At 44.7% G+C, this 116,183-nt stretch overlaps 8 protein-coding genes, 1 long non-coding RNA gene and 2 other non-coding genes across 16 annotated transcripts; 7 read left to right on the forward strand and 4 right to left on the reverse strand.

Moving 5' to 3' along the window:
• The first annotated feature begins 2,692 nt into the window (after window positions 1-2,692).
• Window positions 2,693-8,509, forward strand: LOC136052631 (uncharacterized). The gene is made up of 2 exons (XR_010622557.1): window positions 2,693-3,432; window positions 4,736-8,509. It is a non-coding gene; the product is annotated as an uncharacterized LOC136052631 (long non-coding RNA).
• Window positions 8,510-8,884: 375 nt separating this feature from the next.
• On the forward strand, window positions 8,885-8,957 carry TRNAR-CCU (transfer RNA arginine (anticodon CCU)). The gene has a single exon. It is a non-coding gene; the product is annotated as a tRNA-Arg (tRNA).
• Window positions 8,958-9,313: 356 nt separating this feature from the next.
• Window positions 9,314-9,825, forward strand: FMC1 (formation of mitochondrial complex V assembly factor 1 homolog). Its single transcript, XM_065742876.1, has 2 exons — window positions 9,314-9,491; window positions 9,586-9,825. The coding sequence occupies exons 1-2, from the start codon at window positions 9,363-9,365 to the stop codon at window positions 9,778-9,780; spliced, it is 324 nt and encodes a 107-aa protein (XP_065598948.1). The 5' UTR covers window positions 9,314-9,362; the 3' UTR covers window positions 9,781-9,825.
• Window positions 9,826-12,596: 2,771 nt separating this feature from the next.
• LUC7L2 (LUC7 like 2, pre-mRNA splicing factor) lies at window positions 12,597-43,088 on the forward strand. 2 transcript variants are annotated; one of them, XM_065742823.1, is made up of 10 exons: window positions 12,597-12,903; window positions 21,155-21,249; window positions 29,742-29,840; window positions 30,670-30,780; window positions 31,244-31,387; window positions 32,428-32,604; window positions 34,782-34,873; window positions 35,714-35,743; window positions 36,631-36,825; window positions 41,997-43,088. In XM_065742823.1, the coding sequence occupies exons 1-10, from the start codon at window positions 12,843-12,845 to the stop codon at window positions 42,187-42,189; spliced, it is 1,197 nt and encodes a 398-aa protein (XP_065598895.1). In that variant the 5' UTR covers window positions 12,597-12,842; the 3' UTR covers window positions 42,190-43,088. The 2 variants fall into 2 exon arrangements, with proteins under 2 accessions (XP_065598895.1, XP_065598896.1); XM_065742824.1 differs by lacking the exon at window positions 12,597-12,903 and adding an exon at window positions 20,222-20,740.
• Window positions 43,089-45,405: 2,317 nt separating this feature from the next.
• On the reverse strand, window positions 45,406-48,992 carry LOC136051706 (cytoglobin-1-like). Its single transcript, XM_065741273.1, has 3 exons — window positions 48,824-48,992; window positions 47,310-47,541; window positions 45,406-46,140 (listed from the first exon to the last, which is right to left on the reverse strand). Exons 1-3 carry the CDS (start codon window positions 48,916-48,918, stop codon window positions 46,012-46,014), a joined length of 456 nt encoding a protein of 151 aa, XP_065597345.1. The 5' UTR covers window positions 48,919-48,992; the 3' UTR covers window positions 45,406-46,011.
• A 6,300-nt stretch (window positions 48,993-55,292) lies between these two features.
• LOC136052571 (heat shock 70 kDa protein 12A-like) lies at window positions 55,293-60,080 on the reverse strand. The gene is made up of 4 exons (XM_065742816.1): window positions 59,762-60,080; window positions 57,534-57,758; window positions 57,046-57,217; window positions 55,293-56,795 (listed from the first exon to the last, which is right to left on the reverse strand). The coding sequence occupies exons 1-4, from the start codon at window positions 60,041-60,043 to the stop codon at window positions 55,750-55,752; spliced, it is 1,725 nt and encodes a 574-aa protein (XP_065598888.1). The 5' UTR covers window positions 60,044-60,080; the 3' UTR covers window positions 55,293-55,749.
• A 154-nt stretch (window positions 60,081-60,234) lies between these two features.
• LOC136052581 (uncharacterized) lies at window positions 60,235-67,455 on the forward strand. Of its 4 annotated transcripts, none has more exons than XM_065742833.1 (7): window positions 60,235-60,467; window positions 62,102-62,160; window positions 64,115-64,201; window positions 64,688-64,865; window positions 65,447-65,539; window positions 65,958-66,038; window positions 66,703-66,885. In XM_065742833.1, exons 1-7 carry the CDS (start codon window positions 60,366-60,368, stop codon window positions 66,766-66,768), a joined length of 666 nt encoding a protein of 221 aa, XP_065598905.1. In that variant the 5' UTR covers window positions 60,235-60,365; the 3' UTR covers window positions 66,769-66,885. The 4 variants fall into 4 exon arrangements, with proteins under 4 accessions (XP_065598905.1, XP_065598901.1, XP_065598904.1 ...); XM_065742829.1 differs by lacking the exon at window positions 66,703-66,885 and adding an exon at window positions 67,004-67,455 and having other exon boundaries at window positions 60,245-60,467; XM_065742832.1 differs by lacking the exons at window positions 62,102-62,160; window positions 66,703-66,885 and adding an exon at window positions 67,004-67,455 and having other exon boundaries at window positions 60,246-60,463.
• Window positions 67,456-71,090: 3,635 nt separating this feature from the next.
• LOC136053364 (U12 minor spliceosomal RNA) lies at window positions 71,091-71,239 on the reverse strand. The gene has a single exon (XR_010622627.1). It is a non-coding gene; the product is annotated as a U12 minor spliceosomal RNA (small nuclear RNA).
• A 330-nt stretch (window positions 71,240-71,569) lies between these two features.
• POLDIP3 (DNA polymerase delta interacting protein 3) lies at window positions 71,570-84,473 on the forward strand. Of its 2 annotated transcripts, none has more exons than XM_065742820.1 (9): window positions 71,570-71,683; window positions 74,465-74,852; window positions 77,348-77,428; window positions 79,642-79,737; window positions 80,528-80,710; window positions 81,604-81,681; window positions 82,272-82,401; window positions 83,196-83,262; window positions 83,599-84,473. In XM_065742820.1, the coding sequence occupies exons 1-9, from the start codon at window positions 71,577-71,579 to the stop codon at window positions 83,771-83,773; spliced, it is 1,305 nt and encodes a 434-aa protein (XP_065598892.1). In that variant the 5' UTR covers window positions 71,570-71,576; the 3' UTR covers window positions 83,774-84,473. The 2 variants fall into 2 exon arrangements, with proteins under 2 accessions (XP_065598892.1, XP_065598893.1); XM_065742821.1 differs by having other exon boundaries at window positions 77,351-77,428.
• A 4,414-nt stretch (window positions 84,474-88,887) lies between these two features.
• RRP7A (ribosomal RNA processing 7 homolog A) lies at window positions 88,888-92,352 on the forward strand. Its single transcript, XM_065742834.1, has 7 exons — window positions 88,888-88,968; window positions 89,043-89,185; window positions 89,277-89,402; window positions 89,962-90,085; window positions 90,808-90,905; window positions 91,224-91,422; window positions 91,894-92,352. Exons 1-7 carry the CDS (start codon window positions 88,917-88,919, stop codon window positions 91,977-91,979), a joined length of 828 nt encoding a protein of 275 aa, XP_065598906.1. The 5' UTR covers window positions 88,888-88,916; the 3' UTR covers window positions 91,980-92,352.
• Window positions 92,353-93,255: 903 nt separating this feature from the next.
• SERHL2 (serine hydrolase like 2) lies at window positions 93,256-101,271 on the reverse strand. Its single transcript, XM_065742826.1, has 12 exons — window positions 101,236-101,271; window positions 100,152-100,386; window positions 99,968-100,081; window positions 98,848-98,889; window positions 98,217-98,236; window positions 97,935-98,009; window positions 97,067-97,176; window positions 96,728-96,807; window positions 96,323-96,357; window positions 95,498-95,574; window positions 94,454-94,547; window positions 93,256-94,014 (listed from the first exon to the last, which is right to left on the reverse strand). Exons 2-12 carry the CDS (start codon window positions 100,297-100,299, stop codon window positions 93,898-93,900), a joined length of 912 nt encoding a protein of 303 aa, XP_065598898.1. The 5' UTR covers window positions 100,300-100,386; window positions 101,236-101,271; the 3' UTR covers window positions 93,256-93,897.
• Between the last annotated feature and the right edge of the window lie 14,912 nt (window positions 101,272-116,183).

The following is a 116,183-nucleotide window of genomic DNA, read 5'->3' on the forward strand; positions in this document are numbered from 1 at the left end:
TACAAGGCTGTTTGGCTATAGAGAACCTACGTTAATCCCAAGGAGCTGTCTTCAGAAACAGATCTCCCGGTACATGAGATGTGAGAGACTACTAGGAAACCATTTGATCTTTTCTTTTTTTTTTTTCACATAACAAATCTTACCTAAGGGGAGGAGAGGTGTCTTGAAATTTTTCATTTTACAAAAAAGGAAAGCAACATGTTATTGGTCAGATTAGCATTTCTTTCCTACATCTATTTTTTTTAAAGGCATTCTGTTTTTTTTTCTCTTTGTTTAACTTCCTTTTCCCTTCCCTTGAGCTTATCCTACTAAAATTAAGTAGTGTTCTATCGCATCTTCTATAAATCATGGTAAGTTCTTTACCCACTTTAGATCGTTCTTATCTTTCATGCAGCTCCTCCCAAAAGCCATGCATTACCTTGATTTGCTAGTGAAGGAAAGCTGAATGTGACTTACTCCAGAGCCAGGTTGATATTGCTTCAGGCATTAGCCAAAGAGGAGTCGTTCAAGAGCGACCAGAGGTGCCTTCTCTTCCGGGGGCTGAATGGGTTGTCTCCAGCATTTCTAGCCCCTGCTGGCCTGAAGAGTTTCCAACCTAGACTCTTCCTTACATGGTAGCATGAGACTGCGAAGCTGGCTTTTCTTTTCTCTTTTTTTTAATAGCAATACATGGACTGGTTCATTCATAAGGTTAGGAAGTGTCCAGCACATGTTGCACTTTTGACGCTAGAACGGAACTATGCTGTTGAGTCCCTTGTGCTGTCAGATAGAAGATGAGAATGGCAGAAACTGAAATAAACTATAAGGAGAAAGAAGCAACTAAAATGATATTATATCCTTCTCCTTCAACCCTGAAACATTCCTTTGATCAGAGATGCTGAAATTCTTAGTACCTAGTCTTTCCAGTAGTTTGAGGTGAGTTTGAGCCAGTGACTGCAGGTTGTTTCACCTTCCAGATACTTTGACCCACGGATAAGGAATCTTCAGTGTTTTTTGCTAGATTAACTTATAGCTTTCAGGTTACTTTTACATGTGACTTATTTTTCTTAGACCAGAGAACAATTTCTTTTCTATTTAGAGCTCATTTTAATTTTATATAAAAATATATATATACATGAATCTAAAATAATATATATTGTGTATTTAGTATAAAAATGTTGGGTTGAGCTCAGCAATAAATGTTTTTGCACAACACTTCTGTGAAAGACACATTGATTAAAATAAGATGCATTAGTTCTTGAATTTCACTCAAATAGCATCAGCCAATTAGATGCTTTTTAGCTCATGTTTTGTATGTGGCATGTTGATTAGATGAGGTTGCATCTCAGTCAAGGTTATTTAGAGTTGAAACATATAGCTATTTAGACTCTTGCATTCCTAATAATATGCAGATTCTGTTGAACATTAAATCCCACAAGATATGTAGAATACAATTTATCTGATTTTTCTTTCTCTTCTCCAGGAAGGGTTGAAGGAAGAGAAGTTTTTGAAAGCCTACCAGTGTTAATTTTCTGAATTCTGTCAAACCTGATACGTTTTAATAATGCAAGTAGCTAAGGGAGTTGCAGCAGTGAGCCATTAAGCAGCAATATATTAAAAACAAACAAAACACTACCACCACAACAACAAAAAAAAACAACACACACTAAAAGCCAAAAAAAAACAGCCAACCTGTCCTAAGAGTTCTACCTCTTCTGTGTTTTCTTCATCCAGGCATCTCATTCAAATTGGCATCTTTTGTCTTCATAGTTGCTTCATGAAATTTTCAATTGGGAAACTTGGAGTAACAGCACAAATTTCCTTTCAACATCCCTCTTCCTGGAAGTATGCCTCACCTTCATTTGAGTGGTATCCTCTCCAAATCTTGAGGGTAGGAAGTCATCCTGTGTGGCCTACTGAGTCTGGAGGAATGAGTAAACAGATGAAAATAGGTAGGAAGGTGACAAACATAAAGGCGACTATACATTCTTCATGAAGAAAGCTCAGACAGTCCACTGGAGGCTAACTGTTTTCAGTCATTATATTCCTGAGCTGCTTTGAAATCAGCAACATAGTGATGAAAGACTGTTCTGTGTTAAATCAAGCAAGGCCAAATAAAAGGAAATAATGGAGTGGTTCTGAGTGACCTTTGCAGGTAGCACAAACAGGATGGGGAAGTAAAAGATTTCTGCAATGTCCAAATGCAAAATTAAGTGGATGTTTTATTATTTTCTGAACAGTAGCTCTCCTGAGGTCATTTACCCCCGGATTTTTACTACTTTTTAAGGGCCTTTGGTAATAAATACACTGTAGTTGTACTTATTTAATAACCCTCAGTATTCACAAGCAATAAGAAAGCCAAGTAGAGCTGTCTTTTCCAGGCAGCAGGGCTGAACTTGGTTTGGGGTCTGTACATGAGCTACCATGTCAAGCTCACTGAAAGCCCCAGACAAATGCAAGCAATAATTTCAAACAAAGGTTTTAGATGTTAAAACCCTCCGGGTAATGTATTCTGCAACATAATCCAAAGTCCCAAAAGCCACAGTAGCTATTTTAAATCCTTTTGAGACACTTGCAGAGTAAGAAAGAAGGTGGCAGGCTAGATGAAAAATGGGCTGCAAAATTTCTGATACCTTGGACTATTACTACAGTATTCTCCCACTCCAAGATGCTAACAGCCTAAATCATTTTGTCCAGCCTTGTCAGTTGAGTAAGTCACAAGTGTGGATGCTGTGGGTTTCACATCTGTTTTCTGCTAATCAGAAGTAACTTTTAATTACCTGGGTTCTGCTTCTTGTTTGAATCCAATCAGAGTTGTCTGATGCACAGATCTGGGGATGAGACAGGTGCCAAGAGCCTGTTTCAGTTCCTCAGTTCTATTATCTGACCCTTCCTCCACACTCCTTCTCCACTTGGTGCAAGATCCTTGAGGACGAGAAAACAGAGAAATCCTGCAATCTCCCAATCTGGCAACAGTAGTGTGAACCATTAACCCTCTTGGAGTCATCTTGGACCCCAACTAACTTTATCACATTTGCTGCTACATTCATAAAATGAACTTCTGGCTGTATTTATTAGCAAAATTTAATCTAGTTTACAGTTTGTTTTCTTTTGAGTAGTTTTTGCCCACAGATGGATTAAGAGGTGTTGGGGTGTTTGGGTTGTGGTTGTTTTTGTTTTGTTTTAGTGGGTTGTTTTGTTGGTTTTTTTTTTTTGTTGTTGTTGTTTTTGAGTGAATTGTTAAAGGCACAGTGGTCCCTCTCCTGTTTTTGTTTTGGAGGGTTTTTTCTTTTTTTTTTTGCAGATGGCGTTGCAGGAAAGCCTGCTGTTAGGCCAAGCTGTGGAAGGATTCCTCCCACATCTAACTTTCGCCTTTTGCTGAACTGGGGGGAAATCACTAAAGGGACACTGGCTTTTTCTTTCATAAAATGATGCAGAAGGTTAAAGCAGTAGGTAAATGACTGATTAATTAACACTTTATGCAATTTTAAATTTAAAGAAATTTAGTTGGTAGCTTTTTGATTTGCCCAAGCTCTGGTGAAATAGCTGTTACCCTCCATGACTTACTTGATTCAGGCCTTTGTCCTTTGTTTAAGTGCCTTTTATTTTATTTTTATTTTATTTCCCTATCCTCTTTAAACTGTTCTCAGAGATCCTGAAGTGCTGGAAGGCATTTTGGAGGAAAATCTTTAGCTTGCCAAGATGGCTTTATGCTGTTATACTATTTTCCCTTTTGTAAAAAAAAAAAAAAAAAAAAGTGTATGTAACTCATAGCTGCTGTACCATGGTGTTGGTTCTGTATGTTTGTGCTTGCTTTCTCTCACACCCACACACATTCACACACAGCAGTTTTCCTTACAATCCTATAATGCATACTACTGTGTTCTGCTGTTTCTGTTAAACATTTGCATACAAAAAATGAATGCTTGGGCAAAGGTGGCAGTACAATAAAGGAGTGTGTGTGTGAGTGTGTAAGTGTGTGAGAGAAAGGAAGAAGTGACTAATGGGAATGGAACTTCTTGCATTTTTCTCTGAAGGTTTTTTTATGTGGGTCTTAATTAGTCTTCAAGTACAACAGACAACTTTAAATGCTGGACTGCTTCACACTATTACTGAGTTTGAAGGAAGTGTGTGGCTAACATAACTGTAAGGAGTGAGGAAAGAAGGTTAAAATAGCTTTCAACAAGTTTGAGTTGAGTGTCAAGGAATCCTGTGTACAGCTTGTCATGTCTTTTTACACTGGTTAGTGCAAGGATTCTTACATTTCCTAAAACTGTCCCTTCCTATCGTGTGTTTACATGTAGGAAGGAGCTTGTTACAACCTGGAAGAGTACAGCTGCTCTTTGAAGTTTAACTTGACTGTATTTTGCAAGCTGCCTAAATCATTCACATCAAGTACTTGTCTTGTACTTTTCCTTACTGAGACTTCATTTGTTTTGTTCTCTTAAAATAATGAATAGTAAGTTCATGTATTGTTAGCTGCAGAGCACTGAAAACAGTGTCTGTGCTTGTTTCCTTGTCTCCAACAAAATTAGCAATCTGTAGTAGACCTCTAGTAATTTTAATAATTCTGCACTGAGGATACATGTAACTTACTATTGTCATAATCACGTGTAGCTGAAATTAGCAATTCATTTGTTGATCGAGTGCTAAACTTACATAAACATCACTAAACTAGCTGTGTGATACGTTTCCACTGGGGAAGGTAGAATTTGGGTTGCAGTATCGAATGGGAGCATTTACCTTCTCTTTTCAGAAACCAGACTGAGGATGGCTAGAAGAGTCCTTTGTACTGAGGTTGACAGCCCATCTAGAGAGCGAGCTAAAAGTAGGATATCAAATACAACATGTTCCTGTGGCAGAAAATAGCCTAACTGCTATATCATGTTCCAGTGAACCTGCTTAAGCTAGGCCATATTTTTTGTTGTTGTTGTTTATGTTTTTATCTTTACCAACCTAATAGTGCCAGTCAGAGAGAATACTGTTGCTGGTAGCTTGGTCAGATGGAGTTGAGTGCTTCCTTATCTGCCTTATGTGAGCTGCTGAGACTTCAGCAGTGTGACTTCAGTAGTTGGCTGCATCCACCCATGGCAGTGAATTGGGCCTACTTGTCTTTTGCTGTTAGTTCTTCTCATGCACATGTGCTCTTCATCCTAGGCTCATTGAGAGGTCAGGTGTCTACAGCTGGTGCTGCTGGTTGCAGTGCTGTGGCTATTTTGAAAATCAGTGTCTGCTACTCTAAAAATCACTGCCTAAATAAGAAGGCTGACTTGGCCATGTAAAAGATTACCATTGTGTTGGGGAGTGCTTTGGCTGTGGAAACTTCTGGTGTGGCTTCATCATCCATGTTCTGTGACCCAGTGATACCTTGCTGCTGTGTAGCCTCTGGGGGCCATGGGAAGCCCCACTGCTGCTGTGTTATGCTGAGAGATCTCAGCATGGCAGAACTGGGGAAGCGCAAAGGTTCCCTGGGGCCATTTTTTGCACACACCTTGTAGATGATACTGTGCTAATCTTATCAGTAGTCAAGGACATAGGTCTGTTATTTTGTAGCCATGTTTGACAGTGATTTCTTAAGAGCAACTCTAGACGAAGAATTGCATTGTGTGTGTGTGTGTGTGTGTGTTTTGTATGTAGAAGTGAATTTCAGCCTCTTCCCTTGCCCTCAGCTCCTGCTAATGACCATTAACTAAAAAGATTAACTAAAAAGATTTTCTTCATAGTGAAGTAATACAAAACAAGCAGTGCACTAACTCCTATCATACTCCAGCATGCACAAATGTATTCTAGGAAAAGGTACAGTTACATTTGTTACTGTCCACTACCAAGAGAAAAAGGTGAGAGAATTGACCCAAACCAGTTGGGAGATACCACTGCTGCAGACCAGGCCAAGTAGCTGCTAATGCAGCCAGAGCTCCTTTGAGACTTCTCAGATTTCACCAGTGGAGTAGGAGGTGGGAGAAGATACATTCTTGTGTTCTCAACTTTCTCCGGATAAGGCCTTAGTTTGATTAGTAGTCACTAATATCAACTATGCAGATAAGTATTCATTACATGTTTAAGTGTTACTTGCGTTCCTTCCCCTAGCTACCCTGTTAACACACGCTGAAGTTTTACCCAAAGAAAATGGAATATTTTTTGAATGTCTTTAAAACTCCTTTTGCTAAAGTGCAGAAAGAAATTTGTATTTTAAAATAGAAACTCTCTTGCTGGTGCAACACCTACTGTCAAGCGTCATGAAGTTGCTTCATGAGGGAAGCTAAAATTACCTCTTGTGACAGGTTTCAGTCTGAGAGCTCTTGGAACATTCAGCTCTCAAAATTGGTTTTTAAGCCCTCATGATGATGTTTATTAATGTGCAGATTGGATACGGGGAGAAGATAATGAGATCCTGTGTTTCCTTCCAGTATCAGAAGTGAATTAAATCAGTTTCTCAAATTAAGTTGCTTCTAAACAAGGGCAGGTATCAGCTACAGAGTAGCTGGATCTTCAAATAAAAACATAATTGTGATTTCCCCTGGTATTTGACTGATCTTTTAGTCTTGTCTGTAACTACAAATAACAGTTTAGCTCAGAGGTAAGAACTGTAGTATGTGTTTTATGGCCGGTAATTCCATCATGTAGCAATTAGTACCATGTTCTTGCATAGTTCTCAAGATCTCTGTTGAAAATAGATGGAGAAATACTATTTTTGGACTACTATTAAAAAAATACAAAATTCATTACTACTATTTTCTCCAAAGTCTACTGAGCGGTTATATTTTAGCTGTTAAATTAGTACCCTTGTTCTGTGATTTGTCTCTTGTAGTCTTCCTCTTACTGAGGGTTAGAAGCATTTGATGAGTAATCCTTAAAACGTTGGTATTTTCTAGCTTAAAGTCAGGTTGCTTTTACTAAAAGGACATCCGTGATTATGACTTCTGGTAATACAAAAGCACGATGTTCAGAATATTTCATTGAAGATACAGGTGTGGATGCAAGTCCCTGCAGTTCTGCCTCATGATGAGGTTGACTCGAGAGCAGAGCTTATAAATAAATCCCTGCCTACACAGCTAGTGGCAGTGGGGTCTTCCCACTGACAGAGGTCTAGCTTCTACCCTCTGTTGTCATGTTTAGGATATGTATTTTTAGCAAGTTTGAATATAACCAGCTTAACCCTACCTGACTTGCTGATCCCCAGGTGAACGAAGGAAGCTATGTAAAGTCAACAGTAGAGAAAATGATGGGCAAGGCATTTTCCTGCCTTTCTTGGTGTAGCTTGAAACGGTTGGCCATTTGTCTTTCAGACAAAAGTAGCGTTCTTTGCAGACCTCTGCCCCAAGCAGAGTGCAAGATGGCAAACCCCTTTGAATCGGTGACTCCTGTGATATGTTCTACTCAGTTCAGTGTGAATTTGCATCAGGTCACCTTCCTCCTTTTTAATACTTGCCTATTTCAGATCGTAAGGCTTATCAGAGAATCCCCACAGCTAGGTACTTACCTGGCTTGCTCTTCAGAGGAAACTCCCCTGTGAAATGCTCCCCTCTTGTGACCGCAAGCCTGAACAACCAAACGCAGCTACATTTGGGTGATTAGCACCACTTTCGGATTTTCAGAGAGGCGTGTTCACTAACGTCAAGGGATACTGTGTTTTAAATGTGTGAGTTCCTTCCTCTCTCTATAAAAACTGGACCTGAACACAAGTTTTGAGTTGTTGCTTTTTTTGTTTGTTTTGTTTTTGGTAATAATCTCAGGACCTGAAAGATTGTAGCATTTAGTGTGTCTTAAAAAATGATGTACTGTACCAGCCATGGATTTTGTAAATACACCTGTCTCCCTTTTTTGTATTTTAATTTTTAAAAAATGTGTAAGGCTCTTTGCCAGGGAACTGGTGCCTGCTTAATTTCCATCCTGAACTGAAGCAGGAGAAAGAAGAAGCTGCTGCCACAAAAGCCTGCATCGGTTCCAAACGTGTACAGTTCTGGTCAGTTTAATGGCTGTTAGTTTTTTAATTGGGAAGCTGGTTTGTTCTCATGCACGTTCCCAGTTGTGGCGAGCAAAGCCCTATCAAAGACTAATTATATCTCTTGTGACTACTGTATGTTCTCACTCCTTCCAGATGCTCAGGTTTCCATCCCAGAGACAGGTGGTGTTTTCAGAAGTCAGGGTTGTTGGGCTTCTGCAAGAAGAGCTGCAGATCGTTTCTTCCCTCAGTGTTTTGGTCCAAATAGTATCAGTGCTGTGTCCTACAAGCCTTGCAGGTGTTGCCTGCTTCACCTATTCCTGGAGGGATTTTCACTTTTTTTTTTTTTTTGCTTTTCTTTTCCTTCTGCATTCTGCTTTCCTGAAAGGAATGTGAAGGCTTTTTGGCAGCGATTTTGCTCCGGGATCCACATTTAGGCAGCGGGCCCTGTTCTGCAGTAGGAGCCTTACACAGATGGGTGTAGTTGTGCCCTGTCCTTGATGATGACAGGCTTTTTCATGAGTGTATTTTCTTTTTTTATCTGTTACGTGTCTGTGCTGTATTAAATAAAGAGGAATGTACATATGAGTCCAGTCTCTGTGATTTCTCACAAAATAAGAGATGAAAAGCGCACCACATAAAGGGCTGTTGGTCTGGGCTTATTGTGGGGTTTTCCTTTGTTGTAAATTCGAGGGGGGAGCAGTTGTTAAGGCGTTCTCGAGCCTTAACGCAACAGGGAAAGAGCTTCCAGGCGGCCGGCAACGCTTCCAAACCGCGAGACACGGCCCAGCCGCCGCGTTCGAGAACTACAGGCGCCCCAGGCCGCCCAGGTCCCAGAAGGCTCCGTGGCAGGGGGGTGGGGATGGACGGTCCAATCAGAGCCCGCCAGCAGATATTGTTGAGAAAAGGAAAAGGGCGGAGATAGGGAACAAGTAAGCGCCGAGAAAAAACGTATTCGTGTTAGCCCCAGTGGCCTAATGGATAAGGCATTGGCCTCCTAAGCCAGGGATTGTGGGTTCGAGTCCCATCTGGGGTGGTCTTTTTTTTTTCTCCTTTCTCGCTGTATCTTTGCTCTCCGTTCTCTGATGCGCGGCCGCGGCGTGGCGTCTCGACGCTAAGCAATTGCTGGGTGGGAGCGGCTCTAATAACGTCCCGAATGTAGCTTTCACGACCCTGCAGCAGACAAGGCGCATGCTCCCCCCTCTAAGCCACTTTACTACGCGGCGCTCACACCACGCGTTTCCACATCCAACCCCCGTGTCCGAAACCCTGACGCAGCCCGCGTTCTGCGGCCGCTGTGTTCCAGAGCCCGGAGCGCGCGCGCGACCTTCGGCATTTGACCGCTGCTGATGGGCGGAAGCCTGCGCAAGTCTCCCGCTCTCTGATTGGTCGCTGCAGCGCGTCGCCGGCGGGTGATTGGCGGAGAGAGAGGAGCGGGAAGATGGCGGCGCTGGGCTCTCCTCTGCGGACGTTGCGCGGGCTGCTCCGCGAGCTGCGGCACGTCAGCGGGAGCGCCTACCGGGGCACGGCCGCCTACCGCCACGTCCTCGCCGCCTTCCGCGCTCACCGGGTACGGCGGGGACGGAGAGGCGGCCTCCGGGCTCTCCCCCAGCCGCCCCATTTCCTTGTGACATCTCCGGGCCCTGTGCTGCTTCTCCCTGCAGGTGACCAGCGAGAAGCTGTGCCGGGCCCAGCAGGAGCTGCACTTCCAGGCCGCCACATACCTGTGCCTGCTGCGCAGCGTGCGGCAGCACCAGGCCCTGCATCGCGAGTACCACGGCCGCGGGGAGCGCACCCCCGAGGAGGTGGCGGGGCTGGTGGGCTTCAGGCTGCCCCGGCAGCCCGGTGGGAAGGGCTGAGGCCGCCCCGTGGGGCTGCTCGGCTCGGAATAAACGCCCTCGGCTCTGGAGCTGCCTTCTGAGAGCTTGTGTTTTCCGTCCGCTTCGGGTCGGGGGTATCAGAGCCGTGTGCCGAGCGCTCCTGGCCTGCCCCGTTGGTCTGGGTGCCCGCGGTGATGGGCAGCATCAGGAAGCGAGGGAGGGACCCGCGGAAAAGCATGCCAAAGCCCTTGCCACGGGCTGCTGAAACGTTATAAAGTCGTTTGATTGCTTCCCCTGAACTTGTAGGCGAGAGGACTGCAGAGGAATTTTGCACTCCTCCAACAGCAAAACCCCCATCTGTACAGCATTAGAGGGTGAGCACCACTGCAGCTTAATCCTTCAGCTGCTGGTAGTATGTCAGAGAGAATACAGCTGAGTGAGTTGCTTCTCAGTGTCCTGGACTTGGGTGGTTGAGGCTGCAGGTCTTCCGTGCTTCATTAGACAGAGCTGATGGCTGCCAGTTGTACCAAATATAATAGGTCCCTAAAGTACTGCCTCCCTTTTATTTCCGTGGAAACTACAGCAGATACAAAGAGCACAATAACACTGTTTGATAGAGCAAATTCTCAGTTACAAAACACCATTTTTCAACATAAGCATATGCGATACATTTTTTTCTTTTTTGCCAGCGATGAACAAGAACCTGCATGCCAGGCTCATAAAAACCTGCATGGCCATCTGAACATGGCTTCTCTTTCACATCGCTGTTTCCACGTCATGGTGCTCACATCCACTGTTTGCTCTCTGTAAACATTCAGCAAAGATCAGTGAATGCCACTGGGTGCAATTTTTTCCACATGGTGGAATTCAGTGACACACCTTTGCCTCATGCTCGCTTCCACGTTAGATGCCATTTTCTCAGATCATCCCTCTGCCTCAAATCAACAAAATGTAAAGGTATATTGGTGGGAAGGTACAACTTCTACTGCTATACCACTACCATCTGCCTCTGACATCATGGGCCAACCTAACAAAATAGGCATTACTTTCAAAGCAGCACTCATGTAAATCATGCAACAGTGAACAATAGTCACAATCATACCACTGTTCTCTTGTCTCACAATCTGGAACAGTGAAACATTTTTTTTTATCAGAAAGGAAATAGTGGCTCCAATTGCTGCCACCCACTTTTCAGAAAAGGCTCAAGTTCTGTGCGGTACGTGTAAGAAATCTCTAATCAGAATGCCTTACAGTGGATAAGAATGTGAGGCTTGTTTGCAATTGGGGAGGAGCTTAAAGTGATGCTAACAGAAGAGTGCTTTTTTTTTACTTTACTATGAGGAAAAACAGAAAATGCTGTCATGAAGCACTGCACACAAAATGTCTTTGTCTAAAATAATCAGAATAATTTGAGTTGGAAGGACCCTTTAAACACCATCCAGTCCAAATCCCCTGCAATGAACAGGGACAACTACAGCACCATCAGGTTACTCAGACCCCTTCCAGCCTGACGTTGAATGACTCCAGGGATGGGACATCCATCACCTCTCTGGGCAACCTGCCCCAGTGCCACTACCCTGCTAAAGAGTCTGTCCCCTTCTTTTTTATAGCTCCAGTAGGTTCTGAAAGGCTGCTCTCAGGTCTCCCCGGAGCCTTCTTCGGGCTGGACAGCCCCAATTCTCTCAGCCTGACCTCACAGAGAGGCTTTCCATCTCTTGGATCCCTTCCTGGGCCCTCCTCTGAATGTGTTCCAACAGCTTCATGTCTTCTCTGTACTGAGGACTCAGTCTGGCTGCAGGACTCCAGGTGAGGTCTCACAGTGCAGAGTAGAGGGGCAGGGTCAGCTCCCTCTCCCTACTGACCATACTCCCATTTGATGCTTTCAGTTGACTTTCTGGGCTGTTAGGGCACACTGCTGGCTCACGTCCATTACTTCCAAGTCTTTTTAGCTGGGCTGCGCTCCATCCTTACATCCCCCGGCTTCTGCTGGTAGTGGGGGTTGGCATGACCCACGTGCAGGCCTCACATTTGGCTTTGTTGAACCCCATGAGGTTCTCCTGGGCACGCTGCTCAAGCGTATCTTCGTCAGTATCCTCAGGTGTGCTCATCACACCACGCAGCTCACTGTCACCTGCAAATTGCTGAGGGCACACTCGAATAAACTCCCTAAACCCACATTTTTCCCTTTTTCCTTAACACCAGCCCAGCCCCAGGCACGTAGGATAGGCACAGCAGACAGCTGGGGAGATCTGGGCTACGCGGGTGGGGTAAGATGTGCGCTCCAAGCTGTAAGGTTCTGCAGACTACAGATGGCATTGGCAGTCCTTGCAGTCTCACCAGATGAACAAGGGGGAAAGCTTTGCGATTTTGTGGTTGGCGTTGAATGAATCCTGACTGGGGCGGGGCAGCTTTTTGTGCTGCCTAGTCTCTCGGTCGCGCTGAGCTGACAGCGTACCGCGTCCCCTGGCTGCGGAGGGCTGATCCACAGCTGGGCAGAACCCTCAGTAGCAGCCGGGCGCTAGAGGGCAACGCGGCGGCTGAAGGCACAACAAAGCAGCCGCCGCCGCCGGGCCCCACGCCGCGCACCCGCCGACGGGGCGGGCTGCCCTCGGGGCCGCCCGCCGAGCCCGGGCCTCACTGCGCCTGCGCGGAGCCGCCCGCCCAATCACCGCGCAAGAAGCCGCCCGGCCCAATCGGCGGCCTCGCCGCGCCGCGCGTCACCGCGGGTGCAGTCCAATCAGAGGGTGCCAAAGGCCCCGTCCGCGATGACGTCGCCGAGCGGGCGTAGGGGGGCGCACGGCGCGTGCGCGCGGGTTTCCGTTAGCGCTGGCGCGCGCGCGTGGCAGGCGTGAGAGGAAGCGAGCGGTGAGGCGGGGGGAGGGGACGCGGCGGCGGCAGCGGGCCTGGTGCGGGGCAGGCTTCGCGCTCCGCCCTCCGCCCGTAGCACAGCCACAGGCAGCGCCCGGTTCGCTCCCGGCGGCGTCGGCGGCGCCGCCCGGGTCCGCCGGTGACGCGTGGGGGAGGGCCGAGAGCCTCGGGCCTTGTAGGCCGCAGGGAGTCGGCGTGACTCGGCCGGGCCGGGCCGCCCCCGCAAGCTCAAGATGTCGGCGCAGGCCCAGATGCGCGCCATGCTGGACCAGCTCATGGGCACGTCCCGGGACGGTAAGCGGTTCCGTCGGGACCGGTGGGGGGGAGGAGAGGAGGAGAGGGGAGGGGAGGAGAAGGGAAGGGAAAGGGGGGGAGCGGGGCGGGGCTGCCAGAGCCCTCGAGGTCGCGGCGGCAGCGGGCGGTGATTGGCGGCGTCGCGGGGCGGGGCTGCGTTAGGCCGCCGCCGCTCCGGCCGAGGCGCTTCCCGCGGGCCCCGCCCAGAACGGGGCCTTCCTCCGGGCGGGGCGGGACGGGGGGAGAGCGAGAAAATGGCCCCGGAGCCAGGTGTGTAGCTATAACGCTGGCATGACGCGTTAGGTTTTGACTGAAGTGTCACCCGAACCCTCACTGTAGCCAGCAGGTGGGCCTGCTGTCGCCTCCTGAAGGATGGGGTTTAGTTACGCAAGCGGATGAACCCCTCTTATTCTTAGTTTTGATGTTTTTGTGTTGTAGTTTTTTGGTTTTTTTTCCTGCAGAAACACTTGCTCATCGCCTAATAATTAGAAGCAGCAATCTCGAAAGGGATGCTTTAGGCACAGCCGGCCTTCTGGTCGGTGAAAGTTTCTCTGCTAGTGGTCTGTAATCCAGAGAGCCTGGGGACTGCTTGAGGGCAGGAGGTCCTGATAAGCTATGTAGTTTAAATGTGAGAATACCGCACCTGAGGGCTAGCAGTAATTAGAGATTACACACATATTCTGTGTTGTAGTTGCCAATGCAGGCACACTGTGCGTTTGTTGAAGCGTTATGCAGAGTTAGTGATTGCTGTCCCCATGCACTCACCAGGCAGAATGCACATGCCAGTGGTCAGTTGTTGGGACTGGGGCGGTACCATCTTCTTGACAGCTCTCTTAATGTAGAGTTTTAAATATAGCAAACTTTCTCCTTGCAAAAAGCATTCATGGTACATTGGGTAAGGGTGTTCTGTGTGGAGGCAGGAGTTGGACTCAGTGACCCTTATGCGTTCATTCCAGCTCAGAATATTCTTTGATTCTATGGTAAACTCATTGTACAGTTACTGTTATGCAGAAGTTGCCTTCTTGAGCAGTGCTGGCTGCTGAGCTGTCAATATGCAGGACCTAATGGAGCATATTGTTCTTGCCCCTGAAGATTTTGAGTGCTTCCTGTTGCAGCTGCGTGTGACTGCACGCTCAGCATGGCAGGATAACCCTGTGCTTGTGCAATTCAGCTCATTCTGGTGTCAGCACCTGGGTGGCTGTCTCAGCTTTTGAGGAAGGTGTAAATGGAAGGAGACACTTGCAGTTTTTGAATGTGTTTTCCATTGGGCCATAGGAGAAGATTGTGATTTACTTCAGAGAGCTGCTAAAAAGTGCTAAATGACAGTTAAGTTTAAACCTAAGCTGGAAAGAACAATGCCATCCTAATTTCCTTTACTTTTGCGAGAACGCAGTCATTTTTCTGCTAACAGTACTCCCCCTTCCCACCCACCTTCTAAATCCAGAACAGTGTCTGCTGAACTGAAACTGACTGGTGGGACAGGAAGCTTCTAAATAGCACTGTCAGAATGAGGAAAGATAAGGAGAAAAGGCTGTTTGCAATGCTGCCTGCCATTACTGAATTGAGTAGGGAATTGAGGATCTCAATGTGACACTACTCTAGTCCTTAAGAAGTAAGAACAAAAATGTAGTACAGCATTGTTTAGTCTAAAATGCACACGGGGACTGAATATCATCCTTTCCTGTGAAGCTGGTGCTTAATAAATTCAAGGCCATTCTCAAGGTCATTGAAATACTGCTACCCTTGAGAGTAGAGGGGTTTTAATATATATTTTTTCCCCATTCCCCCTTATCACCTTTGTTGAATCCTCTGTTTCTAGCAATACGCAAGTGACAGGTTTCAGTAGAACAGGGCAGTCCATCTCCTCATGTCTGGATAGGTCCCAGTTCTTGAATCCCCCTGCACCTGTCCTCATTGCATTTCATTTTCCTCTGCCTGGTAATAGAGTCAGTTTTAAAATGTGCTTGTGTCTGATGTTGTTCAGAATAACCAAAATGCTTTTGAATGTTCCCTTTAATATCGTGTTGTGCTCACCACCACGGGGTGGTGGGTTGTTTTTTTTTTTTGGTGAGGACCTAGAATTATTTTTTTTGTTTGAGAACCTAGAATGTGCAGGCTTAACATTCTTACCCATGTGGGAGAAGGGAAGTTAGACTTCAGGTGTCTTTGGTGAGAATAGCACAAACTCAGAGGTGAACTCGAAATGATGTTGCCTAAATATGTAGCTTATGTCACTTTTTTCAGAGTCTTCCTCTGCAGAGGATATGAGCATGCTCCAAAAGTAAAGTGTTCAAGCAGCATAGTTAATAAATGCTGTTAAATCTTGTTGAGATCCAAGAACAACCGAGGTTACTGTTCTGTATTGGTAATTCAGAGGATCCCCGCATTGCTGTAGGAATACTTAGCAGGACCAAACTCTTAGCAAGGAGCTTCTCTCTCAAACAGAGCTAATAGCCCAGTGTGTGGCTTCCCAGAATCATGCCACGCTGGGCCTGCCCTGTGCTGTATCCTGTCCCCAGGGGCCCTATGTCTGTGGACAGGGAGAGCTGAGAGCTGTGTTCTTTGGTAGCCTGCTCTTTCCCTGTCTGATGTTGGCAGTGGGGTAGATGCACTTGGGGTCACATGGCTCTCCACACATGCTGCTTGGTATCTGCTGAGAGAAGCTTAAATATAAACTGAACAGGTACTGTGGGTTCCTCAAATACTTGAAAACAACAGGCACAGAAGATAAGGGACTGACCTTATGTACTTACATCCAAGTGCTTTATTCATGGTATTTTTCACTCTTAGCACTTAAGCAAAATGACTTTGTCACACCTGACAGCAATAAGAGATGGAGTTGGATTTAGTGTTCATGGCCAGGGCTGTGTGAATTTGTCACTCAGAAACATATGAAGTAAGCTGAGAGACTGAAAAGTAAGAATTTTTAAATAACTTTTCAGCTCTGAGGTTCATGAAATATTTTTAATAGCATAGTTAGAGACGACAAAAAAAGGCAACACCTGTGCTCTAGAAAATGTGAGTGATCCTTGCAAATGGGTTTGCAATTGTGATTAGTTAATTTATGACTTTGTTTCTCAAGTAAAATACTCACATGGTGGCATCAGTACCCCAGGAGTTATTTATTTATTTATTTTTTTAGAGTGGCACAGCAGGGTCACTGCTTTGGAGAGTAGTGCAGGCCCAGATGAGATCGGTACCATCTTATGACTTCAACACAGCACCTTGAAACAGCCAATGCTTACATAATTAGAACTACACCAAAGCTATGTTCTAGTCCAGGAAATGACAGACTAGCCAAGTTGATTAGATTCCTTATAGACAGATAAACTGCATGCTTAAGTTTACCTGTTGTCAACGAAAATGCTCTCCTGAGCTTCCTAACAAATAGCAGCTGTGTGACCAGCAGGAACTTGTTAATCTTTGGAGCCTTCAGATGATTGGAGCTCATGCATAAGAAGTGTCAGCCAGCACCTCTGTGCTTCACCTGCTGTCTGAGTTGTACTTGGAGACCTAAACCAAGTTCTGTAGCTCCGACTAGTGAAACATTTCCTTGTTCTGTATGTTCTTGCACTGAAAGTTTTAAAATACCATTTTGCATCTGCTGACATCTCAGTTGGTTTCCCTGTTCCACTAGCTGCTTTGGTTGTCCTTAGTATGGTGGCTGCTGATGTGTGACTTTCTGTCCTCGTCCAGGAGGAGCTGAAGGGATGCCCCTGTTCTTTTCTGAGGGCTATGTTCTGATACAGTGACTTTCAGTGACGCTCATCATGTGGTCTTGAGGCAATCTAGAGCTAAAATACATGTTTCTTTTTAATTTGTGCTCAGATTTGTCACTTCATTTCAGCAGAATCCCTTTGTATTTCATTTTCCTTTTGGGGAGCGAGGAGAAAAATGAGGCTTTGCCTTGCTGGGAAGAACACCACTCAGCAACTTGAAGCTGAATTACACAGATGACCTGTGGATCTAATACGAAACAAGAAATGAAGCAGATGTCTTTTCACACAAAGAACTTCAAAGAATGTGAATTTATCCTACATAAATTTTGCATGAAACTTAGCAAGAGAACTTAAGAGCAAATTCTCAGGAGCTGTAAATTGGCTGCAAACACAGAGCCGCCTGTGTGACTGTGCAAATGTAACCTCTTCTTAAGGAGAGGGAAATAATGGCTTTTGTGTCATGAGTGCAGATATCTTCCTACAACTTCCTGGCAAAGGAAAAGCAGCAAACGGTATTTTGAATCCATGAATTTCCTCAAAACCCACCCAGAGTGTGGAACTGATAGCGACTCAGCAATCTGACAGCAGTAGCCACACGTACTTTGTGAAAAGAATTAGTAATCCAGAGAAATGCTTGTTTTTAAAGAACGGTGCCTGTTTGCTCACCTCATTAGTGAGTTGTAGTGATTTAGCCCCTAGAGAGGTGCATCAGGTATTAGTGATGTCAAGTCAGAATTAGCTTCCCATCTGCGGCAGCAGTACCTCCTGTGGCTGTGTGAGGCTCCATTGAGGAAAGGTGCTGAATATTTGTTATATGATGCTTGCTTTGCTGATAAAATTTGATACGCCATCTTTTCACCTGATATTCCATGGTCCGTAGATGCATGTTTGTTTTGCTGCATTGTGCTTAAAATCTGCTGCTCCAAAAGCTGTGCTTCTCATTTTATTGTGCTGGCCCACGATGTCGGTGGTGTGGCAGCAGAGAGGCAGTGTAGCAAGATGGCATCTGACATGGAAGTGCGCGTGAAAGAAAGGATTGAATTCCCCCATGTGCAAAAAATGGCACCCGCTGATATTCATTGATGCCTCCTGGGGGTTTATGGAGACCAGACAGTGGATGTGAGCGGTGAGGTGGTGTGTAGTGCATTTCAGCAGTGCTGACAGCAGGTCAGCTCTGCTGGTGTGAATTCTTACAAGTGTGGCATGCTGGTGAAAATGTATAGCTAATAACAATGACTACGTTGAAAAATAGTGTTTTGGAACTGAGGATTTGCTCTATCAAACAGTGTTATTGTACTCTGTGTTGTAGCTTCCATGGAATTAAATTGGAAGCGTTACTTTTGGAGCAGCCTATGTAGTATGCTATAGAAGTGTGATTTGGGCAAGGTACACTGCATAAAACTATAATTGCTTCTTGAGGGAACAAACATTTTCCTTTTTTATATACATTTAACCAGTGATGGTTTTCTAATGAAAAAAAAGTGTCATTGGAAACCCTGGAATGGCTTACAGTAATAGATATTGTCTCTGATTCCTTTAATGAGTACGTGTCCTAAAGATCAGGGGTTAAATAAGTTGCTATTCTGAGCTAATTTAATGATTTACCTATTAAAGTAGAACTTAAGAGATCTGAAATGTTAGTGATGGTGACCTCTTTATCAGTGTTTAAGGATGCTCCTAAAGTTTAGGTGTTTGGGAGTACTTGATCCTCAGATCTGTTTTCTTTTTTACAGAATGTATGAAGCCTTTAAGTGCTCCTAACGATTGTTTAGTGTTCACTTAATTGTTGGCCTTATGAAGAGTGTGCCAGCTTAAGCATGGTTTGCCTCAGAGAAGCACCATGTGGGCTGTCTGACCACCAAAGCCCTGGGTTTAGGAACAGTTACATTCATGCTTTTGTGGGTGACTGAGAAGGCACTTATGTCTGCAGTATGCTGAGTGTTGGGAATAGCATGGATCTGTGGGTTTTATTTGCTCCCTCCAGCAGCCAATGTAGAACCCAGTGGTCATGATCCTGTGCAGATGACCGGTCTGTAGGCCAGGAGTTCTGTGCTGTTCTAGGGGTATTGGAGCTTAAAAAATTCATGAGAAAATAAAAAATATTTTCTTAGGAGGCAGTTGGAGTTTCAAATGAGGGATATACGATTCAGTTATCTGTATGATGTTGGACACAGCACTTCTTTCTTTACAAATCGGAAACAGCATAGATTAGAAAGAAATGGGAATGTAGATAGGAAAAAGTGTGTTCCAGAACGTTCTGAGTACAGGAACCTCTCTGAAAGTCTTAAATGCTAGACCAGAGTCACAGTACAGATAGGCAAATTGCCAGTCGCAGTGTGAATTTATAAGGCTGCTGTTTGATCTGTTCCTGGAACCTTTTTTTATTTTTTCTGTTGTCTTGTCCCAGTTTGGTAATTGTGATTATCATGCTTGCCCTTAGAGGGAAAAAGACCATATTGCAGAGTCAGTCATTAATTGTGTTACAGATGCAGAGAGAATGACCTCTAGATGTTGAGGTAATGTCTGTGAATATACTTCTTTCCAACTTTACCTAGGGAACCATAAGTCTCTCAGCAATTTCCTGGTCTTGGGGACTCTTTAACTGCTGCTACGTTAGTGCCTAATAGCCATCAGCTGCCTTTTTTAAAATAGTTTTCTTGATTTTTGTTCATTTGTCTTTATATAGAAGAATCTACAGTCAACGTGTATTTCTAGATGCTGTGTTAAAATTGCTGGCAGAGTCTATTATTCTATACAAACTGAACAATCTGGCCCCTTGTTTTATTTATAAAGGTTCAATGTATCTTTGCCTGTCTACATCAATCTGCAAGGGAGTGTCAGAAAGGCCCCGCATTCGCCGAGCCGTGAGTTATCGCTAACTTTTCAGATGTGTTAATGAATGTGGAACAAACGCAGTTGTGTTTTAAAACAAACAACCAACAACAAACTATGGATCCACCTCCAAAAAAGCAAAACAAAATGTAGAATTCTCTACTGCAGTAGCAGGCATGATTCTAAAGGGATTGCTCCAAATTTTTAGTAGTGTGAGTAACAGTGGTAAGTTTAACCTCTAGAAAACCTATTGCTGAACTGCTCTGAAGCTGCCTTCTGCCCGTGGATTACTGGGTTTAGCTGTTGTATCCCTGCAGTCAAATTAAGCACGTGGTGTTCTTGGGAACTTTGGTTTGCTTAGTAATCTGAAACTGGGCCCATCCAAAAATGCTATATATATTAGCATCCTATGCATGGAGCATAAATGTGATTGCATCATGGGAAAGGCTGAACGTGTTTTTTTTTTTCCTCCTTAATTCCCCTCTGTTGTAGTTAACCAAGTATTGGATTTGACTTTTTGAATTGTTTAATAAATTCAAAATTCTCAGTGTTTCCAACCATCGAGTCATAAAAATGAAGTAACTGCAAAAGGTATCCATGTTCTTACACTCCTTGATGAAACGGATAAGGTTGCTGTGTGTACTCACTGTATGTCTCTTTTCACTCAGCAGCCCTCCTTGCTTCAGTAATTCACCAGTAGGTTTTCAATGATTAAACATTTTAACAAGTTTTTTTTTCTTTTTTGTGAATAGATGAGCACTGAGAGAGATTAAGGTGTTTGTTTCATCATGCCTGTGTCTTAACAGCAAGAGAGCCGTAGTAGCAGCCTCTCTTCTGAATCTCAGAAAGTGACGATTACATTATGACTTGAAGGAAAGCGTATTTCCCTTCCCCCTCAACTACCAGGTGGTGACTTTGATTTGGAGACTTCAGGTCTTGCTCCCAGATGGGGTTCTTTAAACTTGCAGTCTGGATGTCAGAGTGTGCTCAGATTGATACCTCTGCTGAAGCTGGAACTGCAACCTGCTATGATGAAGATGCAATTAAGATACTCCCATCCTAACAAACAGCATGTAGGAAAAACAATGTATATATGGCTTATGATGCAGTTATATGCAAACATCTGTAAAATAATTTTGCATATAGGCTAAGTCCATATATTTGACTGACTTTTTTTCAGGTTTTTAAGCATTTAAATTCATTCCTTTGCCAACTCTTTATGCTACTCCCATCAGAAGTAAGAGGGTGCTTTGCTTCAAAAAGCAAAACAATAAAATGAGTGTCAGGTGGGATTCAGTGAAGACTCACTGTGTATCATTTCATTTATGAGACTGTTTTTATTTGCTAACTGTTGCTTAGAAATAAATTGCTATTTCACATAAAATCTGAATAGAGCTCATTAAAAATGCTGTTGTAGCAAAGTATTTTAAAGCTAATACTGTCTTTCTTGTTTCAAGCACTTTTCACACTACATTTTTGAAGCGAAAGTATGAGAGTATTTTTCTATAGCTCTTCAGAGCATTAAAATGTGTATTTGTGGTTTTGGCTTTATTTCACGAAGAAGCATAGAGTGTTTTAAGTTCTAGTCTCCATAGGCCTTCACTACGTGACAGGACAGTGTTAATGCTTTGCATGTATCTTGCAGAATGTCTGGCTTCTCCAGATTTCTAACCTAGAATGTGTTGGTTTCTATGTTGCAGGTGACACAACCCGCCAGCGAATCAAGTTCAGTGATGACAGAGTGTGCAAGAGTCACCTCCTCAACTGCTGCCCTCATGATGTCCTCTCTGGAACTGTACGTAGCTGAATGTCTTGCTTCATTTAGTTAATAATAAAGCAATTGAATTATTTTTGATCTTTTTTGATATCTATTAACTTTGTGGTTTTCAGTCACAGAGTGCTCTCAGTTAGGATTCATACCAGCTTTTATACAAAACCTAACTTTTGCATTACAGAGGCTTTTTTTTTCCTCTCCATTTTTGGTGCTTTATGTTAATCATTACTTAGAATCACAGCACCATGGAATTGTAGGGGTTGGAAGGGACCTCTAGAGATCATGGAGTCCAACCCCCTGCCAAAGCAGCTCCCTAGCCCAGGTTGCACAGGTAGGTGTCCAGGTGGGTCTTGAATGTGTCCAGAGAAGGAGACTCCACCACCTCTCTGTGCAGTCTGTGCCAGTGCTCCGTCACTGCACTGTGAAGAAATTCCCACGCACATTTTTGCAGAGCTTCTATGCTTCAGTTTGTGGCCATTTTCCCTTCTCCTATCACCACACACTGCTGAGAAGAGTCTAGCCTCATCCCTTTGCCTCATGCACTTTAGATATTTACAGACACAGAATGTGAGTCTTCTTTTTTTTCAAGGCTGAACAGACCCAGCTCTCTCAGCCTTTCCTCTTAAGAGAGGTGTTCTACACCCCTTATAATCTTTGTAGCCCTTCCACTGGACTCTTCTGAGGAGATTTGTCTTTTTGGTACCAGGGAGCCCAGAACTGGACACGGTACTCCAGGTGAGGCCTCACCAGGGCAGAGTAGAGGGGGAGGATCATCTCGACCTGGTGGCCACGTTCTTTCTAATGCATCCTAGAATCCCATTGGCCTTCTTGGCCCCCTGGGCACACTGCTTGTTCGTGGCCAACCTCCACCTCTCCTCACAGCTCATCACCAGCAGGTCACCCCCCAACCTGTGCTGGTGCATTAGTTATTATTTGTTTGCTATAGCATAACAAAACCTAAAATAGGGCTACTTACATATATTATGCTATAACAGTGTGTTTATACACTGGTAGTGTTGCAACTAGCAGAAATACTCCTCTAAAATACTATACCAAGACATTAATTATGAATTTGCTTTCTTAAAACATCCTGTTGACACCTGAATAGGGAAGAGAGGTTATTTTTTTCTCTTTAGTTGCATTTTTGTGGAAGCAGTTGAAAGTTCCAATCATTGTATTTCTAGAAGCTGAAACATATTAAACATAAGTGACACAGTGTATGACATCCAGTTACCGTCCCGTTTTTACAGATTCTAAGGAATTTAGAAATACCTAATTATAGTATATTAATAACTTGTCTTGAGTTTTTCACTGATGCTTTGCTTTGGGCTGTCTGATTAAAATAGCTTACCTTCTCTGAGAGGCAGGGAAGTTGCATTACACTGGTTACAGAGAAAGGATGTAGATTTAGGCAGTTACCTCAGGACACATGATACATGGAGTGATGAAGTGTGTTCATGTACTGAGTCTCACTTGCCTACTGTTAATGCAGCGCTTCATTAGGCTTTATTCATGTTGGCATGTTTTCTTATCCTATGGCAGAGGGGAAAATGAGCCCTTGGAAAATATGTTTGAAAGGCTATTTGAACTTACAAGTAGGTATTATTAGTTGTCTGTATGTTACTCTTGCATATGGTTGACTTGACTGGAATCTTCAGTGAAATACAAAATTAAGTTCATTTCTAAGATGAAAAGACTTAAATATGTTGACCTGATAACTGGCTTACCTGTGACCTGTCCTTTAATACAAGTAACTGTGATCTTAAATTACCTGATACTTCTGATAAATCAAAGGGCTTCAAATACTCACTGCAATACTAATTTTGTTTGCTTTACTTATTTTGGCACTTCTTGTACTGACAGACCAATAGTACAGTCCGTCCTTCCCTTCTCTGAGGAGTCCTTAGAAAGGTAGATGCAACTTTGTTATGAAGCATGTGATCAAGAGGCAAAATGAATAGAGAACTGAACTAGAGAATTTAAGATTTGTCTTAATAAAAAAGGAAGTGGAATAGAAAAGCTCCCCTTTTTCAGTTTCTTCTTAAGTCTTGTGCCTCCTCCTTCACCTCCTCATGTGATGTGTTAGGTATCAACTGAACTTATACCGTCTTAGCTTCAGCTAAGACATGCATTAAGTGATAACAATTTGGTAACAGTGCTTTGTGTATCACTGCATGAACAGTTCTACTATTCAGCTGTTTTATATGTAACTATCTGAAGTAGGAGGGGGATAAAGGAAGTGTTCCTCTTTCCCTATCTGTTTTGTTGTCTGATGCTTTGGTTGTGTGATGAACAAAAGACCTCCTGGCTGGGGACATAAATATGTGCCACAGAAATGTCTGAAGTCATTGCTCAGAATTCACAGGGTTCTGTTAGAATGTTAGTTTTGCAGCTGTTCATTGTGGCATAATTTCCATAAGCAAATACTTCTAGAATGACTTGTTAGCAAGTAAGAATTGTTTATAATTCTAAAGGTTCTAGGTAGTGTACAATAATACCTCTTACAGTGCAGATCAAGCATGTAGTCTGGGCTTGTCTGTGAATATGTTGGCTCTTGCTTAAAGCTCTTTTTCTGTCTTTCACTGGGTTCTGCTGCTGCTGCTCTTGGAGTTTTTATTCAGTCAGTATCTGTCATTTGCTTTCTTCCTCAAAATTCTAGTCATCGGATGACAGAATTTATTCTATGATGTCATTCTAGGTCCATAAAAACAGTGACTAGCTTAATGCTGTCAGTGGGACTAGTAGAAAGGGACTTATCAGAAGCAGCCATTATATACTACCCATCCAGTGTTCTGCTGTTCAGTGTTCTGAAGAAAGGTGCTTTCTACTTTTACAGCACAGCTATTAAAAGAGCAGAAAGCAGATAATGTGTCTGACAAGTTATTGACAATTTGGGAAATGAACGTGGATTTATTTCCTGAGTTTTGAGAGGAAAATCTTAATGTTCAAGATAGATAGGTGATGAGAGTTGCGTGACTTTTAATTCAATACTGGAATCTTATGCTTACCTAAGAAGTTGTTCCACTGAGCCAGTTTATATGGTTAAGTATCTTCACTGACTGCTTTATGAGGAAAGCACTTGGTGTGAATTGCCAATTCCTTGCCATAAGATGATCCACCTTCCTTTGAAATGTGTGTTACTGCTCCCATCTGCAAAATGCAGACTTCTGTGATATTCCATCCCACCTACTTGTTAGAAGCACTTGGGGAGGACACACAGATGTATGAAACAAATAATATAACTGCTATGAGTACAGTATGCTAATTTGGTTTGTTCTATAATGGCAAAATATCAAGAACTCCACTAAGGAATGTGTACTGATTTCCCTTGATAGTAAAATCACATTCCTCAGACTGCAGTATGTATCAGCAACAGTAGTGCATGCACAGATTTACTGGAAGACTGGAAACTTTCTGTTTCATCCAGATTTCTGTAAATCTCCTCTCTCTTTAGTTGTAGTGCATGTTTGTTTCTTTGTAAGAATACTGTAGGAAGTTCTTCGTCATTTCTGGGCTTCTCAAGAACATTTACAGTGATTTATTTTCCTCAAGCTTCTTTGATCAGATTTATCTTTTTGTTATCATTGAGGTGTTTATTTGGAAAAAATGGCACAAAGTACCAATAAAGCGACCCACAAATTATTAAAGGTTTGAGTTTTACTAGGAGATTTCCAATGTGTAGGTGGGCAACAGCACACAGATTCTGACTTGAAGCTTCCTTTTGCTCACCTGTCTTACTTCCTTGGAGTAGCTTATGGTAAAATAGCCCTTCAAGGAAGCCTAAATATTTGACTCAGGGCTGTGGTGTCATAAGAATTAACTGTTTCAGAATTTCAGAACTTCTGGGTGCCCCAAAAACAGTCCCTTCTGTTTCAGTTATCCTTTTCTTCATGGAAATAATGGGCTGTGTGGAAGGTGCTGGTAGAATAGTGTATCCTAACAGCAAAAATGTAAACAAAGGTAATAAACTGATGGATGATGTTACAGTTATGGCTGGATTGTGCCTGTGATTATATTGTATGTGAAGTGTGTTTTTAAGTTTGCATGAGGCGCATACTAAGCTAGTCAGTAAGATCACAGAAATGACTTTGTATTCAAGATTGTAAAACTGTGTTCAGAACCTACTTCTAACACTGCCTCTCACAAATGCTTTTCTGTTTTTAACTGACACTGTTCATGCTTTGGTGCTCTGATCCTTGAAGTTGATGGCTCTGAATTAATAGCTGAGTACTGAAGTTCTAACGTAGTGACATTTAAAGCCAAATACCTTTAGTAAGGTTAAAAGGAGTAATGGCCTGAAAGTTTACAGTAGTAGCTTGCGGGCTGCCTTTGATGGCCCCAACAGATCAGTGCTTCTTCAGTGATGTTGTTTTATTACACTGGTTGCCCTTTCCTGTTGAGAGGAAAAGGTCACAAGTATTTTGTTTGATCTTGCAAACTGTGGTTGAGAAACTTCTTTCTACTGGGTGAACTTCATCTGCTTTTGTGTGAGTTCGTTGAGGAATATATGCTTTTTTTGCATTTTATTTTTATAGACCCCAGAGTTGTCTGGTGCAGTTCTGAAGTTGAGTGCGTTTTTGTGTACATGATTTCCTTGCACCCAGCCCTTCGGGACTCATTCAGCAATATAGATGGGGACCTTGCTTTAGCAACGTAAGATAACATAATATGTGATTATCTTTAAGCTTATTAGGGTGGAACTCAGCTCCAGATAAAGACATCTAAATTTAGGTTCCATCTGGGAACTGGGTGTCCAAGCTTGCAGTGGAGCGTAAAGATTCAGTTCGCATGCCACTGGATGTCCCCCTGAAGGTGGGCACAATCCGTCTGGTCTCATTGCTCTGTACCACCCAGATGTTTTTACTGTGCTCCTCACATCTGCAGATAGATGTGTTTCAGTATTTGCATTTAGGTGTCTTCATCTGGAGCTGATTTCTTTGTCAGTAGTTCATTGGCTCCGTGGAAATATTCCATGCTTAAAATTTAGTTGTGCTGATGTGATTATTTCACGTAGTGCTACAGAGAGTAGATGTTCTAGGAGGTTATAGGAGGTGATCAGCATATCAGTTTAGGTCTGATTTGATCACGTGAACTGCTTTAACCTTTGCAAATGACATTAGACTTGCATAAGTCACCTCAATTTGCAGTATTCAACCTAGTGGTGATGAATTTCTAAAAGCTCTGTTGTGACAATAAGTGATCACATCGGTCTCTTTAGACATATTCTTAATTTCTTTGACTAGTGATGAAAGAATGACTTCATTTACCACGTTCTATTTTAATGAGCATCATGTATATAGATGAAGGGGTGCCTTGTTTGTTTTTTATCGCTGCTCATCTGTATGGTTATATGACTTTAATGATAATTTATAATCAGGCTATAAAATGCTAAAGAAACGCATCTTATTTAAAAGTGAGACTGCTGCTAGCTTTGTCTTTCAGTTAAAATTTATTCTAAGAAACTGAAGCCTTCAGAGGCAGGTAAAATTAAAGAGGGGAAATATCTTTCTTGTCAGTTAGATAAAGCAAGAGGTACGGTACCTCAAGAACACATAATGTTTCCCCTCAGATCAGAACTTCATAAACAAATTCTCTTGCTGAACGTTAGCTGTTCTGGTGAGAGTATCTTTTTAACTAGAAAGAGTTCTCTACAGAAGTGCTGCTCAGAGTATTATCTTTCAGAATGCCTCAAAGGTGCATGCTGTTCTTAGAAACTTTGATAGTGTGAGATACACTGTAACAAAAATGATAATTTTCATGTAGATTGCTCAAGATCTGAAAATCAAGTTCATGGTTTCAAGAACAGTGCTACATCTGATGGTTTCGACTCTGTTCAGCAACTGCTGTCAGCTTCTTTGAGTGCACATTTATTTTTCATAAAAGCTCTTCAGCTTCTGTGTTGTCTGTATTCTGGACCACCTCTTTCTTGCCCATATATACCAAACTAGGGTAATGGTCATTCTGTACCTGATTTGATTGATGCAGTTCCAAGCATCAACAGGAAGCAACATCTTCCTGTGTTAATACAGTTCTATCCATTTTCATGGATGGGATGGCAAAAATAATTACTGAAACATATCAGTATGAGGTTTATGGGGATGAAAGATGACTTATCTAAACGTCAGCTCTGGGAAATCAGCATCTTTAAATGCCCGTTTAACAGTGAGTGAAAGAAGAAGGTGTTAGAAAATGGTTAGCAAGTTGTTAGTAGCAGGCACTTTTTTTTTTTTTCTTAAATAGAGCTCTGCAACAGCAAAAGATCTGCTCTGCACTTGGTTGCTGGAATATTTTCTGGACTTAATCTTCAATAGTCACCTTCCTTTCTGATATGGATTCTCAGGATCTGTGGGATTTTTTTCTGGTTTTAATGTTCATTAAGAATTCTGTATCTGCAAAAGGTCCTGATATATGTATATGGCTTCTCATATTCCATAAACCAGTTATGTCTAGCCTGGGAACTTTGTTGTTCCCCCTATTCTTTGCTTTGCTCATCAGAATTCTTCTGTAAATCACTTTAAGTAACATAAGTCTGTCTAAAACTTCCTTTCACTGCTGATGCAGTGATTTTATGTGCATGCTCTTTGAGCCTTCAGCAGTAGATCAAAATCTGAACCTCCATCTCCCTTATAGCCACCTTCTGTTTCAAATATGATTGATCTTGAATGGCTGACTTTTGGTGCTTTGCCTTTGTGGAAAGGCACATCTTGGCACCACATTGCAGTGTGGATGTGTGGAGCATGAAAATAATATCTTGCTTTATCTTCTGGCCTTCTTCATCTGCAATCCATCTACTTTAGAAGTGATCACATGAACCAAACTATAATATGAGCTTCTTTGTAGTTATCTAGCTCCTCAGCAGTTCTGATCCAGTGTAGACTTTTGACACTATTGAATCATCCTCAGTATGAACTAACTTTGCATAACGTTGCTTAACTTATACCAAAGTGCTTTTTAACCTGATTTTATATATAACGTGAATTGGCTTAACTTTTCAACTTTTGTCTATGTTTCTAAGCTTGGTTTTACTAATGGAGTTTTTAAGGTAAATATTTTAGTAATACTTCTGTTAAGGTACTTTCAAAGCAGTAGCCAAAATGATTACGGGCTGTGCTGAGGAGCACTTCTAACAATGATACAATTTCTTTATCAGAAAAGCCAACAAGAGGGAATCAGGTTTCTCTTGTATATGTTGTTGCTCTCTGTTACGCCCCATGAGCATTTAGAAGGCTCTGTTATGCCCCGTGAGTGTTTATAAGGCTGTGCTCTAAGTTGGATTGAAGAGATGAAACAAAGTGTTGAATTGCTTCCTTCTTCTTGTTGTGATGCAAACAAAAGTAAATACTACATCATCTTCCTCTCACAACCCCCTAAAAATTTCAGCTAATTTTACAGAAGCTATTCAGGAGTTAGTGAAATGACATCTTGGTACTGTAAGATAATTTAGCTACTCAGGTCCCCTATTACACTTCCCCTGCATATTGTAAACATCTCTGTGTGGCTGCTTGACATGTTGGACAAAGGTACTCTGCTAAAAAATTGTCTCAATTTTTGGCTTTGTGAAGTTGTTTTTTCCCAGTTGATATTTTGATGCCCTGGAACAGGGGAGGCACAGAAATGGTAAAGGGAGGGCAGAATTTTTTCTCAGCAGTGATACTGGGCTCAAAGTAATTTGCAGGCTACAAGATGGAGTAAGAAGAAATAAGAAAATGAAGAAAACAGATTTCATCAAAATTCCTTTTGCTATACAGTGCACCCTTTTCAATTTTAAGCCAGTATTTGTTATACCTAATAAAGCTGAGTGCTCTTCTTGGTTATATTCTACATGATATCAAAGATTAGAGATTCAGTGAATGAATTTGCTTTAGTTCATGCTTCCGTCCTGTCTTTTCTAGACCAGTTTTAGATAACAAGTAAAATGTCTGTACTTTTTCTTCTCTGATTCACAGGGATGGTCTGACACTCAGTTCGTCTCTACTCATCAGCAAAATGTTTTGGAGAAATTTGATTTTTTTTGGCTTCCTTACTTTATGTGCTCTGAGTATTATTTTTAAGCAGTACTTAGCAGTGATGCTGTGGTGGCAGCTGTTCCACATTATGATTGTAGCCAGAACATTTTTATCAAGAGCTGTGTGGAAAGATCAGATCAAGCATTTGACCATTTAATTGCTAATTATTGGTAGGGATCTTGGTTCCCTTGTTTTAGATCAAGACAGGATGTTCTACTTCAGTGATTAGAATTTTTAGAACTTTCAGTCGAATAACTTAGGCAGAACAATAATGTTACTCTGTCATGTGAACAACCATCATAGAATAAGCTGTCTACTGTCTGCATATTTATTTCATCATTAATGCATGTTTTTTCAAAACCTGAGCTTTGTCTTAAAGTTTTATTAAACTAACTTTTTATCTCCATAAGAAATTGTTTCACCATGATTTCTTTTAGCAGTCAGATGTTCTAACTTCATTCTTGTGTATACTACTTGTAGTGATAATTTCCCTGTATCTTTTTTCAGAGAATGGACCTTGGAGAGTGTCTGAAAGTGCATGACCTGGCATTAAGGGCAGACTATGAAATAGCATCCAAAGATCAAGATTTCTTCTTTGAACTTGATGTATGTATTTTGTCTTAATGATGGAGAGAAAGTGTAACTTGTGTGCCCTCGGGGGGATAAACTGGCCAGCAATCCATAAGCTTTGGTGCACAAGGAAGGAAAACTTTTGGAAAGTAGTTTTGAAATGGCTCCTAATGATTGTGTACAAGTATTGCACTTGAATTTGTAGTCATGTTTAGGTAGAATTGTTAATAGCCTTACAAAAAACAAATTTGTGTGAACCTGAGTGCTGTCTTAACTGTAGCAATTACTAAGCAAACGTTAAAGCAGTGTATAATTTGAAGGCAGGCTTATATTCTCTACTTGTTGGGGGAAAAAGAAGTCATTTTGTACTGGGGTTAACAAATGACGTGCTGTCTCAGTATGCTGTAGTTTGAGTAGTACGGTTATGAACTCCTAGCTAGGAAGTTAGTCTTGAGCTCAGATAAAAGATTTGGGTTTGTTGTAGCTGGAAGTGGGTGACACTAATATATTTCACAGCTTAGAACCCTGGTGGAAGATTGTTTCAGTACTGCATGTGTTGGTAGGATGAAGTGAATATACCTATCCTTTAAGGGATGTTAATGCATGTTATAAATGCTGGCTGTTTCTTAATGAGTTTAGACAGAATCCCTTCTAAATTTCTGCAAATACTTACACATTTTGATAATGTGTAGACTGGCTTTTAAAATGTTAATGTGATTATACACTGTAAGCTGTTATGTTACTGTTTTACAAAGGTTTCACAAAGGAAAACTTACAAAAGTTATTCTTAAGCCAGGAAACTGTTAAGGGTGATGAAATGCTAGTGTTCTTTACAACATTAATTAGCGTTCTGTTGATGTTGTAGGCAATGGACCACCTGCAGTCATTTATTGCAGACTGTGACAGGAGAACAGAAGTTGCTAAGAAGAGATTAGCAGAAACCCAAGAAGAGATCAGTGCTGAAGTTGCAGCTAAAGTAAGCATGTAAAACTAATTGCTGAAGTTCTTTCGGAAGTCTAATTTTGTTTTTGTTCTTTTTTTTTAAATGGACTGACTTCAGACTACTCAATCTGAGAGCTCATTCTGATGAATCTATAAACAAAACATTTTGTGTGGTTTTCTTCTGCAAATATATACACATGGCAGGAGGAATGGCTGTATAAATACTAATTTTGCAAGTCTCTGTGGCATAGGCAACAGTGTGAATTACTTGAAATCTCTGAACAAGATCCTGCCCTAGAGCTGCTTGGTTCCTAAACCTTTTTCTACGTGTTTTGATGAGGGGCAATTCTATTTCCTTTTTATTTGGAGAACTTCTCTGTGTGCTTCCTTTAATTTTATCCTATGAATTTTGAACATAGGAATAGCTCAGTATTGCTTCACATTATTTTCCATAATTAAGAGCACTTCCTTTGTTGAGCCTTTCCTCCTCTTTCAAGGCTGAACGAGTTCATGAATTGAATGAAGAGATTGGAAAACTTCTGGCCAAAGTAGAACAGCTGGGAGCTGATGGAAATGTGGAAGAATCTCAAAAAGTAATGGATGAAGTGGAGAAGGCCAGGGTAAAGAAGAGAGAAGCTGAAGTAAGTTGGTTATTTAAGACTTGTGGGATGGAGAGGACAAAATTGAATTGGTCAGTAACTGTAGTGCCAGATGTCTTAGCTACTGGTTCTTCCTTTTTCTTCATAGAAAACCAAGGGATTTGCTTTGTGTATGGGAAAAGTTTCTACATGAAAATGCACACCTGTGCTGTTAAGAACCACACTAATTTCCAGTGATGATGCGTTTAGGTGTACTGGCTGTTAGCATCTGTGAATGCTATGGCTGTGTCTGTGCTTGGTGGTACTTAACCATCTCATTGAGTTTCACAGCTCTTGACAGTGGTAACCCCACAGTTCGCTGTGATATGCTGGGCTGTGACTCATGGGAGAACATCAGTGAAGGCAGCCATTCAATACCCTGCTAAGCTTGTCTTTGTTGAAAGATAGTTAATGGCTTCTGTATCAGGCAAGTCTAAGCAGATGTTGTAATGTTGAGGTGGCAAACATCACCAGGAGCTCTTCTATATTGCATCTCACCAAGATAGTTAAATTTAGAGAAAGGAACATCTGTGGTTATTTAATGGTACCAGGGGGTTGCTGGTAGTCTCACCCATCTGTCATCTCAGTGTTTGTAGGTAAATGTTGCAAGGATAACATAATGTTTAATTTGTTTCTAAAATGTGTGTAGATTTCTTGCTTTAAATTGGGTTCAGGATGAGTATATGTAATCTTTTCATTATAGTAATTATAGTGTTAAGATATATTCATTGTGTTGTCTACGGTAATAACTTCTTATAAGTAGCATGATCCAAAATACTAGCAAAACCAATTGCTAATATACTGTTTTTAATATATCTATCTTCAAAGTAAGGAACCTCCAGTGTGTCTTAGTAAGATAGTTAATTCACACCATTCATGAATCAGCTAACACATCTGCTGATTGGCTTTGAATTACGTTATCAAAAGTACTATACTTTCAATGTTTAGAAGAAAATAGAGAAGAAATTTAGAGAAAACAGAGAGGAAAAATTGTATTTCTCTGAATTGAGAAGTAAGAGTTGACTTTTTTTTTTTTCTTTTAGGAAGTGTACAGGAATTCTATGCCTGCCTCTAGCTTTCAACAGCAGAAGCTGCGAGTTTGCGAGGTGTGTTCGGCCTATCTTGGTCTCCATGACAATGACCGACGACTTGCTGACCACTTTGGAGGAAAACTGCACTTAGGATTTATTGAAATAAGAGAGAAACTTGAGGAACTCAGGGTAAATTACTTCTCTATTTTTTTTTGTGTGCGCTCTTAATTACTTGTCAGATAGTCCTAATGGAATCTCTGGGTGTGTGAATTCTTTCACGTTACCTTGAGATATTTCATTAGTCTGTAAACACCGTACGCATTCATTAAACACCAACACTGTTTATTAAATAGCAGTTATCTAAATAATTTGATAAGATGGCCTCTTTTGCACTAGGTAGATTTAAATGTGCTCAAAAAATGCATCTTGGGAATGAAGAGCAGCTGTAAACCTGTAAACTTGAGAACTGTACTCTGAAGCATGTTTGACAGTCATTGAAGATAGACAAATTAACTTTTCATCCAATAAACTGGCCAAAAGAAAGTAATAATGAGGCTTTTGAAAATGCAAGAACGTGTAGCAAACTTAAGGCAGTGGTATTTAACAGAATAAAATACCCATAGGGCTGTTGTTGATAGCTTTGGTACCAGTGAAGAAGAATATACAGAAAGAGGAAATAAATTCATATAGCAAATAATTTCAAAAAGATTTGCAGAAGTGGTTGAAGCACTAACAGCCAGCTGCATGATGAGAGACTACAGAAACTCACTTTTCCAGTCATATAGTTATGAGATTTTTTTTAAGTGATTTGAAAGCTTTTAAGCTTGACTTGACAATAATTGAAGTGAGTTCAAACAACTTAAGGCTGTAGCTATTCAAAGTCAAAACAGAAAAAGGTGTATGTCTTGAAGTGGGGCTAACTTAAAATAATTGTTATGGGAAGGTTGTGTGTTCTCCATAGCTTGCAGTTTTGAAATCCAGTTATATTTTCCTAAACGACTCTACCTTGACCGTAAATTGTATGTTTGAAAAAAGACTTACTGGAATTGTATTATATAGAGACTTTCGATATTCAAGAGTATGGACTTGGACCCTTATGCTATTTATGATCTTAATACGTTAATTATGGAGTTTAAGGCTTATTTAAGCATGTTACCCTAGAAGTTACTAAAGGTGATTGCTAAATGAATTGAAACCCTAAAAGCTGAGATGTTACTACTGAGTTTGAGTAACTTAGCTTGGGTTTTTTTAATATTCCAGCTGTCTTGCATGGATACTGTAACTTAACCTTTGGAAAGCCCAACTCTTTCCATTGACTATTGGCAGTGTAGGCTCCAAAATACAGTTGCTGTAATTCAAACCTTAGATACCTAGAGGAGATCATGCGTGTTTCATCTCTCTGTGAAACTATGCAAAGATTCACTTGAACGTGAAACCTTGCTTGTAGTTGAATTGCTGATATTTTGCAAGGCAATATAGAAATAGTTTGACATAAAGGAGCTAATTAACTGATTATTACAACATTTGGAAAAAAAATATGCATGGATAATTATTTCACATTCCCAAACCATCAATAAAATAATCTTTTGAAGTACTTCACTAACAAAAAAAGAAAACAATAATTATCCCCTCCTTCCTCAGAGCTCTCCTCAGAGATCTAATCAAGATGCTGCTGGGGCAATTCCACATCTCAGAAGAAGGTCTTTACAAAGAGTTGAATTTCTTGCATCATGTCCAGAAGGTGGCGAGACTTGGGTTTGGCCAGATCTCCAGTTGTGAGTTCCACATCTGAGGGCCCTCTACTGAGCGTGCCTTGTCCCCAGTAGTAGTGAGTTCAACCTGGGGGCTATCAGCTGAAACATCCTTTCTAATTACATGTATAATGTTCACAACTCAGAAACAACTAGCCTCAAAGCTAGGTATCAGCCCAACCAAATCCTTTTAAGACTGAATTTCTTTATTTCACAGCATAGCTGAAGGAGTTAATAACATTCTTAATTCTTCCTGTTCCGATTACCTTTTGCCTTTCCCCAGTGGCCGAAATATGATAGGGTTGGCATGAAAACTCTCGCGTTAAGACATGACTTACTGTTCTGAATTCCCTTCACGAGAAGCTTGCATTAAGTTTGCATCTTTCAGGTCTTGGTGTAACAGCCATCTGTTTTATAGCAGCTCTTTTGCGATTACCTGTGTTTCTTGAAAAAGATAAAATATACTGAGGAAGAGAGAGGGACTAATACTCAAAAGGGAATATTCATGTGGGAAAGAACTGAATGCTAACTGTGTAGATTGCTTTTTTAGTTTTTATACTTTCATTTGAAAAAATATTGAAATGTAACTTAATGAATATGTTCTGTTGCTTTTAGAGGATTGTGGCTGATAAACAGGAGAAACGCAATCAGGAGCGCCTGAAACGCAGAGAGGAGAGGGAAAGAGAAGAAAGGGAGAAACTAAGGAGGTAAAGATCTATTTCAGCTGCATATACATAATGACCTATTTAAGTTTAATGGAAAAACTATGATGTTGTTCATGAACATCTGTTCTATACAATCCGCAGAATCGTGTTAGTTTCCATTCCTTGAAAACTTAGAGGACCTGAAAGTGAATGTAATTCTTAACTCTTAAAACCTTAACTATTTTCACAGTAAACCTTTTCTTTGCTGTGTGAATACTGGTGGTTTTTCCTACACATTTGAACAAATGTACTTTAAGTATTTTGAGACTTGACATATGATGCATAGATGTTATTTTTTTTCTCAATGGAAGTAGTTGAATGTATGACTAAGGAAAATAATTACTTGCTTTTCTTTGAAGTGGTTGCTTTCATGCTTAGTGGTGATAGGGTTGAATAATGTCTCAATTACAGTTCTCTTGACATGCTGGCTCCAGAGGTCAGCAGTGGAAACATTTGAATCTATTGCAGTCTAATAATGTCTGACAAGAAATAAGGGAGTACTGACTATTTAACTGTAATCTTTTGTTACTGAAAGGGATGCGAATTAAAAAGTGGACTAGTATGCACATCCCTGCTTCCTCAAAAAACAGCCACAACAACCACTACCACCTGCAAAACAACAACAAAAAAAAGAAACAAACCAAAAGAGTTGTTGAGAATATGTATTTTCTAATGTATTACAAAGATGTCAACCTCAAGTGAGACATTTCAGTTATATGCTAGTAAAATTAAAAATACAATAATAGCTCTGAAACTTTGACTTAAGATTACTAAACTGTACTTTCTATTTGATAATAAGATTTTTGTAAGAAAAGTTAATTTGCCATTTTCCATTTGTTTTAGGTCCAGATCCCACAGCAAGCATACCAAAAGGTACATAAGTCTGCAGACAAGGAATGCCATCAGTGATGCCAGCCTTTCACAAGCTGAAATATTCTACGTTTGTCTCGTCTTATTAATTTAAGACTTTCTTTACAGACTGAATGTCCGACTACACAGTCATCTGTGTGCTTATGCAGCATGTGGCATTGTGCTACTTAGTTATTTATCCATGTCTGTCTATTTTGTGGCTATTATAGTGCTGTGTTGCTCTCTGGTAATGCTTGGAATGCAGAGGGTTACTTTATTCAAAACTGAAGCTCATTATTTATCCATGTCTGTCTATTTTGTGGCTATTATAGTGCTGTGTTGCTCTCTGGTAATGCTTGGAATGCAGAGGGTTACTTTATTCAAAACTGAAGCTCATGTTTGGTACCTCTTAATTCACATCTGTAACTTTTTAACCTGCAGTTGAAAGTCACCAATGAGATATTGTTGCAGGGTGGTTTAAAGAAAGAAAATCATGAATTTGTATTGTGTTTAGATCCTTCTAGATACTTCTGTTGCTTTTATGGGGACGGTTATAGTCCTGTGCTCTCAGAACACCGTGATACACAACTTCTGGCCAGATAATCCCTATCGCTGCATCTCAGAGTACTAAATCTTGTCCTGATAAACACAAGGTTTTAAAACACTTTGTTTTTCCTTTCTGAAGTCTAAATTGGCTATGCTGTAACAATACATGTAGTCCAAATCTATAGTCATAAATTGACTGTGAGACTGTTTGGACTTATGTAGCAACTTCTGATGTTGCTCTCCCCTCTGTGCCTGTGGTAAGACGATGCGATAGCTCAGAACGTTGCAGACTATTCTCTGTACAGCTTCTCTTATTCATAGAGTGTGTCATAGTATTCAGAGGATACTGTCCTTTCTGTTCCTAGATCTAGGTCCCGAGATCGTCGCAGACATCGGTCTCGCTCGGCCTCCAGGGAACGGAAGAGAAGAACTCGCTCGAAATCCCGCGAGAAACGCCATCGCCACAGGTCTCGCTCTAACAGCCGCAGCCGGAGTCGCAGCCACCATAGGAGCAGGCACAGTTCCAGGGAGAGGAGCCGAGAGCGCAGCTCCAAAAAGAGGTCTGTGTCAGCCTGGAAACAGCTTTTCCTACATGCGTAGCCAGATTTATTTTTTTTTATCACTAAATTAAGTTTACATTCAGCACTTCATAAGGTAAACACGTTCTGAGACTGTCACAGATTTCAGGTATATTCTTAGCATATTTATGATTTAACGTATGGTAGTGATGTTTTTTTTCTTCGTTTCTTTCTGTTTTTTAAATAGTGGGGTTATTGTGTATTTCTTCTGTCATGAAGGAGTGATACAGGATGTTGTTGTCAAGTTGAGAATCCTAATAGTTTCCTGCTCGCTAGGATGTGAAATGGATATGAGCAGTCTTCTTAACTGTGATCAGTTTTTTTTTTTTTATCCCTTGAGTTCTTGCTCCCAGTGGTGGAATGTTATCTGTTGTGTACCATCCCAGACAAGTTTATTTTCAGATATATCTAAACTTGTTGCACTGGGTCTGAAGATAGCGCTTTGCATGGAAAGTGGTTTGACCCCTTATTTAAGGATTACTGCAAAGAGCAGTCTTGGGGCTGCTTTTTTTTTTTTATTACTAAGTTGCTGCCTGTTCCTGAGGGTTACTGGCTTATTTTAGATGAGTGAGTAAGCATAATTTTGAAGAAAGTTGGAATTGCAAAACGAGGCTTCTGGTAGATAGGTCTGCTCGTAACCAGGATTCCATTCTTGAAAAGGTCAGTGACTGGGGCAGAGATTTGAGTGCAGGATAGAGGGTAGGGTGCCAAGTCTTAAAACTGTGACAGACTGTCAGTTTACAAGAAGAGAAGAGGTCCAGCTTAAAGTGTCGAAACATGTGGATTTTAGAATTCAAATGATTTTAGTTTTATCACCAAAGGTAATGTAACTGCTGAGTATTTGTTGAATGTGTTCACACGTGTTCTTTATCCCAAAGATGAGCTTTCTTCCTGGATTAGATCATTCTAGTTGTACTGTGCTCTGCTAAGAGAGCATAGAAAGCAGAATTGAGTCAAATCTTTAGATTCCTTCTTTTTTTGGTAGGTGAATAAAACCTGAGTGTCCATACATTCAGTACTGTCTGGTATTTAAAATTCATCAGGGTGTTCCTTAGTGTCACGAAGTCAACGTTTCAGACTCAACAGTTTCTACTTTGTTAGCTTGTCATCAGTTATCCTCTAGAGCATTTCGAGGCACTCACAATGACAGAATAGCAGTCTTCAAAACCATAGTTTTTCAGTCTTAAAATAAAAAATTTTTGTTTGAATCAACATGTTTGTTCACCCAGATGAACCAGTGCATAAAGTATATACTCAAATTGCCTTTGATACTTCAACTTTGAAGTCTAGCCTTGCAAGACAGAATAATCAGTTTTCTCCAAAATTCAAAGATTCTCATCATAGTTGTTCAGACTCTAATTTGACAAGTACAGGACAAATAATGCATTATCCTCTGAGAGAAGTCTGTTAAAACAAGGAAAACAGCATGGAAATGTTCTACTGTTGCTGCTATCTATATAACACTACACCTATCAGCTGTGATAAGTTTATCACATCCACAGGGATGAATTGAAGGTGCACAAAGTGATTTGAAGATGAAGTCAGTGTCTTTCTTGCAAGCTATGTTTAATATGAGCAAGGAAAAAGACTAGGTTTCAGAGCATGGAATATCAACTTTATGAAGCTCAGTAATGGAAGTACTTTCCTTGGTGCCAGTTTCTGTCCAAAATGAATAAGACTGACCTATGTTGGAATAATCCTTGGCACAAGTGAGAGTTTTGGACTATAGCTAACTTGAGGGGGAAAAAAAAAAAGTTTTGCCATCATTAGAGAATTAACAGAGATGAACTACTAATGTCAAACAGTATTTTTGCTCTTTAAATATGCCAGTTATGATTTCAGGAGACTAATGAATCCTTACAGCTACAGCCTTGCTTCACTGGAGCCAGGTTATCTATTGACCTTTCAGACAGTCTAGATTCCTTCTTTTTAGAGATGCTCTTCAGGCAATTAGATCTATCTTTTTTTTCGCATGAATGTGGGAGAATTCTTCCTGTTGAATAGAATGCAAATTTTGATTCCAGAATAAAGCTGAACTTGAAGGCTCAAATATATTGTACTTCTTGTCTCCTAAGATCTCGTTCTGAGTGGGAGTAGTGCTTATTGTCAAATCCTCTTCTCAAAATCCGTTTCTTTATATCTGGAGTTTAAGTACCTTTTTTCAAACTTGCCTTCCTCAATCTTAAAATACCCGGTTATCCAAATACTTCAGGAAAAAATACACTGCAGCACATGTCCAGCTTCAGGAGGAACTCCTAGCCTCTGGTTTTGAGTGGCATAAGCACATGAACTCACATCTGAGGAATGTGATGTTTTTTTAAGCCTCTTCTAGAAGAGCAGAGTGACATCAAAAGCAGTAGGAGGATTGCTGAAATGTGCAGCAGTGGCAGCACATGGCGCCATCAACTTTGAAGCCATTGAGTGAAGTGTGGAGTTGTGGTTTCTCTGTGGGAGGAGTGGCATTTTACACTAACATAAGACCTTCCGTGTGATTTCTGGGGGCTTGGTTAGAGTACAGTAAAATACTCAATAGCATCACTGAAGTTTTTGCAGACTACTGAATCCTGTTCTTAAAGCTGTTTTTTGTCTTGTTCTTTGGGTGTTTGTTATTTTTCTTCTTAGGACAGCTGGAGAGGGGCTTTTTACAAGGGCATCTAGTGACAGGGTGAGGGGAAATGGCTTTAGACTGGAAGAGGGGAGGTTTAGACTAGATACTTGGCAGAAATTCTTTACTGTGAGGGTAGTGAGACACTAGAACAGGTTGCCCAGTGAGATTTTTGATGCTGTCTCCTTGGGGGGCTTTCAAGGCCAGGCTGGATGCAGCTTTGTGCAACCTCATCTAGTGGAGGGTGTCCTTGCCCACAGCAGGGGGTTGGAGTGAGGTGATTTTAAAGGTCCCTTCCAACCCAAACCATTCTGTGATGGTATCCAGTATGGTTTCAACACATAAGTGTGTTAGGCAGTTCTCACGCTTTCTCAAGAAGTCACGTTCTCATTTTGTTAGGTACATCATCACATATGAGTATGCTGGGATTAGCATTTGCAGCAAGCATTGTATTTTGATTTTCATGTCTGCTTTTCTTTTTCCTTTTGATTTTCGTGTCTGCTTTTCTTCAGAAGACGTTTTCAGAAAGCATTTTCTGAAGAGCCTCTCACATAAAATAAAGAGCTGCCAGCTCTCAGATGCTTCTTTACTCTAAAAACAAGGAGATGTTGGTGTGCTATTTGAGAACAATCCTACAAATGCGTACAGTTGTCTTGAGATAAATGTTTGCTTTAATCTGTATCATCATTCGCTCTACTAATGTGGATAGATTTAAATCACTTGATGGCTGGGATCTCATTTCAAGTTGAGTATAAGGAGCAGACCTCAGCCTGGTAGAACACACGTGAAGTATCTGGTGTAGTAGCAATGTGTCAAAAGATGGAAACTTATCTGACAGTCACAGTATCATGCCTAAGATAGTAGAAGCCCTAGACCTTCCCAGCTGTGGACTACAGGCTTATCAAGAGCCTTGCTATGTTTCGTTGCTATTAGCTGTAAGGTCCTAGTAACTAAAATTGATCACCTTTTCTCTCCTGATAGGTATTTGGCACTTCTAACGTTCACTTTCTCATTACAAATAAAGATGTTCTTAACTAAGAAGTCAAGAAGCAGACCCGGTTGTGGGTGAATTGAGATGCCTGTGTCTGTGTGCTTGGGCCTGCTTGCAAGAACTCATATGATGAAGGCTAATGTCCTTTGTTGACGTGGTATTGTCAAATAAAGTATCTGAAATTGTACCGTTGGATTTCTTTTCTCCTGGTTTTAGATGACGAGATCAGATGTAAATCTTGTGCCTCCCTGTTTTTGCAGACTCATCTGACACACTTCTCTGTCTGAAGGTAGACAGGTTATGATTGGTCTTATTTTTTTGCCAGCTGTTAAAGAGTTCTGGCTGATGAGCTTAGATGTCTGCACTGCAGATATCTAAAGCTGGATGAGATAAATCCCACTCTCAGCATTTAGGAAAATGTATTTTAAAAATACTCTTCAGATCCTGGTGAAAAACAGAGTATTATAGCTCTGTGCTTACTCTCCATGGTGATGGGAAGGTGCAGGCTTATTTTTCTCATTTTCTTTCTTTTGAGGAAAGAGGAGGATGGGGGGCAGGGGGAAGCAAACAACATAGTCCTATGCTTTTAGTCAAATTTCTCATCCTTTAGAAGAGTTGAAGCTACAGCTACCTTGCTTTTTTAGATCTGATACCAGACTGGCAGAGCTACTTAGGATTTTTGTCCAGGGCTTCGTACAGGGTTTTGTCCTTGGACTCAATGTAGACATTCACAAGTGCTGTCCTGGAACCAGGATCATGTATTATAGTATAATTCATAGCTGGTGATCGTGACAGTGGATGCTACCTGTGTGTCTTGTGAAGGGAGAGTTTATTGTGAAGTATCTACTTGACCACTTGGGAAGTGATTGTTCCAGAGTATTTGAGGTGATTAACAGGTTCTGACTTAAAAGGCAATATCTTGTCCTTGAGAAATGATTCCTTAGTTCTAAATCATCTGGTAGTAATATTGTTTGCTAAGGCAATTGTGTGTGAGCTTTCATATTGTTATGCTGTGTTCACTATTATTCTAAGATAATCTCTGGAGTTAGTCTGAGACAATTGACTTGGGAGCGTTTTTGCTTCTGCAATATACCTGTAGTGCAAAATACTTGGAACGTGCCAGATTAACTCCAGTGTACTCAGTGCATAGTTTGACTTCTTATTTCTCACGTAGTTCGTGGTATAGCATTGCTGTCTGTGAGGCTCTCCGTTTGCAAATACTGCATCTTGCAAAACACTGCACTGTTGTGGAAGTAAACATTTTAGCTAGAAAATGGAAACAAAAGGTAATTTCTCAGTAAATTCATCAAGGAAGGTTTAGTGAAATTCTAACAAATTCTAGCAAAGCTTGCTAATGCAAGATGGAGGGTGAGGATTGGAAAGAAAAGTGAAACGTTGACCTGGATTCTGTAATCAGTGTAGGTGAAATTTTGTCTCTGTCAGTGTCTCTGTTCCCGTACATATGTTGAGCTGAATTAAGGAGAAAATGATAAAATGCTGTTTGGAAGCTTATGAACTCGTGACTCATCAGAATTCCCACATGTACTGCACTTTCAGATCCTCAAAAGAAAGATCTTCCCGGGACAAAGAGCGCTCAAGAGATCGTGAGAGAACATCGCGTGACAAAGATCGAAGCCCGAGGGAGAGATCGCCGCGGGACTTCAAGGACAAGAAACGTTCCTATGAAAGTGCTAACGGCCGCTCAGAAGACCCCAGGAGCTCAGAGGAGCGTGAGGCAGGGGAGATATAGCTGGCTGTATATTCACCCGATCTCTAGCTTCCTATGGAGTTGCATACTATGGTTTAGTTTACAGTTGTTCAAAGGGACACCAGTGAGCAGTTTGAGATACTGATCCAACTAGGGTAGATGTACAGTATATGAAAGTGGTTAAAACTAAGTCAGAATTAAACCCCATTGATTTAATGATGCCTAAAGCTGGGTCCTGGACTTCCACCGAGTTGTAAAACTTTTCTGAAAGATTTCTCTTTATTCAGGACGACAGTTTTATGTACAAAGATGCAGATCTCAATGTTTTTAATCTCCTTTCCAATACGAGTTAGTGAACAAATTACACTGTACTACTTGCCTTGGGTGCTTCTGAACCTTTATAAAATTCTCCAATTCTGCTCCAGTGAAAACAGCAGCATTGAAAAGTTGTACTTCTTGGGAAATCTTGTTTTTGTTTGCTTTTTTTGTAAGAGGGTGGGTGGATGGATATTAACTTTTATTCTAAGGTTATGTTCCCAGTGATTTTTATTTTCATTGTTGTTGTTTGGGAACCTAGGAATCGATTACAGTGGGAGCGTTTAGACAGGAATGTGTGCTGGAGAAAGCTGAAATGTCTTTTTACAGTGCCTATTTAGACTTGGAAATTGAACAGCTGTTGCATTACATCTTTTTTTTTATTTCTTACTTAAATTTTGAAATCAAAGCCAGTCCCGTATCTGTACCATTTGATTGGTATGTGTTCAATATATTTGTTTTTTTTCCATAAGGACTCTTTCTGCTTTTTCTTGTTGGGTGTAAATGGCACATCTTTAATTGTATTAAAACAAAAAAAAACAGCTACGAACAGCGTAACAAACAAAACGTTAAGAACAAAAAAATAAAAAAAAAAATAAAGGAAATCACACTGTCCGATAACTTAACGAGAATATATTGGTCTCTTAAGGGGATTCACGCTCTAGGAGAAGTAGTTTATGTCGTGATTCTGACCACTCTAAGATCATTAGGGGCAAAAACATGGAATTAAAGTGATAGTTGGATAGCCTCTATCTCCTTGAGGACTTCATTTTCAAGAAGCAGGATTTATCAGGTCCAGAGCACATGTCTTATGAGGTGTGGCTGAGGGAACTGGGATTGTTTCCTCTGGAGAAGAAGAGGCTTGGGGGAAACCTTACAGCTCTCTGCAAGTACCTGAAATGAAGTTGTGGTGAGATGGGTTGGCCTCTTCTCTCCCACAGAACTAGCAGTAGGAATAGAGGGAATGGCCTCGAGTTGCAGCAGGGAAGATTCAGGTTGGGTGTTAGGAAAAACTTCTTTATAAGGATGGTCAGGTGGTGGAACGGGCTGCTCAGGGAGCTGGTGGCATCACTGTCCCTGGAGGCGTTCAAGAAACATTTAGATGTGTGGTACTGTGGGACATGGTTTAGTGGGGAAATACTGGTGGTAGAGGAATGATTGAACTGGATGACCTTGGAGGTCCTTTCCAACCTGAGCGATTTTATAATCCTGTGGTTTAGGTGCAAGCTCTCTTTACATAAAGGTCTTGCTGTTCTCCTTGAGGTGGCACCACTGAGCTGCGTAACAGCAGCAATGTTTGTAGTGATATCTTGGCATTTGTCTGGTTCTGATCTTTGATTAGGTCAGAGGGCCTCTGGAGGCCAACTAGTCACAGCTATACAACACACTATTAATTCACTGCGTCCAGTAGGCAGTGCAGCATTGTGGCTGGTGTTGAGCTGGAGCAGGACCTTTACATCTCTGCAAGGCCTTGTATCCACCATGGTTCATACTCAACCTCTGCACATTTTGTCTTTAAGCTCCTGTAAAGTAGTGTAATAACAATGGCTACCCACGTACCACATCCTTATTTACTCACTTGAAATCTGAGTGCGAGTTTTCTTCCTAGGAGGAATCCCTAGCTGGGGATGTTATGCCATTGATTTGACAAATGAAGGGTTTTTGGAGTTGAGCCTTTATTTATCAGATTTTCCGGGGTGGGGAGCTTCAGGATATCCAAGTGCCACACAAATCTTAAGTGGAGAGAGGTGTGGTGCAGCACCAGCAGCACGTCTGTTCTGCTGCTCTCCACCCCTGTTTCATAGGGCACCTTTATTTGAAGGACTGTCCTTTGTTTGGCAAGCAGAACAGGTTAGAGTTTCTCTGGAAGCAGTGGCTTATAAAAAACATTTGTCTCATCTCCCATTAGTTTTATACGGTTCTTGCTCTTTATTTTTGGTTTTGATCTTCTTCTCTTTCTGCTGGCTTACAGTGGGGGGAAATATCACTGTCCAACCATTGCTTGTTCGGTGCTGACCACGTGCAGTCTGGCTGCTGTAACCATGCAATGAACCAGCTCAAATCCACTCTGCTCCTGAGGCCAGCAGTGCTCTGGTGTGGCACATCAGGTTAACTGCACCTCAGTAATGGTCTGTTGGCCAGCTATCTCAGTATTAGCTTTAGAAATGTTAAGGAAAAAAGGACTTCTCTAGCATCCCCCTCTTCTAAGGCAGGATGTCACCTATGTTCCTTTCTGTTCCCTGAATTTCACCAAAGCTGCCCCTGCCACAGGCCTTAAGGGAAGCACTGGAAGGTCAAGGCCAGGATCTGAGGCTTTGAGCAAACGGGTCTAGTGGGAGGAATGGATGACTGGATCTGGAACTGGATGATCTTACAGGTCCCTTCCAAACAAAACCATTCTATGATTCTGTGTTCACTCAGCAAAGCTGACAAACTAAACTGTAGTGAATGTATATTTCTACATTGTTTAGGTAATATTTTGAATCAGAAAAGTGTATTTTTGGCTCTACAAGATGGTATTTTTCTGCTGGGGATGTTTTATATGTTTTGTTTCTTGGTAACTCTCCCTCCCCCTCCCCTCCTCACCCCATCCCATATCACCAGCAGCCCCACACTGTGACCAGCTTCCACTCCTGCAGAGCCTAAATGAGAGAATGCAGCAGCTTTCCTTGTGTTTATTGTGTTACAGTGAAGCAGAATGGCCTGTGGTTATTTGCAGTTACCAGCTGATGATTTCACCACATCTAAGGAAAAGCAATTAAACAGTTCTGGACTTGGTCACCGCTGAAGGGAGTGTCAGGAGAAGCTGTGCAGGAGCGTGGTGCTGTTGCCCTCCCCTGGGTGCATGGCCAGAGCAATCTTCTGGGATTCATAGCTCAAAATGCAGGTGCTGGAGAGGTTCCCCCCTGCCCAGGGGGTGACTGCGTTCAGTGTCACCATCCTCTGTGCTGGAAGCTCCTCCGAGGCACCTGTCCCTGTGCTGGGGGACAGTTGACTTGTCCGGGTTGGGGCTTTCCCTGTATCTTTTTCAGATGTTACTCTTCCCCACGCTCAGAGCGTCCCCCACCGTGGTAGTTCGAAACCAAAACAACTCCTTTGTCTCTTAAATAATGACCTCTACAAAGTCCATGACCCAGGAGGCACTTCAGAGCAGTTTCCCACCCGTCATTGATGCGGGTGGTGAGGTAAAGGCTGCTGGTTCCTTTCTGGGCTGGTGCTGCTGAAAGGAGCAAGTCTTCCAGAAATGGCAAGCATCAAGTCTTGGTCTTCAAATGTGGTCATCGAGGGCCATCCCCAGAGGAACCCACCTGGAGTGGTGCAGCTGCAGAGCTCGTCAGGTTGTTTGGCTTTGATACATCTATGGTTTTCATTGAACCGTAGAAATTCAATTTTCTAAGGAAATTATTGGCGTTAACATCTATATTACATAAGCCTTTTATTGTTATATATATTTTTTTAACTTTTTCATTCTTCCAACTGTGCCTGGAGGCCCAAAAGCAGCAAATCGGCGCTGGTGAGAAGTCTCAAGAGGCTGAAGGTCGCCTGCCCTCACCAACCTGCTTCTTTGTAGATGTTGGTCAGGTGAGTGCAGATCTCGTTGGTCACCTTCTCAAAGGAGGCTTTGCAGTCTCCACCAAATTTCTCCTCCATCAGTTGCAAGATGATGTCGCAGATGATCTAAACAGGGAGAAAGGAAGAAAATGAACTTTCCTCCCCATTAAAGGGAAATATGTATTTTAAGTTGGGTTTTTTGGAGAACGGGGGGGGAGAACAAAAACAATTCAAGGGCGTTACAGCATGCAGAATTGGAAAAAAACTGGGAAATAAAGTGCATTATAGAATTCATCCCAAATTGCAGTCACTTTTGTATTTTTATCTACCATTTCTGTGTAATTTTGGCTGTATCCATACACACAGTCATTTTAGGACCGCTCTAAGAGTATGGTTCACTTGGTCCCTCCAGTGCAATCCTACTCCTGGTGGTAGACCTGCTCAAGTGTTAAGGAGCTCTGTGCTGGACACCTACGCAATAGGTGACTTGAGGGATAATCCATCCTGCTCATAAGCTGCCTAGCACTCTGCAGCAATGAGCATTTGCATGTCTTCTTAGTTTTAGTTTCTGGGTAGGTTGTGTTGTGTGAAGTGATAATTCCTTTTTTGTATTGCATGTATTGCTTGCATGCATCTTTCCAGGCAGAAATCCTCATTTATTCTCCCATTTAATAAAAATTGGATCTGCTGCTTTGGAAACCACCCTCCTTGTGCCTGAATGATCTCAGATGGAAGGTGCCTCTTTTTGCGCTGCCTGCACTGTAAAGCAGATAACAGAGGCCTACATAATCTCTTAGTGGCTTTAGGTAGACTTGGGCAAGACATTTGGTCTGGAATGTTTAATTTAGATTGCTTCAGTGAAGGTAGTGCCATTGCCATTGATGATCAGCAGCTGTTCCAGTTGACCTAGGAAAGCTCATTTCTTGTTACTAGAGAAAAACAGGCATCATGGACTGAATTGTAGTGTAAGCTGGGTTTTGTTTGTTTGTTTGTTTGTTTGTTTTTTGTCTTTAAATGACAAGTGTGTGGGAATCCTGTTGCACTGAGAAAACCTGCTACAGCTCGTGGGCAGCTCTGCAGCTCCCACCAGAGCTGACCTGCCTGCACAGCACCCGCTGCACGGCCTTCTTACCTACAGATGTGTCCGGCCATCTCTTACCATCTTCCTCCATCTGTGCTCTGAACTGTATATACACGTACATATACAAAGCCCGTATTCCCCACTTCTTCCCCTCCAAAGGTAAGACACCATCCCATCACAACCACGCTCCCCAAGAAGATGGCTCGTGGCTCACCCTGAAATTTTTGGGGTCAATCTTGAGCTGGGTGGCATGTTTCTGGCCAAGTGGGTTCAGTATCCCAAGAAAAGCCTCAGTGTTGTCCAAGTGTTGCACCATGTCGTTGATGGCAGTGAAAACCTTCTTGCCGTGGCCCCTGACCTGATCCGACTGTTTCATCTCTTCGGCGCTGTCCATGCCTTTGAAGTGTGTGAAGTAGGACTTGGTGTCCGGGTGCTCAGTGAACATCCTGTCGAGAGAGAAGATTTGGCCTAACTTGCGGACTGAGGCACTTCTGTCCAGACTCCCTATTGCTTTTCACAGAATCAAAGGGTGGTTGAGGTGATCACGCACCCCTGGGTCCATCTGCTCCAACCACTGCTCATCAGGGACACCCAGAGCAGGGTGCCCAGGGCCATGTCCAAGAGGCACTTGGAGATCTCTAAGGAGGAGGCCCTACAAATTCTGAGCAGCCTGTGCCAGTACTCCCAGCACAGCACAGAAGTGCTGTCATGGTCAGAAGGAACCTCTGTGCTCCAGTCTGTGCCCACTACCTCTTGTCCTGGCACTGGGCACCCCTCCCAGGTACTTGTACACATTCTTCAGGCTGAACAGCCCCAGCTCTCTCAGCCTGTCCTTGCAGGAGCAGTGCTTCAGCCCCTTCATCATCCTCTCGGTCCTTTGCTGGACTCCCTCCAATAGCTCCATCTCTCTCTTATCCTGGAGTGCCCAGAGCTTCTGTAAAGGCAGGGCTGGGCCTGTAGGAAACTAAGGCAAAACCTTCTCCAGCAAATGACCCTGGGCTGCCAAATAACTGGATGCTGCTAACATCTCTAGCTGAGTTTCTGAGGCAGATGATGGTGGAAAGAGCAATGTATCACATCTGTTGAAGCTTAGCCAGGTACAAGATGTGACATAAAAGGCAATGGTAGAAGTGTGCTAAACAGAAGGATTATCTGGGCTGACCAATTAGTCAGTTAACGTGAATCTCAGTCAAGAGAAGGGTAGGTGAAGGGTGAATAGAAGAAACGTGTTTATTATGGAAGAATAGAAGAAAACAAGGTGATGGCTAAAGGAAGAAAGACCACCAGAGGGATACAATACAACAGAGATCTCTCTGGAAAGGCTGAAAAAAGAATCAAAAGAGAAATATTGAGGACATGCAATTGAAAAAAATAATCATTAAAAGTGGTTCAAAGATAAAGTGAAAGAGGGAAATAGGGCCCATGTTTTGTTTCTGTTCTATTTTATACCATGCATTATTTTATCATAAATCCATCACGATATATTTGGCGCTGGGAGGGAGGAGTGAAGAAATTGTTCCAGTCTTTCCCTCCTTTACCAGACCCCTTCTCCCTTCCTCTTACTTCTCTTCGTATGGATCTCTCCTCTGCACCATGAAGTTGCACAAACTGCAGCAAACCAAAATGTTCCCTGTGAGGCTGTGTTGAATGCACCGAGATGTGCTTCCAGGTGGCAGCTCCATCCTTCTTGCTGCTCCTGGCTAGCAGTGAGATGGGCTCTTTCCTTACCTGACCAGTACTGCTGTCCCGTTGTCTTCAGCATCCACAAACATCTTCTCCCAGGCACCGCGAGCACTCTGCACCTCCGCTTCAGAGAAGGACATGGTGGAGGAAGGGAGGAGAACACGGAGGCAGTGATGGAGTGGTTCTGCACCAGGTCTCTCTTCAGGGCTCTCTAAATACTGACTGGGGGATTTAAGAGGTCATAAATGGACTCTTTGTCTCTGTTCCTACCAGTCACATTAATGTCGGTTTAGAGCTGCCTAATCGCTTTTAATCAGGAAAGAAATTAACCACATGAGGAGAGAGGCAGAGCAGTCCTGCCTGGAGTCTGATGCCAGAGCAAAGAGCTCGATGCCTAGGAGAGAAAGGAAGACAGGGCATTTTAGGTTGGAAAGAAAAAGGTCAATTCTCCTCCCTTCCTACTGCCTGTCTAAGCCAGTGCTTGGCCTCTCGATAGGGAGAGGAACCTATGAACCTATGAACCTCTCTTTCCATGATTTTCCTGCTTTGTTCCTGAGAATGTTGCTGTGCTCAGGGCACCATGGTGCCCTGCCATCCCAGCTTCCAGCCCTTCTAGCTCCTGCACTCTAAAGATCCCCTTTCCAGCTCTGGCAACTCACTCCAGCCCTGATCTCATGCCATGGCTGCTTCTTTCCTCACAGTTCCCTGCTCTGCTGTGGCTCATGCTTTGGCCTTGGGACCAGGTGGATGGCAGACACCACTGAGGCTGAATGATACCAGTGTGTGGATGGTGGTAATAAAGCAACTGTGGGCAGCCAGGCTTTGGTGCCTTGAAGGGCTGTGGTGTTCTAAGGCAGCAGATGAGCCAGTACAAGATGCTGGGCCTGGAGCAGGGCCTTTCCTCCTGTTAGCCACCCTCATTCTCCTGCCTTGCAGCTATGATCCTGTTCTGTCCCCGTGCCCCACAGGCTTGGTAGAGAGGAATAGATAAGGGGCAGGAGAATGGTCAACACACATGGGCCCATCATCATGACTGTCACTAGGAGAAGGAAGCCAAAAAAGCTCAGATTATCCACGTGGTGCCCAGGCTTAACCTTTGGCAGGAATGTGCTGGTTAAGCTCAGTGCAGGACACAAAATAGGGCTTAGGGGCCTAAGGAGCCACCGCTGCTGGATGCATATGGAGACAAAACCTCATTGTTTGGGGTGGTGTGGGGGAGGGAAAGAATGGGCACAGTCTGCCAGGTCAGCCCAATGCCTGGGGTGGATGGAAAGTTGCTGCCCCACAGAGACCTCCTGGAGGTAAGTAATAGAATTATCACAGAATCATTTGAGTTGGAAGGAACCTCTAAAAGCCATCTGGTCCGACTCCCCTGCAATTAACAGGGACACCTACAGCTCCATCGAGTGCTCAGAGCCTCTCCATCCTAACCTTGGGAGTCTCCAGGGACAGAGCATCTACCACCTCTCTGGGCAGCCTGTGCCAGAGCCTCATCACCCTATCGCAGCTCCACTGAGGTAAGCGTTTGAAATGCTGGGAGAATGTACAGATGCTTAGTGCAGCGACAAGATAAAAGCCAACTCAAGGGGTTTATGGCTTATTTCTGGACTCTGGAGACCTCACAGCCTGTGCTTTTCCTTTCCTCTTTCCTCGTAGAGATGAGAGGTCCCTACAAATTCACAGCTGTATGGCAGTGGGGCAGAAGGGAAGGGTTGCTCCAGCTCAACCTCATAACCCCATCTAGATCAGTGTGCCCCACTACTGCATGCTGGGCCAGTGCCTCTCCTCTTTGAGAAACTCAGGTATTGATAGTCTCTAAAGACTTCACTAAAACCAAGCACCCTCTCCTTCCCTCCCTCTCAATGTTGGCCAACAAAGAGCAGTCTCATGCAAAGCTGCACAGCCTTCTCATTTCTCCTTCCCAAATCCTCAGAAAAATGTCCCACATTTCAGAAAAGCCAGGCACGGGGGGATGAGCATGAAGCTGGGCGTGCCAGCCATCTGCCTCCAGCTGACCGTGAGGACCAGGGGAATGGGGATAAGGCCACAGCTGTTGGAGAGCTGCCAGACAGCAAGCACCAACGGGGAGAGTCCAACAGGGACAACACAGGGCCTTAGGGGAGAGCAGAGCTTGTTGCACACAGAGAAAGCAAACTGAAGTCATCAACTGCATCACTCCATTTTGTGACTTGCTTTTAGTCTGCTCTTTCACCTTCCTCTATTATTCTTACTGCTTTGGGAAATTATCTCCTGTTCTTCCCCTGCAGTTTGCCAAGTCCTTATGAGATGAATGCAATAATACCTCATAACGTTTTGATACTGATAACAGGTTTATACGCACCTATATCCCACCTCAGGGATCTCTAGAGACTGGAAATGAAAAGCCCCACAAGTCTATTGCTTTGGCCTTGAAGTGGAATAGCTGTGAAAAGTTGGCTGTTGAATCATGAAGTTATCAGTGCTTTGCTGGCATTCATTTCCAAACCCACAGGGAATGGGAGATGTGTTTGGTTTGTTTGTTTGTTTGTTTCATTCATTTGTCCTCTTCTGTAGTTTGGTTTCTTTAATAATCTATACACTGCAGGAACAGAGCAAATCATACCTTCTGCTGAACAGAGAGAAATGGTTTCTAGCATGGTACAACCACAGGGACTGCCTCGGTGTGAGGCTCATCACAGCTGAGGTGGGGAAATGACAAGTGAAAAAGGAACCAAAGCACATCCTTGGGACCATGCTGCAGCCATTCTTATCCCAGCAGCCACAGCTGTTTGCATCATGGTCCCAGTTTTTGCTGCTCATCATGCCTTGCACTTGGTACCATGGAGGGATGGATGCTCTTTCCTCACCAGCTGAACTCACGCAACCCAAACCCAGAAGCAGAGGGTGCTCACCAGTCCCAAGCTGGATGTGTGGGAGTGATCCTCTGGGAGCTGTTTGGTAACTAGACCCTGTGTACAGCAAAAGGCCACAAAGACAGTGAGGGAACTGGAGCTCCTCTCCTATGAGGACAACTGGGGCTGTTCAGCCAGGAGAAGGCTCAGGGGAGACCTTATGTATACAAATACAGTGTATACAAATACTTCAAGGGAGGGTACAAAAAATGGAGAGTGCAGTGAAGACAGCCAGGTTCTTGTCAGTGGTGCCCAGTGCCAGAACAAGAGGCAGTGGGTGCAAACTGGAGCACAGAGGTTCCTTCTGACCATCAGACAGCAATTCTGTACTCTGGGTTACAGAACAATGGCACGGGCTGCTCAGGGAGGCTGTGGGGTCTCCTCCTTGGAGATCTCTGACAGCCACTTGGACAAGGCCCTGGGCACCCTGCTGTTGATGTCCATGATGAGCAGCAGTTGGAGCAGATCGACGCGTAGGTTCCTTCCATCCTCTGATTCTGTGATTCAGAACAGACTATCTTGGGTGTGATTCCACTGCATGAGTGAGACAACCAGGGGGATTGGGCCCAGCCAGCAAGAGTTCTGAAAGGCAGGTCCTGCCTGATAACCTCATCTCCTTCTGTGACCAGCTGACTCGCTTGGTGGATGAAGGAAAGGCTGCTGATGTAGTCTACCTAGACTTCAGCAAAGCTTTTGACGCTGTCTCACACACTATTTTCCTGGGGAAGCTGCAGCCTGTGGCATGAGGGGATTGAGTGCATCCTCGGTAAGTTTGTAGACCACACTAAGTTGAGAAGAAGTGACAATCTGCCTGGGGGTAAGAAAGCCCTACAGAGGGACCTGGACAGGTTGGATCACTGGGCAGAGGCCAACGGGATGAAGTTCAACAAGACAAAGTTCTGGGTCCTGCACTTTGGTTGCAAAAACTCCATGTAACCCTACAGCTGAATTACAATGCTCAGCATTTAACACCTCTTGTCTCATGTTCTGCTCAATAATTCTTTTTTCCCCGACACCCCCACATGCTGTCAAACGGAGTTTAAAGTTACAGCCAGGTTTCCTCATTGAGGTGAGCTTGTGGTGCTGCTGCTCAGTGCTGCTTTGATAGAGATGACTAACAGCTGCATCTGCTCCGTGCTCAGTATCTCAGGTTTATTGGCTAATCAAAACAAGCAAAATAAGGAGCTGCAATCACACCTGTTGGGTGTTGAGCCTGGGAAGATCTAGGAACAGATCTTCCCAGAAGATATGAGGGATGAGCAGGTGAACTGAGACAGCCAGCATGGCTTCACCAAGGGAAGGTCTTGCCTGACCAGCCTGGTCACCTTCTACGATAGAGTTACAACATCGGTGGACAAAGGGAAGGTGACCAGTATCATCCACCTGGAGTTCTGGGAGGCCTTTGACATGGTTTTTCCCACATCCTTATATCTAAATTTGGGAGATACAGATTTGAAGAGTAGATAGGGAACTGGTTGGAAGGCTGTAGACAGAGGGTTGTGGTGAATGGCTCTATATCCAGGTGGAGGCCAGTGACAAGCAGTGTCCCCCAGGGGTCTGTCTTGGGACCAGTGCTCTTCAACATCTTCATCAGTGACACTGGTGATGGGCTTGAGTTCATTCTCAGCAAATTTGCTGATGACACCAAGCTGAGCAGTGCTGAGTTGACATGTTAGAAGGAAGGGATGCCATCCAGAGGGACCATGACAAACTTGAAAGGTGAGCCTGAGTGAACCAAATGAGGTCACAGGGTCTTTTATCAGGGTCTTTTTCCCATTTTCTTAGTTCTCATCCAAAATTTTGATCAGATCCTGATGTGTCAATAATTGTTTCACTAATGTAAGATTCATTCCAATAGGCATGAGTGATAATTTATGAAACACTGTATAACTGGTGTATGGGAACTGTTGAATCACGGCCTGAACCACTGATTGATCACCTGAGGTGAGCACTGAGTCAGCCATGGGAGCACAGGTGAAGGCAGTGCACCTGTGTGATCAGAAGGAGTGGAATCTGGCTCCACCTCTCCCAGACCCCATTTATGGACTGACCACCAGTGGGGGAAGATCTCTTGTTGGAGATCTGTCCTGTGGAGTTCAAGGTGAGCCTTGACCTTCAGTGACAGGTGAGCCTTTCTTAATTTATTGGGTGTCTTTATGCGATCTGGATAATCCATCTGAAAATATACTGTCTGTCTTCCTTATGTTGTTTGGGTACTACTCATTCAGGGTATTCACCATACATCACTCTATGACTGGGTTTAACAACTAACTGATGGGATACACTGGTGCTAAGTAAGAAGTGCCATACCCAGCAATTTTAACAGAATTCTAAATACAGAAATTAGAATGATCCTTAACTATGCATAGTTATCTGTTGTTATAGAGGTGCAAGCAGTTCTCAAATACACTCAACCCTGGCCAGTACATACAAGCTCAGTCTTCTGATTGGCACTGGGATGGACCTCAAAGTGACAAACGTTTTGTTCAGTGTCAGGGTAGACATCTTGAGCATTGATCATATTACTTTTGCAGATAAATCCTTGTTGTCATTGTGTAATGCAAGACTAAATTCACAATTGACCCTTTCTCATTCACCACTCACATCCATGCTCTATGTTTGGAAGGGTGAAGTGCAGTTGATAGCGTGGTTTAACCCTAATGCAATGGTGGGGTGTATTGCATATATCAATGCGTTACATACAGTCAACACAAAGGTTGTGTCTGTGTTATTGATAGGGTCATAGGTAAAGTTTACCAAAGTCTACCAGGGGTGGAACTCCCTTTCCAGGTCAGTGGCACTGTCCCAAGCAACCTTTTAGATTTTGGTGGGGAAAGTACCTTTCCTACCTTCTCTTATAATTTAGGTGGCCACTGACCGCATCTGTAATTGTGCTTTTGTGCAACTGAGGGCCAAAGAAACATTGTCTTGGACCACACCCAGTGCATTTGCTTTCAGATCACGGCCCTGTTCCTCCACCTTTTCTTGCTTTGCTAGCTCTTTTGATAAAAGCCTCTGCTTGGTCCCTAATGCTAATAGAGAAGATTGCAAAGGTCATTGTAATTTTGTCAAATCACTAGTTGCAGTGGCCAGTCTATTCATCAATATTTCCAAATCAGTTCCATTAAGAACCCCCAATGCTGTCCCTAATACTCCAGTTAGGTCTCTCTGCATTCAGCTCCTAAAGGGTACTTGTTCTTGGAGCCAGGAGGTCCAGCCCTCAAAGGGTATTTTTAAGAGAGAGAACGTTGGCTGAAAATTAGAAACATTAATCTGCTTTAACATCTCAACACACTTAAGAGACCGTTCTGGGTTTAGCAACATTTGTTGTTGACCTATATTTCTGATAACATAGGGTCCAATTCTATCAGTTCTGGGTTTGAGCTTAAGCGCTGGTGTGGGTTGTGTAGCGGACATAACTTTCTTAAGGTGTGTGATTGTTGTAACAGACTTGGCTATGGCATTTATCTTAAATCTGAATGGCAGTCCAATAGTATCACAGGCCCAGAGACTTCAATGCTCTGTGCTAATATAAAATTATGCCAATAATCTAATTTAATGGAAGTACTGGTTTCTGTGCTCTTATCTGTAGGAGTAGTGGATATAGTGATTTGGGATGCCTGTTTGTGTGTGGTCCCATTAAGCATTCAGCATCCTACTTTGATCCTGGTTGGATGGGGCCCTGGGCAACCTGATCTAGTACCCAATCCGGAGGTTGGTGGCCCTGTCTGTTGTAGGGGGCCTGGAACTTGCTGATGCTTGGGGTCCCTTCCAACCCTAGCCATTCTATGGCGATTCTATGATGATGATTTTAGGGTGTAGCTGAAGACCTTAGGCTAAAAGAAACAGATGTGGGCTGGTATTTGTGGAAGTTAGGCAGCAGTGCAGAAGCATTGTATCACATACTGACAAGCATTGCACTAGTGGTACAGCAGAATGGAAGAAACCAGAGAATCACAATTGCAAACTGTTTACTTGTGTGAGAAGAAGGACACATTATATACTTCATGATCCATTTGCCTTTCCATTGTGATGGTTGACACCTCCCACTTAGGCCATGCTGCTGTAAGACTCAAATATTTACACTGCTAAAAAATCTATCGTAATTGTCCGACTTTGTTGGGAAGTAACGTCAGTAGCCGTGGCTTTAAATTCAGTAAGCCCAAACTTAATATCCAGATTCAGTTTGCGATTCCTCCCCAATGTTGTGTCTGGCATTGGTACTCTGCATGAGCCAAGCAGTTCCAGCCCTTCCTCATCTACATACTGAGCATCCTGCTTTTCTGTGGAATAGAAAGCAAACACCACATACGTCTGATCTGGTTCTGTTGGTTTGAAAATATATTGGGCAACTTCATTTATATTGACTGATTCCCCAGTTCCCACCAATTTCTGGAACAGACCTTCACAATAGACATAGCCATCAGCTTTTGAGACTCTTCGCTTACTTGCATCATGGATAGCTGCATCAAATTTCCTACATACACTTACACCATATGTCCGAGCACTGATTCTTGAGGTAACAATTTCTGGATTGATTCCAAACAAAACAGCCCCTTTTGCAATGGCAAGTTGGGCCTCCACTGGACAAAGTATGTGATACTTCTTACTAAAAGCCTGCTTGACCTCATCTCTCAGGATGATGCTAGATGCAAAGCCTCCCACAAGCAAAATGTACTTTACTTTGGCCATCTCAGGCTTGTCAAGGATTTCTCTCAAAGCGGCAATAGTATTTTTGATACTATATTCAAAAAAGCTCTTCATTTTCTCATTAGTAATCATGATCATCCCATCACACCAAGCAGCCCCTGTTGTTTTTTTAAAATAGTGGGAGATGTCCTTCTTTTCTCCTGCAAGTCTAGTCAAGTTGTAGTAGCAATGCAAATAGACCTCCTCTGTGTCAGCAGTGCATTTCTGGAGTCTGAAGTTGTACATCATCTGTTGTAATTCTGTAGGGTAGTTCTGTACATATTCATCCCATACACCACCATCAAATATCTCCCTGAGGAATGCACTGAAGTTTTCATCCACTCTGTTGCCTCCCCATCCACCTCCAGACGCCTTGTGTACCTCCTTCACGCAGTGGTTTTCTTGGATCTCGTGTACTGTGATGTCTACTGTGCCACCTATGCAGACACATGCACGCACATAAATAAAGTCAGATCTTCTTTCTGAATTACACAAGATACAGCCTTTAGAAGTCCCATCCCCTTCTCCCGTTTATCTGCTTGTCTGTGAGATTTACTTAAGTGAGAAATAAAAATCCCATGACAAGCATGGACGTGGAGGCCATGCTCTGGGACTGCACTGCAGTCCATTGGGGCTCCCTGATCTGTGCCCAGCAAATTTGTACTCATTAAGAAGGGAGAATGTTACCTCCACAGTCTACAACAATATACTGGATCCCAGGGGAGTCTTCAAACTTTTTCTTGTTGCTGCCCTCTGCAAGAAATCCTTCCTGTGGAAGCTGTTTGCACCAGAGTGATGCAGCCTCTGGCTCCAGGGCAATAATCAGTTTCTCAGAAAGCATGTCAGAGATAAGTCCTGCCTGAAATCGCAAGACAAGAGTCAGCTCAGGAAATGTGCCAAGATCGTTGCTGCATGGACTCCATCTGCTAGTGAGGCTGTTCTTGCATGCCCCGGGGTAACGGTTCTTGCATTTCTGATTTCTGTGGGCTCAATTCTGCACAGCCACAGGAGAAAGGGCAAAGCTGTTGTTACTGCTGGCTTGGGACGTTTTCCTGCATACACATCAAGGGAGAGTTATCTCTCTGATAGACAAAAGCTTGAAACGCAGATTGTCTAAGTAAGGGTAAAGAAATATCAGAAGAGAATGCGAGAAGCAGGATAACCACTGTTTTTACCTCTTTTGCTGCCAGCCGCATGAACTGCCTGGCGCCTGAGCTCCATATGGCTGGGACAGTAATAACCCAGGTGATCTCCTCAGGGTCACAGACAGTATTGAAGGAGGCCTCCTGGATAGTGTTCAGGGCATGCTGCTCCATGTAGCGCAGGCTTTCAGCAAAGACCAACAGGGCAGGAAGGGTCTTTCCATTGCTTGCTTCCAGCTTCATGTCAGAAGTGACTTTCTACCATTGAGAGAAAACAGTTAAAATGTCTCTGGGGTTATAGGTGGCAGCCTTGGGAAACATCCTGTCCCCTAGACACTGAGCAATGCACAGAATATGTTACACATCTCCATGTCTCAGTAAAGTCCCCAGAATGATTTCAGTATGTGCCTAACTGACACAGGTCAGCCATCAAACCGTGTTATATTTCAATAGGCAAAATACCAGTGTGGTTGAGTGATGAGTCAACCATTTCTCCTGTTCCAGGTTGTACAAAGACCCTATAGACCGACCTGAACAGTGGTGGGAAGAACTGTACCTTCTGTGTGGCATCATCCGACACTTCCCAGACATGCGCATAGAGACTTCTGGTTGCTCATGTGTTTCTGTGTGTGTAACAAAATATATACAGGAAAAACAAATATACAAATATCCCTCTGTTCTGGCACAGTTTCTCTAGAATACATCCTCTGGGTTTATGGCCTTATGGATCTGCCTAGGTGTACCTGAATCCTGAGGCAGATGGCTGCTTTGAACTCCCTCCAACTGTTCCTGGTTGCTGGTTCTGTCTAGGAAGAGTGGAAATATTTGCCTGCACTCAAAGTAGTTTCAGAGCCAGCCTTCATGGCCTGTGTTTCAGTTTGTTCTGCTTTGGCAGCAAAGTTGGCCCTAACTCACAAGATCACCAAATCCATCAACTTGGGATCTTTTACAGCCATAAGTAGGCAGTTGCCCAGCTACAATGAGCAAGAACTGAGAGGTAAAGCCTGTTATAGAGGTGCAGCTGCTGAAGAGAAAGGGAATCTATGCTTATTTTTGCTTGTAAATTCATCTCCTGTCACTGTTCCTGGCTCAGTTAACAGAAAAGGGTGTGTACTCCATGGATGCTTCCTGTGGAGATTCAGAAATAATGGGGTAGGTAGGCGTCTGGGAACTGTTTCCCATTCTTGTTTTTTTGGGGGTGAACTAAAATCTCCCTGAAGCCCTTCTGCCCTGAAAGTCTGTGGGAGCCCATCACTCCACAGGAAGCAACACTACACCAGCCAACATCGTTCACACTTTTCCTGCAGAGGGAGGTCTTCACAGATGCCTTTCACCTCCTCCCAGATCCATTTCAGAGCTCATTGCTTAGCACTGGGAGATGCAAAGAGCAGATATGGGAATTTATCTGGGGCTCACTCTGTGCTCTGGGTTATTCCATGCTAACAAACACACATAGAACAGTAACAAAGACCTTCTGCAAACACTCACAGTGGAGAAACACCAATGTAGAGGATATCCACAGTAAAGTTAGGAAACACAGAGCCAAAAGCAACCTGTAGAAGTAGATGGTGGTGCTCAGAAAAAGTGAAACTCAGTAGGCAAAAAGCAGGAAAAGGTGAAAGACCCATGGGACCCTGGAGCACAGACAAGGAAGCTCTAAGGTAGTATGACATTACTGTGAGGGTGGTGAGACACTGAAACAAGTTGCTCAGCAAGGCTGTGAATGTCTCCTTCCTTGAAGCGTTCAAGGCCAGGCTGGATGGGGCATTGAGGGAAGTATCGTTGGAACTAGATGACCTTAAAGATCCCTTCCAACCCAAACCATTCCATGAATCTATGATCCTATGTTTGGCTGAACAAACCAACCCAGAAAATGCTGTGAGCAATTCTGAGCAAGCACAGAGACTTATGAGAAAAATGACAGCTGGATACCCATAAATTGGCCTCAGCATACCCCTTTTAAGGGAGGGAGAGAAAGGCCAGCGGAAGTGTGTAATACGGAAGGCTCCCTGTCTCAGCCTTGAGGCTGCCAAACTTCAAATTGCTCTATTGTTCCCTGTAGAAGACAATGAATACCACCACAAATGCTTTTAGTTTATAAGGAACGTAAATAATTTCTTCATCCATTTAATAAAGAGCACTTTGACTTCTCTTATCCTCACCACACAGATTGCTCGACTTCATTCACCACTTCCTTTATCCCACATCCCTCCAATAAGCAAACAGCTCTTATTCCCTTGAGCAGGAGCTGCTCTACATACCCTGTTGTACAGGCTCATCTTGAAGTTCTGGAAGAAGTACCACTTGTGAGCTTCGCTGGACGGCAAGCTCTTGTACTTCATTACAGCATCATAGCCAAATTTCTTGAACTCCTGATTCTGGTTGAACAGGATGCAGGTGGGTGTCTTCGGGGTCTTCTGCCCATGCTCTATTCCCCAGTACACCTGGCGGATTTGGTCTGTGCCTGAAGCAAGGGAAAAACAGTACCCACTGTAGGACGTGCCAAAATCTATAGAAATGATAAAGAGCGAACTGCTAGCCATAGCTGACAGCAGTGCAGGAGTGTGCAGTTCTGGAGTATACAACGACAGAACTGAAATGAAACTGGTACTGCTCTGGCAGCTGCGAGAAGCCAGCCCATCTCTGTCCGGATTGGCTGGGGAGAGATTAGAGTATGACTACAATTACAAGAATAGCTGATATTTCCTGGAAATAGGAGGAGTTGAAGTTCATAGTGGGAAAACAAGTGCCTTATACTTGCAGTAGCTTCTCGCGCAGTCAGCAGCACAGTCTCTTGTGCAGTCAGCAGCACAGTCCCTTGTGCTGCTGCTCATTTGGGCAAACATTTTCTCTTGCTGTAAGCTTATGGATGGACTCACATATAAAATGTGGAGCCAAAATGAGATACCTGAAAGAGAGCATACGGACGCTGATCCTAAAGAGGTGACTTCAGAAGACATCAGGTATGTTGCACAGGGGTTGTCTCTGGGTAAACTTACCATATTTAAGCCATAAGAGACCCGGGACTTGCAAGAAAGAAACTGTAAACATTTCCTGGCCATTAAATATTTCAGTAAAAGCTTGATTTTCTACTTCATATCCAGTGGAACTTCCCCGTGGAGTCACTGGGCTAGTCAGTCCTGCTATAGAATTTAGCTCCAAAAGGTAAGGCAGACATTATACAAATGCGAGAGGAAAAGAAATTGGAAAAGAACTGTATGCAGAACCTAGCAGATCCTAGGTGTCGGGGCTCCCTCTCCATGCTCCTTTGTTGTGAGAGGAAAGGTTGATTTAAATGCAGATTTTATACTGAACTAAAGAACTCACTGAGGTGTCCCCAGTTAAAGACTGGAGATCAGATAATCTAGCTGAAAACCAGTGCATTCAAGAAAATGAAACTGAAATCCAATTCAGTGGGAGAGGAATGGGAAAGTCATGGGAGAGAGGGGCACAACAACCCCTTGCACCAGTTGTGTAGACGTGGATTGGCATAAACTGATGCATAGGCTTTCCCTGATGCTGCATTCTTGTGTGAAGGATCTTGCTTTGTACTCCACCTGCAGTTGAGCTGCAGGAGCACCTGAGCCTGGGACTATGTTTGTTATAGTTAGCTGCTGTTTGGGGTCCTCATTAGGAAACAGGGCACAGGTTAGAAACTGCCAAAACTGCATCCAGAAGTGTACTGGTCTATCACACATAGCCAGGGAGCTTGTACCCTGGCTATTATCTATTCACTAGCATGGATGTAGCCATGGAGTATCTGCTCATGGACTGGCTGCCTCTTAGAAGGTACATCTTCAGAGTATGTCATCTTTTTTATTCTTCATTTTCAGAATTCCCTTTTTTTCTTTTTTTTTTTTTTTTCTTCAGAGAAACATTTAATACCCCACAGCAAACATCAGCCTATGGAAGCAATACTTCAGAGCAGAAGACCTTAAACCTCAATGTGTCAGAAGGGCAGGAGCTGAAGGCCTTATACTTCAATTTATTAGAAAGGCACGAGCAGCTGGAAAAAGAATTTAGGTGAGTCTGGTGACCAGAAATTATATTTTAGATACTCATTCTTGTGGTCTGAAGTGATGGACTCCTGCAGTTTCACCATTGCCCATTGTGCTCACAGCCTTTATGGCGAGGGTTGTTAGGACAGCAGGCACCTCTGTGGCTGGGAAGGAAACCCAAGGGCTCTTTCCAGAGTTAAATGGAAAGCATGTTCGCTGTCACCTACCCTGAGACCATAGTCTAACTTGCTGAGGCTGGAAGCAAAGCCAGTGAAAATGTAACCCATCTCATGCCTGGCCCAGTGCAGCCCTAGGACCCTGCTGTGGCATGCATGGGGCAGGTCAGAGATATGATTAACTCTGTAAGGAAACAAATCAAACAAACAAGAAAACTGAGCAAGCAAGAAAAGACCATGCTGCGTGGCAGCACAGTCTCAGTCACAAGCTGCAGGTAAGTGGTGAGGAGAAGGCACTTACAAGTGACGGTGCTACTCCAGATGTGTTTTCAGCCATGTAACAGGGCTTGATCCATGTTGCAAAGTCATGCAATGTGTAACACGTTTTATCATTTCATTCTTCTTCGATCGACTGATGGACGGTGAGAGCAGATCTTGGGGGGATAAATATGAGTCTCGACTACAATTGCTGGAGAAGTGCAACAGGTACTGTGATTATATGTTTTAAGAATTTATATGAAGGGAAAATCGTAAATATTGTGTCTTTTACTACAATATATTCAAACCTTTGTTGTCAGAGCTCTGTTCTAAAAGGCATCAGACTTTCTTTCTTCTATTTGACTCCGTTTGCGTGGCCAGGCATAAGCTCTGAGGCAGGTTTGTCTTGGAGTGCAGAGTACATTGCCAGGACACATAATGGAAAATTGTCATGTTGTGATATAAGCTTTAGTTTCCATATAACTACTTTGCTGAATAGGTGATGGCTGCACTAAGAAGAGGATCCTTGAAGGTGAAGGCATGCAGCCTAACAAAGAACAGGGAAGTGGTAAAGGCAATGCTGGGGACGCTTTGAGTAGATGTACAGAGTCAGTCATGGGGATTTTTGTTGAAAGCTGCCCTCAAGGGCTGAGGACATGCTGATGGAAGACACCAGTGCTGGAATGGTGGGAAGAAAGAAAGAAGCTGTTAATCAGGAAGAAAAAAAAAAGAGAAATAATAACCTAATGAATGATAGTCTGAGTAAAATATGCAAAAATAAATAATCCTCCATAACCAAGGCCAGGAGGGAATAACTTCAATTGGTGTAGCCGGATTTCCAGACTATTCCTGAACATTGAACAGCTCTGTGGAGAAGAGGCTTTCCTCTTGGGATTTCGGCAAGGACAGCTTGTGGTATTTTAAAGTTTCTGATCATGGTTGGAGTATCTTTAGAGTCACGAGAGGTTTTCAGATGCGCAGTTCTGTATAGCCTGATAGTGGAGACAGGTAGAAATCTCAAAGTTTGAGACTTGAGTTGACGTCAGGCAAAGGTCCCCAGACCATGGATGTAGACTCAAATAATGGCCAAGCTTAGGTACTCTTGTCTCTGAGTTAGTTTGCCTAATTAAAAAAAGCTGTCAGCAAATCAGTGTAGATTCAGATTACACCTCCCATATTCAGATCCCTATTCTTCATTTGTTCCCAGGTCTCTTTGATTAACACTGATTGCTTCTTCAGTCTCAAGGTAGATTACTGCATCTGACCTTTCTATGAGGCCAGAGACAAGCAGCTCTGTCCCTCCCCACAACTAGGAACGTTGGAGTTCTCAGGAGTTAACACTGGGTGTTTCTGAAATTGCTCATCCTTGTATTGTCCTTTCACCTAGAGCCAGTCATTTATCTGCAGTAAGCGTAGTGCATTTAACACCTCCAAATTTAGACAGACTCTAAACACAGTATATCTCTGTGCAGTAATGAAGTTTAATTGGCAGCATATAGGCTTGATGGGATAATCCACAAAATCAAAATATTAATATAAGATGGTATCACTTATTCTGAAAGGAGTGGAAAGAAACAGGGGACAAGAGGTTTCCTTCATATTTGGACTGTATGAGATCTACAATACAAAAATAAATATAAGCCCTAAAAAAACTCCAACAAATGATAAGGAGAAAAAAAAAAAGATGAACCACTTTTAAGGTATGAGCATGCTGTAGACCAAATACCTAGGCAAGTTCTCTTGCTGCCATGATCCGTCCTGGGTTTCTTCTTTCAGAAGAGCATTCTTTGACTCCTTAGACTCCACTGGAGGAAAAGGTGATTGAAATCACCCAGACGGCAGTAGAGAAATGAATCCAAGAAAACAGAAAAACTCTGACAGGTTTGGGATGTCCAATGATAATGTTTTGGTGTTAAAGATGAAGAAAACTGGAGAAGAGATGAGATTCCAACCAGTGGAGAACAGTTGTGTTTCCTGAAGCCCGTTGTTGTCTCCTTGTCTCACCTCTGATCTCTGTAACTCTGCCGCCCTTGTTTCTGCTCTAGATAGATCTCCCCTTGCTTTGAGCCCAAGTCCTAGGTGGGAGCTTTGGGGGAGGTTATTTAGCTGGTTATGTGAAGTCCTTCCTGGGTGTCCTACACCTTCCCACCTGAAGAGATCTCACCAAATATATCTGTTGCAGTGCTCTTCTTGGAGGGATCAGACAAAATGAGCTTCAAGAGCAAGAATGTGAGAAGCTCAGAAAGAAGAACAGAGAGCTAGAGGCACGGTAAGGCATTTTTTATTCAGATTCCTGATGCAATGTGTGTTCTTACATTGAAGAGCCACATACTTCTTGACTTCTTGTTTCCCCCAGTCCATAAAGATTATTTTGGTTTGTTTTTTTATTGGAGAAGACAGCCTAGACACCTTCTCAGACTTCCGACCTGACACGCTCTCTGATTGCTGGAAGACAGTTTGCCTTGTCCTGGAAAGTAGATGTTCCCAGGGTGAACACCTTAATAAAAGGGATCAGCTGACAATGACATAAATACTGCTCTTTGACCATATTCTACTGTGGCCATGTAAAATTGAGCTGGTAAAACAGTATTCCCCACACAAAAGCTGCTTGTCCACTAGAATGGTACAGCTGGGAAATAGACTGTAGAAAATATGGTATTTGTGAAATAGATGAATAACATGCTGCAGAATAGTTACATTAATCCACTGTTTCATCTTGTCTTAGCTAACTTTTTGAATATCTTCCTTGTTCTAGATACCAAAAGCTCTTGTCTAAAACAATGAGCATGCACAAGCAGTCGGAGAACATGAATGACCCTATGCGCTTGTCTGCTGTCCTGGATATGTATAAGATGCTTAGGATACAGGAATGGGGAAAATGCTGGAGCAGATCAGCCCGTTTCTCATATCAAAGGGCCAGCATCATCATTAAGGTTGGTTCATGTCCAATTTATCAATCATATCAAATTGATATTCCATAACCAGTAGAGCAGGCTTTATACACTTAGTACTTCTGTATCAGACTAATGAGACTGCAAGCTCTTGTGTTCCAGTCCAACAGGGCCTCTGTAATGCTGTAGAGAGAAAACTGACAGAGACTTGCTTCCTCCTGCCTTTCACTCGAACACATTCAAGTTCCAGTCCCATATCTCATCTGTCTCAAGGAAAACATAGTCCAGTTTCCTTACAGTTGACACCTTAAGTACTGTATGGGAGATCCCAGTCTGGTGACCCTCTGCTCTGATCCTGAGGGGGTCTAAAGGAAAGTATCAAAATAGTAACATTTAAAGGACAAGACTGAGGTGAAGCATTTATTGGCATAGGGATACTGAAGAGTGGCCTTCAACACGCAAGCAGCTCATGGAAATAGTTTATTTCCCAGGTAGTAAATAAGTATTTGAGTCACTTAGGGATTCTACAGTTTACTGTGATACAGATGTGGCCTCAGCCCACGCTTCCGACACCATGCTGCCCATTTTACTGTGACTGCTGTTGTGATCTCTTTGCATTATAGAAACTGTTTGATGCCTGTGAGAAAGATATCGAGATGAGAAAAGCTGACATAATTGAAATCCTTTGCATTCTACCTCAGAACAGCTGCAATCAGGTACTTACTTCGTGTCTTTGTGTAACTGTGCCCAGGCAGTGGGAGAACAGGGCTACCTGCAGCTGCCTTTTATTTAGAGCTCAGCTTCTGCTAGGGGGGCTGTTCAAAATGTGCTGGCAATGGCAGTGGGGATAAGTTTCAAGCTGAGAAGGATGGGATAGCAGAAAGTTGATCTTCAGCAACACTCCTGTGGCCCGCAGAAACACACTGCGTGTCTGAATTGTGCCTGAGGTACATTTACAATTGCAGAAAGCATTTCCCAAATGCATGTTGCTTTGATGGAATCTTCCTCCACAGCCCGAAGCTGGAAACTTCTCTATTTCTAATTGATGTGATCTGAAAAACACAAATTCCCAGTGCTCAGGGATTGAACTGCTCATACCACATGCTAACAGTCCTCTTTGTGCTGTGTTTTTAGGAGCTGATGCTAGATACAGTGAAACTCTTAAGACATGGCTATTACCATAACGACTCAAGCATTTACAGCGAAATTATTAGGGTAAGTAAAGATAGAGGCCAGGATTAGGGGCAGAGATTCAAGTTTCTGGCATGTCTGTGCAGTTTGTTACAAAATGGAATAGGTCTCTCTTCTGCTTGGGTTTTTTTTTTTCCACTTGTAGAGAGGGTCTTCCAGCCCAGACACTCCCATATATGCCCATAAGCATGGACAGAGTTACTCGTATACTTTTATCTCCCCAAAGCTGCATCAGGAGCAGTGGGGAACAGTGAGACAGGCAGGACAGGTGCCCTCATCAGCAAGGGTGCAGTCCTACCAGCCCAAAAGCAGGTCTGGTGACAGTGATCAGTGATCAGAGAACTGATCACCAACCAGGTAAGCCCACAGTGACAATGCAAGCTAGGGTTGAGTGAGAAGTTGGTCTGTGAGTTAGATGAAGCAATACAAAGCTGGGCACAGGCACCCTACTGATTCTGAAGCTGCTTCTCTGCTGGGGGTTGGGAGAGCATGTGGGTCAAGGCCCCACATGAGGCTTCCCATAACTCCTCACATCACTCCGATCCAAGGTTGTACAGCCATGCTGTATCAGAGCTGACCCTGAGCACAAGCAGTTAAACCCCTGGGGAGGCAGAACAGTAGAAGGTGTTGGTGTGATCAGTGTCCACTTGCTATCCAAATGAGCTGTAGTCTAGTTTTTTCCCCCCAGGAAATACATGCATATGAAGCTTGCAGAGAGCAGCTTCGTTCTTTTGCAGCTTACTGGGCCCTTTAAAAATCTCAGCCTTGCCAAGGTCTTGGTGAGACTCTGTTGTATATGAGGAAATACAGGCAGCTGCTGGATGCTGTTATGGTCTAGAAGCCAAGACTTAGGAAATAGAAGGCCCTTTAGGTGACTAAACTTCAGAGCATGGATTGTGTGGGGCATCTGCACAGAATGTGAGTAGAGAGGCAAGGTCTGCTCATCACAGTAATACTATAAAGCTGTGAAAACTGTTCTTGATTTTCAGCAAGCAGATGTTTCTCTGAAAAATACCGATCAAATGGAATTTGCAAAGAAGTGCTGCAGAGTTTACTGTCTCCTGCTTCTTCAGGACTCGCCAGTTAAAGCTGTGTGGAACCGAGATGAATGCTCTCTGCAATGTTTGGAGCACGTGGACTACAAAGACTTAAAGTACAGTAAAATAACAGAGCTTCAAATGCTATGGCCTGTACTGAAGGATGGGGAAGAAGTCATTGAGAAAGGTGTAGTGTGGGATGAAAAGTAACAAGACTTCAATGTCCAGCTTATACTTATATGAGCATATAAAGATGAAACAGCTGTTCTGCCATTTGATGCTTTTCTTTCTCCTATATGCAGCCTGCTTTTCATATCTAGTTAAATGCTTCTGGCTCGGGACACCAAGAATAAACTGTTATCAACAAACACCTATTAAAAAGTGGAAGTGTTTGCCTTGCTAGATTGTATGCATTCTATGTAGATTTGATCATCACTATGTCTAAACAGCATTTGTGTGAAATGCAAACCTGTGTTTCTAGCCTGCCTCTCCTGCTCTTTGCACACACTTTCATGGCCTCAGGTTGCACCAGGTGAGGTCAGACTGGATATCAGGAAAAGCTTCTCCAAAAGAGTGATGCTGTGCTGGCACGGGCTGCCCAGGGAGCTGATGGAGTCACAGTTCTCGATGGTGTTTGAGACATGTGAAGATGTGGCGCTGAGGAACATGGTTTAGTGGTTAAGTATTGGTGCCAGGTGGACAGTTGGACTAGATGATCTTAGAGGCCTTTTCCAACCGTAATGGTTGTATGATTCTGTATTGTCAGATAACACTGTTATCTCAGTGTCAGACCTCTGCCACCCTGTGGAGGCACCTACCTCCTCACCAGCTGTGAGCTCCTCCTCTGAGCATCTCTGAACTGCACTTTGGCAGGACCCCTAACAGCAGATGGGCACAGTAAGAGAAGCCAACAACTGAAACCTTCCTCTCATTGCAGCTGTTAGGAACTAAGGGGTTGAGTAAAGGATGGGAGTTCCTTGGTTCAGATAGATGGAGAGAGTAAGTGAAAGGAGATGCTCTGGCTCAGAGCAAGTCCTCCTACCCATTGCAAAAAAAAAAAAAGCAGTGGGGTCAGAACCCAGGAGGCACAGCTCTAGGAAGAAGGAGCAAGCTTTGTGCTTATTTAGTGGACCCCATTTAGATCATTAAAAGTACCTGGTCAATGCAACCAGTATTGCCTATATTTGGCATAAAAAGTCAACTGAGGATAATCAAACCTACAGGTTACATGAGGCAGGTGTCCTGTCATAGCTCTCCCAGAGTGAATACTTTGTAGGCACGTGACTCTAGCCTCAACACTGCGCCTTTCCCTTGGAGGAGCAAGCCCGAACCCAGACACAGATAGTGGGCAATGGCTGTTGGACATAGTTCAGATGTATGGCTTTGCCTTCTCACCTATGTCCATGGGGGCACCACACAGGCGAGCTCTGCCACCTCGTGCACGGTGATGCTGGAGAAAGAGCCAAAGGTGGATTTGGCATAATCCACTGCTTAGAGGTAGGGAATGGAGACAACTCATGGATATTCCACGCGCCTGAGGTCAGGTGAGATCCCAGGATAAGCTCTGCCAACCCCAAGTCTGCTTTAGTAAACTATATTCAGGCATAGGCAGGAATGCCTGGGGCAGCCAGAGTAGTGTGTGCTGGTCATAGCCACCTCCTGATGGGAACTGGCAAACATGCTGAATGCTGGTTTTCTGAGTGGAAGATTTTGCTGCTTTTCATCCACTCTCACTGCATAACAGCACAAAGTACTGATGACAGGGCACCAGTAGCTGTGGGTTTTTTTGGTACAGTATGTAGTTTTTACATTTCTGGTAGGTATCACGCATGGAAAATGTGTCTCCATGTTTTCCCAGATTTTGCAAAAACACGGAATAAGTGCTGCCATTATGTAACTAACTCTTCAGATTTTTCACTTTTAAAAGTGATGAACAGGTTCTGCTTAATGCTTGGAGACATGTTCAATGTTTTAATTTTCCAGAAGACTACACAGGAAGGCAAATAAAAACTGTATCGCCAAGAAGTCTCCTTAGAAATGTGGCAGGCCCTTGTGAGAATTAAGGTTGCTAAAATACACACATGGGTAATTTGGGAGGACTGACTGGGCAATTGACTTGAAGAACAATGCTGGGATCTTTCATTACTGAAACTGAGCTGTTTAGTTCCCTACAAAGACTTGTCCTGGGATACTTAAACCAAATTTTCACCCCATAAAACAGGATAAAGACCAGAAAATAGACAGATAACTCCCACATGGAGTGGGTTAGGCCTTTTCTCATTTAAATAATTCTACATCAGGAGCTTATCGGGGGGAAAAATCCTTTTCCTGTTCCACCCTGATCACATCTGCAGACAGAAATACAGTTGCATTTTTTATTTCTCTTCTCTGAATCCTCTTTAGAAACCAGTGAGTAACAATGATGGGCAACCACCTTTGAAATACATAAGCTTACTTAGTAAGCTCAGAAATGCTTTGAAAAGATGCTTTCTTTAAAGAGGTATTATATAAAAGTAACAGATTATAATAAACAGCTTCAAAAAGCAGTGTGCTCAACCATTGCTGGATATGCAAAAAGCTTCTCAAAATCACTGCCTCCAAAATTAGCATGTCAGTAAATGCTCTCAAGGAATTTGCTATTTCAGAAGGAAGCAAGCAGGCCTCAACCCACACAGCCAAAATCCCACAGAGACTTCAGCATTGGGTTTTTAACAGCAATGCATTATTTAAAACAAACTTGGGAACCCTGCCAAAATAAGGCCCAGGGGAAAGCTGGGGCACAACAAGGGCTTGGTGGCTGCGCTCCTCTGAAGGACCGTATGGCATATGATCCTGTGATGAAGAGAGATGATGAGTGGGCACTGTGTAAATAGGGCCTGCTTGGAAGGGTTAGCAGGCTTTCTGAGCAAAGCCTTCCCAATTTGTGGGTTTCTTTGAAAAGTCTGAAAACTGGAGCAAACTACTTGGTTAATCTAATCCTCCAGGATTTCTCAAAGCTTTTGAAAAAATCTTTCACCACAGGCTCTCAGAGTATCTAAGCAGTCACAGGGCGAGCGAAGGCCTGTAATGAATAAATGATTGGCTGAAACACGGGGAATAAAAGGTAAGGGTAAATGGAGAAAAAGCACCTATGGAGTCTGGCAGGGTCAAAAGATTTGGGCTTGTGAAGATGATTGTGGAATCACAGAACGGTTGGGTTGGAAGGGAGCCCAAAGCCCACCCAGTCCCAGCCCATGCTGTGAGCAGGGCTACCACCCAGCAGCTCAGGGAGCCCAAGGCCCCATGCAACCTGGCCTTGAACCACCAGGGATGGGGCACCTACAGCTCTCTGGGATCACACCTCTTCTGGTGCAGCCCAGGATACAGTTGTCCCCCTGGGCTACAAGTACACACTGCTGGCTCATATTCATGATGGGAGAACTGCAGAAGATTTCACATATTGAGTGACTGAGTGGCAATTAAATGGCAGAATTTTGGTGCGTATAAATGGCAACGATGCTTTCGGGGAAATGAAATTGTCACTTCACAGACAAAAGGCAGCAAAATGATGCGGCTGTGATAGATAGCTGCATGAAATCATCAGGAGTGATTGAAAAACTAAGTCCAGTATTAAGAAACATTGGCAAACGAGCAGGAAACAAGACAGAACACATCTGGATTTGCTACTTTACTCTTGTAATATCTTGACACTGGGAACTGAGAACTGCAAAAGGCTTTTCACCTGGGAGTGACTTAAGGAACTGGAATCAAGGGGCCTCTCCATGGGTCAGGGGTGACAAACCTGACACTAGCAGCTGGAAGAACACAACGGGGAGGCGCTTGTAAATGCCCGTTCTGATCTGACCACCTGCTCTGGTTAACCTGTCTTTTCACCTAATCCATAAACGATGCAGTTATGTGGGCACCGTAGGGACACACAGCGCTGCAGGAAGCGCCCAACAACAACGAAGGGCAGGGAGCAGAGGGCAGGCACGGCCAGCCCCACACAGCAGCCCCGCCTCAGGGAACTCTGTCGTTGCGACGCTGGTCACGAAGGGGTCGGGCAGATCATTACACCCGGGCATCCCGCGAAGTAAGCGGGTCACCCGGGGACGACCTGTACCCGCGCAAAAATTCCTCTCACATCAGTAGTGAGGACCCGGGCGTCACCCCGGGTCGTTATTTTCCTTACTCATAAGTTTAAGGCATAACGGTCGTTTGCCGGCCTCGTTGCCAGGGCTCTACGCTTGGGCTCTCAAGGTCAGGGTGAGCGTCCCGTCCCGCTGCCTCATGCTCCATGAGCTGTGCCCCCACTCCCCTCTCCTTCTGCCCGCTTCTCTCACTATTCTGAGCCACTGCGGGCCGGAACGGTCCGGTGCCGAAACGCAAATGTGAGCCGGAGCACCGCGGGGGATTGTGGGAGCGTCGGGCTCGCCTGCGCGCGTCCACCCCTCCCCCTCCCCCTCCCCCTCCCCCTCCCAGCGCGGTCGGGTGTGCCGGGGGCGGGGACTGCCCGCCTTCAGAGCGGCGGAAGTGCTGTGATGTTATGTCCGGGGTTCGCTGGCTGCGTCTCATCGCTGAGCCCCGCGACAAGATGGCGGACCTGTCGTTAGACGAGCTCATACGGAAGCGCGGTGTGACGGTGAAGGGGAGGTGAGCGGCGGGGGGGTGGCGTCCCGGGCCCGGTGGATTCGGGAGGGGGTGATCCTCTGTTCTCCCTCCGAGCTGTCCCGTTCTGTAGGCCGTGGGCAGCAGCCTACATCGGCGCGGCCCGGCCCTGCCCCGCGCTTCGCCTTCCCATTGGCTTAGGCATCGCTTCGCGAGGCGGCGGCGGCCGTCGCTCGGGACCGGGCCGTGGCCGCCCCTACCGCACCTCACCCGAGCCCGCTCCGCCGCACGGTGGGTGGGGCGGGGTGGGGTGGGAGCTGCCGTCGGCAGCCGCTGGGATCCGTACGGGGAAGGCCTCAGGCTGCGGTGGCTCCAGCGAGGTGGCCGCCTCTGCGACTTGGCCAGCAGTTCCCTGCCTGATGGCTTCGGGGCTTGCGTGAATGTAGGGAGCGTTGCGTATGGCTCCGTGCTTTTTTGTATGGCAGATGTGCTCCGTGTAGCCCGGATCGTTTAGAGCAGCTATTGCAGTTCTTGTTTTCTCGTGCGGTAGCTTTCCGTCCCCCTGTGGGCTGTAGTCGCTCGGTGCTTCTGATTGCCTGCCGTCTGCCATGTCTGTGTTGGTTGATTTTGTCTTATTTAGCGATCAGCTGACGAACGGCCATTTATTTGACGTGTCTGCGTTTATATGTCTTTAATCATGCTGTAAACAAGGCCTTAGCTTTGCGCTTTCATTCATGTTATCCTCCGTTTGGAACAGTCTTGCACTGCTTAATATGCAGGACACTGCCTTTCTCCTATTTCACATCCTCCTTCACTTTCATTTCTTGAGGAAAATTTCTCTGCTTTTTATCTGTGGAACAGAAATCCCTCAGCAGCACTGTAAGAACCTTTGTGCCTTGCATTTCACTTGTTTTACACGGTCAGCTGGACTTGTAAGGTTTCTGAGGCAGCCAAGCTAGGGGAGCAGAATAGACTTGGATAATTGTACTACGTGCTCTTTAGTAATCTGCACAAAAATGATAATTCAAAAAATCTTCAGCTATAAAAATACGCTAGCCCGTAAAATTGTTGTATGATGTAATAAGTAAGTCAAAGTGTTTGAAAGGGAATTAGATCCTTGAAATTCCCTTGTATTTCAGAGAAATTGTGCTGTTCCAGGTAAATAATTCTCCACAGAGAAGAGCTGATTGTTAGGATAAACAATGCATTCAGAGAAGGTATAATCTTCAGTGCAGAGTTTCCTAACTGATTTCATCAGTGCACATAATTATCATCTAACTGTTTCTGGCTTAAATGCTGGTACGTAGGTTTCTGGTTTTGCTTTGACCGTTGTGCTTATTTAAAGAGCTGTTCCTCAAGCTTTTGTGGCACTCAATGCTTTCAACTTTGCTGAATTAATGCTTTTTAAAATAGCAAGGGAAGTATTACGTAGTGTTTGTTAGCTTTATGGGTATTTATTTTTCCGTATTCTCCTGGTGATATCTTACTAAACAGTCTTTGTAATACTCCCATCTTGTCTATCTGGTGAGCTCTGGCTGTATGAAAAAGGAGCAGTCGGATTCTTAGCAAGATAATACTGTGGGACCTCAGGCCCAGCTTTCCAGTTGTGGATGAGTAGAGGCATGGCAGTGGATGTTCGGTCTTTCATATATTTTCCTCAGATCTCTCTACTATAAATATGTGATGGTAGATGATGTTAAGGTTGTAGAGTTAGCTGAGGAAACACTGATATAAAATTACATGAAAAATTGTATCATTGTTTGAATGTGACAGTAGTCTTTTTGATGCTAAATAAATTCTAGATAACTCATTTTAGGCTGTAGTTTGTGTGATGTGTTTCAGAAAGCAGGTAAACACTACAACACTGTATCTTATTTTGAATTTTTAGAAAAGCTGACATCAAGAATATTTCTCAATTTCTTGCAACTTTGTCATCTGCTTACAAGAAAGAAATTTAATGAAAAGAAACAATCCTAAAACTTAACAAGGTATTTAAAGGAGGACCTGCATTAATAATTAGATAATCTCCTTCCTTCTAGGGGGAGTATGGGAAAAGTAAATCAGACCTGTAATGGGAAGCTAGTTCCTGCTTCTCTATGTAATGGGCTGCTGCTTAGCAATACTTGTGCACAGTCTTCTTCCTGTGGACTGTTATATTCTGTGCTCAGTTTTGTGATGAAAATGGTATACTTAAAAAGTATAGGTAGCAGTTCTGTCAGTGGATTAAGGGAGAGGCAGCAGTGTTGAAAGGTGATTTGCCTGGTATGTATTCTTGCTAGCAATGAAACAGTTTTGGAAATGCTTTGAACTGAGGTTAGTACTTTTGCTTATGCATTCTAAAATCCAAGCCTCCTACAGTCCCAGAAATCCAAGTTTACTGCCCAGAAATCTTGATGTCAAATATAGTTCCACGTTTTCTTTGTATTAAGGCGTATTGTTGTATTATGGAGGTGTTTAACAGAGCTGCTCACTTCTAATGCTAGAAAATCTATTTCTGTTCCTCCTTGTCTTCAGAGGGTTACCCAGAGTACCCAAGTTTTTGATGAGTTTTGTTTGAGTTCTGTGTTTTCAGCATGGCTGTGGTCAGGCCCTCAAGCTTGTAAATGTGAGCTTAACGATTTTGGAAAGCAGTTCCTTAGCTATTTAACACACAGAGGAAAATCTAGCATGAAACAGTTTAGGAGCTGTACTGCTTTGTTCAGGCATCAAACCTGGTTGGAGTTCTTTGTGGTAATAATGAGCTTTTGTTAGCAGTAGTGCAAATACCTCTGTGGATGCTGCATCACATCTTACAGTGTCTGAAACTTTTTTATTTTTATTTTTCAGGCTTAACACAAGGCCAGTATTTGGAGGTATTAGATCTCGCATTGGGATCCAGCAAAATATTTTAAATAGATCATCACCAGCTGTCAGTTTCCAGCGGACATTTGATGCTCGGCAGAAGATTGGCCTCACTGATGCCCGACACAAACTGGGAGTTAAAGATGCTCGTGAAAAACTGATTCAAAGGGACGCTCGGTTCAAAATAAAAGGGAAAGTGCAAGATGCTCGAGAGATGTTGAATTCCCGTAAGCAGCAGAGTGTTGCTGCTGAAAAGGTGACCAAAGTGGTAGACGCCAGAGAAAAGATCAGTTTAAAAAGGAACACTCCAGCTGCTATCAGCCCGACTATGGGGACAGTAAATCCTGCTGTGAAAATCACCAAGACTATCCAAGTAGGTCATGCAGCCATCTCTGAGCCCCTCAGTTGTTCTACAGCAGTTCAGTGAAAGTGGTAGCACTTGGGTGAACGTGTTCCCTTGTTTACAACAGAAGTGATGGTGGTTCAGTTCAGTTCAGTCTGTAGAGCAGGATTCAGAGTCTTTTTGGTGTCTTTCCAGCTGCTTAGCGTTTTTTGAAGAGTCCAAGCTTTCATTTGAATGTTTTGGCCCAATAAAAATGAAAGGAGTGCTCTTGTCAGCACTGAAGTAGTTATTTCAGACTGTTGCCTCTGTTCCCTGTCGTCCCCCCTACCCCCCCAAGCAAAATCCAAGGAAATGTACATTTTTTTTGTCATACTGCTCTTCTCTGATGTGATAGATTGCCCTGTCTAGACAGCTAGTTTATCTTAATGGTGAGATAAGTTTTGAATATACAACCATGTTTATGTCTTGAAGCAGCTTGAAAACTGTGTGTGCCTTTCTACAATTTCTGTTTCCACTCACCCACTTATCAGGAAAGACCTGATTTACAAGGAATCCCTCGATTATGTTCCTGCTAAGGCTTGGATTTTGTTCCAGCTGCAGTGTAACCATTAGGACACTGAGCTGCTGGTTTCCTTTGACTGATTTCTAAGTTCTGTGCTATGTGCACAGTAACTTAATTCTTATTTGATTTCTCAGGCTAACATCTTTTAAACTATGCATGTTAAATACAGAGAGCAGAGGCAGAAGTTTCCAGAATGTCAGGATTGCTGTTGGAGGAGTGGCCATGTTCCTCACCTCTTCAAGCTTGTTGCAAGGATGTATCTCTAGTTCTTAGTCTACCTCATCCTTTCCCTCCTCCTGAAGATCAACAGTGTGCTTGCAGATACCAGATCGTATTTGTCCTCATCAGTTTGAAAGCCAGGATGATTTTTCAGCTCTGCAGAAAATGACCTGTTGCCTCTTCAGGTTTACTGCCAAGGTGGGAGCAGAAAGCTGGCAGACAGAAGAGAGAGAACACTTGTGGCAGTAGGAAGGGCTGATCACAGACCGGTAGAGCAGTCTGCTCTGTAGCCTCATATTAGGCAGGGTAACTAATACTTGCGCTGCTGTCCATTTCAGCCAGATCACCTCTAGAAGTTGGGTGTTATTAGAATGTATCAAGGTGTTAAAATAGTTACTGGAGATGTCCTTCTGTAGCAACTTGCTCTGACATGACTGAGCTTTGTTTTTTGCCTTTTTGGTTTTTTTTGTTTAAATCATGTGGTTTGACCTACAGTGCTTATTAGAATATAACTATAAAAATGTTGTAGAATGACATGATAATTAAGGCTGTAGACAAAACCATGCACGTAAGCAGTAATCTTTTTTTTTTTTAAAGATTTATATTGAAATTCCGAATTGCTAGTGACTGCCTTGTGTACCCAACAGTGGGAGCAGAATCAAACTGAAGTGCCCAGATCCAAGATGCAATCTGAAATTGTTACTGCTTGTACAGAGTATTTTTGTAAGATGCTGTTCTCAGTAATTGTCAGCTTCTAATGTTTTCAAAAATGGGGGGGCATTTTTGAGGTAACTGCAGGTTGATTTCAGTTGCTGATTAGTGTGGTTGTGTTCCCTGACTACTTCAGTGGCAGTTTCCCTGATTTTGCTGGGTAGCAGATGAGACAGCCAAAGGGTCAGGTATGCTGTCTAATGCATCATTTTATTCTAGTACAGCTTATTCCAGCTCCATTGTGAAGTGGCTTTGCACTTCTCCGTTGGAACAGAACTGAACAACTAAGTTATGTTGCATGTAATGGAAATAGATATTTTCTCATTCTATGTAGCATGGTAGAAATTTTGCTTATTGATTTACCCCCCTTCCTGGTTTTGTATTTAGAGCAATGAAAATCTGATCAATGCTGTCAGACCTCTTCTGATTTAACTTAGATTTACTTACATTTTAGTCTGTGTGTGTATGGGATCTGTTGAATCACAGCCTGAACCACTGATTGGTCACTTGAGGCGAGCGCTGAGTCAGCTACAGGAGCACAGGTGAAGGCAATGCACTGTGTGATCAGAAGGGGTGGAGTCTGGCTCCACCTCTCCCAGACCCCATTTATGGGCTGACCACCACTGGGGAAGGATCTTTGTTGGAGATCCCTCCTGTGTGGAGTTCCAGGCAAACCTTGTCCTTTGGTGGCAGGTGAGCCCTTCCTAGTTTACCAGTTGTCTTCATACTATCTGGATAAGCCATACAGAAATATACCATCCGCCTTCATTATATTGTGTGGATGCTATTCATTCAAGGTATTCACCCTACATATGTGACTGTGGATCTTAATAATTAAGTGCAGGTATCTTATATTTAATGCATTATACCAGACATTTTGCAATATTATATATGATCTATAGCATGTTTCAAGAACAGGAAGGTAAATCTCATTTAAGTGCTATCAGGTTGTCAGTGGCAGCTTCAGTCTCCTGAAATGAGAATCTAGTGAACTACAGTGTTTAACTCTTTGGTTCTTTCTCTCTAATTGCAGCAGAAAGCTGCAGTTGTTCCTGGACACGCTCATCCAGCAGGAATGAGGATCAATGTGGTGAACAACCATACGCATAAACAGGTGTGTGTTGTTAACCTTTTATTTTGGGGGTTAGGGGTGAACAGAGAGGGCAGGAAGGTATCCATAAACCAGTGATGGATAAGGTAGGAAAGAAAAGAGAATTTGTAAGTTCCAGGACAGCTTGACTGTTGTAGGCTGAAAACCTGATGGTGGGTGATCTTAACTGTTTTTTGATGAGCTCCCAGTGTTGCCATATCAAGCAGACTGTATGTGAGGAAAATCCTGGAGTTTGTGCTGTTTCTCCTGAGATCAGTTTTGAAGGCCTTTGCCACAGCTACTGAGCATTCAGTTACCTTACCCCACCTTGGGTTCCTTCACAGGAGTTGTGTTTATATTATGTATTTTGTATGTGTGCATTCATAAACTATGATACGTCGATGAGTTGGCATTGACAGTATCGTGTCATTGCTTATTTTTTTTGCCTCAGTTATGGTAACTTTATCTGTTTATCTTTGCACTGACCTGCTGCCGTGATCTATCCCAGATGCTGTCACATACTGTCTTCATTCACTATTTGGACCTTGTTACCATAAGCCTTGAGTGTATTTCACTTTGTCTCTAACTCAAGTATATTTTCCAGATGACTACTATTTTTCCCAGCTTCCTGCATAACATTGTTCCATCATCTTGTTTGTTTTTTTCCTTCATAGCATTTCCATGGTTGTAACTACCTTCCTGTTTGTAAACCAGAATCCTGCTGACCATGAAACCCACTTATTTTTCAAGTTATCATTACTAATTCCTCATTTTTTCTCTTCAACATTCTACAGTATTAACAAGAAACTCTTTTAAGCTGTGACTTTCAGTGCTATGGACAGTGGCCATATACATCTAGACTTCTTAGAGTTTTCTTAGAAACATTATTGTTTAGAGTATACTGAAAAATATTTCTGTAGGTGTTAGATTCAGTATTTAAAGGCAGGGCTGTGGGCATTAAGTAGAAGTGGGAAGTGAATTACTCATTCAGTAAACCTCATAGTACAGTGTTTTCTAGTGCCAGACAGGCATGTGCTGTGCTGAGGAAGGCACACTATTCAAGAGGAATGTTCAGGTCAGACATATTCAGCAAGCACCTGCTTGAACAGAATTAAATCATATGCACAAGCTTCAATTCTAGAGCTAGCAAGGAGTTAAAGCATAAGGCTTTATTCTAGTATTCCAGCAGTGTGGTTTCATGAGTACTGGAAAGTAGTGAACTCTATATGTGGTTTCAGTACACCTAGGGAAATAGCATTTCTTTTAAAGAAATTCGTTAGTTCTTAAACTGAAGTTATGGAATGGATTTCTGTACCTTCAGCTCTCTGTTCTGCAGTTGTTGAGGACACAAGTGAAGTCCAAAGAAGTTGTGGAATTCCAAATGTGCAAGTATTGTAATCCTAAACATGAATACAAGCTGGGTGTTGATAGAGAGCAGTTTAGCAGAGAAGGACTTGGAGGTACTGGTGGATGAAAAGCTAAAAATTAGCCACCATTGTGTGCTTGTAGCCCAGAAAACCAACTGTAACCTAGGCTGCATCAAAGGAAATGTGAGCAGTGGGTCAAGGGGGGTGACTGACCTACTCTACTCCACTTGTGTGATATCCCACCTGAAGCACTGTGTTCAGATCTGGGACTTGCTGTGTAAGGAGGGCATACACCTGTTGGACCTGGTCTAGAGGAGGGCCACAAGGGCAATCAGAGGACTGGAGCACCTCTCCTAGAAATCCAGGCTGAGAAAGTTGGGGTTTTTCAGCCTGGAGAAGAGAAGGCTCTGGGGACACTTTCTTGCAGCCTTTCAGTGTTTAAAGGGGTCCTACAGGAAAAATGAGGAGGGACTCTTGCAAAGTTTAGTGTTAACTAAGTGTAATAGTTCTAAGATAAAAGGGAGTAAATACAGGATAGATGTAAGGAAGAAATTCATTGTGAGAGTGGTGAGGCACTGGAACAGGCTGCCCAGAGAATTTGTTGGTGCCTTGTCTTTGGAAGAGTGCAAGGCCAAGTTGGATGGGTCTTTGATCAACCTGATCTAGTGGGAGGTGTTCTCACCCATGTCAGGGGTTGAAACTAACTATATGATCTTTTAAGATCCTTTCCAAACCAAAACCTTCTGTGTTCATTTCCTTTTGTTACCACTTCTTTCAAAGAAAGTTGCAGGCAGGAGAAAGTTGCTTATTTTGGAAACGTGTCTAAAGTAAGTCTGCTTGCTTGTGAACTGTTCCCTTGCTTCTTTCCAGGGTCTGCTTGAGGTGGAGGAGTATGATGAAAGTGTTTCTTCCCCTCCTGGCAAACAGATGAAGATCACCACCACAAACAGTTTCCTTCACAGTGTGGTAAGGGATGATCTGAACAATCCCCACCATGCAATACTCATATTGAGTAGATGGATGGGCTGCAGTTTTATAGGGTTTATGTTCTTTTGAAGTATGTAAACAGTGCTTCACTCTGAAATGGGTACTCCTCACCCCACCCTTCTCTTTGTGCCAATGCTTCTAGTGCTATTCTGGGGACAGATTCCCTTTTAAGCTGTGATTTTTATAGGCCTTTTGCAGCCATAATGTGTGCTTTCTCCCTTGCTGGTAGGTTTCTGCATGTTAACTTTTGAGTTTCTTGTTGGGAGAGTGCACTGTACCTGTTTGGTAGTTGTTTAAGAAGGCAAGTAAGGGAAACCGTCTACTGCTTCTGTAGACTAGACATCAGAGCAGGAAATTCACTTGCCGTGCAAAATACAGATGGCAGCTGGGTATTTCTGAAGAATTATTGCTGTTTGGGCTAGGTAGTTCAATTTTTTTGTGTGTAAGTGAACAGTCTTTGTGTACATCTTGTTAAATGCTTTAAAATCATTGGGCACCTTTGAAAAAAGGTGTTTTTCAGATTCAAACTTAAGCATAGGGTAAAAGTGTTCTTTTGCAAAGGAAATATTTTTTTTTGAGGTAAACATGGTAAAAAAAAACCAAACACAACTCTAGTTGATTTTTTTTCTCAAACCTGAAAGTCTTCATCACTGCAGTGGTTTTAAAACTATGGAGAACATGTTCTCAATGCTCGCTTGTTGCTGGTGCTTGAAAAATGGGTTCTACTTCTGCATTCTACAGCTCTGATGGTTGTTTTGTTCTCCCATAGGCTGGGCTGAGCAGCAATAAGTTCTCTCTGTCTAAGACTGTTCCCCTTACAAAAGTGGTCCAGAATGATACGTACACAGCTCCTCCTGCACCTCCTTCCCCAATGAGGACAAAGGCCTTGACAAACATGTCCCGAACCCTGGTGACAAAGGAAGAGTCTCCAAAGGAGCCAGCGCCTGTTGAGGTGAGCTCAGGGAAGTGGGACATGCTTGTTAACAGAAGTCTCTGAAACATCTGAAGTTTGCAGTTCGTTGGTTTTTTGAGTAGTTTGCTTCTGCCAGGCTCCCAGTGCTACCTGTGGGGCTCCAAGCTGAGAGCTATGACCTGTCCCCCAAGAATTTAAAGTTTATTTGAACATCATCTTCTCTGGTTTTTGAGAGACTGGGAATCCTCAGGCAGTAGATTATACTTTGTTCATTCTTCTGTCTAGCCTTGGAGCATGTGGCATGTGAGGAAACACTTGAGTCCCTACAGGGAGATGGCAGTTGTTATTTTGAACCTGTTGGTGACTTGTGTGTCCCTAGAAATAATGTTGTAACGCTGTTAGTAACAGAATCTTCTGTCTTCTGCTGTTAGTGAAGAGAAGAACAAGATTCTTCCAGACATAGCTTGTTATCTGCAGAAGAACCTCTCAGCTACTTTGTAGACAACCTGCCTGGAATTGCTTTGCCAGACTTCCTGCTGCTGGGTACAGATGTTCTCAGTCGCGTTAAGTTCAACAAGCTCTATAGGGACTGGAGCCACACTTGAGCTTTGCTGGCCGAGTCTGAGCGTAGCCTAGGCATGCTCTTAAAATGAAAGAGAGTCTGGCATAATTCATGTATTTAGGGAGATTAACTTAGTGTTATACTTGGAAATAGGATAGAAAAGTTACTTCAGAAACATGTTACCATGAAAAAGCATCTCTCTCTTATTCTCAGATGATCTGGGCTTTTTCAAGCATTAATATTTCCCATTACTAGCTATAATTTTCTCCTTTGTGTGTATACCAGCTTTTACAGGCATCCCTGTAGGGATTTTTATCTGCTGTGGTGTCTTGATTGCTGCATTTCTGACTTGCGTGTATTGTGTTGGCAGCTGGCATTCAGTCCTTTGGAAGGCACCAAGATGACTGTAAACAATCTGCATCCTCGAGTCACTGAGGAAGACATTGTTGTGAGTATTACTTATTGTGTTTGATCACTGTATGGTAAATGCACTGAAGAGGGATTTGGTGTGGCTTTGTTCTACTTGCAAAAGCTGAGAGTTTCCTGACTGGGGGGGATGGGCTGGGCTGGGTTTTTCACTTATTAAAAAAGGAACAACACAAAAAACTGGGCCCAAGGAGGCAGTAGGAAAGGCCATTTCTAGGGTGTACTGAGATACCTGATATCACTTAGAAGACTTCAAGACTTCGTGACAAGTGATATTTAGTGTTTTCCTTGAACTTATATGTGGGTGCAAATTACCTGAAGTGCTTCCATTCTTAACATTCTTACTCTGCACTGAGGCATGTGAACACTACTTAAGCACAGAGTGCTTTAACACAGCCTTAAACGTTTTTGCTTGTATTTGTGGCAGTATGAAGGTTTGTCCAACCTGTGTTACTAATGCCCAGTACTTATGCTGTAGCAAGCACACAAAGATGAGTTGCAATGGCCAGATTCTGCCATGTGTTTACTGAGGAGGAGTGGTTGCCTTTCTCACTCAGTGTTCCAGTGGTCCTTCTATTATGACCATGGTCATGACTAATGCTCTGCCCTCAGGAGTTGTTCTGTGTGTGTGGTGCTCTGAAGCGAGCCCGGCTGGTGCACCCTGGAGTGGCTGAGGTAGTCTTTGTGAAGAAAGAAGATGCAATCACAGCATATAAGAGATACAACAACAGATGCTTAGATGGTAAGTTTGAGCAGGGTTACACTGAAGGTAGATAAATCAACAAAAACTTTTTCCACTTCAGGAGAGGAGTTTAAAAGCATTTCAGTGCTCCTATGCTACCAAGAGAGGAAATGCCAGAAAACTGGTTCAAAAGCTAGACAGTGTAATGTGTGTTGGATATGGGCACAACTCATTTATGTAACACTCAGAGGAAAAACTTATCCCAGAAAGAGAATGCTCATAGAGGCAGGCTTCCAGTGATTCCTGTGTTATTTCTAACCTAGTGCCAAGAGCTAGAAAGCCTTTAGGAAGGAATTAGATGCTTAGAGAGTAGTTGCTTGCAAAGTACAAGTAAAACTAGTATCTGCAAAAGTCTTGGGGCATAGTCAAAGACAATTTGAACGAGGCTTATAAAATGATTGCTGTCAGCTTCTACATAAACCTTGAAGAATGCACTTCTTGATCTGGATGTATCTGCATTTTGTTATAGACTGAAATTAGCTGTTAATTTCTGGCTGGAAATGGGTGCTGCTTCTTCCTCCAGATGAGAGGCAACTTAGGAATATCAAATGAAGAACAGACAGCTGAGAATGGTAGATTATTGTGCATCTGTAAGGGCTTTCTACCAGTGTGTACTTTGATAATTGGTGCAATTCTTTATATGCCACGGTTTCAGTGGCTCTTTTGCCACTGACTTTGTAACAAAAAATATCAGCTGTTTCTTCAGCACGTGGAATCTGTTGCTTGCTCTCTTGTATGATAAATCTGGTGTCCTTCCTTACTGAAATCCTAAGATGAGGACTGTTTTTTTTTAGGTCAGCCAATGAAATGTAACCTTCATATGAATGGAAATGTCATCACCTCAGACCAGCCTATTTTGCTGTAAGTGTCTTCTGGGTGGGAGGAAGAACCAAACATATTTTCAGGTTCTGTTTTAAGGAGAATCTGAGGGGATGGTAGAAAAGCTGCTGGCAAACTGTCCTCAGAATATTCTCTTTGTCTGTGGCTCTTTGCTGGGTTGAGTGCAATATTGCTTCAGTACATAATGTTCCCAGCACAGGGGTTCAAAATGAGCCTGAGATCAGGAGGTTCTTGTGTCTGAATGCTTGAAGTATTTCTAGTAATGTGAAGGGTGAATGCTGAGAACAGGCTCAGTGTTTAATTTTATTTCATAATGAGCTGTTAAATGCTGTTTGGTTTTGTTGTTTAATTCTCCAGCCGATTGAGCGACACCCCTTCTGTGAAGAAGGAAGGGGAACCCCGCCGGTCAAGCGCAAGTGCTGCATCAAATCCCCCAGCTGAGGTGGACCCTGATACCATCTTGAAGGCGCTCTTCAAATCCTCAGGGGTCTCTGCATCTGTGCAGCCCACAGAATTCAAAATCAAACTCTGAGAAGGGGCAGTAAGCAGTGGACTGGAAAACTCATTTAAGTTGGGAATGAGTAAACTGCAGGAGTGCAGATTTTTGCATTTGCCTGCTTTGAAGATCCTTTTGTTTTCTATGATTGCTACCTTACTGTACAGTAGTGTTTCCTTTTGTGTGTGTACTTTCTGTTTTCATAGTTGGAGTTTTCTTCCACGATTTTTTTTCTTTCCCAAGAGAATAACCTCCCCCTTCTGCCAGTAATAATATTACTAAGCATATGCCATGTAACTCCCTCCTTTACTCCAGAGCCCCTAGTGGCCATTAAAAGTGCACATAGACTTTGAAGGAAGGGTTGGCAACCTCTTCTCTTTTGGCCTACCTTTGACTAAAAGATGCATTCTCTTGATTTTCAATATGCAAGAGCAGCACATAGTTTCTGAAATTTCCTCACTGCATACCAAATCAGGTGTGGTTGCTTACAGGAGTTGTGCCATCTTGCATCTTGGACTTAAATGCATTTAATCGATACGGTTTGATTCTGACTGCTGAACGTTTTTCTGCTTAGCAGCTGTGTCTTTGAGATAATACATGAAAAATTGAGTTTGTCACTGTGTGTACCAATGGGAACATCAGGCAGAATGGGCATAAGCACGAGTGCAGCACCCATTTTGCACCTCTTATGCTATGGGAGGGATCCTTCAACTCTGGTAATGCTGAAGGTGGGGGGGGGAAGGCTCTGGCATTTGTATAAGGAAAAAATTAGCCCTTTAGGGTGAAGTGGAGTTGCTCTTTCCTTTCTGGTCTGAAAAACAACCAGGATTGCGTTTGGAGCTTGAGGATATCCTGCTGTTTTGTTCCCAGTATATTGTATTGCATCTTCCTGCTAATGCAGGGATGTTTTTTTCTTACCTTCTAACTTAACCAGTCTCCTTTTATGAAAAGGAAGGAGCTGGGGCCTTTTTCTGATACTAAAATATAAGCAGTCCTCATTTGCCTAGGAGAAAACACTTTCTTGAGAAGCATAAGGTATATTTGGGCAATGTTTGGCTGCTGTGCAGGCCTGCAGCTTACATAGGTGGATTTGGAGGAGTGATCTCTGTGCTTTTTTGCTGCAAGGAGAGATTCTGGAGGACAGCAGGTAGTGCTCTGTAAGGGAAGATGTTGTAGAGGACTGTTAAGCACGTTCCTTGCTGAGTAGCAAGGATGCAACTTTGGCCAGTGAGCATCTATGATGTGCCACAGGCCACTAGGTGGCACTTCGGTACTTCCTTTGTCAATACAGCATTTTTGTTATGGATGTTTGAAGTCCCAGTAGCTCCATTTGCTTGTATTAGCTCAAATTATATTACAACAGAGGAGAAAAAAGAGCCACTGCCATAATCTGTTTGGGATTTGAATTTCATCCTTCTAGCTAGAAGATAAACCTAACCCATTCTGTTCAGTTCTGCTGAACTTCAATGAACTTTCTGTAATTCTAGGTCCAGATCCCAATTCTTGTCAACTCTGTGTTTCTTTTGCTTTCTTATTCTGTATTAACTCTTTGCTCTGTCTAGCTGGTGTGAGCAATTCCTTATCTCACACTGTCCCTCTTAGCCATGGAAACAACTGGGGACTTGACAGGACTTGTTTTTCCAGATTCTCTCTTTGGTTTGGAAATCCAGTAAACCACCAGTATTGGTAGGGTGTTTCATGTGACCAGCAGACATTTGTAAGGAAGGAGACTTAAGACAGCTGTTATTCCCCTTCCTTAGATCACCCACCAAACAATTGTGTTTCAGTAAAAATTGGGGGGAGGGGGAAAAATGCCAGGGCTGGAGAAGTTTATGTATTATCTGTTTCTGAATAAACATTTGTTATACAGAGATTGGATTCTAAGCCTTTTTAGATGCTGTGAAGCAACTGAAAGATCAGTAGGTAAGAGTTCACTATTGAATCGAGCATGCTTTTAAAAATTTTTTTTTTAAATTATAAAAATTTCAAATCTCTGATATTGCTCCTGGTTCAGTAGTAAATACCACAGGTAGCTGGTAGCATGATGGAAGAGCAAGGATATATGAATAAGAGAATGGATACTTTACTAATTTTGGTCTGGATTAGGTGATTGTTGATGGGAGTGATTTATCCCTGCCACTTGGTTCTAATTTCTTTGTCATGGGAAAGGAATGGCAATTTGTTATTGACAGTCTAGTGATTTCAAAAGTAATTAAAAAAATAATGCAGCTGTGAAGTCAGAGCACCCATTCCAGATAAAGTAAGGTACTTTCATTATCAGCCAGATAATAAGAAAATAAGGTTGTGAAATTGTGAAGACTTGCATTATAATTTCCTATCTTGTCTTAGAAAGAGTGGGGAAGCTAAAGCATATTTTTCATTAATTGGCTTATGTCCATTACAAAAGCCAAATAGGAAGAAAATGTACTTCATAATTCACTGTTCAGTCACACATTGTTTGAGTTACCTATGATAAATTATGATATCAACATACTTCTTTGGAAAAACTTTTACTCTGTTCTCTAGCTCTGATCTATGCAATGAATAGATTTTTTTTTTTTAATTCTTCAGGTCAAAGATTGCCTACATGTCACTCCATGATTTGTCCTCCAGCAATGTCCTGGTGTGCATTGTGTTCTGTTCCTACAGTCAGTTAGCTCTCCAAAGTCACCCAAGCCACGTAGCTTTTTCAGAGTAGTTTGATTCTGAAAGAGTAACTTGCAGTTATTTCTGGGCTTTTTCAAACAGTTCACCTTGCAGCTGTCAAATTTCTTCTTGCAGTCCTGGAATTGTCATACTAATCTTGTTACATTCTGCTGAGCTCACCTACTACTTTCTGACCTAACATCTGTACACATTTGCCCTGATGCAGCATGGTTATTTCTATATATATATATATATATTTTTTAAATTTATTTTTTCTAGGCTGTTAGAGATTGTAAGCTTGGGTGTGAAATACTGATTGCTTGTACTAACACAATATTGTGCTAACAGGACAGGTAGGTAGTAGGTAATTTGTAATAGTGTCTCTCCATTTTCCTTTGCTTTTCAAGTATGGTGTCTCCTAAAGTGACTTAAAGTTTGCCTGGTATAGCTCTTGCACTTACCATTTCCTCTGATGACATTCATTAACTTGGATATCTGCTTGAGTCAACTATCCATTTTATTTCTTACTTTCACTACTGTTTCACCTCATACATATGTCTTGATTCAAGATCTGTTTTATTTGGAGTGTGCTCTCTTCCATTCCATCATAAATATAGCTTCCTCTGTAAAGGTGGTCTTTTATCTTTTCCTGATTGACAAGAGTCTTTAAGAACAGTTGTTCTTACTGCTCTCTTTTAGTATTTTACATGTCTTTTTAACATTTCTTCTTTTATATGCCTTGCTGGGATTAAGCACGTTTGCTGCTTTATGCTGCTGCTGTTCCTGAGGCCTTCATTTCGCAACTGCTGAACTAAATGATTGTTTAATAAGCTTCCTGTCAGAGCACATCATTCTGCAGGGACTCTAGGTGTCTCTCTATATTCTTCCATATAAAATTACATTATATTTCCATAGTCCTTAGCCAAGGATTTCTAGAGGAACTTAAGTATCAAAGTACACCTCTGTCACCAAATTGTTGGGCAGTGTAACCTCCCCAGACAGCTTCTTTGTTTGTCCAGGTTACTGCCTCCTTTTAATCCTTTGTGCCTGGCTCAGTTGTTTCCCTTTATCTGTGCCCCATTACCACATGGAGAAGGGGGAAAAAAAACACAACAAAACAAGGGTTGAGCTAGAACCATTTTCCAGAATTGTAGAGGGTGCTAAGAAAAACCTCCTTGACTGGTGCAGTGCTTTCTATTATGTGTTTGCTTAGCATGATATTCTTGTTTTCCTTCTGTGAGTCTTTTCATGCACTACTGCTGGTCACTATTTCCATTATCATCTGGTGGGCTTTCTGTCTTTTGTGATGCTTGGCATGTGCTTCTTCCAGCATGCATGCAGCACTGTTTTGAGTTTAGGTTTCCTGTCATTTGCCTGCCACTTTACAAAGCAAGTTGAAGTCAACACCTCCCAGCCCAGGTGGGTCACAGCTTCTGGAGATCAGTGGGTGTCTGGCTTCTTTAAAGGCTGCATAGTCTACAGGTACAAGGAATGTCTTGTCTTAGATTGTATGTCTCCTTATATATTGGGTCAGAATAGTAACTCCCTCCTACGTTCCCATTTTCATCCTGTACGTGCAGTGACATCTGCCTTCTTACCATCAGAAAACCTGAGCAGTGGGTTTGTTGTCTTTTTGAATACGTTTTAGGAGATTTAGAATCAACAAGTGTTTAGAGAGGAGACACTGATTTATTCTGTGCAGGATGGGAAATCTCCACAAACCAAGCACTCGGATTGTCTACGTTGGCTTTTACAGTCCAAGACATTTTCACTGCACTCCTACCTAAGCCATACCTACTTATTATATCCTCACAGGATTGATGTAAGTAGAAGGTTATGTAATGTGTTTGAATCTTGTGCACTTGTGTGGGAGTCTCAGTAGTCACTGGTCGCGTGGGGAGGTGTCCCACTCGCCATGCTTGGTCACAAGGACTCCTTCTTTCTAATGGGACTTGTGCTCATCTGAAGGATCTGCAAGGTGCCTGTCCTTGTTTCTAATTTATGGCGGTCCTGGATCTTTGAAGAGAGACACTCCATCTCAGGAAGGCAGCTTTTCCTAGATAAACAGGACTAATGAACTTTTGGGGAAGTTTGAACCTCGAATATACAAAAACGTTGAACAAGTAGCTTTGGAGAGCAAGGAGAAGGCTCCTCCTTGCCAGCTGTGCAGTGATGGCAGAGTGCCGAGGGCTCCTCGATGGATGCCCTAGGGAAAGTCCAAGAGGTGGACTTCCTTCATAGCGCTGTTTCTGGGGTTCTGTGAACGGGGAATTGTAGGGGTTGGAAAGGGACCTCTAGGGCTCGTGCAGTCCAACCCCTCCCTTGTGCTTGCCCGAAAAAGGAATTCAGCCAGTGCCCTCCGTCTGCACTGTGTCACTAAGCCGTGCCTCTGCGTGCGGAGCAGGTACGTGCTGACGCCTCGGGTTGCTCCTGAAGAGAGGTGGGGGCTCAGCGAGCCGGAGCCGCCATTAGCAGCGCCGCAGACTACAGCTCCCGGCAGCCCCCGCGGCCGCCGCTTTCCCCCCGCGCTAAGATGGCGGCCGCCGAGCCGCGCGTGGCCGTGACCGCGCCGCCGGGATACACGGGTGAGGGGCGGTGGGGAGGGCGGGAAAGCGCGGTGGCGGCGGGGTGTTGCGTTTAACCGGTTTGTCGCCCTCAGCGCTGGCCGTGAAGTTCGGGGCGCGGCAGCGCTCGTCGCACTGCCTCTTGGTGAAGGAGCACCGGGTGCGGGAAGGGCCCGGAGACACGCACCCGCCTCATCGCACCCTCTTCGTCCTCAACGTCCCCCCGTACTGCGGCCCGGTGAGCGGGGTGCGGGGCTTGGTGCGCTGGGATGGCCCGGCGGGGAATCGCTGCTGATGTTCTCTGCCTTTCGCTGTCCCCATGCGTGAAGGAAGCGCTGTCCCGGCTCTTCGCCTGCTGCGGGGCCGTGCAGTCCGTGGACCTCCGTGACAAACCGGGACCGGGAGAGAAGGCAGAAAAAGGCACGTCCAAGTTCTTCACCGACAGAACGGCAACGGTAAAGCCTAGGGGAGACTGTGATGTGTTAGTGGTCTGAATAGGAGGAAATCCCAAGTATTGAGTGGTGGTGGTTGGAGTGTGAGCTATGGGGGGGCATAGAGTCATAAGTTGGGATGCTTAGAACCACACAGTTCAACTCCCCCATACTGAGCAGGACACCTACAGCTCCATCAGGTGCTCAGTGCCCCCCCAGCCTGACCTTGGGTGTCTCCAGGGAACAGGGCATCCACCACTGCTCTGGGCAGCCTGTGCCAGTGCCTCACCACCCTGACTGTAAAACACTTTCTCCTCATACCCAATCTAAATCCCTCCTCTTTTAACTTGGAAGCAGTTCTCGTCTTATCCCGGCAGACCTTGAGAATATACTCTGTCCCCTTCTTTCCTATATTTTCCTTTAGATACTGAAAGGTTGCTATTAGATCTCACCAATGTGGTAGTAGGATTTAAATTTCTAACTTTTTTTTTTGTCATCCTCCTAGAAACTTGTGATTTGAATTTTGTCTGTCTCCAACTTCTTCAGTGTATCTGACCACCCTGGGGGTGTCATCTTCTTTCAGGGGTTTCGAGTTGCATATGTGGTGTTCAGGAAACCAGCTGGTGTCCAGGCAGCCAAGGCCCTTTCACAGGAAGGTCCCTTGCTCATATCAACAGAGAGTCACCCTGTGAAAACTGGCATCAGCAGTAAGTAAGCACTAGCTGCATTCCTGTTAACCACATCAGGGCAGGTATTTCCTTGCTGAATCCTACCTGGCAAATTCCAAGTTGTTCACCATTTCGTACTGAGCCTTGGCTGGGGAGATGTGGAGATGTCCAGTATTTTGTTGTCCTGTTTTTCTTATTCTCACTTAGAATCACAGAAAAATTAAGGTCAGAAGCAATCATTGTGTCCAACCAGTGACCCATCACTGCTAAGCCTGCTAGACACGTCATCCTGTTGAGAGCTTGTTCTATCGGATGTTGTAGACCCTGGCTGAGTGAGCCTATGGGAGGACAGGGTTGCTTGGTACAATGGAAAGGCAATTTTTCCCCCACATCTCTTCAGTATCATGTAGATTCAAATATACTGGCCGTGTTCTGTTAAAACTGAAGCCAGGCACCACATGGCTATCAAGATATTGGCACTTTGCATGTCACTATTGGTGGGAACGCAGCCTTGAATGTTGCACCTCCTGGGTTTCAGGATAGTCTGCTTCTCCCTGGAAAATTGCAGGTTCTTCCCATTACTTACTGCTTTTCTGCTGGGAGTCAATCATGCATAAGTTAAGGCAGTGGGGAGGCTGAACGGAAATGGGAACCAAGGGTGTCCTTTCCCACAGCAGTTCTCTATGGAGCTGTTGAAAGACATTACACCAGAATTTGCTTCTAACAGAGGCCACAAATGACTTGTTCTCTTTCTGTCTCAGAGTGGATTGCCAGATATGCAGACTCAGTAGTGGATCGGGAAGAACTGAAGGCTGAGGTGGATGCCTACATGCAAGACTATGACAAGAAGGTAGCAGAGGTGAGGTCAGGCTGGGGAGGGAACCCAGCTAAGCAGTTTGTTTGTGGAAAGAAAGGCAGAGGGAGATCTGTCAGTGCCTGCGTCCTAATGAAAATGGCAGAGGGGAAGTGCTGGCTGACAGGGTTGCTGGTTTGGTTCATCACAGATGGCCCTTCCATCCAGGGCTTGCAGTAGGCATCCATAAACAAAACAAGTCCTGTCTGGCACCCGGTTGTGACTTGAGTGCCTGTGTCCTCCATCCCACGCCTTCCTTCAGATCATGTGCCGAACCAGGTGCTGTAACCTGCACCACGCTGCCTCACCATCCTGTCTCTGTAGGAAGAAGCCAAAGCAGCCAAGGAGGAGGGTGTACCAGATGAGGAGGGCTGGGTGAAGGTAACGCGCAAGGGCCGCAAGCCTGGCCTGCCCCGGACAGAGGCTGCCAACCTGCGGGTTCTGGAGAGGGAGAAGCGGAAAAGGGCCCGCAAAGAACTGCTCAACTTCTATGCCTGGCAGCATCGTGAGACCAAGAGAGAACGTAAGTGTCTGAATCCTCTCCGACCCTTCCCTGTCTTACACTGCGACCCAAAGAAGATCTTTCTTTCAGTGGAGCTACATCCAGCTGCTGGTGAAGAGCTGGCTGGGTGAATGCTCTGACCAGTTCCTGGGCATCCCTTGCCACCACCTGGCCTAGGAAAAGCTGTTTAAATGTTCTCTAGGAGAGTGTGGGCAGATGGTACATTTCTTAATGGGTTTGGTCAGTCTGCACAGAAGCAGCCACCAAAGAGGAGGAGAAGCATGTTCGTTCCCCAAGAGGGAGCTACAGCACTGCAGAACAGCTGGAGCCACAGCTCTGCACTTAGCCCTGGTGCAAAAGGACCTGAGCAGTGTGTGCTTGCGGCTTCTGAACTGAACATCTTCCAGCATGCAAAAGTGAAGCTCTACAGGGAGAGGGAGGTCTGCTGCTCCCCTGTGACCTGCCTTCTTTCTTTTTTTGTGTGTGTTTCAGATATTGCCCAATTGAGGAAGAAATTTGAGGAGGACAAGCAGAGAATTGCACTGATGCGAGCCCAGCGCAAGTTTAGACCATACTGAGCTGTGCTATTTCTTCCCATGCCTGTGCTGGAGAGGGCAGGAGATGTTTACAGACTCTTGTGCCATAGAGTCTCAGGGAAATGAGGCAGCTTCATATCCCTGCCATTGGATCTCACGTGGGAGTGTTTGCTTCAGTTGTACCATATCCTTCTGCTCTCCTGGCTATGCTTGCACTGCCATCATCCAGCGTCATTCCTTGAGGTGTGTGGGCCAAGGGGGCTGCTGCATGTCTTCTGGCAACCTGTATCTCTGTGCCAGCCAGGGCCCTCCTGAAGTTTGCTGAGAGACGGTACTGACCCAACACAGCCCCTGCAGGGGCAGAGGATGGCTGAAGAACTGTAAATAAACTGGTGCTGTTCCTAAAAGGCTGGAATGCCCCTTTCTCCGTTGCTGTGCTATGGGGAGCAGTGTCTTCTGTGTTGGACAGGGGTGGTGATGAAAGCCATGGCTTATGTACCAATGGTCCTTTATGTGTTTATCTGGGGGCAATGAAGAAAGGGAGGGAAAACCTTGGGTAGAAACAACTGGGAAGTTCCCAGACCTGCTGTCACATGCAGGGATCAGTGGTTTGGTACAGAACCCTACTCTTTTTCTTGGTGCTTCCTCCCAGGCAGCTCCATCTCAGCCAGGTGCTGAGATGTGGTTCCAGCTGTATTTGGACCTCTTCAGCTAGGTCTTGCCTGGGCTGTGGGAACCACTTCAGCACCATCACTAGACAAGGTGAGAGGACAGCCTGGCTTTGGAAGGAGAAACCAGACTCTCCAAGGCATGTTTCCCCAAAACCAGCCACCACCCTGCACGAGGCAGGTAAGAATGGCAACGTGCACATCCAGTTGTGAGGCAGTGCTTTTTCTGCTGATCACATAACTTGCAACTTCACCCTAGCAGCCCGTGACAGCTGCTGTGATCTGAAAGGGGGCACCTCTAGCATGCAACATTTATTTTAAAGCCTGCAGCCTCAGTTGACTGTAAGTGGAAGGAGGAAATGGTGATAAACTCCATGGGGTTAGGCTGAAGTAGATTCACCCGCTAGAAAATCCACTGTAAGCGAAGCTTCCATTCCGTGAGGAGATTGCCAGGCCTGCTTGCCTTGTATGGCTTTTTGCGTCTATTTAACTAGGAGGCAGATGGACACTTAACATGCCATATCCAAAGCAGAATGCATGCAAAAATCACTGCTTCAAAAGATTGGCACTTGAGCTGCTTGGGTGAGCATCCTGCAAGAAAGGTTTGCTCTTCTGTACAGTCAAAGAAGACAGTGTTAACAGCAGAAGATCAATCTTTATTTAGAAGGACAGAAATCACCTCTGCCAACTTTTCCATTACTAATAGCTCTCGCAGCTGCTTCAGCTAGAGGATTAATGACTCATTTCCCAGCAGTTCATTGAAATGGCCTTCTGTACCCAGGTGAGCTCTCATTTAAGCTGATTATTGAAAGCAGCAGCCCTCACAGTAGAACAGAGAGGTTGAGGCTCTCTGAGCTCAGGTGCTTGTGGAAATAAGCACAGAAGCAGAACTCTTTCCTGCTCTTTTCAGCTGGCTTAGCCCTGGGAGGAGACCTCACTCCATGCTGAGAGGAGGAAAGAATGAGCTTACCTCTCTCTTGCAGTGTTACAGCTGATGGTGCTGCTGCTTGCTGAGGAGCCCCTGCCTGCATTTCTGCTCCGTTTCAGAATGATCAGGTTAGGAGGAAGAAAGGGGAAAGCCACTGGGTGTCTAACATGCACTCCCAAAGTTGGAAGTGGAGGAGAGATTCCTTTTTCCTTGGACAACTGAGCAGATCTACATCTACCCCTTCAGCTTAGGAATAAGTGTCATGAAACTGATGTTGGATGTGAGTTAGGAATGGTGAGAATTCCTCCAGAGCAAGATTTTTAGCTACTACTTGTCCCTGGTGGACCACTGTTGCAATGACTGCTTAGAGTCTGGCTCTGGTGTTCTGTGCTGTCATGAAGTTGCTGATGATCCCAGATACCACCTCAGGTTCGTTCAGGTGCACAAAATGACTCCCAGGCACCTCTACCAGCTGGATGTCCTAGAGGGAGAAGACATGAGTAGAAATAGAGTGAAAGTGTTCCTTCAGGCAAGCTGTGCTTGCTGTGTGGCACCCACTGGGAAGGAAGCCAGAGGAAATGCAAAAATGGTGTCTCCAAGAAGAGCTGGATTTTACACTGCCGTACTTGACTGCAGAGACACCAGTCCCTGACAAACCCATCACATAAAGATGATAATCCAACAGGCTCTGGAGGCAGGACAGGAGTGGGGGGAACTGGGAAGAGCTATGGAGGGCAGTACTGACTACAACTTTGGCAGTAAGGGCAAAGCTGGCCTTCTGCCCCCTCCATGTGAGAAATGGGCTGTTCAGAACAAATCCACTACCATGAATGTCCACTAAGGTAAGTTACTTCCTAGCTGTTTCCAGGTTGGTGCCCAGTGAAGTGGATGGAGATGCAAAAGATGAAGTTTGCTCTCACCTCTTTGAGGGTGCACTCAAACGCCTCCCGTAAGGATTTCACAAACTGATTTCTGCTCTCCAGCTTGTGTGGTACCAAGAGTCCACCTTGTGCTCTGTAAAGTAAGAGCGAGGCTTAGTAAAGCACACAGTGTGCCTCTGTCTTTGTGCCTGTCCTGGGCAGAAGCAGCGTCCTCAAGACAGACTGGGATGGCAGACCCAGCTGCGCTGCAGGCTGCCTGTAAGCAGCATGGCTTACAGGTTCATGTGTGGTAGTCAGGAGCAAGGCAAAGTTGGCTAAGCAGTTATTATTTATCAAGCCATCTGTTTAATACTTGGAGTGCTGCCTAGTAGAATCAGAGGGAGATGGGTTAAATATTATCATCCTCAGGGTTGCTCTGTAACTTATCTAATTCCCTGCCCCTACCCTATCTTCTGCTCTTCGCTTTTTTCCTTCCAGTCAATTTCTCCATCTCACCTCTGTCCCTTTTCCTCCTCCATGCTTTTGCTAGAACTCTCTAATCACAGTTTATGCCCTACTTGGAGCAGGAGGCACCAGAGTAGTTCCCCCAAAACTGAACTTTCTCAGCTCTCAGCACCTCCTTTATTTTCCCTGGACAATATGGGCCAAAACTACGAGAAGCATGCACAGCTTGCCCGTCTATAGAGATGGCAAAAAGCAGGACAAACAGCACCCAGACCAGACAGGTGGCTGGTGGCTTGTGGGGCTCCAGGTAAGACACGAGCTGCGTCTCCAGCATCTCCTCCCTGCCCTGGGACTGGGTCAGGCACCAGAACCAGCTGGAACAGGTAAAGGCTGCAGTGGCTTTGCCTGTTTGTACAGCAAGAGGAGGGGAGAGGGTAGATGGGTTGCTGCCATTGAAGGAAGAGTCAGGCCACGAGTAAAGTATGCAGGAATGATGCTGGGAAGGCTCATGTGTCTGCCAGGGTGTTTGTTCCCTTTGCTCAAAGCCAGGGAATGAACAGATGGGGAGGAGCTCTTCTAGCCATCACCCCCTTCATGCAGCGGGGCAGTGAAGGCTGGTTTTGTTTGTGCCTCACTCACAGAATGATGAGAACCCGGTCCTTGATCTTCTGCAGGAGCTTCACACACTGTTCCACTGTGAGGTACTCTCGACTCTGCTGCAGGTGCAAGAACAGGGACAGCAACAGAAGTCAGGGATGGCAGCTGAGGATAGAGGGCTTCCCCAAGCCCTGTGCAGGAGAGACTGAGGCCCCACGGCTGCTGTGCTGAGACAGGACAGGCTGCCAGGCTGCACACAAGAGCGTCTGGCTCTGCAACTGTTCCTTCTATCCAGATGTGTTTCAGGGCTGCCAACAGCACTCCTGCTGGGTTGCAGCACATATGGGAATGATCTCACAGCAGAGAAGCTTTAAAAAGTCCTTTTACTAAAAAGGAGATAGTACAATACTCTGGTTTTCATAGCCTGGCAGTAACACAGGTAGAGGAGGCCCTTCTTACACAATAGTGGCACAATGCTATCAGCATAGCAGATGTAAAGACTTCATTCCACTCCCTCCCCCCCTTGCTGTAAGGGTGACCTGACAAAGAAGCTGACCTAAAACATCCATCCATCTGTTGCCTTAAGAGTTACAACGGCAGGAAAACATGGCCAGGAGGCCCTGGGGCTCAGGAACTGCTAAAAAATTCAGTAACATTTTCCAGTGACTCTAAGCTGAGTCAGTTAATGATCAAGTGCAGGCTCTTTTAAAAGCAGCATTTAAAAGAGGTGTGGGAATTAGGGAAGCAGTAAGTAAATGGGTTGGGTGGAGGCATGGCCTGAGCTCAGTGAGTGGGCCTCTGCTACCTGTTTTCTGTAAGCTCAGGGCTCAGAAACAGCAGGGGGCAAGTCAGAACAGCAACACTCACCGTACGGACTCTCATGTCTCTGTTATACACCAGCCCTGCAAGGAAAACAAGAGAAGGTTTCCTTGTCTCACAGAAACAGGAGTTGCTCTGCCTCTTCTGCCCCTTGCCTCTGGGGTCTGACCAAGGCTTTCTGAGGTAAGAGGAGTAGGATTAACTCAAATATCTCCTTTTTAGATTTCCTCCCCTCCCCCCTTTACCCATTCTAGGCCTCATACTCCAATGCTGGTTGCTGGGAAATGAGAGCTCTGCCTCCAGACTTAATTGATGCTATTCAGAAGGCTATGTAAACTCATAGCTAGGGCACCCTGGACCCTATGTAAGACAATGGTTGTTGGCACTGCTCCCTTCCCACACCCAGTGTTAGGCCAACCCTATGATGAGCCCTGTCTCCAAGCGGCCCCTTACCAGCGGGTGTCTCAGTCGCTCCTCGCTGCAGCAGGATTGCCCCACCCTCTGCTGTCAGATGTCTGTTTGCTTCTAAGAGCCTGGAGGAGACATGGCAGAGACATTGTGTTGCTGAAAAAAGGAGGAAGCGAAGCGAAAATGGCATGACAAGGTGACAGCAAGCTCTCAGGCTCCTTCAGAGAAAAGCAGGAAGCTGGCTGCAGAAGCAAAAAGTCGTGCTGAGATACCAGAAAAGAACTTGAATGGGCAGAACCGTGACAGTTTCCCGTTATGGTTCATGCAGCCATAACTGCTCAAGGTGAGGACACGCAGCAAACGAAGAGACAGGTGGGAACCCACCTCTGCAACGCTGCTTCAGGGCTATATGCTTTGGGAGCTTGCTGCTTTGCTTCTAGACTCAGTAATCTATCGATAGCCAGCCGCTTTGATTTCAGCCATGCCTCAGTGTCCTAAAACAAAGAGATGTACAGCACTGGAATAACCTCCCTCTTCTGAGACATTTTGTGCCTTATCGGAGGGTATTTTACCCTTCAGCATCTTGCAGAGCTAGCACCAGTTATGGACATATTAAAAACATCCACTTCTCAAGGAAAGAGAACAGCAGTGTATCAGAGGAGCAGAAAACTAAGCGCTGTTGTACAGGAGTTATTAACTTTTCACCCTCGTAATCTCTTTGACCCCCTCCCACTTCACTTTTGAGTTGAGCACAACCCTCTAAAAGAACACAGTAAGTCTGATATCTTTTGCCTCTCTGACCCTGGGCTTCCATCCCATTTGTGTCTACCAAACCCCCAGCACCTGGTAGTGATAATGGCAGTCTGGGAATGTAGCTTTATGTCCTGCCAGGAGCAGAAACATCTGCCAGCCTTGCAATCGGGTCACCCAACAAGCTGTCGGCAAGAAAACAGCCTTGGCAGGCAGTTAGCTGCTTGGACAGAGGTTCCAGTTCCTTCTGCACATGGGTATGGCCTAGACAAGTGAATTTCAGTGCTACAGGACTGCAGGATGGTCCCCAAGGGCCACCCCAAGCAGAGTCTCACTTCATGCAACAAGGAGCAGATCTGTGCTTGCCAAAGAAGTTTTGAAAATTGTGTACCAGCCAGGAACTGGGCATACATCAGTGTTTTCTTTGAACAAGTGAGGGGAAGAAAAAAACCCATTTCTTTTTATTTTAAAAAAGGGAGGGGAAGGGCACATGAAGTCTAACCTCTGGAGCTAGCAGAAAGCCAAGATTTTCCAGCAAGATCAGCTTGTCCACCATCTCAGGATAAATGAAAGCGAACTGAAGAAAGATGAAACATTATGAGACAAAGAGAAAAGTTGCACAGCGAGTACTGTTTTCATCTTGCTGTGTTGGAGAGCGGGTCAGAAAAGGCTCCCTCCTTCCCCAGGATGCAAGACCCGCACAGTCTGTCTCTTCATTCTTCTTCCATTTGTTGTTCCAGCTGCAAAAGTCACAAACCCCACAAAGAAAGTAAGCTGTACTCACCATTCCTGCCACAGACCCACCTGTAAAGGAAAGGAGGGTGCTCAGTTATGCACAGGACACCCCTTGTTAACAGATCACCCATTTCCCCCAAGGCAGGAGCTGTCTTAGAAGCAAAAATGCATGTTATAACCCAAGGGACAATGCTCAAGCTACACAGCAAAGATCTCCCAGCAGGGAGGATGCAAGCAGAGAACAGAACTGGTAAGCTAGACTTTGCATCTTGCCATATCTCCCTCTCAGGCAGCAAAGGCAAAGGAAGAGTCATCAGTTAAAACACTACGGTGGGCAGATGCTGTGAGCTGTGTCCAGAGAAGCCCTGGGCAAGAAAGGCAAGGCCACAAAGCCTGGGGAGAGCACGAAGCCCTGTTGTGAATATTCCTGCCTTAAACTATTGCTGTTCCCTCCTGGGGGCTCAGGAAATGCCCACAGGGACAGTCAGCACTGTTTGTACTACAGTGTCTTGAAAACAGAAGTGTTTTAAACAAGGATGTAGATTTTTGGGTCGCTCAAGCAAGCACTTGACACAATATAATAAATATTCCAACCCAGCTTCTAGCAGCATGCTTTGTAAATTAATTATCTACTCATATTTCCGTGAATCTCACAGCTTACAAGGAAAAAAGCCACTTACCCATACTGTGACCCATCAGGGTAAACCGTCTCCACCGCAATGCTAAGTGGCAACAGACAAAAACAGACAGTGATGCATTAGAAACCAGAGCTGCAGCATCTTGCTGCTTCCCCACCAACACAGGCCCCTTCTCCCAGGAGGGCTTCTGCAATGCTTAATTTGCTTCCTAGTCCAGAAATGAGGTGGCTAAGTAAGCCCGTTTTAAAGAAAAAGAACCTCATTTCTTTGGTAGTTATCTCACACCAGCTCTCAAGCACTCCCTGCACTGCAAACAAGCTACAGCAAATTCCTATTTACTGGCAGACACGAGACTGGCAACTAGCAAAGGAGCCTCACTGCACAGCACCCACTGGAAAGGTGAGATCCTCCTGCAAGACATGCAGCATGAGCCACAAGGACACAGCCAGCTCTGCTGCACTGGAGAACATATTCCAAGTGAAAGCTCTTTGCACCACAAATCACATCAGCATCTTCAGTCTGTTTTTAGGACGCTCCGGGAGACTTATAGGAAAATACTGCTTAATCAGTGCTGCCATCTGAAACATACCTCCCTGAAAGATGTGTTTTACCCTCTGGAACATTGAAGAGCTCCCACAGATTCTTTGTGGACTGAATGAGGGATGCAAAACTGCACGTGCCACAGACTCCCCCACGATTAGCAAACAAATATGTAGTCAAACAAGAGTTATTAGAACCCAAGGCACCTTGGCTTTCACATTTCTTTACACATCCCTAAAGCAACCACCAAGTTGTGAACGGGGAGAAAAAGAAGAGTCTCCAGGTAATATCTAATTCTAGTTGGAAGTTACTTCCTGCTTGGAAAAGGTCAGCCTGGGGGAACTACTTAGTTGCATTCACCACTCAGTCACTACTGATGCTTCTCAGTATAGAAACATTTCCTTCCTAGGGTTTACTGTTTATTCTAAAAAATAAAAAATAAAATACAACCCAAAAACTGATAGAGAAGGAATCAGTTTAACAAAGTGTCAGCTAACATTAGCCTGGAGAGAAGCAGAGGGTGCTCCCTCCCAGCAGTTGATGCTGCCTACTTGTTCCAAAGAGCAGGACTGATACAGCACCCCCTGCACAGTCATCTCTTCATGGGCCTTTCAGCTCTCACCTGCTGCCACCCGGCGCACATCACTCACATAATCCAGGAAATGGTAAGGGGAGCCTGCAGGTCGGTGGGATGACAAGCCATGGCCAGAAAAATCCATCGCCACATATCGACAATCTGAAAGCAGAAAGCATCAGACACACAACCCTGCCACACAACAAGAGCCATCCTAGTGAGCCAGACCCACCTCTGGGGAGCAGTGGAATGAGCCTGTCAAAGGTGTTGGCATTGTCCAGCCAGCCATGCAAGCACAGCACGGGGTGTCCCTCTGGGGGCCCCCAGGCCTTGGCTGCCACATGGCCCCAGGGCACAGGGAACTTCACTTCTGAGAACATGCCCAAAATAAAGTGCTTTCAAGCGATGTCCCCTGAGAGCCACGTGCTCAAAACAGGTCCCAGGGAGCTTGTTAACAGCCCAGAGCTCTGAAAAGAGTAATACAGATCTTTAGTAACTCGCTAGCTTTCTGTAGTCTTAATTAGCAGCTTGCTGATTTTATAGCTCCCCATTCAACATCCCTACCAGCTATCCCTGCTTGCCTGTTTGGGGACTCCCTGTCCCAGCACGTACTAGCAAAGCTCCTAAGAAGAGAGGGAGTCTTTTATTCCTGGGAATAAGGATGCTGCCTCCTGTACTAGATCACTGCTGTTCTCTCCTCCTTTAACCTGCAATTTCTCCTCTTCTGGAGCCTGGCAACTCCTACCTATCACGCAGCAGACCCCCTCTGGGCCACATGAGATGGGCCCACAACCCACCAGGCACCTAGTGGCACATGCACCTGTCTCACTGCTTCAAATCTGCATATTAATTGCTGAGCTTCATTGACGCATATAATTGTTTGGATTAGAAGGGACCTTTAACCCTAGGCTCTCGGGTAAGCCCCATCCAGCACGGATCAGCCTCCGGGGCTCTTTTCAGGGCTGTCCCAAACATCCTTCCCTTACCCCTAAACCCTCCTAGCTCCAGGAGCCCCTGAACCCCCTCCCACACACAGCCAGCCCCAACTCCAACACTGCGCTCCCTTCCCAGCCCCTTAAGCTGCCCACCCTACTGCAACGACTACAGCAAGTCTCCCTGTCACACCCAAGAGCAAACAGGGCGCTGCCGTGGGGATCCCGAGGGCACCTCAGGAGCTGACGGGCTGCACCTGAGGCCTGCCCCCGCATCCTTCCTACCGCTCAGGAGCCCCTTCAAAGCTCAGCGCGGGGCAGCCCACCCCCCCGCCCCGTGCCGCAGCTGGAGGCCCCGCTCCCCGCGTCCCGGCCCCCTCCTACCGCTCGGTCCGCTCGGCGCGGCCGGGCCGCAGGACGGAGCCCGGAGGCGGCGGGGCGGGCACGGCGGCAGCACCTCCCCGCGGCACGGCCGCTCCTTTCCTCCGCCTGCCCGGGGGGGCCGCCATTTTGGAGCTCTTTGCAAGCGTGGTCTCTTTCTTAAATCCGTCAGGTTCGCAGCCTGTAACGGGACTAACAAAGGGGGTGAAGCCGTAGTCCGCGTGAGAGAGGGGTCTCGGCCGCGGAGGTACTGCTGCGTCCTTGGCTGCCTCCCGAAGAGATGTTGCTGGTGGTGGGAGCTGCTTGCATGGCAGTGTTATAGTGGGAGATGTTGTAGATGTGGCCTGAGAGCATTGTAGATGTATCAAACAAGCCCTGTGCTTGACACCGTGCTGGGTTGTATACTTTTTTGATGGAGGAAGTGTTCTGAGCTCTGACGCTTGATACATCTACGATGCTTTGAGCGTGAGAGCCACTGCTGACCCCACTGCCGGGCTGAGCTGTGGCAGGTCACAGCACACAGCACTGCAAGGACTCCTCATCTATGAAACAGTCCTCTCAGCCTGCAAGTTACATCCAAACACAAGGAAGAGCTCCTTTACCGTGAGGGTGGCAGAGCACTGGAACAGGCTGCCAGGGAGGCTGTGTGCTCTCCTCCTCTGTTTGAACCAAGCTGTTGCCTTGTGTAACCTATTGTAGGAACCTGCTTTAGCAGGGAGTTGGACTCGCTGACTTCCAGAGGTCCCTTCTGGTCCCTACAATTCTGTGATTCTACACAGTTTTTCTTATTATTTGCCCCAAAATGGGGTGTACATAGGCCAGGCTTCAAGAAGAGCACATGGCAGTGAATCCCTGATAATCAGCGTAGCACCACACGGCCGTAGGCTCACTGTCCCCCAGGTGGAATGAGGGAGAGAACTGGAAACAGAATAAAATTTGTGGGTTGCAGTAAAAGCTGTTTTCTAAAGAGAGAGGAGGAACATGGAAACAAATGCACAATGATAACAATGTGCATATGTATGTATAGCTGCAGTGCAATTGCTTACCCCCTGCTGACTGTCAGCAAGCAACCCCTGAGCAGCAGCTGCCCATCAGCCTCCACAACTCCATTAAGTTCTCCACAACTTTACAGACTTCTGCATAATGTCACATGATACAGAACAACCTCTTGCAAATCTCCTGGGTCTGCCCTTCCCTCTGCTGCTACGCCATGGAGGCCAGGCCCAGCACACCTCATCACTCAGTTTTAATGTTCTTCTGTGGTATGACTTGGGTATGTGGGCTTCTACATGGCATACCTTTACAACCATGTTCTCTGCCTGGCATGCAATAACTTTCCATAATGCAGCAGCCCAGATAGGTTTGCCTCTGCATTGCCAGTTGTTCTATTGTTGTAACCACCCCCATCGGGCATTTGCCACCATCTGTGAGTCAGTGCAGAGGTGGAGCACTGGTTACTTTCGTTCAGCAGTATGTAAAGGCAGCTGAATGGCCTTCACTACAGCAAATTGCCTCAATTCACCTTCTGCTTAAGCAGTTTCTGCAACTTATTGTGTGGGCTCCATGCAGCAGCCTTCTACCTCCAATGCTTTCCCAGAGTTTGACAAGACTCATCAGTGAACAAGGCATATTGCCTTTCCTTCTCTGGTAGCTGATTATACAGCAGAGCCCCTTCAGCACACATCGCCTACTCAGGTGGTATTCTGAAATCTTTGCCTTTGGGCCAATCCATAGTTGCTTCCAAGATTCCCGGGCAGCTAGGGTTTCCTATTTGAGCCTGTTGTGTGATCAGTGAGACCCAACTACTCCACGTAGCATCAAAGCAGCTCAAACCCTGTCCTATACTGCCAATCTCTTTTCCAGTTGGAATTAGCAAGGCTTTGGATCCTCTATATTCCTGACTCCAGAACCCTAGGGGTTGATATCAAGTCTCCCCAGGGGTTTTCCAACAGAGTCTCCAAGTAGGCCCAAGGGCTACTTCAAGAACTATCTCCTGTTTAAACTGTTCAAATGTTTGTTGTTGTTCAAGGCCTCACATGTAATTGTTCTTCTTCCAGGTCACTTGATAGAGACCATCTACAACCAGACTAGTCTGGAATATGCCTTCAAAAAAAAAAAACCTAATTAAGTTTGTTTCCTTTTTGCTAGTTGGTGGGCACATAGCAGTTATTGTGTTAATCACATCCTCAGGGATCTGATTAACATTTAGCTATAGTCCACCTTGCCATTTTATTCCTAAGAATGGGATCTCCCATGCAGATTCCTTGACCTTACTTTGCCCTATTGCAAGACTGGCTCTCGGGAAGATTCGGGTTGTTTTCTTCCCTTTCTCAAAAACTTCTGTGTTACCCCACACATTGATGTCATCAGTGTATTGTAGGTGTTCAGGAGCTTCCCACTGTTCCAGCACAGTTTGGATCAGCCCGTAATGAATGCTAGGGCTTTTTCCACCCATGGGAGAGTCAATTCCAGTTGTACTGGACACCCCTCCAAGTGAAAGCAAACTGTGGCCTGCACTGTGCCGCCAGAAGGACTGAGAAAAATGCACTGGCAATATCAATTGTGGCATACCACTTGGCTGCCTCTGACTCCAGTTTGTATTGAAGCATGTCCAGCACAGCAGCACTCAGCAATGGCATGACTTCATCCAGGACACAATAATCCACTGTCAGCCTCCACTCTCCATCAGACTTTACAGTGTCCATACAGGACTGTTAAGGGATGAGTGAGTCTTGCTGATTACTCTCCCCTCCATCTCCAAGGCAACTATGCCAAAAGACCACTGGTACCCTTTTGGGTCCCTGAAGTACCCTCTCCTGCAGTAATCTATACTAAGGATGCACAGAGCCTCTGGGCCAGTCACAATGGGTTGTTTTGTAATGCATTCCCTTTTAGCTCACTTTGGCTTCCAACACAGCGCTTGTCACTCCAGAAAGACAGATACACCTATGGTTCTGATGTCCCAGGCCACTGAATCTGCATAGTCCAATAAACCCAGTTGTTCATTTCTTCCACTTGGCTGGAGGCAGGGCTCCTGGTTATTGTATTCATCACTCACTTCTCGTGAATGAAAACTAAAAGGCTAATTGTCAATGTCAGAAGCAGGATTGGACCATCTTCTTCGTCTCAAAGACTGCCACTGGAAAATGGAGCAGCCATTTTCCTGGAAGAATTTTTTTATTGATTGCTGTTTTTTGCAACTCTCTTACTTGTGCCTCTAGGGTTGAGGTGGATTTTCCATCCCATTTCCTCATGTCTTCTCCATGGTCACATGGGAAAAAACACAGGATACCTCATGGCGTGTACCCACTACATTTCCACCCCTGAGCAGAGGAATGCTTATTTCTAATAGCTGAGACACAGGCCCATAGGGAAGAAGAGAAATTATCTTGTCAAAGTAGGCTGGTCCCTTCATCCACTGTTGGATTTTAATTATCTTTCCACACCATTGCTGCCAGTGTGATGGCATATGATGATGGTGCACCCCGTACAAATTTCTACCACATAGATCACGGGCACTTGACATCATCTACATCTTGGGATAACTTCTCATTGCCCAGGTTAATATTATACCTCTCTTCCAGCACAGCTGATTCCCTCAGGTACTGCATACTTTTCTCCGTGGTGGTCCACATTTCTGGGAAACATACCAGATCTTTCTTGAAGGGATATCCTTCCTTCACAACTGACAGATGTCGCCTCCATAGGGCGATGGCTTGTGTTTCTTTTCAAATTGCTTTGTCAATGCTCCTTTCCCTAGACAGCTGCCTGGTTTCACTACCCATTAAGTCCAGGCTACTGGCCCCATTATCCCAGCACTGGAGCAAGCAGGTGACAGTATGCTCACCTGGGTGACAGCTGAAATCTTTTCACATATCTTGCAGCTCACTCCAAGTCAGGGGTTGAAGGTTTATGAGTTCTGACTCTTCCTCCTCCTGTGCTCGTGACGGCCCTGCTTCATCTTCTCCTTCCATCCTCAGTTTAGTAGGAGTTTTTGTCCTTAATAAACAAGCCTCAGGCCAGATTTGTGGGGGATATTCATAAATAGTTGCTTAACCTTAAATAAAATCTGAAACATATTCAGTAGGCATAGCAGTCCTAACATACTGGTTTGAACGTTCCTGTTGTTCTCCCCCATATCCTGGCTCCCCAAGGAGACAAAGAGTGACATTATTAATAGTTTCCAAGATATGGTTCCCAAAGCATGAAGATGACTGCAATATCAAATTCAAATACCAGATTAGTTTCCCAAACAGTGTTACACCGTACAGAAAAATGATAACCTTAATCCAGCCCCTGGAAATGGTAAACGGTGCAACAGGAACCATATACAGCGAGTAATATGGTTCCATGAAAAAACTCAGAAAGATCTCCAAAATTAGAAAAAAGAGGCTCGTGACCAGCAATCATGAAATCACCATAAAACTTGCAACAATTTTAACGTGCTGTGGTCAGATCTGTTGTTATCTCAACCCTGTGAACCCCACACTGGGTGCCAAAGGACAGTTGTGCTGTGACCCGGCAGCAGCTCAGCACCACACAGCCACGCGTTCACTGCCCCTGGGTGGGATGAGAAAGAGAACTGGAAACAAAATAGAACTCGTGGGTTGGGATAAAAGCTATTTACAAAGACAGCAGAGAAAAATGGAAACAAATACGCAACGATAAATATAAATAAATAAAGGTATACATCTGCCTACAGTGCAATTACTAACCACCTGCTGTCCAGATAGCAACACAACTGCTCACCAACCAACCCCCCACCAACTGATACCCAGCAACCCCCAAATAGTGGCCACCCCCAGGCCAACTCCCCACAGCTTTACAGCCTTCTGTAACGATGTCAAGCCGTAGGCAGCCACCCTGTTTCTTATTCAGGCCGCTTGTCCTGTCTGTCCCACTCCCTGCTAGTGCATCATAAAGGAAGAGGCTCTTCCCCACTGAGCATCCCAGCCCAGCTGAGCCCCAGGTGCACTCCCATCACTCAGCAACTACCAAAACATTGCTGCACTATCAACACCGTTTCAGCAGAAACCAGAACACAGGCTTAGCATTCGCTTTCTGTCAAGGACTCTGGGCAACCAAATGAAGCAAAGTCAAACTGTGCTGTGAGCAGTGACACACCTTGCTGGAACAGCTGGAGAAAGCAGAATGGATGTCTGCTCTTAGGAAATTGTTTTTATTGTTGTAATTGAAAAACTCCGTGCTTGGTTCAGCACATCAATTTCCTAAGCTGCACAATGCATTTTTCAAACAGCCTGTGAAGCCTGAAAGAAAGTAGCACAGACGCTCACAGTCTTGTTTCTCCTGCCCATCTCAAACTCATCCTGGCAAAGTGGGCTCTGTTCCACTGCAGAAAGACCAAAGCTTGGGGAACCATCACACAGAAGAAATGAGAGTGCCACTCTGCTTGCTGCCTCCTCCCCAGATGATCAGGAATCTGTGTAGGCTTGGAAGGTCTAATGCTTTCCTTTTTCTTAGGCCTTCTGTGTCAAGGAGGAGGACGAGGAAAGCAGACCACAAGCACTGAGGAACCATGCAGAGGGAGAGGCCACAGTACCATCTACAGTTTCTTTCCTACAACTGTCAGCAGTGGATGTCTGATTACAAAGGGAGGAAAGCAAGAAGCAGCTTGGGAGAACAGATTTGTAAAATGTACTCAGTCACTGCTGCTGCTGTTAGAGAGAGCAAGGTTTTCCTGCCAGTTGCTAGATTTGATGGTAAGAAGCTGTGCAAAAGCACTGTAACTCTTAGGCAGTGGCTGCAGGGGGGGCTGCACGCAGGCAGTGGCCTCTGAGGAAGGGGAACTTGTGTCCGGACCAGAGTGATGTGCACTCCTTGGCTGGTGGGACAGCAGGCCAGAGGCAGGAAAATATGAGCTGGTCCCACAGAGCTGTTAACAGCCTACGTATCGGGACAGAGCTCGTTAGGTAGGTGGTAGTTAACAAATTAACGTGTGGCAGCCCTGACTTCTGCTTAATAGCAGTATTCAGTCACAAGCCTTCTTTGGGATAACCCTGCAATCATGCTATGAATGCTTACTTTACTGTTATGTGTGTCACTACCCACAGGTCTTGGACCCTTTCCCCTGTCATTGTGCAGCCAGAAGCATCAAGCCATCAAGCAGTCAGAAGAACCTGGCCTTTTTGTTTTGGGTAACAGAGACAACCCCTGGGCTTTAGGTGGGAAGGATGCCTCTAGTGAGTTCTGACTCCTGTGTCTTGCATCCCAAGCTACTTCTTGCAGGAGCTCCATCAACAAACCCCATGGGAAAGAGAAAATTCGTCACAGAAACTACCAGCAATAGGTGATGTGAACATGCTTTTCCTGAACAAAGACAGCTGTTCCAGAGGGGATCTTCTTTCAGAGCTGGAACTCAAAGTGGAGGTTTTACATCAGCGAGATGCAGCCCTGGATCCAACCTCAGCAGCAGCACTGTCATCCTATAAGCCAAAGGCAGATTGTTGAGATCTCCAGTTCCCTCATGTCCACTCTTCTCAAATCCACATAATACTGTGGAGCAACTCTGACAGAGCAGCCCAGCATCCTGCAAGACTGTGTATTTTCCTGCTGACACCACTTGGCACACTGCATCCCGCTGTGAGGGTCCTATTGAGGGTGTATGGCAAAATTTGTTTTGCAGCCATCCACTTCTAAGAAGTGCCACAGTCTACTGAAGTGGACTTGCTGCCAGTAGGGGACCAAGTTAGATTCTACCTGGCAAGGCGCTGGGGTGTTGACTGGGATGCTGGTAAGAAAAGCTACTTTTTCTTGAAGAACTTGGAGTTAGTTGGAGACGTCCCATGCGCTTAGCAAAGGATAATTTAACCTTCGTGTCCTTGCAGTGGAGGAGGAAACCTGCAAGTGTGAACATGGAGACATGCAGAGCTGTTACGCTCTGCTGACTTGGAACAGCATTGATCAGCTTGTGCTAGCTGCGGGTCTGGTGAGGAAACTTTAAGTACAGCAGATTGATTGCTACCAAGGGACAAATTCCCCATAGCTAGTCGGATTCAAGCTCTAAAGTACTGGCATATTGATCTCTTTATGGTGATTTATTGTAATAGCCCTGTACCCCAAACTCTCTTGTGCAGTTATATGAGTGAAAAAGCATACTATTGCTATCTTAACTCATTATTTTTCAGAATATAGAACAACCTCTACACAAAGCCCCACTCTGACAGAGCAGCCCACAGTTGGAGGAAGCAGAGAGGCACTTAATGATCACAAGGCAGCCCCTGTGTCTTCAGTGCAGGGATCCCAAATGGGCCCTCTGCCCTTTTTCATGCACACTGGTATCCCCCCTGCCTGAGGAATGCTGCCCTCTGCACAAGATTGCAGAGGTAATGACCTCATCCCCTAATCTGACTTGTTCAGGAAGGAGAATGGGACTTTGGAGAAGCAGAGCTCTCAGAGAAAGACTGAGGCACAGATCTGCATGCTGTGGATGTTTTGCAGTGGACATCTTTCCTCCCTTGAGCCCCATCCATAAACTGTGCTGATGAAAGCTATGAACATCCTGCAGCCCAAGGTGTTTGCCACCTTTGGGCCCCGCTTGGCTTTTGCTACATATTTTTCCTTTACTTTTCCCTGATTATCCGTTTAATTTTTCTGATGTGAATGAGTTTCTGATGCCTGAAGTAGTCGCTGATGTATTAAGCTCAAAAAAAAGCTGATTTTCTCTCCCCTGGCTCCTCCAGAGCTCTCCAGGCCTGAAGAAGGCCAGAAAGACAAATACATGCTGGCTCTTTACCCACCACAGTCTGGTGATAGCGTAAAGGGAAATCTTTGGCAGCTGAAGTTAATAGCCAAGATGTGAGTGGTTGAAAAAGTAGCAAGCATCTGCTCTGGGGATTAACCTGCAGCAGAATTTGGATAGCGAGGACGCTGAAGTGTTAAATCATCCCCACGTGAATCACTGCTGTTCGGCTGGCAGCAGCCTCAGGCACACACCGTGCATCAGCTGCAAGTGGCACACATTTGTATTACTTTATTTGCAACTAATGAAATAGCTAGAAACATTTATTGCATATAAATTATATATGAACACCCATCATCCAAATAAACTCTCTCCCGTCTCAGCTTTCCACTTCCTCCTTAATCAGAAAGTCTTTTATATTTGGGGTTCACATGCAAAGCGTCTCTGCTGGTTCCCATCCCTTGGGCCTCTTCTGGTTAACTTGTGAGGAGAGCTGCTCTCCAGGTCTCTACAAAACCTGTATATACCATTAGATTAAGCAGCTATTTTGACGTATTTAATTGAGGGGGAGGGGTTGGAGTTTCCATGCTGCTCTTGTCTAGGCTTAACCTTCCTTCACTTTGAAAATCTGGCAGATTCCCCATACGCTGAGGCAAAATAATAGCAAAAACCCAAAGTAACCTGACACTTGTAATTACAGGCCTACCAGCTCCTTACTGACCTCAGACAAAATAAGGAAATGGTGCATGTATAAGAATCATGAAAAGCGAGAGGACAGTTGCAGCTAATGCCAAGTTTCATGATTATGGAAAAGAATCCATAAAGCTGAGCTGGTAACTGTTGGAGCTGTAGGTTTGGGGTTAGGGATTTGGCTGATAAATACAAAAGCTGTTGATGTAGTAGAGCTTCAGCATGGAATTTGATATGGTCCCACTTTGTGTTTTGATTAAAAAAAAAAGGCAACTTAAAATGATAGTAAATTTACAACATTTGTTGTAATTGGATCAAGAACTGGCTAGCACATACATCCAGGTGTCAAAGCAGGCCAGTGGCAAGTTACCCATAGCAGGCTCCACTCGTGGACTAGCAGCTCTGTCCATGGGACAGGACTCAGGTGAAGGCTTCGCTCTTGGTGTAGGTACAGTTGAACAGGAGCTCACCATGTTACATTTGCAAAGGCTAATTTGATCCTCAGGTGTGTGACTGGGGAATGCAGGGCAGGTGAAATGAGATTATATTGCATCTGCTAATTCCATGGTTGTGACTGTTGGCGTGAAAGAATTTGACATCTGCAGCTAATGGAGGAAATTAAGAAATTGGTGAGGCTTCCTGCAGGCTGGAAGACATCTGGGGGAGGATTGGTATGATCAAAGCCTAAATATACCTATGTGAGGATTGAATTTTTGCTTCTCTAATAGCTACCCCTGCTGACAATTGCACAAGAATTAGGCCTAGGCACAAGATCTACATTTTACAATGATGAAAGTAGTTAAATACTTGAACTTAGGATGCTGTTAGCTTCCCTATTACTGGCAATTTTTGATACAAGATGGAATGTTTAACGAAACAGCCACGATGACACAGTCCTTTGTCACGTAACCATCAGATCAGTCTGAAACTTACTCTACTGCAACAGACTCCGCTGTCAGATGGCAGCAGGCTGCAATGTCTTTGCTACAAATACCACTAAAATTATATTCATAGCTATATTCCTTTTTGTTTTCTATATTATTATTCTTCAGTTAGAGGCTCAGAAGATACCCCTGCTTCTAGGTCCAGAAATCATGCAGGACCTCCTTGGAGACCTGTAAAAGCTGCCTGGATGTGGCCCTGGGCACCCTGCTGTGGCTGTCCCTGATGAGCAGGGCTTGGAGCACATGCATCCAGAGGTGCCTGCCAGTGTCAGCCTTTCTGGATCTGTGAAAGCCCTGAAGGAGGTGAGCATGGGGGAGGACTTGGTGCCAGCCTCCTGTGAGTGGGGTTCAGCATCACCTTTCATCTCAGAGTGGGGGAGCAAACATGGGGAAGCGAGGGCAGGGATGAGGCCACACTAGCAGCCATTAGGAAGTAATGCTCTTTCCTCTCCCTCCTTTGCAGAACAGCAGAGGGTGTTGCAGCCCAGACTGAACCCCCGGTCTTTCTCCCACTGTCGGTGGCTCCCCACCCTCCAGCCTGGCTGCTAGCAGGTGTGGGAGGCCAGCAGCCTGCGAGCAGCCTTTAGGCTTCCCCTCAGCCTTGCCGGGTCACGGTGTGCCGGGCAGCGTGTACCTTCGCTTTCCTGGAAAGCAGCTTCTAGTCGATACTGAGAAGAGCCTTGTTCTTGGAGGGGGAGGGGGGGCCCGGCCACTGCTTCACACGAAGGGGCCACTACTTGTGCTAATTTTTCTTATAAGGGCTGAACTAATGCTGCCTCCACTCACTCTAAACCACAAAAAGGTGTTTTTGTTGGTTTCTTTTCTTTCTTTTTCTTTTCTTTCTGGGAGGAAGGGAAGCAAGGGGCTGGGAGGTTTTTTGTGTCGATTCTGTCCTCCCAGCTTTCTCGTTTCTGTGCTGGTTTTTTTTTGTTTTGCTTTGTTTTGTTTTTGCTTCTCTTAATGCTTTGCTGATTGCATCTCCCAGAAGGAGGGCTTTAGAAAGGACCACCTTGAGAGGTGAAGACAGAAGGGTATTTGCAGTAAAAGGCTGTACACTTTGTGCTGTCTGCAGGCTGGACACACAGTGTATCAGGAGCTCACAGCAGTCATGGCCTACCTATGCTCCAAGCATCGTCTCACCCTCCTCTCTACACACCTTGTGTACTGTGTCACTGCTTGTGCTGCAGGGTCCTTTCCTGACACATTTTTGCTTCTCTCCATTGCCATTCTTCCAGCTGGCAGGAACCCCACCTGCTGGCTCTGGGCCACTTGGATCGATAACCACCAGGGAAGGCTATGTGCAGAGTGGTTCATCTCCCAACCATGTCACACCTGCAAACCCAGAGTGCACCCTTTGGAGGACAGCAGCTTTGGGTTTGCCTGGAGGCTCTCTGGGCAGTCTGTTCCAGTGCATCACCACTTTTTCCAAGAGATCTTTCCTCATATCCAACCTGAACCTCCCCTGGTTCAACTTGAGCCATTCCTTCTTGTCCTATCACAGTTATCAGGGAGTAAAGGCTGACCCCCAACTCACCACAACATCCCTTGAGGTTTTTGTAGAGAGCGACGAGGTCCCCCCTGAGCTCCTCTTCCCTAGACTGAAAAACCCCGGTTCCCTCAGCCACTCCCCATGAGACCTGTGCTCACAGCTCTGTTTCCCTTCTCTGGACACAATCCAGGGCCTCCATGTCTTTCTGGTAGTGAGGGGCCTAAAGCTAAACACAGCTTGAATTGCAGCCTCACCAGTGCTGAGTACAGAGGGACTATTACTTCCCTGCTTCTGCTGGCAACGCTATTTCTGATACAAGCCAGGATGCCATTGGCCTTCTTGGTCACCTGGGCACATTGCTGGCTCATGTTCAGCCAAGAGCTGACCGTTATCTCCAGGTCTGTTTCCTCTACACAGTTTTCCAGCCATTCTGCCCAAAACCTGTAGCCTTGCCTGGGGTTGTTGTGACCAAAGTGCAGGACTCAGCACTTGGTCTTGTTGAACTTCATCCCGCTGGACTCAGCTCAGTGATTCAGCCTGTCCAGGTCCCTCTGTAGGGCCTTCCACCCCCAGGGAGGTCAACGCTTCCAGCCAACTTGGTGTCACCTGCAAACTTACTGAGGGTGCGCTCAATTCCCTCATTCAAATCATCAATAAAGATATTAAACAAGATGGGCCCCCAAGGCTGACCCCTGGGGAATGCCACTCGTGTCCAGTAACCAGCTGGATTTAACTTCACTCACCACCACTCTCTGGGCCTGGCCCTCCAGCCAGTTCTTTACCCAGCAAAGAGTGTACCTGCCCAGGCCATGGGCTTAAGCTTCCCCAGGAGAATACTGAGGGAGACAGTGTCAAAGGCTTTGCTGAAATTTAGGTAGACTACATCATCAGCCTTTCCCTCATCCACCAGGTGGGTCACCTGGTCATAGAAGGAGATCAGGCTGGTCAGTCAGGACCTGTCTTTCATGAGCCCATGCTGGCTAGGCCTGATCCCTGAGTTGTCCTGCACATGCTACATCATCACACGCAATATGGACCATGATCTTCAGGCTGGAACCAGCGTGGTTTATTTGCTGGCTCCTTTGGGTCAGCAGACACGAAGCTACTTCAGCATCTCTCTCCTTGTGAGTCAAGTCTGAGCTCTGGAAAACTGTGGTCAGTAATGCCCTGGCGCCACGTCTCACCAGCTTTTATTGCTGAAGTGGATTGCTGCAACATGCTGTGGCTGTAACCACTTCGAGGCCGCAGTTCCAAGGGGGTGAGGGAGGAAGGAGCCAGACCCATGGATACGTTGTTAATTTCTAAAGCAAAGGCAGAGAGGAAAAGTAAAAGGAAGAATTAGAGCAGTCCGCTTACTGTTAAGGCAAGGTGGCCGGTAGAGCCTATGAAGTCACCCAATAAATGCTATAAATACCCACAGAGGGAAACTGGCTCCCTACTAGGCAACTGTAAAGCAAACCACAGGATATTTTTGAAGCCGCCATCCAGAAATACAAAGAAAAGTGTGACAAGCCTCCTCGTAAACCAAAAATGGAACAGATGAGCATTTTGGCCCTGCTGTGATTTAGGGCTCCAGTGGCAGTTCCTCCCTAAAAAAGAATTACCGCTTTGCTTCGGCTCTTCTGGAAGTGCAGAAATTCTTCTGTGGTCAGCAGCATCTTCATGCTTCATTGAAAGGAAAAACAAGGACCAATGTCTCAATACTTAGCGGAGCTTCTGGCAAGGCTGCAGGTTGGATTCAGCGTGCTGCTGACTGCTTCACCATCCCCAGTGATGCAAAGCAGCTGTAAAACTCTTACAGTCCGCTGCATAACCCAGGGTTACAGATGCTTTGCATCACAGTCATAGCATGTCTGTGCACTGCATTTGTGCGTGGCTTTGCAACAGGGCAATCCACCTGGCATGCATGGGACGGCCTCGCTGGGACCAGGCTGCCCAGAGAGCTGTGCTGCCCCATCCCTGGAGGTCCAAGGCCAGGTTGGATGGGGCCCTGGGCAGCCGAGCTGCTGGGTGGCAGCCCTGCCCACGGCACGGGGTGGGACTGGGTGGGCTTTGAGGTCCCTTCCAACCCAACCAGTCTGTGATCCTATGACCCGAACCTTGTGGCAGCGTATCGATGAATCAGAGCTCCAGTGGTGCAAGCACTGCCTAACTGCGAGCTGGGCCTTTGGTGGTTGTGGGGTTTGTACAAAACTGTGGAGGCTGTGTCTTTTCTCCTATTCTTTTAGTCCAGCAATATGATCACAGGACGCACCATATAGTGTACCGTTCTATCTCCTGAATTTTTGTGTGCGTTCTCCCATTTTTCCAAGGTTTCCAATCGTTTCACCCGGTGCACCGAGACAACAGCGTGCATCTTAAGGCGCCTGTGACTCCGGAGTGCGCCCCGGGGGAGGGGCAAGCAGGGCCGGGGCGGCGTGGGGTGGGGAGAGGGAGGTCTGGCCCGCGGTCCTTGAGGGGCGGATGCTGCGGAGCTGAGCCCGCAGCGAAGGGGCGTTCAGAGCCTCTTTTCTTTTTCTTTCTTTCTTTTTCCCCTCTTTCCCCCATTCTGGCCAACTTTTCTAACTTTTTTTTTTTTTTTGTCCTCTTCTGCACTTTTTTTTTCTTTTCTTTCTTTCTTTCTTTTCCCCCCCTCGGAGAAGCCACGCCGTGGAAAGACGGGGTGGCAGTGGAGGAGGGAGAAACCCCTCCCCTTCCCCTCCCCTCCCCCGTGTCTCCTTCCTCGGAAAAGCCACACTTGGGGGGTTTCCTCCCTTCCTTCCCTCCCCCCCTCCCCAACTCCGCGCCGCTCCCCGAAGCCGAGCAGCGCCTGCCGGGCACCCCTCGAAGCACCCCCGGCCCGGTAAGGCGCGTCCCAGTCTCGGGGGTGAGGGCGGGGGGATGCGCGGCGCGGGGCCGCCTCGGTTTCGCTTCGGGGCGGGAGAAGCGGCGGGGGAGGGCCGGGCGGCGCGGCCGTCGCTCCGGCGGCAGCGGGACCCTTCTCCGGGAGGTGCGGAGGGTATGCGGGGCGCGGGGGGGAGGGGAAAGGGAAGGAGGGGGCTTTTTGCTTCTGGCTCGGAGGCAGCCGGGGCCGGGAGAGGGGCGTGCGGTCCGACGGAGTGCGGCGTGAGCGGCTCTCCGCGCTCCTCCGCCCGCTGGGCGATGCGGGACGGGCGGATCGCTCCACACCTGCGCTCCTCCGCACGCACAGCCGGTGCTGCCCCGCTCGGCGCTCCTGCGGGGTCGGCTCTTCTCCTCTTCCCAGCGGTGGGTGCTCTTTCGGAGAGTTTTGATGCAAGCTCAGCTTAAGCTCCTCTCGGAATTTCTCTTTCCCCCACCCCCCCTTCCCTTCGTTTTTTTTTTTTTTTTAATTATTATTTTAATTTAATTTGAGCTTGGAAACGGGATCTTCCGATCCTCCGAACCCCCGGAGGTAACTGAGAGATGCTCAGGAATGTTATATTTGTATCTGTGGCTTTGTGTTGTGTTTTGTTTTGTTTTGTCCCCTGGTATGAGAGAAGGATGGGGATGTGTCTCAGTCGTTGCTTTGGGAAGTTTGGGGTAAAGAGCACATCTGTGGGCTGTGCTCTACCTGGAGCTCTCCACTGCTGGGGCTGCGTGGTCCCGGCAGTGGAGTTTGCGCTAGGAGAATGTCAGTGCGAAGCCCAGCCACATGCTGACCGTGCTTAATTCTGCAAAACGGGGTGGGATGAGAAGCAGCTGCAGTTTCCTGATGCTTCGTTCGGTGGTGACCGGGCGGGCCCTCGTGGGGCCGTGCAGTGCTTTTTCTTTCTCCAAACTACCATCACGCAGCCTGTGGAGTCGCGGCAGACTGCAGCCATGTGCTTGAGGTGATGCTCCTGCCCAGGCTGCACTGAGCCGCAGGTAACTAGCAATGGGTGTTGGGAAGCACGTGGGCATCATGGGCTGGTGCAGCCCCCCCTCCCCGGCCTCTGGAGAGGGCCGAGTTAGGTTTCCGGATGACAGCTTTGAATAGCAGCTGGTGCCTCCATCCGTAATCCAGCTGGAATGCCTCTGGAGCTGGTGGGCATCCTGGGTAGGGCAGATTCCTCACCGCTGTCACTAGCACTGTGGTTGCATCCTTGAAAAACAAAGGGGAGAGTGTGCTGCGCTGGGTTCCTTCCCTGGC

The sequence above is a fragment of the Cyrtonyx montezumae genome, unplaced genomic scaffold (assembly GCF_038088225.1).
Source record: "Cyrtonyx montezumae isolate F1298 unplaced genomic scaffold, pur_monq_1.0 scaffold_3, whole genome shotgun sequence".
NCBI classification, from domain to species: Eukaryota; Metazoa; Chordata; class Aves; order Galliformes; family Odontophoridae; genus Cyrtonyx; species Cyrtonyx montezumae.

Bases quoted from the DNA above. Each gene is read 5' to 3' on its own strand.
- LOC136052581 (XM_065742829.1), top strand. From the start codon at position 60,366: ATGGATGGACTCACATATAAAATGTGGAGCCAAAATGAGATACCTGAA. The intron at 62,161-64,114 runs GTACTGTGATTA...TATCTGTTGCAG, and splicing joins TTGCTGGAGAAGTGCAACAG to TGCTCTTCTTGGAGGGATCA. The intron at 64,202-64,687 runs GTAAGGCATTTT...TCCTTGTTCTAG, and splicing joins AACAGAGAGCTAGAGGCACG to ATACCAAAAGCTCTTGTCTA.
- RRP7A (XM_065742834.1), top strand. From the start codon at position 88,917: ATGGCGGCCGCCGAGCCGCGCGTGGCCGTGACCGCGCCGCCGGGATAC. The intron at 88,969-89,042 runs GTGAGGGGCGGT...TGTCGCCCTCAG, and splicing joins CGCGCCGCCGGGATACACGG to CGCTGGCCGTGAAGTTCGGG. The intron at 90,906-91,223 runs GTGAGGTCAGGC...CTGTCTCTGTAG, and splicing joins ATGACAAGAAGGTAGCAGAG to GAAGAAGCCAAAGCAGCCAA.
- LOC136051706 (XM_065741273.1), bottom strand. From the start codon at position 48,918: ATGTCCTTCTCTGAAGCGGAGGTGCAGAGTGCTCGCGGTGCCTGGGAG. The intron at 47,542-48,823 runs GTAAGGAAAGAG...CTCTCTCGACAG, and splicing joins GGGACAGCAGTACTGGTCAG to GATGTTCACTGAGCACCCGG. The intron at 46,141-47,309 runs GTGAGCCACGAG...CTCCCTGTTTAG, and splicing joins TTGACCCCAAAAATTTCAGG to ATCATCTGCGACATCATCTT.
- LOC136052571 (XM_065742816.1), bottom strand. From the start codon at position 60,043: ATGGCTAGCAGTTCGCTCTTTATCATTTCTATAGATTTTGGCACGTCC. The intron at 57,759-59,761 runs GTATGTAGAGCA...TCTCAATGGTAG, and splicing joins AGATGAGCCTGTACAACAGG to AAAGTCACTTCTGACATGAA. The intron at 56,796-57,045 runs GTAACATTCTCC...GTGTCTGCATAG, and splicing joins TATTGTTGTAGACTGTGGAG to GTGGCACAGTAGACATCACA.
- SERHL2 (XM_065742826.1), bottom strand. From the start codon at position 100,299: ATGTTCTCAGAAGTGAAGTTCCCTGTGCCCTGGGGCCATGTGGCAGCC. The intron at 98,237-98,847 runs GTAAGTGGCTTT...TTTCCTTTACAG, and splicing joins CCTGATGGGTCACAGTATGG to GTGGGTCTGTGGCAGGAATG. The intron at 95,575-96,322 runs GTGAGTGTTGCT...TTGCACCTGCAG, and splicing joins GAGACATGAGAGTCCGTACG to CAGAGTCGAGAGTACCTCAC.
- POLDIP3 (XM_065742820.1), top strand. From the start codon at position 71,577: ATGTCCGGGGTTCGCTGGCTGCGTCTCATCGCTGAGCCCCGCGACAAG. The intron at 79,738-80,527 runs GTAAGGGATGAT...GTTCTCCCATAG, and splicing joins ACAGTTTCCTTCACAGTGTG to GCTGGGCTGAGCAGCAATAA. The intron at 80,711-81,603 runs GTGAGCTCAGGG...TTGTGTTGGCAG, and splicing joins AGGAGCCAGCGCCTGTTGAG to CTGGCATTCAGTCCTTTGGA.
- FMC1 (XM_065742876.1), top strand. From the start codon at position 9,363: ATGGCGGCGCTGGGCTCTCCTCTGCGGACGTTGCGCGGGCTGCTCCGC. The intron at 9,492-9,585 runs GTACGGCGGGGA...TTCTCCCTGCAG, and splicing joins CCGCCTTCCGCGCTCACCGG to GTGACCAGCGAGAAGCTGTG.
- LUC7L2 (XM_065742823.1), top strand. From the start codon at position 12,843: ATGTCGGCGCAGGCCCAGATGCGCGCCATGCTGGACCAGCTCATGGGC. The intron at 29,841-30,669 runs GTATGTATTTTG...TTGATGTTGTAG, and splicing joins ATTTCTTCTTTGAACTTGAT to GCAATGGACCACCTGCAGTC. The intron at 30,781-31,243 runs GTAAGCATGTAA...TCCTCTTTCAAG, and splicing joins GTGCTGAAGTTGCAGCTAAA to GCTGAACGAGTTCATGAATT.